Source organism: Dendrobates tinctorius, unplaced genomic scaffold, assembly GCF_039654945.1.
Source record: "Dendrobates tinctorius isolate UK_male_01 unplaced genomic scaffold, ASM3965494v1 ptg000155l, whole genome shotgun sequence".
Lineage (NCBI taxonomy): Eukaryota > Metazoa > Chordata > Amphibia > Anura > Dendrobatidae > Dendrobates > Dendrobates tinctorius.
This window is the reverse complement of record NW_027361822.1, coordinates 17508647-17617336: the sequence shown is the minus strand read 5'-3', so window position 1 is coordinate 17617336 and position 108690 is coordinate 17508647. Positions and strand designations below refer to the sequence as shown.

At 45.4% G+C, this 108690-nt stretch overlaps 1 protein-coding gene across 1 annotated transcript; it reads left to right on the top strand.

Annotated features, from left to right (window-relative positions):
• The first annotated feature begins 6334 nt into the window (after window positions 1-6334).
• LOC141051031 (uncharacterized) lies at window positions 6335-63681 on the top strand. The gene is made up of 11 exons (XM_073547829.1): window positions 6335-6395; window positions 33580-33723; window positions 33853-34032; window positions 34116-34239; window positions 35489-35586; window positions 35691-35840; window positions 35970-36149; window positions 36238-36361; window positions 36441-36538; window positions 36737-36827; window positions 61885-63681. Exons 1-11 carry the CDS (start codon window positions 6369-6371, stop codon window positions 63168-63170), a joined length of 2502 nt encoding a protein of 833 aa, XP_073403930.1. The 5' UTR covers window positions 6335-6368; the 3' UTR covers window positions 63171-63681.
• Window positions 63682-108690: the final 45009 nt, after the last annotated feature.

The following is a 108690-nucleotide window of genomic DNA, read 5'->3' as shown; positions in this document are numbered from 1 at the left end:
TACTATAAAAGACGGAAGCCTAACTGATAAGCCAGAGGCGTCTTGAGAGGCATCCCGAGTGGTATTATACAGCCGTGTCTGTGTTATCCTTCTCGACGGAGCAATTGATTAGAGACATATGGTGCTTCACACCTAAGAACATCGGTCCTTCAGATGAAAGAGTAATCTGAGGGATCCCGACAGTTTCCTGGCACCCGAAACAGGGACCTGATATAGGCACCTCTCCAAGACTACCCGATCTACAGACCACTCCAGTTACTGATGAAATTGTGAACAGCAGACCTAAACACCTGGCCAGGTAAGAGATCAATTTTTCTCTTCTCTGCTCTTCATAATCTATCATTATAACTAAGGTCCGTATAAAGGGGAATCTAGTAGAGGAGGGGGCCGTAAAATCAGGTCCATATAAGAACTCTGAGGAAATCGGGTGTGACACGCATATGTAATTTCTGCTCGAATGAGAGGTTACTGTAGGTTCTGTCTGTGCACAGCTATTTTTAGAAAAAGAGCTGATGCAAATCAAAATGGGAGAGGTCTGACATTACGGAATATAAGGCTGGGTGAACAGTTCATACTGCGCAGCCCGGACGGACAAGTTTTTCACAATAGACGATTCCGCACTAGAAATAGAGGAGGTTGTTGAATGGCTACTTTGATTTGAAAGGTTGTGGAAAGTAGACAAATAAGCTGCACAGTAGGTATTCGTTCAAAGAGTGGTGATATTGCCTAACTGGGTCATGTGACAGCGTCCTTTCGGGGAGGTCACCGCCTAAGCTTAAATCAACACCCTTTACGAATAAACCTTGTGACAGATAAGAGTGTGACCGAATGAGCACAGGACCGTGAAATGAGCCTGTGACAGGATATGACTGAAGAACCCCAGTAGATGGACACTTTATTTACAATCCTGTGTGTTGTGGGAGTATTTCTGTTCGGATGCTACATAGCATATAAGTACACGAAACATGTAGTACACCGAGGAACAGACACTCCATTTAGCCTGTTAGCACCTTAGGAAGAAGGTAACGAGGTATAGTAGAGCCTAGTCTTGAGCTTACCCAATACACCACCTAAGGCAGGGGACTAACAGGAAGACAACAAGAGAGACAGGATAAGAATAAAAGATAAGATGGGGAACAGTCAGGGAAAGACACCTGAAGAAGGAAATCGGTTATGTGATATAATTGAGGATAGATATGGAAGTAGTGCAGCAAAGAACCTGGAAAAAGTATTAATCAAATCCAAAGTGCAAGATAGGCAGGCTGTGTGAATCCTTGTATATATGTCTATGAGAACCTCTGAATAAGATGAGAGATGAGTAATTGAGTATAAAAAAAAAAAAAATCAGTGAATGAGCACGTATGAATGAATCATCACACATCATTTTTGTGTCAAGAGATTTGTGACCTTTCTAGTTGTGGTGGAATCCCGGACAGATGCGTTATAGATATTTCAAATCTACATCTGAGACTGAATGAATTGAGTAATGATATAGTTCGTGTTATATGTGGCATTACATTGTAAAGTTTCCTGAATGCATTTGGCCAGAAAAAGGGCAAGGCATGGTTAATCTCATTATACAGTTATCTGCCCTTACAGTGAAATCCCGTGATTTTGAGTTTCTTTGTAGAAATTGATTTTGATAAGTCTAAAGAACTACAGAATTCTGTGAAGGACGACGCTGCATTCTGATGGGAGGGGGGAATGATACCGCTGCGCAGTTTCTTCTCCCTTCGCTCTTATCTCTGCTGAGTGTGAGCTGTGCTCAAAATTCTCTGTAATTCTATCCGTAAGGTACACGCTGAAAGATTTGTGCATTTTAAAGCAACAGTACTTAATTGAAGATTGGAAGTTAAAAGTAAGATATGGTGCCTAATTTAGAAGGGAATTGTAAGTGATTGCTTGGTCATTAATGTGTTTGAACCTGCTTCTAGTTGTGTGATTGAACAAGTGGGACAAACATTGAAAAAGGCAAAAATACCAGAGTGTGAATGTTTGGATGTACAAAAAGGCACAGACAAGGGAAGAAAATAGCAAGTGAATAAATGATGCTTGAGAATGTGCAGCAGTATGGAAGGTGTATTATGAATGTTTGATTGACAAAGTGTAACCAGAGACCCAGACAAAACAGATGGACTTGTAAACACTGTGGTCAGACTCAGACAAACCCAGACTGAATAGCTACTTGTGTGACCTGTGCTACTGACCTAAGAGAATTGCACTAAATCCTATCCAGACAAGATCATAAGAAGCTGACATAATAGTGTGGATAGTGGGTAGTGGGGACATTGGCCCTTGAGGAGTAAGCTGACAGTAGACATCAGACGACCAACCCCATCAGGACCTAGAAGTGTGACTAGAATAAGAAAGATACAGGTGTATTATCCCTGGAGCCCCTCTGACCAGCTAGCTTTGCTGAAGCAGCTGCCTGCCCCTGAAGACCAACCATTCCCGTTTTACAGACACATAAAGGAAGTACAGCAAACATATAAGTGTACCTGGGCAGACCTAGAGAGGTTGGTGAGTTTAAAGGCAGGTGACGCACTAGATCATATAATTAAGACACACAGATGTGGCAAAGAATCAGGCTTGGGGCATGGATGATAAATCTGCACGATCTGGGGAGACGTACTGTGAGTCACTAAGACAATGGGCTGCAGTGGAACAATCAGAGCAGTCTGTACTTCTGACTAATGTGACACAGCAAAGAGGAGAGAGAGTAGAGATATACCTTGGACGGTTACAGCTGAAATGGGCATACATGGGGTACATTTGCATAAACCCACTTGATGTTAGAATACTGGTGAATGCATTCATTGACGGTATGAACAAAGACTTACGAGACGCAGTACAGACAGCCAGACCTGAATGGAGACATGTAGATCCAAAAGACCTCCTTAAGGTAGCTAAAGAAATTGAGCAAACAAGGATAATAAAACGACCTGTCATGTATGCTGGAGCACAAGGAAAAAAGTGGAGACGTAATAGGAAAGGCATGTGAGATGACACTGACGTTTCTTTTGACAATCTATTCCCCACATGACATCCATGCCATACTCCTACAAGTTCAACCAAAACATCTGTCTATGGCCAGACAGCTCCGACTTGAGTGTGCTCTACTAATTCCTGAGTATGTCACTCCTCAAAAGATGTAACGTTCTGAATCCAGCCACCCTCCTGCCTGTGGATTCAGAAAAGGGGGAATTGGTGACCGTATTGGCAAGTGAGGAAGGATACTTTGACATGACGCATGAACATGTCTGCATAGAACTGATGAGTCAGGAGACAGTTGGGTTTGCACACATTCATGAAAAACCTGTTCCTAATGCAGACTTTGAGTTTCTTTTTTGTAGATGGCCCCAGATACCACCAGGATGGACGATTCTACACTGGATATGCAGTAGTATCCTCACATGAGGTAATCCGAGCGGAACCACTCTCTCCTCACATGTCGGCGCAGGAGGCAGAGTTGAAGGCACTCACTGAGGCGTGTAGAGCCGCTGCAGGTAAAGTCGCTAATATTTTCACAGATTCGAAGCCCATTAAAAATGCAGAGCTGGTGAAACAATTGATGGAGGCATTGATGTTACCAGTCCAGGTTGGCATTGTCAAGGTAAAAGCACACACAAAGGTGACTCCGTGGAGGTAGAGGGCAATAGAAGGGCGAACGAGGCTGCTAAAATAGCACAAGGCGGCCTAGAGAGAGCAGTGGACGGTGGCGGGGAGTCAGCGTATTCCAGCCACATTGGGTCTAGATGTCCTGAAATCCCTCCAGCAAAAGGCTGCCCAAACAGAGAAGGTACACCGGGGGAGACTGGGAGCTGAGCTGAACTCAAATGGAGTATGGGAGAATAAGGATAAAATGTGCCCACCAAAGTCCCTGTTCCCAATCATGGCGCAAGCAGCACATGGCCCCAATCACACCTCAAAAAGTCACATGTGTGCCATGGTAGATGCCTTCTGGATCGCTCCTGGCTTCAGTTGCGCAGCCGCGAAACTTGTACAATCATGCCTCATCTGTGCACAGCACAACCCAGGTAAAACAGTAAAAGTCCCTAAGAAAGCGACACCTAGGCCTCTCTACCCGTTTCAGAGACGGCAGATTGACGACATACAGCTACCAAGGTAGGAGTGTATGCAAATATCCTAGTATGTGTAGATCTCTTCTCTGGATGGCCAGAGGCCTACCCGGTGAAAACGGCTACAGCTCGAGCCACTGCAAAGAAACTGGTGATGGAACTAGTACCACGATTCGGTGTCCCTGAAACAATTGAATCAGACAGAGATCCAGATAGTGTGGAAGGAACTCACTGTCTACAACCTGGTGATTACGTATATGTCAAGAAACACTCCAGAAAGACCCTTGAACCCCGATATCAGGGACCTTACCAAGTACTCCTAACAATGCCTACTTCTGTTAAGTTGGAAGGACGACCAACCTGGATCCATGCATCGCATTGCAAACTAGCCACAGGAATTCTACTGATGCCTTCAAACCAATACTGCTAGAAAGAAGGTTGCATAATACGTCCTGGGAGTATTCCAATTTATTTCCCCAGGGCAATAATGAAACTTGTTTTAATATTTCAGGTAATATACCTTGCAACGAGTCATCTGGATATGAGAAAGGAACTCCCACCTGTGGAAATCCCGATGTAGGGTAGTGTAGCCCTTTAGGACAACTTCCAAATTGGTGTATGCTTCAGAATGTATCTGCGTTCATAGATTTAGTTCATAGACTGGTATTACAACATTCAGCCCTATGGGACCTACCTAGTGACATGTACTGGGTATGTGGAGACAATGCATATAAATGGTTGCCAGTAGGGGTAAAAGGTGCTTGTACTCTGGGTCGTTTGACTCCAGCTACCTTTGTTATTCCGAATGACCAGTTGAATACTCAGAGCATACCTAAACACACGTTGTACAAAAGAGCTGCTGACAATACACCTCGCCTCTCTGGGAGACCACATATAGTGCAGATGAGTGTGGCCAATAAAATTGTCAGTTCTATTTTTATTTATCCTATGATTACTCAAATGTGGGATAAATTAGTCAGGGCTACAGATTACTTAGATGACCAAATATGGGATATATTGGATATATTGAACACCACCGTTGCTGTCCAAAATCATTGTTGTTTGTATCTTCGTAATATATGTGCTATTGAAACTTGTTTTTTGGTGTATCTCTGTATGCAAGAAAATATGTAGAAATAGATAAGGAAGTTTGACTGTAAACAACGAGAATTTAACTATTATTCCCTTGAGTCCTAGATTGACATCTCATTTCTGGCATGAAGGAGCGTACTCTTGCAATGATGGACGTGGCTTCAGTATCTGGGGGATGGAGAAGGTAGAAGACCTGTCTCCCTTGGGCAACCCGTCGGCCTGGGAGAGTACCTGGTGAACGAGCCACTATCCGCTGTTGTTGCAGGATCCAGTGTTCCAGATTGTGGAAAATGAAGATGTCAAAGGGGGGAATGATAGGAACTGAAGGAGTTAAATTGAGTTCTGTCTATGTTGCATTCTCTTGTTTAAAACCTTATCTGTTCTTCGAGGAGATGTCTCAGACATCTCCCTTGTGAACCAAGGTCAAATACCTCTGCTTTTTCGCCTAAGTGACTTTCTTTGTAGAAAACAAGTTGTAAAATCATTTGTACTGCGCATGTCTGTAAATGTCTAAATTCTTTACTATAAAAGACGGAAGCCTAACTGATAAGCCAGAGGCGTCTTGAGAGGCATCCTGAGTGGTATTATACAGCCGTGTCTGTGTTATCCTTCTCGACGGAGCAATTGATTAGAGACATATGGTGCTTCACACCTAAGAACATCGGTCCTTCAGATGAAAGAGTAATCTGAGGGATCCCGACAATGGTATTCAATGGAGTATATAAAAGAAGAGGTTGGACAAAGAAATGACATCACAATTTTTTTGTTAAATAGCAGATCTTTATTTAGCTTACAAAAACGCATACAAATCCACATGAAAATCAGCATCAAACACAAGTAAAAAAACATGCAGATTTCCAACGGCGTTTTCTGCCAAGAGAGGAAGAATCCGCACAGAAAATTTCACAGTCAAATCCACGCACGTCTGATTGCTGAGCACCTTGTTATACTTTCTCATATTATACTGGTTTTCTGTTTTATGGAGCTGGTACATCTCTCAATAAATGCTCTAAAGTCTCCTGAGCAAGTGGTCGCTCTACGGGAACGTGCCCCCTGTGTGCGCTGCCTGGACTCCGCTCCTCCAGCACCAGGACAGCCAGCACAGTCCTGTATATACTGAGGCCCCTGATCATGTGACCCTGACTCCTCCCCTCCTGTGACCTCATCCCAGGTCCTGTGCGCACAGAGCAGCCATATATGTGGTGTGCGGCTCTGCAGGTGGAGGTAGGTGCTGGAGATTCCCCATTACTGGGCTGCACAGGGGGCAGTAACCCCTCCATTCCCGGAGATAGCGCCCCCTGCAGGTGGAGGTAGGTGCTGGACATTCCCCATTACTGGGCTGCACAGGGGGCAGTAACCCCTCCATTCCCGGAGATAGCGCCCCCTGCAGGTGGAGGTAGGTGCTGGAGATTCCCCATTACTGGGCGCAGGCGCTAGGACATTTGCATTCGTCATTCTGGGCTTCATATAAGGGAACCTGTCACGATGAGGGTAGAAAATGTTAGCGATTCTCTCGTCTTCCTGCATTGTCACCAGTTAGAGCCGCGCTCGTTTCTCCTCCAATGAATAGAGAGAAGCGCACATGTCTCCCCGGGACCCTCCCAGTGTCATTGCACTTGGTATTTCCAGAGTCCCTGTGACCAGAACATCTGTATTAATAATCTGCACCATTATCCGTGTAGAGTAGGGGTCTCAAACATGCGGCCTCTGAGGCAAGCATCTGCGGCCCACTGTGCACCACATGTCTCACTCCCTGAGGCGGGGGAAGGCGGGGCGCGCATTCCGGAGCGGCGATGGCATTGGCTGTTCTGTGTGCACACACTGCACAGGGCCTGTGATGAGGTCACAGGAGGGGGAGGAGTCAGTGGGGTCACATGATCAGGGGCCTCAGTATGTGCAGGACTGATGCTGCTGTGTGCTGGTTGTCATGGTACTGAATGAAGGTAAGTTTATGCGTGGGGTCAGGAGGGGTTTACAGGGTGGATGGAGCAGAGCCCTGTGTGTACGAGGTGTACGGAGCAGAGCCCTGTGTGTACGAGGTGTACGGAGCAGAGCCGTGTGTGTACGAGGTGTAGAGAGCAGAGCCGTGTGTGTACGAGGTGTACGGAGCGGAGCCGTGTGTGTGCGAGGTGTACGGAGCGGAGCCGTGTGTGTACGAGGTGTACGGAGCGGAGCCGTGTGTGTACGAGGTGTACGGAGCGGAGCCGTGTGTGTACGGAGCGGAGCCGTGTGTGTAGGGAGCGGAGCCGTGTGTGTACGAGGTGTAGGGAGCGGAGCCGTGTGTGTACGAGGTGTAGAGATCGAAGCCGTGTGTGTACGAGGTGGACGGAGCAGAGCCGTGTGTGTACGAGGTGGACGGAGCGGAATTGTGTGTGTACGAGGTGGACGGAGCGGAATTGTGTGTGTACGAGGTGGACGGAGCGGAGCCGCGTGTGTACGAGGTGGACGGAGCGGAGCCGCGTGTGTACGAGGTGTACGGAGCGGAGCCGCGTGTGTACGAGGTGTACGGAGCGGAGCCGCGTGTGTACGAGGTGTACGGAGCGGAGCCGCGTGTGTGTACGAGGTGTACGGAGCGGAGCCGCGTGTGTGTACGAGGTGTACGGAGCGGAGCCGCGTGTGTGTACGAGGTGTACGGAGCGGAGCCGCGTGTGTGTACGAGGTGTGCGGAGCCGTGTGTGTACGGAGTGGAGCCATGTGTGTGTACGAGGTGTACGGAGCTCTGTGTGTATGAGATGTACGGATCGGAACAGCGTGTGTACGAGGTGTGCGGAGCCGCGCGTGTACGGGGTGTATTAAGTTTGAAAGGAATGCTGCCCCCCAGCTCAAATTTTTTTATGTGTAGCCCATTTACTCTGCCGAGTTTGAGACCCCTGGTGTAGATGGCAGATTCTGGGGAAAGGACACAAAACACATTGAGTTCTGGCTGCATTCCATCTTTATGACATATTTCCACTCCATCACTCAGGCGTCCATTGTTTCCTTCAGTCTGTTTACATCGCTGCAATGATGACACTGGATGCCGGTATGTCTGAGATGTAACTGTTCTGTTTAGAGTTGAGCGAAACGGGTCGGTCAAATTCATAAGTTGCCGACTTTCGCTGAAGTCGGGTTTGATGAAACGAAACCCGACCATAGCGTGAGGTCGGCCACGAGGTCGGCGACCAGAGCGCCAAAGTCGCGTTTCAAATGATGCTTCCAGCGCCCTTTTTCAGCCAATGATGGAGGACGCACACTGTGGGCAACGCGATGACATGGGCATCGGTGACCACCATCTGAGAAGGGCATGCAAGTGATTGGCTGGCTTTGTGTGGTGTCACAGGGGCTATAAAAGGGCGTGCATGCCGACCGCCATGTTACTTCTGCCGATATTAGCATTAGGGAGAGGTTGCAGCTGCTGATTCTGAATAAGGGAGAGCGTTAGGCAGGGAAGAAGAACAAAAAAACTGCTTCTGCTGTTAGCGATTTCCACTGTACAACACAACAGTTTGTGTGCAGTGACAGGGGAGGCTATATTTTTTGTTCATCAGCTCTGTTGGTTATTAGGCTGCCTTATAAGGCTCCCTGGTAGCTGCATTGCTGTTTGCACACTGCTGTGCAAACTGCTTTTTTAAAAGCAAAAATACTTTTCTTCCTCTTTTCTGCACAGTTACCAAACGTTCATTTTTCCACACTTTTGTGTGCAGCAGTCCGGTTTATTAGGCTGCCTGCTGCCATACTTAGACTGAGAGCATCATTGTCAGCCTCCTAAAATCTCTAGGGAGCTTCCAATTCTCCCCAATACTATATACACCTTGTACTTTGTCATACACCAGCCAAGTTCAGCCTGTTAAATTGAGGTGTAATCTATAGTGGGCCTGAGATAATAGTTCAGCCTCCTAAAATCTCTAGGGAGATTCAAATTCTCCCCAATACTATATACACCTTGTACCTTGTTTTACAGTACCATATAGCTGGTGCTATTTTGGGTACATTTTTCCAAATATGAGGAAGTATGGTGGAAGAGACCGTGGAAGTGGGCGGGGGTTGCCAGCTGGTACTGATGGGGGTGGTGGTGCATCTGCTGGTAGGTGCTATTGTGGTTTTGCCACTAAGGCAGGAGGTGTTGAGCCTGCGTCATCATCTGGCTCCACAAGGCCTCGAAGGCTCCCTTTTCTGGGAGTAGGTAAACCGCTTTTAAAGCCGGAGCTTCAGGAACAAGTTTTGGCTTACATAGCTGACACAGCCTCCAGCTCTATCGCCTCCTTTTCTGAAGTTTCAAAAAATAAAAGCACAGAGTCGTCAGTGGAGGCTCCTGGTCAGGAACAACACCTTTCCTTGTGTCCTTCACCCCTATCAAAAGTGAAGGATGCAGCAGGCCACACTACAGATTACTCCATGGAGCTCTTTTCACATACCATGCCTGGGTTATCAAGTCAAATCATGAATTCCCCAGTCCAAGATGAATCGGACATGGAGTGCACTGATGCACAGCCACTGCTAGATTTTTCTGCTGGTACATTCACTCAGAGCACTACATTGTCCTCGCAGTGTACTGAGCCAGAATCTGACCCTGATGAAACTCAGGTGCCCCTTCCCGCATACTATACCACCTTACACGGTGACAGAGGAAGGTGCACATGAAATTGAAGAGGAGGTGATGGATGACCCAGTTGTTGACCCAGATTGGCATCCATTGGGGGAAGAGGGTTCCGCTGCCAATAGCTCAGAAGAGGAGGAGGATCCGCAGCAGGCATCGACATTGCAACAGCTGTTATCTGGCAGGCCCGTAGCAATCCAGAAATGGTTTACAAAAACCCAAAGGGTTGCAGGACAGCTTGGCCAGACGGTCAAATTAGCACAGCATGCAAGGCCTCAAAATGTCTTCCATAGTAGGAAGAGTGCAGTGTGGCACTTCTTTGAACAAAATCCTAATGATCAGGCAAAGGTTATCTGTAAGAAGTGCGCAAAGACCTTTAAGGGGGTTTTACACTAAGCGATATCGCTAGCAATATCGCTAAAACGTCACTGGTTTTGTGACGTTATAGCGATATTGCTAGCGATATCGCTATGTGTGATACTTACCTCCGACCGGCTCCCCCGCTGTCCATCGCTGATCGCGCGAGAATGTCCGGCTCCATTTCTCGTCGGGCGCTTCCTGCTGGGCTTCCTGCTGTGACGACGAGCGACGCTGGACGCGGGCGGGAGGACGTCAGGATCGCTGTGTGTGAATGGTAAGTATCGTGCGCTGCGTCGCTGCTGCATCGCTGTGAGATCTTTCTGTATGAAAGCTCACTAGCGATCATTTAGCGATGCACCAGCGATCCTGACCGGGTGGGATCGCTGGTCGGATCGCTGGTGCATCGCTAAATGTAAAAGGGCCTTTAGGGGCGTGGCCTGGACCTCATGTAGGGAGGACGTGGAGTGAGAGAGCTCCTGCCCGGATCCGACAATAAATCCTGATTACCGGCACTGCTGACGAGTCCCACTGACCTGGAGGGCTGCAATATCTCCCTGGGCGTTTAGACAGCGGAGGATCCTTGGGCCATGTCGAACCGCAGCAGTAAAAAAGATAAGGAGACGCCGGGGCGCGCCTCTGCTACATCCCGGATGGCACCAGCAAACAACAAGTCGGCTGGTAGTGGAGCGATGGGAGCTGCTGGCAGGCTGGAACGATATGCAAGGGTGCCTCCTGCTGCTGCTCGATCGCCCAGTGCACAGACTGAGGCAGACGCTGGATGCAGCGTGGAGCTGGAGGATCATCTCTCCAGGGAGGGAACAGTGAGTAAACTGGGCCCCCCTTCAGCCCAACACGTGCAGACACAGGGGCCTGTGCTGGAGGAGGAAGGAGTGGGGGATGGGGAGCAGCCGGAGTCTGTGACTGCTGAGCCCACACTGGGAGAAATCCTCGCAGCAATTAACTCCTGCAATACCACACTGGCCACTCTAAGTAATCAAATGGAGATTGTCACCAAGGACATGGCCTGTATTAAACAAGAGCTGCGAGGGGTGACTGCCAGGGTGGGGGAACTGGAGGAGCGTGTTGGTGCGACGGAGGATAAATTGCCACCAATAACACGGGAGCTGGGAAAAGCCACGCAAAATATTACAATACTGCTGAACAAGGTGGATGATTTAGAGAACCGCTCCCGTAGAAGTAATCTGCGACTGGTGGGGGTTCCGGAGAGGACGGAGGGGACTGACTCACTTGGCTTTTTTGAAAAATGGCTAATGGACACCTTTGGTAAAGATGTTTTGTCCCCATTCTTTACTATTGAGAGAGCACACAGGGTCCCTACGTGTGCCCCCCCGCCGGGAGCACCCCCGCGTCCCATCTTGCTTAAGCTCCTACACTTTAAAGATAGAGATGCTATCCTGCGCAGATCCAGAGACATTAAGGAACTTGCTATTAATGGGAGGAAAGTCTCCATTTTCCCTGATTTTTCCCTGGAGGTGCAGCGTAAAAGGGCGCAATTTATTGAGATTAAAAAACGCCTACGTGACTTACAGGTGACATATTCCATGATGTACCCTGCTAGACTGCGGATTGATGTGAATGGAGAAACGCACTTTTTTGATACGGCGGGAATGGCGCTGTCCTGGCTGGATATTAATGAGAGGTCCATGAGGAGGAAGAATACTTGAAGTTCTCCCTTTTTTCGCCACCAGGTGTTGTTACTCCTTTTTGTCTAGGACGCTATGCTGGTATAATTACTACTGTTCATTCCATTTCGGATTCAGGGCGGGAGCTGACCGGATTGCTGTGGACACTCGTTACAGTGACAAGCTGTGGACCCTTCTCCCTGCATGGACTCTGGGCGAGTTTTCTAGCCCTGATTCTCTCTATTTGAGAGAAATGTGCAAGTTACACTTGTGTTTGGGGGTAGGGGTGCTGTGCACTGGTGTGCAGTGCTCCCTCTCCCTCCTTTGTTTTTTTCGTTTGTTGTTGTATTCCCTAATTGTTCTGTGGGATGTGATGTGCGTCAGCCGTGTCGCCCAATTCATTGTACTGAGGGATGGTGGAGATTGCCTCTCTCCCTCGGGAGTGGAGTATGTTCCGATTTCTAATTTTTTAGTCTGCTCTTATGGCGATATCACTTAATATTGTAGCGTGGAATGTTAGGGGGCTCGGGGATGCAAATAAGAGATGTGCTATATTTACTAATATGCAGAAATTTCTCCCGGCTATCCTGTGTATGTCTGAGACCCACATGGTGAAAGATAATATTCATTGGCTAAGAAAGGGATGGGTTTCACATGAATATCATTCCACGTACTCGACCCATGCGCGGGGTGTCAGTGTGCTGGTGCACAGGTCCATCCCCTTCTCATGTACTAAATCAGTGGTTGACCCTGGGGGCAGATTTGTATGTTTGCTTTGCACGTTATACGGTATACAATTTATTTTGGTTGCCATATACATCCCCCCGCCCTATTCAGTCGAACCAGTAAAAAGAATCTTGTCTATTTTGGGTTCCTTTCCCCCTGCGCCGACTCTTCTAATAGGAGATTTTAATACATATTTGCATCCCTATTTGGATAAGTTGCATTCGGGAAACATATCAGAGGATGCAGCCTCAACCTCATTTGCTAGAACGTTAGTGGAGCTGGGTATGGTAGATCTTTGGCGTGTCCGAAACCCCACAGCCAGACAGTTTTCCTGCTACTCTAGCTCCCACCACGCTATGTCACGGATAGACCTGGCCATTGGGAATACACTCATGACCCCATATGTACGAGGGGTGGCCTACCTGCCTAGAAGTGTATCTGATCACTCGCCGCTACATGTCACACTTTCATGGGGACACCCCCTCACCCTATCTAGACCTATCTGGAAGCTTAATCCCTTCTGGATCCAGCTTATAGGGGGATCTTTGCATGATGCCATTCTAGAATATTTTCAACTTAATGAGTACTCTGCATCATCACACATAGTCTGGGATTCCATGAAAGCCTATGTCAGGGGCTTATATATTAGAGAAATATGCACACGGAAAAGCCAAAATAGACGCTACACCCATAGTCTGATCCAGGAGGTGTCTGTTGCGGAGGCTGCGGTGATACTCAACCCGACAGAGGAAACTAAAAAAGCTTTGGAGAAGGCACAGGGGTCGCTCAGGGAAAACCTCATGTCGGCGGCAGCAAATAAACGTTATTTCCTCAAACAAAAATATTTTATAGAGGGGGAGGGAGTAGGACATTTATTGGCCACGGTCATTAGAGCACAGGACGGATCTTCATATATCAATAGGCTAAAAACGGACTCGGGTGGTCCTGTGACAGACAGTGCGGACATAGTGAGTGAGATAAGGAGGTATTATATGCGACTATACACATCAGATTGCAGTCTCACGGAGACTGAGATTGAGCAGTACCTGGATGCGCTCTCTCTCCCTGCATTGGCTGATAGCGATAGGGATTCATTGGATCGGGACATCCTGTTGGAGGAGTTGGAGGAGGCGCTTGGTCAGATGCAAAATGAAAAGGCTCCAGGAATGGATGGCCTGCCTGGCGAGTTTTACAAAACCTATGCACCCTTACTGCTACCTAAGCTACTTAAGGTATTTGAAGAGGCTGAAAGGCAGAGGGTCCTCCCGCCATCTATGAGGGAAGCTTTGATAGTTTTAATATTAAAGCCCGGAAAGGATCCAGAGGTTCCGGATTCATATCGCCCGATTTCCCTATTATCAACAGATGTTAAATTATTGGCCAAGGTACTCGCCAATAGGATGTCCCGAGTTATCTCATCTGTTATACAGAAGGATCAGACGGGATTTATCCCAGGCAGAGCCACATCTATGAACCTTAGGAAACTATACTTGGGGATTCAACATAGTTCTGGGGAGTTGGGGGGAAGAGCAATTTTGTCCTTAGACGCCGCTAAGGCGTTCGATAGTTTGGAGTGGGGTTTTTTGTGGGCGGTACTTCGGAAAATGGGCTTTGGACACAGATTTATAAATTGGGTGAGGCTGTTGTATGGCTCGCCGGTGGCGAAGGTTGGGGCTAATGGCAGGGTCTCTGAGTATTTTCCTCTTGGGAGAGGTACTAGACAGGGGTGCCCGCTCTCGCCCTTGCTATTTGCTACTGCGGTGGAGCCATTGGCAGTTGCAATTCGGAAGTCCAGAGAAATAATGGGATTCAGATGTGGAACTGTGGAGTTGAGGATATCATTGTACGCGGATGATTTACTTCTATATTTAGATAAGGTACATTCCTCGATTTTGCCGGCAATGGAGGTCATTCGAGAATTTGGGCTGAGGTCTGGTCTTCGGATTAATTGGTCCAAATCAGCTTTAATGCCGATAGACCCTCTCCCGGCGGATTTCTCAGATTTGCAGATACCGGTCCCTGTAGTTCGGAGGTTTAGGTATCTGGGTATAATTGTTAGTCCTGCCCCGAAGGATTTTCGGGCTCTGAATCTGGAGCCCCTGTTGCAGCGATTTAGAGCAAAAGTACATACTTGGTGTCGCCTGCCGTTGTCGAATATTGGTAGATCTAACTTAATCAAAATGGTAATGATGCCACAATTATTATATTTGATACATAATTCTCCGGTGTGGATCTGTAGGGACTTTTTTGCAAAAATAAATACATTATTCCGGGAATTAATTTGGAAGAAAAAACAGGCTAGGATTCGCTTGGAGATACTGCAGCGAGGGAAGGAGGAGGGAGGATTGGCGGTGCCAAACCCATTCATTTACTTTATAGCCTCCCAGATGCAACATCTTAGGGGTTGGGGTAGAGACGGGGCGTGTGACAATGGTGGTGATATTGTGAGGGAAGGATCGGTATGGAAATATCCAGGGTGCCGGTTGGAGGTGGGAAGACGGCAGATAAATGGGGCACGATACCCCACGTTGGCTATGATTTTCAAGGTGTGGGATAGGGGTAAGTCTCTTTTGAAGATAAATGGGCCTACGGAATTGTGGCCATTGTGGCGAAATCCGGATTTGCAAGAGATCAAAAAGCTGGTGGGGTTCGGAAGATGGGAAGATAAAGGGATTTATCTGGTGTCACAAATTTTGCAAAATAATACTCTTAAGAGTTTTGAACAATTGAGAACAGAATTTCACCTCCCGCACGTCTTCTTTTATCAGTACTTACAGCTAAGACATGCATTGGAAAAACAGAGAAGGACAAATCCGGTGATAGTGACACATAATCAAACACTACATATGCTACTTACATCTGAGTCTTCTAGGGGACTTATCTCTGAATTATATAAAAGATTATTACCTGCCCATCTGGAGACATATCCACTGACTGCTGCTAAGAATAAGTGGGAACGGGACGTTGGCCCCCTGACGGAGGACCAGTGGTCCGATATTCTAGAACAGGTCCCTAAAATGGCGGTTTCTGAGTGCCAGCGGCTTTCGCAAATATATCTCATTCACAGGGTATATAAAACACCCAGCTTATTATTTAAAATGGGACTTAGGCCCAATACACAATGTGTTAGGTGTGGGCAGGATGATGCCCACTTGATGCATGTTATGTGGGAGTGCGGGCACATTGGGGATTTCTGGAGGCAGACCCTGGGACTCATAGCCCAAGTATACCATATCACAATACGACCGTCACCTCGTCTATGTTTGTTGAATTTGTGGGAGGAGGGGGTTGACCCGGACTCTGCAGTGGCCCTGGGAATAGCACGCATCCTGTATCAGGCAAGAAAGATACTTGCATATCATTGGTTGGATCCTATGCCACCAACATTGTCAGAGCTTAAAAATAAACTAAATAATGTCATCAGATTGGAAAGGGGGGCTTATTTAAAAAGAAATGCATTAAGAAAGTTTTACAAAATTTGGCAGCCATGGATGGAGTCACCGGGTCTCCCCTCGGGCGCACTGGTACGGGATGCGATGTTGGACCAGTTGCTGTTGTGCTTGCGATGAGGGGATGCTTGGGGGGTGAAAATAAAGTCTAGTGCCCTTTGTGGCGAAGTAGATTTTGAGTGGCGCGGTGGGAGGGAGCTGGGGTGGATTGGACCTGATATCCGTGGGGGGCGGGGGGGGGCGAAATATGATGCGGAGTGGCGCGGCTGGCGGGGATGGTTTTCCCGCTGAAATGAGGCACTGATGTATAATTTTGATTTTTGTTTATTTGTGGAGCCATGTTGTTTATAGGCTCAATTTTATGCAAATATCTGTGTTTTGAGATTTCTTCTTTTTATTTATTCTTACACAGGAAGAGTTTTACCCTTTAAATAATATTTGCTCTCAATGTAAATTTTACTAGCTATATAAGATGTCATATTCTTTCTGTATTGATTCCTGAATGTTTAATAAAAAAGATCTGATTCAAAAAAAAAAAGGGCCTTTAGCCGAGGGAAAAATCTGAGAAATTTGAATACCAGTTGCATGCTTAGACATTTAACCACCATGCACTTGCAAGCGTGGAAGGACTACCAAATCTCACGTACCGCATGTGCACCTGCTCGAATGAAGGTAGTCAGCAACGCTACATCACTTCCCCCACTGTAAGCCCACCGGTTAGCACACCACCAGCAGCAAATGTTGAGGTGTCGTTGCAAGGCCAAAGCAGTCAGGGAATCACAATGTTATTGCTACGAAAGACTGAATCTAGGCCAACTGCAAGACCACCATCACCATCACCAACCCTCTCTCAGTCCGCCATGTCCACTGCTAGTTCCACCATATGCAGCTCTCAAGTCCAGCTCACCCTACCAGAGACTCTCAGTAGGACAAGAAAATACTCATCCTCTCATCCGCGTACACAGTGTTTGAACGTCCACATTGCCAGACTAATCTCATTAGAGATGATGCCCTACCGGTTGGTTGAAAGTGAAGCTTTCCGCGAGCTCATGGCCTACGCAGTACCACGCTATGACCTACCCAGTTGGCACTTTTCTCGAAAAGCCATCCCAGCCCTCCACCTGCACGTGAAAGACCGCATTGTCCATGCACTCAAGCAGTGAGTGGAAAGGTGCACCTCACAACAGATGCATGGTCCAGTAGCCATGGCCAGGGCCGTTACGTGTCCATCACTGCGCACTGAGTTAATGTGGTGGATGCAGGGTCCACAGGGGACAGCGGCGGTGGGACAGTGCTGCCTAGCCCACGGTATAGGAAACAGTTGGCTGTAGGCATTTGACCCTCCTCCTCCAGAAGCGAAAGCTCGTCCACAGTGCGCAGTCGCACGAGCACTCCATCCGCAGCTGCCAGTGTTGCACACGAGGTGTCCCACTATCGAACAGCTAGTGGTAAGCGTCAGCAGGCTGTGTTGAAGATGATGTGTTTGGGCGACAACAGACACACTGCGGAGGTACTGGCCGACTACTTGCAGCGACAAACTGAGTCATGGCTGGGCAGTCTACATCTTGAGGCAGGCAAGGTAGTTAGTGATAACGACCGGAATTTTGTGGCAGCCATAGCCCATACCTTGCCTGGCTCACACCTTGAACCTGGTGGTGCAGTGCTTCCTCAATAATTTTCCAGAGTTAACAGCCCTGCTCCATAAGGTGCGAAGACTGCGCTCGCACATCCGCCGGTCGCCCGTACACTCCAGTCGTATGCAGAAGCTGCAGCGATTTCTCCACCTTCCCAAACACTGCGTAATTATCGACGTTGCAACAAGGTGGAACTCCACCCTGCACATGGTTGAGCGGCTGTGCGAGCAGAGGCAGGCCATAATGCATTTGTGGGAGGATACACGGCCAGGCACTTTGAGAGCAGACATGGAGTTGACAGGTGTGCAGTGGTCGAAGCTGAAAGACCTCTGTAAAGTCCTTCAGTGTTTTGAGGAATGCACACGGCTGGTAAGCGCAGACGATGCCATCATAAGCATGAGCATCCCATTTATGCGTCTGCTCATTCCAACTTTGACACACATTAAGGAGCAGGTATCTGCAGCCGAGGAGGAAGAGGACGAGGGAAGCCTTGATGACAGTCAGCCATTGTCTGCTCAGGGAACTCTCCTGGACGAGGTGGAGGAAGAAGAGGAGGAGGATGCTTCTCAGGGGGCAAGAGAAAATGTTGGCGTGGCCAGGTCAGGTACAGGGTTTGTGCGTGACTGGAGGGATGTTGATTTGCCAGAAAGTGCTACTCCACCCAGCACTAGCAGTGCATCATTGACACCTGGAACATTGGCTCACATGTGTGATTATGCCTTGCAGATCCTAAAAAGGGACCACCGCATTGCCAAAATGATGAACGATGTCGACTACAGGTTGGCTAGCATCCTGGATCCACGCTATAAAGGCAAATTCCAAAACATCATGCCACAGGAGAACCTAGAGCTAATATTGGCTAACAAACAAGCAACTCTGGTAAAACATTTGTTTGAGGCATTCCCAGCACACAGCGGCGGTGATGGTTCTCCCACGAGCCGTAGGGGGCAACATGGAAGAGGTGTTTGTGGTGCACACAGCCAAAGTGGCGTTGGACACGGGTTTCATGACCATGTTGTGGACTGATTTTTCAAGTACCGCTCACACGACTGGTAATATTGCATCGATTGAAAGTGACAGGAGACAGCAGTTGTCAACTATAGTTACAAACTACTTCTCCTCCCATATCGATGTTCTCCCTTAGAGGTAATTCCCCTTTGACTAATGGGCCTATAAACTGGACACCTGGCCTGAATTGGCACAATATGCCTTACAGGAGCTTGCTTGTCGTGCTGCTAGTGTGCTATCCGAAACAGGTCTTCAGTGCTGCTGGATCAATCCTGACAGAAAAAAGGACCCGTCTGTCGACCCAAAATGTTGATGATCTAACCTTCATTAAAATGAACCATGCATGGGTTTCAAAGGATTTTGTCCCACCTTCCCCTTCCCCTGCTGACATGTAGGTTGCCAGAAAAATGGCTTGCTTTTGTCCTCCTCTTCCTCGGACTTCCAATTCCTCCATTTTCAGCTGCTGAATGTCCAACATCAACATATGCCATTTTTTCAACCTCCCTAACTGGGCTGCCTCCCCCCCCAGGGCCGGGGTCACCACCTGGCGCACGCAACCGTGCGAGTGCCGTTGCCCTGGACAGGTGGGTGGGCCCACTCTTGGGTGACGGCACTGGCACTGGGTCCCTCATAGTACAATACAGTGTCTCTGACGGTGGGGGTGCACAGAGCCCCAGCACTTGCAATACTTACCTCTCCCTGCTCCACCGCTGTGTAGTCTGGGCTGTTAAATCCTTCATTGGGACTGCCAATACAAATTTGGTGAACTGATAGATGATGGTTAAGACGTAGCTATGCCCTGTCATGCTGGGCTCTATCTTCAGATGATCAATGGCTTCCATTTGTTATGGACGTCGACTCACAATGAGATGCAGTGGTGGTTTATCATCAGCTTTCACGGTTTTCCTACTCACAGACGTGTGACATTCCTGCCCACATTTTTAAATGTGTCCTCTCATGCCAATCCAATAAAATTGCCTACGGCCTGAGACTTCTGTCTTTTGCACTCCAAAGTTACCGGACAGATCATGATAGGCAGTGAGGACAATGTCTACATCTCTCCCTGTGATCACAATTTGATGGAGATGAGTAACGGTGATGGGATCCACGGTACTGCGATACAGCAAACCTTTCTTCACAAGAACTGTTTTCGATGTCTCCACAAAGTAATTGAGGGTCAGCGTCGCCTCAGAGAATTCTCCCGGGAGTTTTTCCCGTGATTAGTAATTCCAAAATTTCTGCAATCACTCGACTTTCCGTCTGTACTTGTATCCATCTCGTTTCCTCTTGTGGAGAGTCTGGACTGTCTTACTGAGACTGAAATATATATGAAGATTGAAAAATACCCCAACAGTGCATACTGGTGTACGCTTCGAATACATTACCCTTTTTCTACTTTTTAGATTCTTGTCTAATCCATACTGAGGCTGTGAGTGTCTTTGTCGGACTACGGAAATATACACGGAGATTTTTAATGTTTAAACTATGCTATATATACCTGGTATCCAGTGATACTGTACCCTTTCTCAACTTTCTACAATCTTGTCGAATCCATACTGGGCCTGAGGCCGTCTGAGTCTGCCTCCTGAAATATAGACATAGATTTTTAATGTTTAAACTATGCTACATATATACCTGTTATCCGGTGAAACTGTACCCTTTCTCAACTTTCTACAATCTTGTCGAATCCATTCTGGGCCTGAGACCCTCTGAGTCTGCCTCCTGATTAGAGATGAGCGGTGTTCGAGTCGACCTGTTCGCCAAGATCAAATTCGAGTTGTTTTGGGCGGTGTTCGAGCCATTTGTCGAACTCGAACACTTTGCTTAAAATTCGACTGTTCGAGGTTCCGTTCGAGAACGGTTCGTTCACCAAAAGCGTATCTTTATTTTCACATTAATAATCGTTTTAAATGTTAATAGACAGTTTCATGGCATAGTAGCGGTGTCTGGTAGCCAGCGGTGTAGTGCACCTGTCAAGGAGCTACACCGTGTGTGTTTCTAATAATTTTTTGCCACATCTTGTCCAGAAAATCCTTTTGGGCCTTGTAGCACTGTTTGCTACTCAGCAGAGGAGCCCACCCGTGAACCAAGCTGTGCCGCCTGTTTATGTAAGAACCATTTTTTAACTCCATTTAGCCCAGTCAATACTTTAGGCCTAGTACCTGTGTCTGCTGCTCAGCAGAGGAGCCCACCCGTGAACCTAGCTATGCCGCCTGTTTATGTAAGCACTGTCTGCTACTCAGCAGAGTTGCCCACCCGTGAACCAAGCAATGCCGCCTGTTTATGTAAGAACTGCGTGCTACTCAGCAGAGGAGCCCAGCTGTTAAGCAAGCTACAGCACCTGTGTTTTGGACAATTAATTTTTTCACATTCTTTCTGGAATGCCGGTTAGGCCTAATTACGAAATTCCGGTTGACCTGCACTTACTGGGAAAGAATTGAAATCCCAGATCCCCATCACTAACTGGGTTCAGCGGGTTATCCGCACCTGTAAGTGACACACGCTGGTCCTTTCAGTGTAGCGCGCATGCAGCCCCGGACATGTAAGGGCATGACAGACCTGTTATTGCTCGATATCGCGTGCCAGAGCCTCGCGTGTCCTTCTAGTAAGCTGGACGCGGACCGCGGGGTCATGCCGGAGTCTCGTTCGTTAACGGAATTAAGCTGACAAATCGCTAGCACAACTAAAAACGGCCATGCACCGCCACCCACAGAATCGACAAAGCTTGCAATCTAGTATACAGATTTACACCGGCGCTACCAATAGAAAAGGAGGGCTGCTGGTGCCTAGACAGAAGCTGTGCTTGTTCTGCCAAAAAAGGGTTAAATAAGTAAATAGAGAAAGGCACCGCGCTCACAGGACGATTCACAGATGATAACGTAAAAGTGAAAGTGAAAGTCCTGCCTTTCACGCATAAGCCCGATACTCAAAGCGTGCAGGAAATACAGATCTACCACAGCAAGATACACTGATGAACGGTAAAGGACTTATACAAACTTACCCTAGCTCTGCTGAATGAAGGTGCTGTGCTGATCACAGTGAATGATCCACAGAAATGCTGGATAACCAGGTGAGAAGCTGGGAGGATGAAGTGAATGAGCTGGCTGACTGGGGTGCAAGTAAAGAAAAGATCTGGGCAGAGCCAGGATAGCTCCGGCCGGTAGCGTCCTGGATGCACAGCTGAGGGGGGCCGACACTGTCCTGCACTGACAGCGTGTGACGTCACAGGCTAAGGCTACGGAGTCTAGCTGGGGCCAAAAACCTACGCGTTTCAAAGCAAAACGTGCTTCTTCATCAGGGTTACTGCCCACCCAGTATAGCTGTCATATATAGTGTGTATATGTTCAAACACCTGTTTAACTCTTGGATTGAACACTCACCCCCACCCTCCCAGTAGAAGGCTAATTAATGATTAAAATAATATCATACACTTAAAAAGAAAGAGAAAAGAATAGCCATAGCGTAAACCTCACAAAATGGGTTGTAATATTGAGAATAATAAGGAATGTTAAAAACTGTAACTTTATTATGCTGATAAATTTTTTAACATTTTAATATGAATAAAATCGAATACAAATATAAATATAAAGAAAAACTATGCGCGTAAAAATAAAATATGTTCCACCTACTGCGAATACTCATGCAAAAAGCAGATATCGAAAATATGAATATAGAGAATATGGTAGGGGAAGGCAAATGCATCTATCTTAAAAAAAAAAAAAATATTTATAAAACCACATAATGTATATATGGCTAATAAAAATAGTAATAAACAGCCTCTATGTATGCATTTCACAATACTAATATTGGTTATAAACGTTGTTCTATTGCATACCAAATATTAGTATAACTAGTGAGGATAATGATTAAAATTACTTATATATAAATACCCCTTATAGATAAAGTAAAAATCCAGTTTGAATATTAATAATATTAATAAAAATAGAATAAATGTGAAAGAACTGGTTAAAAATAGTTAATAGGTACATGAAACCTCTAATGCAAGCATCCATATGTATTCATTTGTCTACAATCATATTAGAAGGCATATAATTCCAGTTCATGATTCAGGCCTTTTGGGGCCAAACTGCCCAAGGAGAATATCCAATAGGACTCTGCTCTAGACATTGCCTTGAGGAAATCACCCCCCTCTCTGGTTATGATGAACCACCTGAATGCCGCAAAAGTGAACACGTTTCAAAGATTGGCTATGTTTGTCTTTAAAATGGCGTGAGAGTGGGTGTCCTATAAAGCCTTTACGAATTTTAGAAAAGTGCTCTTTGATGCGATCCATCAAACGACGTTTGGTGCGGCCCACATACAATTTGTTACATGGGCACCTAATGCAATATATAACCCCCCTGGAAAAACAGGATATGTTCTCTGTGATATTAAACTCCATCGTACCACTGGAATTAGAAAAGGTCAATTGGCGTATCTTTTTTTAAAAGGTGTTCATACACCCAAAACACCCTCTGCATGTCAAAAAGCCTGTATTGCCTTGATTGAGGGCCTTCCAGGGACCTAAAGGGCCCCTGAAAGCCATCTTTGTAGTTGGGGCCACAAGGTTCCCTAACGTTTGTGACTTCCAATATACAAATCTAGGGTTGCTAGGGAGGAATTCCCAAATCACTTTATCCTTCTGAAGGATTGGCCAATGTTTGTGTATAATGTTGGCAAACTTATTGTAACCCATGTTAAACTGAGTAATGATTGGGAGTTTTGAAATCTGTTCCTGTATACTAGAGCCTGGAAGGTCATTTAATTGTGTGTTGCTGATCAAGTTTTCTCTAGAAATAGAGGCAATGTCTTGCCGAGCCTGTTCAAGTAGGGCACTAGGGTACCCCTTATCCAAAAATTGTTGAGTTAAATGATCAGCTTCACTATTAAAATCATCCATTTTAGAACAGTTACACCTAATCCTCATGTATTGCCCTTTTGGTATATTTGTGAGCCAGACCGGAAGGTGGCAACTGGTGATACGGATAAAACTATTTGAGTCAACCTCCTTCCGGTGGCATCTGGTATTCAGTCGGTTGTTTTCCACATAAATATTCAAATCTAAGAAAGTCACACTACTTGTACTAATATTTGGGGTAAACTTAAGGCCATAAGAGTTGTCATTAAGGCTAACAATAAAAGTGTTTAACTCAATTTCAGAGCTTTCCCATATAAACAAAATGTCGTCAATAAAGCGACGCCACATAATTAAGCCTGGACGTAATTGTCCAAAAGGCTGAATATGCGACTCCTCCCACTTGACAACATATAAATTGGCATAGCTTGGGGCAAATCGCGTCCCCATAGCTGTACCCCAAGTCTGAAGATAAAAATTACCCTCATAAACAAAATAATTGTGCTGCAGAATTAATTTAATGCACTCCACAATGAACTGAATTTGTGGTTCATCATGTATGCCCAATGATTGGAGAAAATGCTTGGCACCCTTTCTCATGGTTGATAACAGTATATAATGACTTAATGTCTAGAGTGCCAAGTATATAATTTTTATCCCATTTAATTGATTCGAGGACTTGTATAGTATGACCCGTATCTTTAAGATATGCTGGTACTAGGGACATGCACTTATGCAAATGCACATCCACATAATGTGACAAATTAGCTGTTAAGCTATTAATCCCTGAGATGATGGGTCTCCCTGGCGGACATGTTACACTTTTGTGAATTTTAGGGATATGGTACAACACCGCCAGGTTGGGGTTTTTGTTCATAATGTATTGAAACTCTTTTTTATTTAGAATACCAGAAGACTTGCCTTTAGAAGCCAGGCAGTTTAATTTCCTAATATATTGTTCCGTGGGATTACTATCTAGTTTTTTATAAGTGATACTGTCCCCAAGAAGTCGGTGGGATTCCTCCTGGTACATATTCTGACTAAGGATAACTATACCCCCACCCTTATCGGCAGGGCGGACCACGATATCATGATTATTTTGCAAGTCTTTAATAGCTTTAATTTCTTGAGGATTTAAATTATGTGGTGCATACCTAGAATTCCTCTCGGTAAGGTGTCTGATATCCCCTGTTACCAACATATCAAACGTGTGAAATGCACTTGAATATTCCTGGATAGGATTAAAGGTGGAAGGATTGGCTAAGTTGGTATGTATAAAGCCTGATGTAATCTGCTGTGTGTGCGTAGTAGTAGTAGTAGTACGTTCTTTTTTAAGAAAGTACTTTTTTAATGCTAAATTCCGAAGATATTTTTTCATACCAATATACAAATGAAATGGTTTGGCCCCATTGGTTGGTGCAAACTTTAAGCCTTTTTGTAAGAGAGAAATCTCATTCTCAGACAATTGGTGAGAACGGAGATTATATATTTTTTGTGGAACCTTTTGTGTTTCTCTTACTACCTTTTTGGTAAGTCCCCACCCCCCGTTTACCTCTTTTTGTTTTTGTGTTCTGACCCGAAAAAAATCCCTATTAATTAATGAACGGTTTCCTGTTCCTCTACTAGACTTAGATAGCGTATTAGAATTTTTTTGATTGGTATTCTTGTTAATAGAAACTGGAATAGTACTAGGTGCCCTACTGGAGAGGGACTGAGAAGGTTTAGAATATGGTTTTGAAGATGCCTTTTGGTTAACAATAGGGATTTGGTTTCTGACCAATTCGTGATTGTGGGCAGAGACCTGTGGTTCACTCTGATTGGGTGTTAGCCCTGAACTAGTGATAATGGATTCCTCAGCGAGGGATAACAGAGGCGAATATCTATTGCTGGAATAAATTGGGGTAACCGGTGAAGCATCAACCTGATTATGGGAGTTACCAACCTGATTGATGTGTGGATGAGTGGATGTTTCTCCATCATCAATAGATGTTTGGATTATGGGGTCCATTAGGGTGGTATTATCCCTCGTGCGGATGGTAACCGGTGTTGAGGAGTGGAGTTAGAAGTTGCATATATGGAAAATGCCGAATCAGCAATCGAGAAATAACAAATAATAGATCACAGACTGAATATGAGTCAACAGTGTGATGCAGCAGCAAAAAAGGCAAATGCAATTCTAGGATGTATTAACAGAAGCATACAGTCTAGATCACGTGAAGTCATTATTTCCCTCTACTCCTCTTTGGTCAGACCTCATCTGGAATATTGTGTCCAGTTTTGGGCACCACATTTTAAAAAAGACATCAACAAACTGGAGCAAGTTCAGAAAAGAGCGACCAGAATGGTGACCGGTCTGCAAACCCTGTCTTATGAGGAAAGGTTGCAGGATTTGGGAATGTTTAGTTTGCAAAAGAGAAGACTGAGAGGAGACTTAATAGCTGTCTACAAATATCTAAAGGGCTGTCACATTGTAGAAGGATCAACTTTATTCTCATTTGCACAAGGAAAGACTAGAAGCAATGGGATGAAACTGAATGGGAGGAGACACAGATTAGATATTAGAAAAAACTTTTTGACAGTTAGAGTGATCAATGAGTGGAACAGGCTGCCACGAGAAGTGGTGAGTTCTCCTTCAATGGAAGTCTTCAAACAGAGGCTGGACAGACATCTGACTGGGATGATTTAGCGAATCCTGCTTTGAGCAGGGGGTTGGACCAGATGGCCCAGGAGGTCCCTTCCAACTCTACGATTCTATGATTCTATGATTCTATAAAACATAACTTTTAATAATAAATGTAAAAGCTACCAAAGATAGTAGTGCAAGTAAATCACTAAATCAAAAACCACAAAAAATAAAGGAGGTAACTGTATAAGTCTTTATGACAGATTACTACCAATATATACATATGGCTATTCCAAGTCCAAAATTTTTGAGAGATTGGACCAGAAAAATACTTGGACTAAACCAGTGCAAAAAAGGCCAAGTAAAAAATGAACAGTTTCCTTATCAGAGGAACTAAAGAGGCCTCTACCCTGTAAAGGTTATCAAGGAATATGCCTATTCATGTATATAATAAGGACATCCATTTTCATCTTAGGAGGCAGCCTGTATACTCTGTCATGATGCCCAGTTTGTGCTAATATGTCCCCTGAAGAGTCATTTAGTGACGAAACGCGTCGGGATGCACAGGGATTTTGTAGGGCTATGGTTTATAGGGATTAGATGTGGACTGCCCTTGTTAGGGCGGGAGTCATGGGTGTCAGTTTTAGTTCAAACAGGGCTTGTATAGGGTGAACCCCCCTTTTTTCCTGACCTGATATGACTCTGATGGGACATCTGATCCTGGACATCCTCCATCTTCATGTGGTGAGATTTTTCCTTTTCACATTTCTTTGTTGATGGGTTTATTATTATGTCCTTATTATATACATGAATAGGCATATTCCTTGATAACCTTTACAGGGTAGAGGCCTCTTTAGTTCCTCTGATAAGGAAACTGTTCATTTTTTACTTGGCCTTTTTTGCACTGGTTTAGTCCAAGTATTTTTCTGGTCCAATCTCTCAAAAATTTTGGACTTGGAATAGCCACATGTATATATTGGTAGTAATCTGTCATAGAGACTTATACAGTTACCTCCTTTATTTTTTGTGGTTTTTGATTTAGTGATTTACTTGCACTACTATCTTTGGTAGCTTTTACATTTATTATTAAAAGTTATGTTTTATGTTATTTCTCGATTGCTGATTCGGTACTTTGTATCGTGAGAATTTGTGGGTATTTAACCCACTTTTTTGCTGTTTATCTTAAAATATATGGAAAATGCCATCGAATGATCCTGGTTAGTATCTTTAGGCGTTAAATTGTATTCATCCAAGGTGATAAAATCCTTAATAGGGGAATGCACACCAGTACTTAGTGTATCCAGTGTACATTTAGGACTAGGAGGGCCTGTATATAATTCACGAGGTATATTATCCCTCTGAAATTTTTTAATCTTTCTATCAATAATGTCCTTTTCCTTCTCCCTTAGTCTTAATAAAATGCTATCCACTAGGTCCAAATCGTCGCTTGTAAGATGACATGAGTTGAGTTGGTGAAAAATATGCCTGATTTGACGTCCAATATTGTCCAAATTAAGGATCCGTTTATCAATAATAAATTGTAAAGCTTTAGGCTGTGTGCACACGCTGCGGATTATGTGCGGATTCATCCGCGTGGATTTTCTAAAATCCGCAGGTGAAACCGCAGGTCAAAAGACCTGCGGTTTTACCTGCGGATTGCTCTGCGGTTTTGCCCTGCGGTTTTTCATCTCTTCAATAGAGGAGATGGCAAACCGCAGGAGAATCCGCAGAAAGAATTGACATGTCAATTCTTCAGCGCATTGAAAACCGCAGATAATCCGCGCGGAAAATTCCGCACCGTCTGCACTGCGGTTTTTGATTCCCATAGGGAATCATGGTACTGTACACCGCAGCAGAAACCCGCAGCGGCCAAAACCGCTGCGGAACCGCAGCAAAATCCACAGCGTGTGCACACAGCCTTAGAAGAGAAATTCTTAAACATACTATCCCATTCAGCTTGGATAATTGGATCGCCAAAATCACCTGCTAAATTTTTGTATATTTGTAAACCCTTGGGAACTAAGTGAGCCTGTACGTATTTTTCTAATGAGGCTACTTCCCACATGTCTCTCATTTCAATGAATAATAATTTTTCCAGGGTTTTTAATAAATATCTTGCTTTATTGAGATTAATAGAATTAGAGTAATTAAAAGTGAATCGTTCTTTAATAAAAGCAAAACGGTGATCCCTATCATGTTGTAATGCATCTAGGGCCATGCTGGAGCTGCCTAAGTGTATGAGCACACTTTTTTTTTTTTTTTTTAAGATAGATGCATTTGCCTTCCCCTACCATATTCTCTATATTCATATTTTCGATATCTGCTTTTTTTATGAGTATTCGCAGTAGGTGGAACATATTTTATTTTTACGTGCATAGTTTTTTTATATTTATATTTGTATTCGATTTTATTCATATTAAAATGTTAAAAAATTTATCAGCATAATAAAGTTATAGTTTTTAACATTCTTTATTATTCTCAATATTACAACCCATTTTTGTGAGGTATACGCTATGGCTATTCTTTTCTCTTTCTTTTTAAATTTATGATATTATTTTAATCATTAATTAGCCTTCTACTGGGAGGGTGGGGGTGAGTGTTCAATCCAAGAGTTAAACAGGTGTTTGAACATATGCACACTATATATGACAGCTATACTGGGTGGGCAGTAACCCTGATGAAGAAGCACATTTTGCTTTGAAATGCGTAGGTTTTTGGCCCCAGTTAGACTCCGTAGCCTTAGCCTGTGACGTCACACGCTGTCAGTGCAGGACAGTGTCGGCCCCCCTCAGCTGTGCATCCAGGATGCTACCGGCCGGAGCTATCCTGGCTCTGCCCAGCTCTTTTCTTTACTTGCACCCCAGTCAGCTAGTTCATTCACTTCATCCTCCCAGCTTCTCACCTGCTTATCCAGCATTTCTGTGGATCATTCACTGTGATCAGCACAGCACCTTCATTCAGCAGAGCTAGGGTAAGTTTGTATAAGTCCTTTACCGTTCATCAGTGTATCTTGCTGTGGTAGATCTGTATTTCCTGCATGCTTTGAGTATCCGGCTTATGTGTGAAAGGCAGGACTTTCACTTTCACTTTTACGTTATTATCTTTGAATCGTCCTGTGAGCGCAGTGCCTTTCTCTATTTACTTATTTAAAGCTTGCAATCTGTTCATCCTTTCCGAGGCTGGCATGGTTGAGGTTGCCCGTGTGGAGTCCAATTAAGCCGCAGGCTCCACTCCTGGTGGTGCCCTTCTGGACATTCCTTTAAGGTTCAGCTTTGCAACCATACTGCCCCCGGAAACCAAACACTTTGCCTTCATGCACACTGTTCGGAGGGTCGTGGGACTAATGCCGCCCGATCGGCAGTTGGCATATTTTATGGTGGGAAGTCAAAAGTATATGATCGTATTCGATTTTAGAATTTTATATTTTTTTTATTTTAGATTTTTAGTCCAGCCTTTCTTGAATTTATAAGGGTATGATATGCCTATATCTGTGTCTCCTCCTCCTCCTCCTTTTACTCCTCCACCTCTTTTCTATATGTAGTTACCCTTTTCCATATGTTATTTTTGTCTTCTGAGCATTTTGTCTGCCTTGGGACACCTTTTTTAAGGTGTTTTGTAATTGTTTTCTATGTGTGTGTGTGTTTGTGTTTGCCTGCCATTGTTTTCAATGGGGCTCGACGGTGTTCGTCGATCGTTCGACGAACATTCGATGAACTTGCCTCCTGTTCGACGAACCGAACTCGAACACTAGCGGGGTGGCTCAACACTACTCCTGATATATAGACGTACATTTTTAATGTTTAAACTATGCTATATATACCTGGTATCTGGTGATACTGTACCCTTTCTGCCAGGAAGTCTTCCTCCACCCACCACTCTAAGTGTGTCATTGACACCTGGAACATTGGCCCACATGTGTGATTATATCTTGGGGATCTTCTTTTTATATTGTGGTGTGATCCATCCTGAGTGTGTGAGAGTTTGTGGGTTACTCCTGCAATTTATATGTAGATTTAAAAATTACCCCAACACTCTATACAGCTCTACGCCTGTGATACATTACCCATTTACTGCTTTTTATATTCTGGTCTAATCCAAACTGACCAAGTGAGAGTCTGCTTCTGACTGTGGAAATAAATACTGAGATTGACAATGACCCCTACACTGTGTACAGCTGTATGCTTCAGATCCATTTCCGTTTTATGGCTTTTTATATTGTGTTGTAATCCATACTGAGCCTGAGAGCGTCTGTGTCTGCCTCCTGAAATATATACGGGGATTTAGAATGTTTAAACTATACTATATATACCTGGTATCTGATGATACTGTACCCTTTTTCTACTTTTTATATTCTTGTCTAATCCATACTGAGCCTCTGAGCGTCTCTGTGTGACTCATGAAATATATAGGGAGATTGACAATTATCCTTTGACTGTATAGAGCTGTACGCTTCTGATACAGTACCATATCTCTGATGTTATTTTGGGTACATTTTCTCCAAAATTTGGAAGTATGGTGGAAGAGGCCGCGGACGTGGGTGTGGGGGGGGCAGCTGGTACTGATGGTGGTGGTGCATCTGCTGGTAGTGGCAAAAGCACAATAGCAGCTAAGGCAGTAGGTGTTGAGCCTGCGTCATGGTCTGGCTCCGGAACGCCTGGAAGGCTACCTTTTCTGGGAGTAGGTTGACCGCTTTTAAAGCCGGAGCAGCAGGAACTGGTTTTGGCTTACATTGCTGAAGCAGACTCCAGCAAATATGCCCTCCTCTTCTGAAGTTTCAAAAAATGCAAGCACTGAGTCGTCAAGTGCTGGCTCCTGGTCAGGAAGAACCCCTTTCTTTGTGTCCTTCACCCCCACCAAAAGTGAATGATGCAGCAGGCCACACTTCACATTGGTCCATGTAGCTCTTTCCCACATACCGTGCCTGGGTTATCAAGTCAAATCGTGAATTCCCCAGTCCAAGATGAATCTGACATGGAGTGTGGGTGGCCAGCCAGGGCAGTGGGGTTAATCGGTACCGGGCCGGTGTCTCAGAGGGATGTGTCACGGTGGTGGTGACCTGGTCCGTGGGCCTGGGCGTCCATGCAAAGGTGTGAATAACGTTTATAGGTGAATGATACGTGACGCCACCTGTGGTTTCTGATCAGATTGACCAGCGCTGCAGTGTTGCTTCTCTGGGTCAGATGTTGTGGTGCAGCTAAGATGCAGAAGCCCTGCACAGGTAGGGCCGTAGTCGCAGGGCAGATGAAAGAGTTGGTAGATGGTGTGCAGTGCAGGATGTAGCAGAGCCGTGTGCCAGGCGCAGGAGAAAGATGACAGACACAGTCGTGCAGTTCCTTTACCTGTACTTGGTAAGTGCCGTCCAGGACCCAGAGTACAGATGGAGAAGGAGTTGGTCAGCCTGGAAGCAAATTTGGAATTCTCTCTCTGCAGATAGGTAGTGTGGCCTCCGTTCTAGCGCTTATCTGAGGTACTCGCAGTACTGAGTTCACTGAAGTTCCCCTGTTGACTCTCTTTTGAAACTTTCTCGTATGGCAGGCAGCCGTAGCCTTTTCCTTCTGGCTCACACACGTTGCTGCTGGGGCCTCCGAGCCTTAGTTGGGAACAGAGCATTTACAGCTGCTACTTCCTCCGGTTTCTGCTGCAGGACCGTCAGTGTCCCTACAAACTCAGAGACCGGAATCCGGACCATGCGTTCCAGCTAGGAGTGAGCCTTAACTCTGCTCACCCTCCAGCTCCCCTTCTCACATGCACACACTTCCCCTTCCCTTCACAGACTGCCCTAACTTCCCTCCTCCCGACCACAGAGAGCAGCTCCTCAGCAATCAGGTTCAGAGCTCTCCCTGTTGGCCTGGAGTGGGAACTGTGTTGTGTGTTGGTTTAACTGCTAGAGAGATCCTTCGTTGCTCCCAAGCATGACATCACACTCCCTAGGAGGAAGGTAATGCCACTGTGGCGACCGTACTCCTGGGGGCACCACAAGAGCACTGATGCCCAGCCACTGCTAGATGATTCTGCTGGTACATTGACCCAGACCACTACATTCCCCTCGCACTCTACACAGCCAGTATCTGACCCTGATTAAACTCAGGTTCCCCTTCCCGTATACTATACCACCTTACACGGTGACAAAGAGGAAGATGCAGATGAAAGTGCAGGTTCCTTGAGCAGGTGGGGGGGCATACTCATGGGCGACGGCACTGGCACAGGGCCCCTCATAGTATGCAAAAGTGTCTCTGCCAGTAGGAGGGCCCACCCGCCGTCAGACACACCGCCGTACTATGAGGGGCCCTGTGCCATCGCCAACGAGTGGGCCCCCCTGCTTGCTCAGGATCAGAGCACTTGCAAAGTTGAAATACTACCTCTCCCTGCTCCACCGCCGTGACGTCTTCCGCGTTTCCGGACAGTGACATTCTGGTCAGAGAGCGCGAATCACGTCTGTACACCCTCTGCCTAAACAGTCCAAGTGCAGAGAGATGGAAGATGGGGACGACGAGGAGTCCAGACTAGTACAGGGATTCCCTAGTGAGGAGACTTATTTAAATGTTTTAAAGGTTGGGAGCAATTTTTGGGGAGCACTATACTCTGGAGAATGATATATGGGGCCCACCATACACTGGAGCATTCCAAAGGTGGACATCAGACACTGGAGCAGCATTTACAGGGCCCATTATACACTAGAGCATTAGAAATGGGGCCCATTATGTTTGGAGCATTATTTGGGCCCATAAGACAGTGGAGCTTCATCCATGGGGACCAACATATACTGTAGCATTATGTGGAGCTCATCATATACTGTATGGAACATTATATGGGACCAATGATTCTGTACGGAGAAATATATGGGCCTCATTACTCTGTATAGCGCACTATGCGGTGGCCATAATACGGTATGGAGTAATATACTGTCCGTTTTTGGAGCTATTGGAGAATTTAAAATGGATATCAGTCATGTGATGTAAGAAGTGAAGTATTTTTCATTGTACTATACCGCTATTTCTCTGCCGTATTAGAGGATCATGAATTGTGGCATGTGTTAAAGGAGCCCATTGACACTCTTTGGCCCTGGGCCCACGAAAATCTGGAGCCAGCCCCACCCCCCACCCGCAACTTTCGCCAAATATCCCCCAGCTTTCAATGCCTAACTATTATTATAAAGTAAATTAAGGTTGACAAGCTTAAGAATTGATGTTTTTGGCATTAAAATGGGCACTGTAGGTGTGTTTCCTGTCCTCCACTCACTGCCGACTTTTCTTCCCCATTGACTTACATTGGGTTTCGTGTTTCAGTCGGCCTTCGACTTTTCACGATAATCGGCCGATTTCGTTCGACCCTACTTTTGCTAAAGTCGGGTTTCATGAAACCCGACTCGACCCGAAAAAAGGCAAAGTCGCTCATCTCTAGTTCTGTTACATGATGGTTTATTGAGATCATCTGCCCGACATGCTGCCACCATGAAGATATGACGTGGAGATTTCTTCATAACATATGTATTAGATTCTTTGTGATGTTACATCGTCATCTTCTTCCCATTCAGGTCCCTCCAATATTTGATCCTCTCAGTGAAGATCTTCTATATAAGAGAAACTTCCTGATTGACCCATCAAGGATGGACAGAGACAAGATGGCGGAGAGGATATTACACCTCACCCTAGAGATCCTCTTCCGGCTTACTGGAGAGGTGAGAGATTCTGATGACGTCACATTACATCATTCTTATCTATGGGAATAACAGATGGACAGAACTGGAGAGGTGAGGACTCTGGAAATGTCTGTAGTGAGATTTATTAATGTGTCTCTCCATAACCAGGATTACACAGTAGTGAAGAAGACCTCTAATGCGCGCTGTCAGGACCCTGTGTCTGAGGGACGGGAAAGACCCCTGAGCCCAATCACAGGGCCTCCACCTCACCCCCTGATACATGAGGACATCAATGACCAGAAGATCCTAGAACTCACCTACAAGATGATTGAACTGCGGACTGGAGAGGTGACACTGCTGGGAATGCTGGGGCATTATACAGTAACGCTATGAAGGGATCAGGGTGATGACGGTATTATTGTATGTGTCAGGTTCCTATAAGGTGTCAGGATGTCACCGTCTATTTCTCCATGGAGGAGTGGGAGTATTTAGAAGGACACAAAGATCGGTACAAGGACGTCATGAAGGAGATTCCCCAGCCCCTCACATCACCAGGTAATGGACTAAATACACAAGGCCTATAATTATCTGTTGTAGTGCTGCGGTAGCACCAAACACAGTGAAGAGGCAGGGACCCACAAAGTTCAAACACAAAAGTCTCTTTAATGTGTCACAGCATTAAAGTTCCCACTTCACACAAGTGCATATAACTTCAGTGCATATAACTTCAGTGCATATAATTGGTATCAATTTCACCACTTGCAGAATATATATTATATGGCATCCTTCATTTTACAGACACTAAACACACCAGTCTTCCTCTGACTAGTTCCCGTGGGTGTCTGTGCGCCGTATCCAAGACTCTATTCACACAGCATTACATGTTGCAGATACTACACACCCCAGTCTTTCTCTGACTAGTTCCTGTGGGTGTCCTGCATCGCTGCATTACTGTCTCTTTACTCACACAGCCATACACAGTCCAGGATATCCTCTGGATCGCAGCTGGGCACCATATCGACCTGTTTTGCAATCGTTACACACGCCAGTCCTCTTTCGGGCACAGGACATTCACCTCCGGTTCACCTCCAGGCACAGGACTGTCCACATCCGAGATCAGTTACCGTGGACGACTTGCATCGCTGCGGGTGCCAGGCTATTCAGCTGCCCTGGCTGCTGGCTCCACTGGCCTGCGCTGCTTAATACACACAGCCAGCGCACTGCATGCCTCTGCTCTGCACATCAGCATACACCAGACTGACACTGATTCTGCACCTGACACACCCATACCCCTTACGGCAGGGATTTTAACCCAAAATCTGTGGCCTTCAGCCACATGAAAACCCGGACCGGAAATGAAATGGACTGCACCACTGTATACTGCAGTTAGTTTCAAAACACACATTCCAGAGTAGGTTTTCCCTACATCTGCCTTGGACTATAGCATGTCCAAGACTACATTTGTTTTTTTATTATTAAACTGCACACTTATGAACTTCATATGTCTCCATGCACAACCTGGGGAGAACACACAGTGACCCCTACCTGTGACATCGGTCACTGCTTCACCAATGCAATCCCAGCTACGACAGTGACCACAATGCATTCACATAGACTCAATACGCCCCCATGCATATCTTGGGAAGAACATACAAGTGCGCCTGTGACCACAATGCATTCCCACAGGCTCAATACGCCTCCTTGTGGAACCTGCGGAGAACATACAGTGCCCCTAGCTGTAACGGGTCACTACCTCACACTGTGTATGAAAAATTAATTCAGTCCCTGTATGTGTTTCCTTCAGTTGTATCCAGTAAGAGGACAACACCAGAGAGATGTCCCCGTCCTCTTCTTCAGCGGGACTGTAAAAATGAATATACCAATATTCCTCAGGATCATCAGGTAGATGATGCCACCATGAAGATGTGATGTGGAGAAGATTTCTTCTTGACATTTTGAATATTTCGTATATATTCTCTATGATGTTTAACCTTCCTCCCATTCAGGTCCCTGCATTATCGGATCCTCTCAGTGGAGATCTTCTATGTAAGAGAATTTTCCTGACTGACCCGTCAAGAATGAAAAGGTGCAGTGACAATATGGCGGAGAGGGTATTACACCTCACCCTAGAGATCCTCTTCCGACTTACAGGAGAGGTGAGAGATTCTGATGACGTCACATTACATCATTCTTAGCTGCAGGAATAACAGATGGACAGAACTGGAGAAGTGAGGACTCGGGAAATGTCTGTAGTGAGATTAGTAAATGTGTCTCTCCATTATCAGGATTACACTGTAGTGAAGAAAGCTATTAGTGAGCATTGTCAGGCCACTGTGTCTGATGAGTGGAGAAGAACCCTGAGCCCAATCACAGGACATCTACCTCATCCCCTGATACATGAGGACATCAATGGCCAGAAGATCCTAGAACTCACCTACAAGATGATTGAGCTGCTGACTGGAGAGGTGAAACTGCTGGGAATGCTGGGACATACTGTAATACAGTAATGCTATGAAGGGATCAGGGGGATGACGGTATCACTGTATGTGTCAGGTTCCTATAAGATGTCAGGATGTCGCCGTCTATGTCTCCATGGAGGAGTTTGAGTATCTAGAAGGACACAAAGATCTGTACAAGGATATCATGATGGAGGTTCCCCAGCCCCTCACATCACCAGGTAATAGACAGGACTAAGTACACATGGTCTATATCTGTATGTAAAGAATGAATTAAGTCCCTGTATGTGTTTCCTGCAGTACTATCCAGTAAGAGGACAACGCCAGAGAGATGTCCCCATCCTCTCCTTCCACAGGACTGTAAACAAGAAGATCCCAATGTTCCTCAGGATCATCAGGTAGATGCAAAGAAGGTGTCATGAGATCTCCCCTATGATATGTAGATGGCTGTGAAGGTCTTGTGCTCAGTCGTGTTTTATCCACCAGTATTATATGTTTTATACTTGTGTAATGAGAACGGTGGAGATGTCTGGATTAGAGCTGATCATAGATGTGACTTCTCCATCTGTCTGTGACTTTTACATTATTTGTTTCAGGGTGAAGATCTGACCCATATTAATACTACAAAAACATATGTGAGAGGTGATGAGCGGTGCAAAGAGGTGATTCCTGCAGGCAACAGCACAGGTGAGTAGTAATCACTAAATGCAGATTATTGACAGATTATCTTTCCTGTAGAATTATATGTTTAATTTTTTAGGGTTTGTTCTTTCAATACTTTTTGATGTGCATTTTTACTGAACAAAGGATTTTGTGCTTTTTTTATTACACCATTTTAGCTACTACATTTCACAGGCCAAAACTAAAGTAATACAGTTTTCTCACTAAGAAAATTATAGTGCCAATGTCTGTACAATCTGCTCTGACCTTTTGGCCATGTGATTGCTCCAGCCTAACTCCAACCACAAAAAAACCCCACAAAAATTGAGCTTGGTTTGAGTTGGTACACATGCAGCATATAAATGCATGTTCACATGGCCAAAAAGCATACAAAACCTACAAAAGACAAAATGAAAAAAACCCTGCTATAATTAAATAAGTAAAAAGCAAAAGTGCATTTAAATCATACAGAGTTTTTAGTAATTCTGTATTTGATCAAACATAGCATAAAAGCCGTCCCACCATCGATAAGGTGACTCTGTGGTCGGGGCGGTCCTACACTGTCTAGTATTAGTAACCTTATCATGTGTCAAAGTTGACGTCTGTGTGAATAGGGGCAGACAAGGACCGGGTCCCAACCACAGGACACAAGTCAGGGGAAGCCTTTACATACAATTTCCAGCTCAGGAGAGGGGTTCCCACACCCCAGCTTGCACAGAATGCAAAAATACAAAGAAAAAACACAAAAATTGAGCTTGGTTTGAGTTGGTACACATGCAGCATATAAATGTATGTTCACATGGCCAAAAAGCATACAAAACCTACAAAAGACAAAATAAAAAAAACCCTGCTATAATTAAATAAGTAAAAAGCAAAAGTGCATTTAAATCATACAGAGTTCTTAGTAATACTGTATTTGATCAAACATAGCAGCCGTCCCACCATCGACAAGGTGACTCTGTGGTCGGGGCGGTCCTACACTGTCTAGTATTAGTATTAGACAGTGTAGGACCGCCCCGACCACAGAGTCACCTTGTCGATGGTGGGACGGCTTTTATGCTATGTTTGATCAAATACAGTATTACTAAGAACTCTGTATGATTTAAATGCACTTTTGCTTTTTACTTATTTAATTATAGCAGGGTTTTCTTTAACTCCAACCACAGCAGTAAAGGATTAATCTCAGCTGCTGATAGTGATTAGCTAAATCGATCAGGAGTTCAACCAAAAAAGGAAGCACGGAGACTGGCGGGGCACCTGGCCATCAGTGGAAGAGGATTATTAATAATTATTATTTCTCATGAGATGTAAATAGTGATGAGCGAGCATGCTCGGTAATGCTCATTACTCGCCCAAGCATCGTTGTACTCGTGGTACTCGGCGAGCGCCGATCTTTTCCGGATTTGCTCGGCGGGAATTCGGGTCCCCACTCTGCATGTTTGGCTCTCTTTAAATCACCAATCAACATGCAGGGATTGTCTGCCATGCACTGTAATAGCGCAACCATCTTAGTTGTGGTATTACAGTAATTGACTGGCCGCACAGTGTCCTCAGTTCTATAAGAGACCTGCCGCCGCCCTGGTCGTTGCATTCAGACATTGTAGGGAGAGTTGCTGCCGAGATAGGGGCAGGTTTGTGGGTTTATAAGTTAGTGTGGGTATACCATCATAGAACACAAATCCAGCTAATCCAACAGTCCTTCTAAGGACTTGTTATGGGGTATATACATTGCAGTGCTAGGTAGGCAGGGGAGTATATGTGGCTATATACATATCAGTGCAAGGCAGTGGGTATATAGATATCATTGCATACATCAAGAGGTTCCATTCCTTTACTGTCTGCTGCTGCCTATTACATACCGTATTTTTTGCTTTATAAGACGCTCTGGATTATAAGACGCATGACAAATTTTGAGGAGAAAAATAGGAAAAAATGTTTTTTTAATAAAATGGTGGTGCCTCTTATAATCCAGGTGTCTTATTGCTTACCGGGGTGGTGGCTGCGGTGAAGCGGGGTCTCAGGGTCGCTGCTGGAGGAGGCAGGAGTGGGGTGATTCTGCAGGCCGCAGGAAGGGATGAGAGGGTGCTCCGATGTGCAGCGCGCTGCCAGGGGGGCTCTTGCTGCTATCAGGGGTCTGTGCTGCTACCAGGGGGGCTCGTGCTGCTGCCAGGGGGGCTGTACTGCTGCCAGGGGGGTCTGTGCTGCTGCCAGGGGGGCTCGTGCTGCTGCCAGGGGGCCTCATGCTGCTACCAGGGGGGCTCGTGCTGCTGCCAGGGGGCTCATGCTGCTGCCAGGGGGGCTCATGCTGCTTCCAGGGGGGCTCATGCTGCTTCCAGGGGGGCTCATGCTGCTTCCAGGGGGGCTCGTGCTGCTTCCAGGGGGGCTCGTGCTGCTTCCAGGGGGGCTCGTGCTGCTACCAGGGGGGCTTGTGCTGCTACCAGGGGGGCTCGTGCTGCTACCAGGGGGGCTCGCGCTGCTACCAGGGGGGTCTGTGCTGCTACCAGGGGGGCTCATGCTTCTAACAGGGGGGCTCGTGCTGCTGCTTCCAGGGGGGCTCATGCTGCTTCCAGGGGGGCTCGTGCTGCTACCAGGGGTCTGTGCTGCTACCAGGGGGGCTGTACTGCTGCCAGGGGGGTCTGTGCAGCAGCCCGGGGCTCTGCCCACATTTACCAGGTGTCTGTCGGCGCTGTGGGTGTCTCCGGGTGCCCAGCAGTGTCTCCACGTGCCCAGCGGTGTCTCTGGTTCCAATCCCGGGGCTCTGCCGACATTTTGCGACAGGCCAGAGCCCCGGGGCTCCCTCTCGGTTCCCTCTGTTTTGGCTCCTCCAATATGGCGGCCGCCGCCGGGAGCGGCACATGCGCTGATGGTAATCTCGGGACAGATCTCGAGAGATGAGATCTCAGCGCTGAAATCTCATCTCTTGAGATCTCAGTCCCGAGATCACCATCAGCGCATATGCCGCCCCCTGCGGTGGCCGCAATATTGCTGGAGCCAAAACAGAGGGAACCGAGAGGGAGCCCCGGGGCTCTGGCCTGTTGCAAAATGTCGGCAGAGCCCCGGGATTGGAACCGGAGACACCGCTGGGCACCCAGAGACACCCACAGCGCCGACGGACAGACGAACACCCCTGCGGCTTACACCCGGTAATGTATATCCTCTTTGTAAGATGCACCCCCATTTTCCCCCCAAGTTTGTGGGAAAAAAAGTGCGTCTTACAAAGCCGAAAATATGAAAATATGGTATATTGACTGTATATACCTAGCCACAGGTATCAGTGGCCAGGAATAATTTTTTTTGCATCTTAATCCTGATTATTTTATGTGAAAGGAATCCAGAGCCCCCTTTTTTTCTCTATTTGCTTGTTGACACTTCATAATACAGCCAGATCCTTTTCAAAGTACAGCGTGAAAATCCAGCTATTTTAAACGGGTTTGCCCGTTCCAGCCATCACATCTGAGTGCGCAGAAAATTCTGCCATTTTTTGTGGTACTGTAAATTTTTTTTGGAGCATCTTGTACAATTTCTTGACAACATTTAGCTTCTCAAAAAATATTTAGCTACAGGCAGATATTTTATACTGGGTTTTGTCTGCCACACGGATCACATATCATTGCACTCAAAATTGTGCCATTTCAGGCCTCCATAGAATTTTTTTTGTTGTATCTTAGCCTACTTATTGACACAGTTTAGCTGGACCAAAAAATGAAAAAATACAGGCCAGATATTTGAAAGTGGGCTATCTCTGTCATATGCCTCATCTATCTGTGGGCTAAAAATTGTGGCATTTTAGGCCTCCATTCAACTGTTTTTGCTGTGTCTTACCCTAGTGCTATACATTATTTTGCTGTAAAAAAACAAAAAATACAGGCCACATATTGAACAGTGTGGTATCTCATTAAAAAACCTTGAAAATACTTCTGTTTCAAATTCTTATGGCTGCTTCATGACGTGGTCTCAAATGCACCAACTACTACCACCATCATCATCTTCTGCCTAGAGGCAGTTACTGTGCAGATAGAAAGTCTGAGGCGCAGCGGGTGAACGCTTGGGCGGTGTTGTACTCTGTCAGCGGATTCCAAAGGCGAAAGCTTCTAGATTAAATCATGACTGGAAGAGCAAGAGCACGGGGCCAGGACTCACAACTACCAAGAATGGTGTTCCTGGGCCAAATTCTGACAATATCACAGAACTTGTTGGACGAGGATGTCAAAAAGGAGCCCCTGCAGTTTCTAGAACAGAAGCTAGAGATTTTGGCTGGATTTCAAGATGTATCAATAGGAGAGCGTGGTGGTCGTAGATGTGACTTCCATGATATGAGTGTTTCCACTAGACAATCCATCCAATATGTCATTGAATCAAAATCTGTTTTTTCTCACAACTCTATTCAGCTGTGCACAAACTATGTCAAATTGATCATGGTAGAAACAACAAGGCACTCAAATATATAGTCTCTTGTAGGTGCACAAGTAGGGTATCCAGCCCGTTCCAAAAGCGATAATGAACTTGGCACTCAATATTTGTTGAAAATAAATTTCATTTTTTTTTGCATCCACGTGAAGTTTAAATTCTAAATGTTTTCGGTCCAGCATAGGACCTTCATCAGAGAATCTCTTAAAGATTACTGTTGTGAACTCATTTTCTGTTCTGCCTCTGGTTTCTGGTGAGGGAGCTGGTTGTGCTGACAGAGGAGTTGTGAGTTCTCTTTCCGGGCTCCCTCTGGTGGTGGCAGGAGGTAGTGAAGCTGATCTAATTAACAGAGACCTGCCACCTGATAATGAGGAAGAGGAGTGGACATCTGGAGTCTCAGACTGGATTTAAGACAGCCGACTCTCTATTCCCATGCTGGTGATTTTTTTCCTGCCTCCTGAGGTCTTAGTTTCCAGCTCAGTTCCTGCCATCTCAAGCTAAGTTGTCTTTGCTAATGTTCACATTTGTTTTGGTTTGGTCTATTCAGTTTTTGGTGTGGTCAGCCAGCCCCGGCTGGGGCTGTGCTGAATTTCCACTCTTATGTCACTGTATGTGCCAGTTTGCTTTTTGTCCCTTATTAGATTTGCCTCTTTTTGCTCTGTTCTCAGAATATGCCAGAGTGCTGATATAGTGGGAGAAGTCTAGTGACTTCAGGGTATTTTTTGCTATCAGAAGTGTTGGACATTTTTGCAGGGTTTTTTGGCATGATTGCAGACAGTATCTTTCCTGTCCTTTCTAGCTAGTGTGGCCCCCATCGTTTGCTCAGCCTATTTTCCTACCTGTGTTCATGTTTTCATCTTGTCTCACCGTCAATACATGTGTGGGGGCTGTCTATTCCTTTGGGGTCTGCTCTGGGGCAGTTTTAGATTTCCCCTTTTCTTGCTTTAGGCTTATTTAGTCCTCCGGCTGTGACGAGGCGTCTAGAATCATCATAGGTACGCTCCACGGCTGCTGTTAGTTGTGTGGTTAGGATTAGGGGTCTGCAATCCGCGTTTTTACCAACCTCTCTGGTTTTCTGTGACTTGGCTTGGTCTTGTTTTCCTCCTCGGTGACCCATTCATAACGGATTACTGTATGGAATACACATAAACAAAATCACAATTAGAAATATTGTAAACAGACTAGTGAACAAAACAATAATAATTATTCTTCACTGATGCCCAAGGATCAAGGAAAGGTGAGGGATAAGACAAAAATCAATCGGTTTTATGTCAAATTGATAGCTAGACCCCAGTAGGTCTTGTCACAGTCCCCTGTTGACTACAGTCCACAGATGTTATCTAGATCCCTAAGGTCACCTCTACTATTCCATCATGATGAATTAATAGGAAAAGCACGTGATTTTAATGGAGCTGTTCTTTTCTTGCCAAAGAAACTAAATAAGATCATTTAGGTGGTTAGCCGCACACGCAATGGAGAAATAAGAAAAATTACAATTACTTTCACAAATAAAGTACCACCAACTTCACCAACTTGCTTTCACTTTTACAACATTATATTCCGAAGGTTGAAGAAGATGATGAATATGACGCAAATAAGTATAAATTATCACCCAAATGGTACTACAGAAGTCAGAACACACAACCTATCTGTGTGGCAATGGTTCGCCACCAACATTTTGAAGTATGAATCCAAGCAAAGAGAAATATGGATGGCACTCACTGTTCATAAAATCCACCTTTATTGTATATATAAAATCTTCGGCAGGGGAGCAATGTGCATGGTAAGAGGACGACGACCGTTTTGTGCGGCTGCACTTCCACTGGTCCTGCACATTGCTCCCCTGCCGAAGATTTTATATATGCAAAAAAGGTGGATTTTATGAATGGTGAGTGCCATCCTTATTTTTCTTTGCTTGGATTCTGAAATTGACTGTTTCAGGGATAGAGCACCCGTTCTCAGAGCACAAAAGCGTTTAGTGTGTTTTATTGCGAGGAATTAATTAGCGATATAACAGTGCCGGTGCTTTGCTTCTTTCTTTGGATTCATTTTGAAGTATGAGGCTAGTATCATTTTGTGCATTGATGTGAGCTACAAAGTCCTTCAAAGTGAAACTGTTCTGGATTTAATGTACAATTTGCAATTGAAAATTGGATCACATGCCTTCTATGATGCTTGCATGAAAGAACTGGTTAGACAGATACTGTATGTAAGGAGGAAGACAGGGCTGCGGTTTCCTGTTCTGTGCTGGGTCCGGAACTCTCTAGGTTGGGTTCCCTGTTTCGTGGGGGAAGGAATAGGGGACCGGACAGGCCCCATGACCCAGGAAGAGGTGGCGTGTTTAGACAGGGAACCCAGCTGGAAGCTGAGGGAAAAATCGCGCAAAGCAAGAGTGAGTCCCCCGCTGTCAGCGTGTGATCAGCAAGGAAGGGTAGCACACTACGCACCCAAAGAGGCAGCGCTTTGATGGACTGCAGCAGACAGACCCGGTGACCTAGAGGCAGGGGGCGAGGTTAAGAGCAAGCATGCACGACAGCAGAAAGATTTTGCAGGGACAAGCAGTGCGTAGGAGACTGAGCAGCAGGCTCCGTCCTTAGAGCACTGGTGCCACGAAGAACTGTTCCTGTCGGCTCCTGCCGCTAACAGCGGTACTGCCAGAGAGTGAGGAGCCGTGTGGCCAGTGACTGCCAGAGAACGAGGCGCCGTGCACTCCGTGACTGTGAGTACAGCAGTAGAGAGAGCCAGTTTGTGCCACGTGTCCAGCTTGGATAACCAATAATTATAAGGCCCAGAGGAATCACTGAGGATGTTGGTACGGTCAGCAAGGTAATCCCTCAGCATCTTCCAAAACTTTGCACTCCTTGTGAGAGTGCCCCGCGCCTCAGGGCCAGGGCGAATGGAGGGCCTGAGAAAACTCCCAGAACTTTGCTAGTGTTCCACTGCCTCTGCTGGATTGGAGTTGTTTCTCTCTCACATGTACTCTTTGGTTGTCCAACAAACTGTGACCTCTTCCCCCAGCGTTTTCAGATGGGAATTTTTTAATAATTCCGCAGAAGGGCCCTCTGGCACTGCAACATTTTAGTACACCTGTCTGCCTCTGGAATAAGATATATAAAGTTCTCCTTGTAGCGTGGGTCTAGAAGTGTCACTAATTAGTATTGCCTGTCACCCAAAATTTTGAGAACCCAAGGGTCACGGGTAAGGCAGCGTAACATAAACTCAGCCATGTGTGCCAGACTGCTAACTGGCTAGACTTCTGTGTCCTCACAAAGAGGATGACTGATTATGCCCTCCTCCTCCTTCTCCTCCTTCTCCTCCTCCTCCCTCTCCTCAGGCCATCCACACTGAACAGATGGTATGACAGTTGTGCTTGTAGTACTGTCTATGGTGCATGAAAGTAGCTCTTGTTCTTCATCCTCCTCTTCTTCCTCATTGTCACCCAATCATGTTGGGATGAGATGAGGCTGAGCTGTATGGTTCCTTGCTCCGTCTCATCCATGCTCTGCTAGCAATGCATCCTCTTTGATTGTGAGCAGAGAGCGTTTAACGCTCTATTAGTTGGCCTACCCCTCCCTTGACTTTCCCCTCTCCAGTCCATCCTTAATGCAGCAGCCATGGTTGTCCATCTGGCTAATCGGTATTCGGACTTGTCCGCTCTTCGCCAGTAGTTACACTGGCTGCCAATTCATTATAGGATCCAATTCAAAGTACTTGTTCGCACTCACAAAGCTCTCTACAGTGCAGAACCCCCTTAGATCTCCCCCCTCATTTCTGTCTATCGGCCTAGCCGATCGCTACACTCTGCTAACGCGTTTCGACTAACCTCTGCACTAATCCGTACCTCACGCTCACGACTCAAAGACTTCTCCTGCATTGCGACAATCCTCTGGATTACTCTACCATAACAAATTAGGACCAGCCACAACTTGCACAGTTTTAGGCGCTTCCTCAAAACACATTTGTTCAGAGCAGCCTATCACGTTCCCTTATCAGTCATTTTATGTGTGTGTGTGTATCCCATTCACTATATCTAGCCTCCACTCCCAAAAGGTGGCTGGACCATCATTGTAAATACATCATTGTAAATACACACCTGTACTTTGTATATCCCCCACATCATTGTAGATTATAAGCTCTCACGAGCAGGGTCGTTTTATTTTGCTTTTCCTATTGTATTATTGTTAACGTTGTTACTTATGACTGTTGTGTTTTAAACTGTTAAACTGTAAAGCTCTGCGGAATATGTTGGTGCTATATAAATAACGATTATTATTACAACACAGAGAAGCGGGATGGTGACAATCTTGATGGAGACCCCAAAGTTTTGGAGGATGGTACATATGTCTGACATCCATGTCCACCCCTGAGGTATTATGTGTGGAGTCTGAACTGAATTCCGGCTTTGTTGATGCTGGTAGTCAACAACTGCCATCTTCTGCTCAAAAATCCTTTTGAACATCTGCAGTGTAGAGTTCCAATGCGTGCGACATCACACACCAGTCAGTCAGCCGGAAACTGCAAACGCTGCTGAAGCATGGCAAGGGTGGCTTAAGCTGTAGCTGACTTTCTAAAATGGGCACACCCGCAGCATACTTTCACAAGCAGATCCGGGTAGCTTTTGAGAAACCGTTGAACAACAAGGTTAAGCACATGGGCCAGGCATGGTACGTGTGTGAACTTGTCTCGCCTCAGAGCCACTACCAGGTTCCGGCCATTGTCACACACGACCATGCCTGGCTGTAGGTTCAGCGGTGTTAGCCACAAATCTGCCTGCTCTTTCAGAGCTGTCCAGAACTCTTCAAAATTCTGCGGTTTGTCACCTAAGCATATTAGCTTCAGCACAGCCTGTTGCCGCTTGGCTGAGGCAGTGCTGCAGTGCTTCCAGCTTGAACTGATGTGGTCATTTCAGAGATGGAGGCTGAAGAAGAGGAGGAGATGCAGGAGCTGTAGACTGTGGGGACAACCCAGATTGACATAGGGGCCGCAATCATCGGCATTGTGAGGACATGTTCCATCCAAAGTACCATTATTCCACAGCCTCTTAACTCTGCCAGGCCCTTCACTGGCTTCCTATTGCCCAGAGGCTACAGTTCAAAATCCTAACTATGACATACAAAGCTATCCACAACCTGTCTCCTCCATACATCTGTGACATGGTTTCACAAGGTCCGACTGTGTCCCGGCTTCCACTATGTTAACCCAGTGTGCCGTCAGCGAGATGTACCGTCCCTGCCCACAACCACTTGTCCACGTGTCCGTGGTTAGGTGGACTTTCCCAGTAACAGCATTGTTCAGGGCACAGGTAATGTTGTGGGACTCAAGCTAGGGTAATGCTGAGAAGGCACAATGGGAGAAATAGTGGCGGCTGTTACTTTGGGACAGTCTCCGCAAACATGTTGCGGAAAACTTCCGTATCCACGAGCCTAAAAGGAAAAATTTAGAGCACAAGCAGTCAAGAAATGTGGGAATTTAGTAGTGTGGTTTGTGGGACGCTGGTTGAGTTTTTTTCCTTTGCGTTCCATGGACTGGAGTAGGGACAACTGAATGCTGCGCTGGGACAAGTACGTGGATATGCTTGATGATGGTGCTAGTTGAGTGTGTCATGATCCAGGTTGGATATGACAGGTTTTGAATAAGTAACCTTTTTTTTCCTTTGAGCTGGTTGCTTAGAGTTGGTTTTGCCCCCGGTGGCCATTAGGGTTATTACACAGTGGTGTCTTTTGTTCTAGTTTGCCCCAGGTGGTGGTGAGCGTTATTACACGGGAATCTCTAACAGGTGTGAAACTCTGGCTCCTAACTATAAAGGTGTGTCAGGTGTTCTCACTCACTGTTGGTGATATTGGTGTTTTTCAACCATCCTTGGTGAAGGAAAGAACTTGAGAAGAGTCCCTGGCAGCCCAGTCAGAATCCTGGAGTGGCAGCTATGGTGTCAGCGAGGAGTTCTTGCAAAGCTTGGAGGAGTGGCAGCTATTGTGTCAGGGTGGAGTTCTTGCAAAGCTTGGTGGAGTGGCAGCTATGGTGTCAGCGAGGAGTTCTTGTAAAGCATGGTGGAGTGTCAGCTATGGTGTCAGCGAGGAGTTCTTGCAAAGCTTGGTGGAGTGGCAGCTATGGTGAAAGCTGCACTCAGATGCTGGACTCTTGCTGTAAAGCTGCACTCAGATGCTGGACTCTGTTGCTGTAAAGCTGCACTCAGATGCGGGACTCTGTTGCTGGAAAGCTGTACTCAGGTGTTGGATCCAGTTGGAGGAAAAGATGCACTAAAGTGTCGGACTCTGTTGCTTGGAGCATTAGCAACAGAGCAAAGCTAAGTGGTGTTTCCCTGTTTGTCACTTTCCTCAATGTGTGTTTTAGAGCAGTGCTGGGATTAGTTTCTGCACCGTCCACTTCACTAGTAAGGGATTGGTTCAGGGCGAGCTAGGGATTTCAGGTATCCTGATCGGCACCCAGTGCGGAACCGGCCTAGGGATCGTTAGGAGTGTAGAGACACTGACTCAAGGGAGTGCAGGAGGTTTCCACGTCCCCGTTCTCTATCGCAGGGCCACCATTGTAATTGTTTTCCTTGTGTTCCCCTTTTTTCTGAAATTCGCCCTGCTGGAGGCGGTGTATCCAGACATGCGTGTACTACTGAAATTCGCCTGCTGGAGGCGGTGTATCCGGCTGCACGTTCTATTATTTAAATTCGCCCTGCTGGAGGCGGTGTATCCAGGGTCACGCGTGTCATATAAATTCGCCCTTCTGGAGGCGGTGTGTCCAGTCTCACGTGACCATGACATTATCACCAACCCTACATTTTTTTTTTTCTGGTAGGCCTTTGGCCAAGTTCAGGCCGGTGAGTAATTGCTGCTGGGCCTCACTGAGGTGAGTGAGGAGCTGCATGGTGTGTTGAATCAGTTCCAGCAGCAGTTATCAGGGTCTGGGGCCTTCCCTCTGGCTCAACCAGAAAATCAAATTGCGGCTCTGGCAAAGAAGCCCCAGAGTCCCTGCTGGTGAGCGGGTCTTGCTCATGCACGTGGACACATCCAGGCAGGTGGGAGTGGGTGTCCCCATAGTGCTGCCTGGTACTCCCCGAGGTGAAGGGGTACGTCCCTGTGGTGGGCAGATTTGTGTTATAGTCCGCGGGGCTCACGCCAAACCTTCCATACCACCGAAGAAGCCGCCCCCTCCTGGTCGTGTGGAGGAAGGTGACCAGGGAGTGTATATATTTCCTCCATATCCCCGTCCCCTTCTCCTTCAGTTGTGGCTGCAGGGGTGCTGCCAGGGAGTAGGGGCAAGTCTCAACCCTCGCCATTAGCCAACCCAGAGAGGCGCAGGCCTCATAGTAGGAGGGGTTGGAGGGTGGTGTTTCCCTTGGTGAATAGCAGGGGGACGCCTCTGTTGTCAGTTCCAGTAAAAGTTCACAGTATTTGACAAAGTAATGAGTGGCAATAAACGTGCTGGTCCGGACCAGTGTGTGAAGGAGCGTGTATGGGTCCACTTCACTAGTAAGGGATTGGTTCAGGGCGAGCTAGGGATTTCAGGTATCCTGATTGGCGCCCGGTGCGGAACTGGCCTAGGGATCGTTAGGAGTGTAGAGACACTGACTCAGGGGAGTGCAGGAGGTCTCCATGTCCCCGTTCCCTATCGCAGGGCCACCATTGTAATTGTTTTCCTGGTTTTCCCCTTTATTCTGAAATTCGCCCTGCTGGAGGCGGTGTATCCGGCTGCACGTTCTATTATTTAAATTCGCCCTGCTGGAGGCGGTGTATCCAGGGTCACGCTTGTCATATAAATTTGCCCTGCTGGAGGCGGTGTATCCAGGGTCACGCTTGTCATATAAATTTGCCCTGCTGGAGGCGGTGTGTCCAGTCTCACGTGACCATGACAGAGTGTGTGCAATGACAGATGCAGGGCAGGAGGCTTCTTCGCATTCAAGGATATTGGCTTGCACGGACAACAGACGAAAAAGCAGTGGTATCACCCGCAGAAACTGTTCCTGGACCCTGGGGTTCAGCCTAAAAAGTCAGGTGCTTTGCTGCCATGTGCCTGATCATGCTGGTAGAGGTCTGGCTGGTATTTTTGCTAGCCCTGCTGATGCGGGCATGGCAGGTGGTGCAAATGAACTGTTTGGGGTTATCGACAGAGTCTTTAAAAAACAACCAGACTCGTGAACACAGTTGTACTGCCAGCTTTCATTGTGTTGGTGTTACAGGAACATTGTGTCTCCCTCTCCCAGATCACCTCCTCACCTAGTCCCCTGTCTGTCAACGTTCCCCAAGGCTCAGTTCTAGGACCCTCCTCTTCTCCATCTACACCTTCGGCCTGGGACAGCTCATACAATCCTACGGTTTGCAATATCATCTCTACGTCGATGACACGCTGTAAAATAATGCTTATCCTGTAAAATACTCAGGACTAGTTACCAGATAAAAATGTAGTGGTTTATTTGGTTTCTTCCATCAAAGAAAAGATTATTACAGAAAAACATAAAAATAGGTGAAAGAGAAATTGTCCGTTATTGCAAAAGCTTGTCATCTTCTTTCTCTGAGATCCCACATGGCAAATGGCCTCTGTCTCTCTTAGGCTTCTTTGTAGTAAAGTAACATACCAGTTGTTCAGTTATGTCATCTTGCGTCTGTGTCTCATGATGGTGAGGGAAGGAACCAGTGACCTCTACAGTTAGCCATGAATTATATACGTCTCTTGAAGCACGTGACCTGGTATATATGGAGTTGTCCTGTACCATGAGCAAAGCTTAAAAATAGCCTATGTCGTGTAAGCTAAAGCAATGTACAGAACTGAGTCTTATAAGAAATTAACGGATTATTAATATTTAACAATTCCCCCTTTTGAGGGAGACAGACATTAATTGGAACCCTCAAAATATAACAAGATCTTCTTTCTTCTTTTCTTCTTCTTTGACAAAATAATTTAATATCAATAATAATATCAGATTACCGTTATAAGTACTCAATGACATAATTGATGTGAATTCATGTTATGGTAAGCCGTGAACAATATTCATATAAAATGTATATAATTATACTTCCCTAAATCTAAATTGAAGTATTTCAGGTCCAGTCATCATCATCTGGTGTCATCTGGTCTTCATTTTGATGTCTTCTGTCTTCTTCTTGGTTCTTTTAAAAACACAGTTTTTCTATAGCATATAGATGTTGTAGAAATCGTGTTGTGTATCAAATCAAAGTCCATAAATTCAAATGTTAATATGAAAACAAAGTCTATGCAGCTTTAATATCTGTGCAGTGTCATCTTTAAAAACCTGGGCTTACATTGGCTCGCCTTGGATATTCTGGAATCCTCCATCGGTACTGGTCTTTGAACAGGTGTGATGTCTTTGGTCAGCAAAGCAAGGGTTAAAATGACTCTTCCTTGCTAAACATATCACCATAACCAGTCCTTGTCCTAATGCACAGGACATATGTCAGGGTTGTAGCTTCCTGACAATTACCTTATTGTTCACCAGCTTTTCAGGTGATAGGAAACCTCTGGAACTTGGTAAGAACGTGATAACACAGTTCACATCAGCATCATAGGATCATCGTCCTCTGGTTGTCAGGTTAGACACTTTAATTGTGACTGTCAGTGGTGGATACTGCACTTGTAATTGACAATGGTGGATACTGCACTTGTAAGTAACACAGTCTTACTGAGAAATCATAGCTTTGTTACCTTCTGGGACTTCTGGATCGCGGCATTCTTCTTCTTGCAACTGATAAGAATCAATTTTAATATGAAAAGTCTTTATTAACGTAATTCCAGTATCTTGCTTGAAGTCTTCATTCTCTATTCTATACCAAATCTGGTAATTTTCCTAACCTATAATATCACAGCGTACCATAGCAATCAGTAATATCCATATAATTATTATCAGTATTTGTACCATATATGGATTTCAATGTTTGAAATAATAAACCAATAATAAGTGATAATACATTATTATCCATATTTTTCATGTGATAGAACATTTTTTATGTCATAGGTGTAATTACCTTCTTCAACCCATAGGTGTCACTGTGTTTTATGTAACCAGTGTTGTCATCTTTATTAATATAGAATATATTTATTATACTAATAATATGTAGGAATGTATAGCCATGAACCAAAATAAGAATATACAGTGGGGCAAAAAAGTATTTAGTCAGTCAGCAATAGTGCAAGTTCTACCACTTAAAAAGATGAGAGGCGTCTGTAATTTACATCATAGGTAGACCTCAACTATGGGAGACAAACTGAGAAAAAAAAATCCAGAAAATCACATTGTCTGTTTTTTTTTCATTTTATTTGCATATTATGGTGGAAAATAAGTATTTGGTCAGAAACAAAATTTCATCTCAATACTTTGTGATATATCCTTTGTTGGCAATGACAGAGGTCAAACGTTTTCTGTAAGTCTTCACAAGGTTGCCACACACTGTTGTTGGTATGTTGGCCCATTCCTCCATGCAGATCTCCTCTAGAGCAGTGATGTTTTTGGCTTTTCGCTTGGCAACAAGGACTTTCAACTCCCTCCAAAGGTTTTCTATAGGGTTGAGATCTGGAGACTGGCTAGGCCACTCCAGGACCTTGAAATGCTTCTTACAAAGCCACTCCTTCGTTGCCCTGGCGGTGTGCTTTGGATCATTGTCATGTTGAAAGACCCAGCCACGTTTCATCTTCAATGCCCTTGCTGATGGAAGGAGGTTTTCACTCAAAATCTCACGATACATGGCCCCATTCATTCTTTCATGTACCCGGATCAGTCGTCCTGGCCCCTTTGCAGAGAAACAGCCCCAAAGCATGATGTTTCCACCACCATGCTTTACAGTAGGTATGGTGTTTGATGGATGCAACTCAGTATTCTTTTTCCTCCAAACACGACAAGTTGTGTTTCTACCAAACAGTTCCAGTTTGGTTTCATCAGACCATAGGACATTCTCCCAAAACTCCTCTGGATCATCCAAATGCTCTCTAGCAAACTTCAGACGGGCCCGGACATGTACAGGCTTAAGCAGTGGGACACGTCTGGCACTGCAGGATCTGAGTCCATGGTGGCGTAGTGTGTTACTTATGGTAGGCCTTGTTACATTGGTCCCAGCTCTCTGCAGTTCATTCACTAGGTCCCCCCGCGTGGTTCTGGGATTTTTGCTCACCGTTCTTGTGATCATTCTGACCCCACGGGGTGGGATTTTGCGTGGAGCACCAGATCGAGGGAGATTATCAGTGGTCTTGTATGTCTTCCATTTTCTAATTATTGCTCCCACAGTTGATTTCTTCACTCCAAGCTGGTTGGCTATTGCAGATTCAGTCTTCCCAGCCTGGTGCAGGGCTACAATTTTGTTTCTGGTGTCCTTTGACAGCTATTTGGTCTTCACCATAGTGGAGTTTGGAGTCAGACTGTTTGAGGGTGTGCACAGGTGTCTTTTTATACTGATAACAAGTTTAAACAGGTGCCATTACTACAGGTAATGAGTGGAGGAAAGAGGAGACTCTTAAAGAAGAAGTTACAGGTCTGTGAGAGCCAGAAATCTTGATTGCTTGTTTCTGACCAAATACTTATTTTCCACCATAATATGCAAATAAAATGAAAAAAAAACAGACAATGTGATTTTCTGGATTTTTTTTTCTCAGTTTGTCTCCCATAGTTGAGGTCTACCTATGATGTAAATTACAGACGCCTCTCATCTTTTTTAAGTGGTGGAACTTGCACTATTGCTGACTGACTAAATACTTTTTTGCCCCACTGTATGAGTGAGCGAATGGATGAATAAAGAATTGTTGCATATAACTCAGAAGTGAAACATTTTCCTTAGTAATAGAACCATATCATTGCTATATTTAATGAAGGAATATTCTCAGTAGATATTACTTTACTAAATATTGATGAAAGAAAAAATAAAAATTTAAGAATTATAATAAAAATACATTAAAAAATTAAAAATAAGAATAAGAATAAAAATAAGAATAAGGCCTTTATGTTGATGCAGAGTATGTCCTCAGTAACATATACCCTTAATATTTCCATGATCTGGATTATTTCATAATTGTCATAAACTTGTGTTACCAAAATATTCAAATTATGCAACTTTGCATATAATATTCCTCTTAGTGTAAAGAAATGACTCTTTATAATACTTGTTATTATACCCAATACTTATACCATTGTACCTTATTAATATTTCTTTTTTATTAAAATGTGTGAAGAAGAGGCATTAATCAAATGTGATGATGTAGTCAGGATCAAAAACACATTTTCCCCCTTAATACCAAAAAATATTGTTTTATGAAATATTTCATTTATCAAAACCAAAATTAAAATAATTTATAAATTATGTGAATTTATACTTGCTTATACCATTATTTGTCTGAAGATGTGTAACCATTAAAATTAATTTGAATATCATAAAATTATCCTTTGGAAAAATTAATTTAAATGTAGATTTTCTTCATAAACCATTTTGATGTGCGATTGCACTTATCCACAATTAACTAAATCAAGAAATAATAATTACTATAGAAATATAGAAATATATGTTGTATAGATAATATTTCATTATATATCCTAATATTCTAATAATTTAACTGATCTGCATATTTCTCCTAAAGATAAGCTTTTGGGGTTTTTTTTGTTTTTTTTTCTCTCTAGCATTCAGAATCCTGAGGCCTCATACAAACGTATCACATTACTCGCTCAGCAGCTGCTCATACACGTAGTCACTGTCACTCAGACTGTGTCACATATTTAAGTTTAAACCAAATACCTCACATACGAAGGTGTGATGAATACACGTATTTTAACCCAAATTATCCTAATTATCAATGCATTGTAAACTATTTAAAATTAGTCTTAATATTTCTTTGAATATTCCCCAAATACACATGACATAAATATATGTTGTATAGCTATACTTGACATTTAGGCCTGGAAAAAAAATTCCATTGGTTTGCAAAAGTTGAGACCCCCTTAAAAATTCTTTTCCCAAAGAAGAATAGTATACTGGTCTTATTATTAGAACAAGGTTCAAATTCCACATGCTGTGGTTGTCATTCAAACCATGCAGTTAGTTATATGCATATTATTTCAGTGTTAAATATATAAATTCATGCAATTATTGCAACTTCCTGTGTAAATAAAGGCATAAATCCTTGGAAGAGAATTTTTCCGGATTAAGTCCTGCTTTGAAATGAAAATTCTAAGGAAACATAAAATCATATTCATAATTCTAAATATTATTACTGATGTAGATTTTAATTTTCATTAAAAAATACAGTTCTACTATTTCTACTTCTACAAACACTCTATATATACTGTATGAATATGTATCTATCCACAAACCATAAAACTACAGGATTATACTCTATATAATAATTACATATAACTCACTAATTGTATAACACTTTTACACAATATATATAATTACTTTTTCTAGCCAATTCCTACACCCATACTTATTTCTCTGCAAAAAATATCCTGAAAAGTTCTTGCCATTTTAAAGCCGATAGATTCTTGGAGCAGAGTATTCAGTTTACAGGCCATGATGTCACTCACCACCTGCTTCTGGCTGTCAAATTCGGCCATCTTTGTTACAGAAAGAAGATCAGAACTTGGAATTTTATAGGGCTTAAACTGTGAAGTTTTTTCGGTGGTCCTTTGCATCATTCCATATGGCTTATAACAAATATGTAATTTTCTTCGTTCTTCATAGATTTGATTTTGAGGAAAACTCATTTTAGAAGGCTTTGCTAATACCGGCTTCTGATAAGATTTTACTCTGCCTGTCTGCACAAAATTAGCACAATTTACTTTCCTTTCACGATTCTCGTGTTTTCTGGCAAAATCAAGAGATTGCGCACATTCAAACAAAGAATCTTTTTGTGACGCAATAACACGAGATGCAGGATTTAAAAACCAAAATTTGCTTACAAAACTCCTTATGAGGGACGGTGTTTTGACATTCTCAATCAGCATTTTGTACAGACGTTCATATATGGACATGAACGTAAAAGTACATTCCTTCCGACCAATCCTTAATTTTTGAAGAATATCAATATCTGGATGATTTTCATTTGATGAACAAAAATGAGAATTTTTAATCTGTCCTTATCAGTTAAATTCTCATGTGTTTCACCAGATAACTTTAAAGACAATCTCCTAGCAAAGGTTACAGGGATCCACATTTTGAACAACTGATTCTTCTCCTCGTTAGATAAATCAAATTTATCAACACAACTTTCAAAAACCTCAGAGTTTCTACAAACATGGATTTTGTTATCATATGCAGGAATGATTTTGCATATTTTAGCAAACTTTTTCTTACTTTACTTCAAAGTTGGGCCTGTGAGTCGTCTATTTTTAGTGGTACGTCTTTCCCTTGTACGTCATCTACGTCAGTTCTGAAATCTCCTCCTACTTCTCCATTTTGTTCCACGTCTGCAAGGTCACCTTCAGTGGCTGCTACAGACACTTGATTACAGTCAATCTCGAGAACATCACAACAATCATTTTTGGATTTCTCTGACACAGATCTATGAAATATATCTACCATCTGTAGAATATTTTTTAATCTCTCTCTTTCTCTGTTGAAGAATTTACAATCTAACTTCTGATTCGCCATTTCGCACTCTGCATATAATCTAAGCCATAATACTTCTGGATTAGACTTGTCTACAGACTTAAATTTCAATTTACTCTGCTTAGCAAGAGAATTAATGACATCCATTTTATTTCTCTTACCTTGAAATGTCTCAGCTTGTTCCTTTGATGGACAACGCTGGGCTCTTGTCTTCACACGTCTGGCTTCAGCACGTCTGGCACTTTGGCACTTGTAGTACTTCTCAATCCATCTGGCAATTCTTAGTCCCCACTTCTAGATTCTGTCTGATTTTTGTGAATAGTGGAATTCCTGATAACTTGCACATATGACTGACGTTAGCAAAGTTCAATCCCCCTTTTGGGCAAGTTGAGGGAAATCCGCAAAAAAAAGTACAAAAATTCAGATCTGGCTGGCTCTCCAATGTAAAATAATGCTTATCCTGTAAAATACTCAGGACTAGTTACCAGATAAAAATGTAGTGGTTTATTTGGTTTTTTCCATCAAAGAAAAGATTATTACAGAAAAACATAAAAATAGGTGAAAGAGAAATTGTCCGTTATTGCAAAAGCTTGTCATCTTCTTTCTCTGAGATCCCACATGGCAAATGGCCTCTGTCTCTCTTAGGCTTCTTTGTAGTAAAGTAACATACCAGTTGTTCAGTTATGTCATCTTGCGTCTGTGTCTCATGATGTTGAGGGAAGGAACCAGCGACCTCTACAGTTAGCCATGAATTATATACGTCTCTTGAAGCACGTGACCTGGTATATATGGAGTTGTCCTGTACCATGAGCCAAGCTTAAAAATAGCCTATGTCGTGTAAGCTAAAGCAATGTACAGAACTGAGTCTTATAAGAAATTAACGGATTATTAATATTTAACACACGCAGATCTACCTATCTCGACCTGACATCACCTCCTTACTGACCAAAATTCCACAATGTCTGTCCACTACGTCATCCTTCTTTTCTGCTCGTTTTCTAAAACTGAACATGGACAAAACAGAAATAATCATCTTTCACCCATCTCACTCTACCCCTTCACCAGACCTATACATTAATGTCAATGGCTGCTCACTTTTCCCAGTCCCACATGCTCAGTGCCTCGGGGTGATCCTTGACTCTTCCCCCTCTTTCGAGCCACGTATCCAAGCCCATGCCTCCTCCTGAGGACTATAACTCAAAAACATTTCAAGCATCCGTACATTCCTTGACCAAGAAACTGCAAAAACCCTTGTCCACGCCCTCATCATCTCCCACCTCGACTATTGAAACTTTCTACCCTCTGGCCTCCCCTCTAGCACTCTTACACCACTCCAATCTATCCTAAACTCTGCTGCCTGACTAATCCACCTTTCTCCCCATTACTCCCCAGCCTCTCCTTTCTAAACCCTAAAACTATGACATACAAAGCCATCCACAACTTGTCTCCTTCATACATCTGTGACACGGTCTCCCGGTACTTACCTACACGCAACCTTCGATCCTCTCAAGATCTCCTCTACTTCCCTCTTATCTCTTCTTCCCACAACCGAATACAAGAATTCTTCTGTGCTTCACCCATACTCTGTAACTCTATACCCCAACACATCAGGCTTTCGCCAACCACGGAAACATTCAAAACAAACCTGAAGAACCACCTCTTCTGACAAGCCTATAACCTGCAGTGAACCTCAGTCTACTGAACTGCCGCATGACCAGCTCTACCCTCCACTTCTCTATCCTCACCCATTCCCTGTAGACTGTGAGCCCTCGTGGGAAGGGTCCTCTCTCCTTCTGTTCTTGCGTGTGCTTTGTATTGCTCATGTTTAGTGTATTTTTCTATGTATGCCCCTTTTTCACATGTAACGCACCATGGAATAAATGGCGCTATAAAATTACTAATAATAATATCAAACACCATCTTGTCTTCCACTTATGCACCCTTGTCCTCCTCCTGACTCTCTGGCAATTGTGTCTCATCATCGTCCACCTCTTGTGACACGTTCCCACTGTCGCCTTAGTGTGAGAGTGGCTGCTCAAATATTTTGGCATCGCTACATGCGATATCACCTTGCCCCGCTTCAAGTGGACCGGGCGAGAGGCCCGAATTTATAAATGCAAAGTGAACAGCTCTTCAGAGTGTCCATGTGTGGGATCAGTTGTGTCTGGGCACTCAGCATGGTGGGAGGAAGGAGGCTCAGGGTGAGGAATATGCGATCCAGACTCACGGCTACTCAGACTTGACAGTGTGGAAGACGGTGTTGGGGGTGGTGGCAAAGTGACTGGAAGTATTATCCGCTATCCAACCAACAAACTTTAGACACTACTCTAGGGTTTAATAGTGGTGGGCTGCTGTGGTCCCCTAGTAATTGGGACAGGAAGGTCGAGCCAGAAGATGTGGGTGTTTGTTGTGGCCCAATCTCAGTTTGGCCTCGGCCTCTACATGCACCATCACTTCCATGTCCCTTGCCACGAGCCTTGGCCATTTTAAATGGACTGCAATATTTTCCAAATTCATTACAAATGGCTAAATTTGGAGTGAACTGATATGTGATCTATGTGTGTGTAAACCACAGTTTAAAATATCTGCCCTGTCGGTAAAAAAGTTTTCTCAGCAAACTGGGTCAATAACTAGGGTAAGACACAGGAAAAACAGTTCAATGGAGGACTCAAATGCCACAATTTGTAGCCCTCAGATAGATGAGGCATCTGACGGAGATAGCCCAATTTCAAATATCTTGCTGGTATTCTTTTATTTTGGGGCCCGAAAAATTGTGTGAATAAATTGGCTAAGACACAACCAAAACAATTCTATGGAAGCCTTCTGCATATTAAAACAGAGCTGGGTCACCTGATCAAGCCTGGGAGAAGATTAACCCTTTTTGTGCTGCCTGTCAGCAGGTCTCACAAAATATTTAAAAGGCCAAGTCCACAAAAAGTGCACAGCATTTATATGAAAACACAGAATATATCCGCTATCCCATTTAAATGGACAGTTTATGGGATACCACACATCCTCCACGTCTCTTCAGACACCACCACTAAAACACCAGGGTGAATGTGTTCCGTGATGCAACAGCCACATTATTGTTTGCAAAGGGGTGTTTGTGGTCTCATCAGAGTTCAGAACCTTTTGTTTCTTGTATCTCCCCCTCCCAATGAGGAGTCCAAATAAATATCAGTTTAAAAAGAATTATAGGGTTGTACAGGAAGAGCAAATAGATAGTCGTGGTATTGCAAGGCACCCTGCCAACACTAGAGTAACTTATTTTTAATTACCAGCATTACATAAAAAATTTTAAATGCAGATGAAGTTGATAGAAAACCACAATATGTATCCTCCCAACATTCCTCTGCACACATCTCAGTATTTAGATCACTATTACCGTGATCTATTTCCCTTAAGCATTTATCTGTCTTCAGATCACAGATATCACAAAATGCTTCAGCCGCAGGGTAATAAGTATTGCCTACAATTGAACAGTTCTGGATTACATTTGTACAGTGTGAAGCATTAATTAGGAATGAAAAATGTATTTGTCTAAAACACGATTGGTGGACACTTAGTAATTCCCCTCCCCATTTAAAGGAATATGAAGGTCTTTAGATGCATTTGTAGGAATTCTGATATTAAAACTACAAAACAACAAACTTTATCTTTTAAGTAGAAACAGATTATTGAAGAAATTTAGACAAGTTATTCAACATTTATTTAGCCTCTCTTGACAGAACAGTAGAACCTTAATCGTGCTGTATCACAATACTAGAGCAAGGGGAAACCGCAAATTGATGATGCAATAACGCAACTGCCCCACAACGAAGGTGAATTGTGCTACAATGCTGGAAACAGGATAAATTGTCCAATGTCTGATGCCAGACTCCTTCAAACATCAACTACCTGCTGTAAAGGACTTTATCCTAGATGTCTGTGTTTTCTTAAAATGAGACTATGGGGTTAGTAATAGGGGCGTCTTATTGACGCCTCTCCATTACTAACCTAGGGGCTTGATGTCACCTGACGGTGATATCAACCCCCTCAACTATTACCCCACTTACCACTACAGGGCAAGTGGGAAGAGCGAGGCTAAGTGCCAGAATTGGCACATCTTAGAGATGCGCCTTTTCTGGGGTGGCTGAGAGCTGATGTTTTAGCCAGGGGTGCGAATATCCATGGCCCCTTCCTAGGCAATTAATATCAGCCCGCAGCTGTCTGCATAACCTTGGCTGGTTATTAATTATAAGGTGACCCCCATGGCATTTTTTTTTTGGTTCCAAGCCTCCCTGAACACTCGCATGGCGCACGCGCCCGAACCCCAGTCACATTGGCATTTCTGTGTGTGCGCCGCTACCTCAGCATTTCAAACCTCATTTTGGCTGCTTTACTACATGCGATCGCTCTCCCTTCCCCCTCATATCCAGCGCATAGCTTCATATGGTATTTAAAGCACACTGCCACCAATGATTAGACATGGCACCACAGAAGGCATAGAGCACGCATCCGCACTACTGCTTTTCGGCTTTGCCCACTGTTGGGCAAAGCATACTGCGCACGCGCTGAGATACCATTTCAATGCGCACGTGCAAAATCTGTACGCGATCTCTGATATTCAAGGCAAAGACTGCCTACAGCAAGCCGAGGAGGGGTGGAGTGAGGGAACGCCCATCAGTTCGGACCAAACAGATTACCATACAGTGCGGGAGCAATAAAAAAGGTTTTTATGGGGACATACATGGGGAGTCGGGGTTTCAGAAGTAGTTGTGGAATGCATAGCTGACACCGAATTAACTGATGTTTTTAGCTGGTAGGCAAAAAAGTGGTGACAAGTTCCCTTGAAACATAATAAGCGATAATAACATTTTCCTCCACCTCACCCTGTTCCTAAATCCATTATAATTCCTCCCTTCCGAATCCCCCACACACCTCATTGTTCTCCTCCCCTCGCATCCCATTATTGTCTTCTCCCTCACCCCCATTATTGCCTTCTCACCCAGCACCCCATCATTGCTGTTTACACCACATCTATCATTGCTTTCTCCCCCACCACCCCATCATTTCCCATTCCCCCACCTCCATCATTTCCTGCTCCACTATCACCCCCATCATTCCCCCTTTCCACCATCATTGTCCTTTCCACTACACCATCATTGCCTTTTCCCCCACCACCCCATCATTGCCCATTCCACAACCTCCATCATTTCCTCCTCCCCCACCACCCCATTATTGCCCTTTCCACCACCACAATAATTGCCTTTTCCGCACCACCCCATCATTGCCCATTCCACCACCTCCATCATTGCTTTCTCCCCACCACCCCCATGAATGTCCATTCCACCACCTCCATCATTTCCTCTTTCCCACCACCCCATTATTGCCTTCTCCGCAATCACCCCCATCATTCCCCTCTCCTACACACACACAAACACTCACTTCACTGCACGCTCTCCCACAGCATCACCTTTGCCTTCCTTGCAGCTTCCTCTCTCTGGCACATCCATCAGCCGCGGTGCTGGATGACGTCATCCAGCCACGCGCCTGATTGCTGTAACAGACAGGAAGCGCGGGCAGGGAGCAGGACGGATCACTGCAGCTCCACTGCCACTTTCTCTTGTAGGCAGCGGAGCTGCAGGGATCTTTCCCTGCTCACTGCACATGAGGGCAATCTGGCCAGGGGCCCCCTGGAGCCTCGGGCCGGATAAACAGGCCAGATTGCCCTCATTATTAGCCCCCCTGCAGGGCCCCCTGGAGCCTTTGGGTCCCTGTGCAGCTGCACCGACTGCACATGCAGTGTGTTTGCCCATGCTTCAGTGGTATTGGTCAGGTCATGCTCATGCTTACCAGCAAGGTTGTGCAAACTGTGGAAAGCCATTGATAGCCGAAACAGACAGTGGATCCAAGGAAAGCCTGGTAGGTAGGCATGCAGGGTCTCCCTAGGAAACAGGAATTAGTCTCTCTTTGGCATTTTACAGTTTGGAAGTTAAAAAAAATCTAGGTTATGCAGAGAAGTGAGGCAGCTGGATGTCTAAGGATTGGATGAGGCAGGAAGCAGTTCAGGAGCAACCCAAGATCAATTTTTAGCAATGATTCAATGTCTATTGAAAAATAAATATACACTTATCTTTTTTTGGCAGATAACTGGACCGTGATCTCAGAGAAATACCTGATATTTTCAGATTTTAATGAAAACGATCCTAGTATAACACCTGATTCTTTTGAAGAGCATCCCATTACACCATACCTACCTCTATTCCGTCTTAAGAAAAATAAATATAACAAAAGGGATGGTGAACATTCAAGAGCACATAAAAGAAAGAAGCCATTTTCATGTTCTGAATGTGGGAAATGTTGCATATCGAAATCTGATCTTACTAAACATCAGAGAATTCACACAGGGGAGAAGCCATTTTCATGCTCAGAATGTGGGAAATGTTTTATATCAAAATCTGATCTTACTAAACATCAGAGAATTCACACAGGGGAGAAGCCATTTTCATGCTCGGAATGTGGTAAATGTTTTATATTGAAACCTGTTCTTACTAAACATCAGAGAATTCACACAGGGGAGAAGCCATTTTCATGTTCAGAATGTGGGAAATGTTTTAGGTCGAAATCTGATCTTACTAAACATCAGAGAATTCACACAGGGGAGAAACCATTTTCATGTTCAGAATGTGGGAAGTGTTTTAGGTCGAAATTTAATCTTACTAAACATCAGAGAATTCACACAGGGGAGAAGCCGTTTTCATGCTCGGAATGTGAAAAAAGTTTTTCTGACAAATCTGATCTTGCTAAACATCAGAGAATTCATATAGGGGAGAAACCATTTTCATGTTCAGAATGTGGTAAGTGTTTTAATCGGAAGAAAAGTCTTGCTACACATCTGGATATTCACACAGCGGAGAAGCCATTTTCATGCTCAGAATGTGAAAAAAGTTTTTCAAACAAATTATCTCTTGCTCAGCATCAGAAAATTCACACAGGGAAAAATTTATTTTTATGTTCAGAATGTGGGAAATGTTGTTTATCGAAATTTGATCTTACTAAGCATCAAAGAATTCACACAGGAGAGAAGCCATTTTCATGTTCAGAATGTGGGAAATGTTTTACAGAGAAATCAGTTCTTGTTAGACATCAGAAAATTCACACAGGGGAGAAGCCATTTTCATGTGCAGAATGTGGGAAATGTTTTACAGGGAAATCAGATCTTGATAATCATCAGAGAATTCACACAGGGGAGAAGCCATTTTCATGTACAGAGTGTGGTAAATGTTTTGCACAAAAATCACACTTTTTTCGACACCAGAGAATTCACGCAGGGGAGAAACCATTTTTATGTTCAGAATGTGGAAAACGTTTTAATCGGAAAACAAATCTTGCTAGACATCTGAAAATTCACAAAGGGGAGAAGCCATTTTAATGTTTAGAATGTGGAAAATGCTGGTCTTTAAAATATGATTTTGCTAAACATAAGACAACTCACACAGAGGAGCAACCATTTTCATGTTCAGTCTGTGGAAAATATTTTCAACAGAGAAAAAACTCCTACTAGACATCTGAGAAATCACACAGAGGAGTAGCCATTTTTCTGATCAGAATGTGGGAAATGTTTTACAAACACATGAAATTTAGTTACACATTGGAGAAATCACACACGGGAGAAGTAATTTTCATTTTCAGAATGTGGGGAAAATTTTCTTACATGTTTATTTTTTTACTCCGAAAAATCACACGGGCAGGTAGACATTTTCTTTTAAATAATTTGCTAGGCAAATTGTATGAGTGACAGTCAATGTAAATTCACATGTCGTCATACAGGAAAAATGAGAAACAATTTAAAGCACTAAATGATGACTAATAAATGTAATCAATTACCAATAAACATCTGTTATCAAAAAGCAAACAATGGAAATAAAGCATCTATAAACTGATTGGACACTTTATTAGAGACACCCATCTATTAGTACATTGGACATCCTCTGGCCTTTCTAAGTGCAGAAATTTCTTGTCTCAAAAATTAAAATGCAGGAATATTGGCCCATGCAGCCTGGATAACTTCTCACAAATATTGGCAAAAAATTAAATCTCTTTTTATCGTCTGAATTAGAATTGAAAGAAGTAGTGATCTTCTTGTATGCAAAAAAACTGGGTAAATTTTGGGGGGAAGGGGTTTCCACTCTTGGCACATCAGGGACTTTCCAGGCTTCTCTGGTGTATAAAGTGATGTGGCACATGGGGAGTTTTATGTAGAACCCTGTCAGATGTGGGTGTGGTTACAATCTCAAAAACTTGTATTTCCTGTATTGTTAAAAACAGAATATGGAGATAGAGAGCAATATATTTAAATTGTAGCACTCTAAGAAAATTGTCAAATTGATTTCTGTTCAAATATACACATTCAGCCTACTAGACAAAGAGAGAAGACCTCCCCAAACAGGTCTTCTTCCTCTCTGTGCACACTTCAAATAAATCCCAAACTGTCTCTTCTGTCTTTATGTTATTTTAGCTTTCTTGTTTCTATATATAAAAAATACCAGTATGAATGTTTTGTTTTATAACCCTTCATCAATTTGCCCCTTGTATGTTCTCAAGTTGCTTGTTTCATTTTTTATCAAATAGGGTAATTCTAAAAAAAAAAAAACGCATCACCATTGTCATTTTAAAGAGTTTCCTGCTCTTAGGTAGCGCTCTCTTGTTTTCTTGAACACGATCGCAGCATTCAGGGATCAGGCTGACAGCCCCTCTGACTTTGGATCAGAGACCTCGCGGCGTGACGTGGGGTCCCGATGGTTGCCATGTTGACTGGATGTCGTCATGATGACATTCAGCTTACTAGACCTAGCAAACTTGCTGATCATGCCAGTGCATGATGACCAAGTTTGTCTGTCAGTGCAGAGCTGACAGTTTCTGCAGCATGGGGAAGCTGCTGTATCTCTATGCTGTAGAAGCAATCAGCATGCAAAAAATGATAGTCAGTGGGACAAAGTAAAAAAGTTAGGAAAAAGTAAAAAAAAAAAAAATTTAAACAATTGTAAAAAATTTTTTTAACAAAATCAAAAATAAGAAAAAATCAAAAGATTGACACCGTCGGTAAGCCAAATCTCCAACTCCTACTTCGACTCCTCAATTTCCATGACACCAACTCCCGACTCCACGAGTCTGTCTCCCTCATACATGGCTCATGTTTAAGTTTAAGTGATAAATTTACTGTAGTAAAATGGTAACATCAGGCTTTTAATCATTATTAAGATATAATAATCAAACCATTTAGATAGAAAATAAAATATATTTATTGGAATACAACTTTACAACAAAAAAAATACATATTTACAATTTATTATACACTATGCAGTAAGTGGAAAAAAAACAGTTTTCAACAAAAATTTACTGAATAACATTTGTGCAGTCTATGAATTTGTTCTTAGAAATAGTATCACCTCCATCAGATCCTCCTTCATAGATTTCCTCAAATCTGACCTAATAATTTTAAGGCTAGAGAACAACCTCTCTACACTAACTTAGGTTGGTGGCAAAGCAGTATCCACATGGGCAACATCTCTAACAATTTCAGGGTGGAAAGGAATTGCCTCATGCACAGTCAGTTTTGATGAGTGATTGAACTCTTCTACTTTGAGAGCAAGTGAAAAATGTTGCTGATATATGGTCAATCTGATTTCTATGGGAGTGGAATCTTTTTCCCTATGGCAACGCTTTGCCTGCTCCATGTCCTCCAAATACTTTTTCAAAATCAAACTCCTCATCTGATGAGGATGAAGAAACGGCAGCAGCAGCACTGGCAGGACCCGAGTCCTCTTGCTCTTGGCCGTCCTGTAGCCCACTCATCCTAACGGCTACCTCAGTCAGAGCTTCTTTTCCATTAGTAAGCTGTTGATCATCCTGCAATATACGATGACATAGGTCCACATAAACAGCTGCCAGAAGAATTTTATTTTCCAATAGCTGTGTCTCTCCATTTCATTGAAGCAGCAATGCCATCTGCAATTAAACCTCCTCTTTGGGACAGGCAAAATAGCAAGTTCTTCAACTCCTTTATAAAAATGCCAGGAGTTAAATCCTCAGCTTGTAACTTTTTAGTCATTGTAAATGGGTGATGAAGAAATTCCTTCAATTCCGCCACCTGTGTCCATTGACCTTCATGTAGTGTTACCTGAGGGTTGGCCATATCTAAAAGCAAGGGTTTCAGCTCAAGCAATCGCTTAATCATTAAATAGGTGCTGCTCCACCGAGTGGCTTGAACCATAATTGCCCCTTTTCCAGCACGTCTCATGAAGATGGAATCAATTTTAGGGGTTGTGGCAGCAATAACTAATTTCCTCACTTTGCTAATCAGAGTTCCAGCATGTCCCTCTTGCAGACTCTCTCTTATTGCCAGATGCAGCGTGTGCACAACACAGCGCATGTGATGAATAGGAAAGAGGTGTGAAGCAGCTTCAACAAGATCATCTAATTGTAAAGATTCATTTTGCTGTTCTTCTGTAGTAATATCTTTGTTCCTCTATTATGGGAACAGGACTGTGGCCTTCAATCTCCAACATACTGAATGTGAAATGTTCTAGCTGCTCTTCACCTTCATTATTCTCATTCATCAGTTTAATTGTACTTATGTTTGAAGCATTATCAGTTACAATAGCAAGAACCTGTTCTTTTTTTGAGTTCATAATCTTGCAGAACTTTTTCCACTAAGGTCTGGAGAAACTGGCTGTTGTGATGAGCTTTAGTATCTTTTACCGCCAGCGTCTTAGTAACAATTTTTTTTGTTGTCACAAGCATATCGAATGTTGATAGCAATATAGTTCAGTCTGTGACATGTGCAGGCATCTATTTTAAGAAACAAAGCATCAATTGAGAGTCTTTTTAAGATCTACCTTTTGGTTACGGGCTTCTTCAAATCACTAATTTTCTAATACTTTTTCTTTCCGGAGAAACACCAAGTTTGCGGCCATTTCTCCATTAAGAGCTGTAAAAGCCGGTTGTGCAAATAATAATGGTACACTGTCCTTCACAACAAGCTGTATGAGCTGTCTTTTAAACATATCTGCAGTCATTGTGACAGTAACTTTGTCACTTACAAAATATCTTGTAACTGATCTTTGAGATGCTCTTTCCTCCTTCTTTGCCTGGCGGGAAGTGCTGGGCTCTGGTTTCTTGGTGCTGCTGTGATCTTTTTCAATCACAGCTTTGTAAATTCTGGGTGCAGCATTGTAAATGTCTTATTAGATTGGAAGCTCTTGAAGGAGCATTTTATCACTGCCTGAGTATGCACTGATTTGGCATCACAGCATTTGTTTTCATCTGAGTCACTTATAACTGACACACAAAATGTTTTTTATCTTGAGTCACTGCAAAATGCTAAAGTACAGCTGACTTCATAAGATGCTTCTTAGACATTTTGGACATTTTCTAATTATGTAAATTCCCTGTAAAAATAATTTTGTCCTGTAAAAAATAGGGTATATTGAAATTCTTGCAAGAATAGGGAATCATGCACTGTATAATTTAGGATAAAAATAAAACAATCTTTGCATAAATCAATAGGACAGATAATAAGTATAAAGTTTGTAAAATATGTTGTTAGATTTAGCTTTACTCTGAACTTTCAATGTCAGTCTTGTGTCAGGGTACAACAAACTAAATGCATCACATCATATTTCCTCACAGTCTATGAAGAGGGGAGGAGGGAGGGAGTATGTTTATGCTGAATCATATTCCAGAACACACACAAATATGTCATCATCGATCCTGTTACTGTAATTCTGAACTTGAGATGTTAGAAAACAGATTTTCCCCTCCTATTCTATGTATGGTGTATATAAGTCATCAGAGCAGCTAATTTCTCCAAACAGGAGCAAAGAGGAAAAACAAACTAAAACATCAAGCATACAGAGACAACATATACTGGACTATTGATTTCTGCACAGTTTATTGAAAGTTTAGATATGCTTTAAAGGGAAGGTGCCATCAAAAAATTTTTTTTTCAGCAATTGAAAAAATGTAAAGAATTAATGTTTACATTTTCTTAACCCCTTTACCCCAAGGGTGGTTTGCATGTTAATGATCAGACCAATTTTTACAATTCTGACCACTGTCCCTTTACGAGGTAATAACTCTGGAACGCTTCCATGGATTCCGGTGATTCTGACGTTGTTTTCTTGTGGCATATTGTACTTCATGATAATAGTAAAATGTCTTTGTTATGACTTGCGTTTATTTGTGAAAAAAAATGGAAATTTGGTGTAAATTTTGAAAATTTCACAATTTTCCAACTTTGAATTTTCATGCTCTTAAATCACAGAGATATGTCACATAAAATACTTAATAAGTAACATTTCCCACATGTCTACTTTACATCAGCACAATTTTGGTAAAAAATTTACAAAACCATTATCTTAGGGACCGCATCACATTTGTAGTCACTTTGAGGGGTCTATATGATACAAAATATCCAAAAGTGACACCATTCTAAAAACTGCACCCCTCAAGGTGCTCAAAACCACATTCAAGAAGTTTTTTCAACCCTTCAGGTGCTTCACAGGAATTTTTGGATGTTTAAAAAAAAATAACATTTAACTTTTTTTCACAAAAAAATTTATTTCAGATCCAATTTGTTTTATTTTACAAAGGGTAACACGAGAAATTAGACCCCAAAAGTTATTGCGTAACTTATCCTGAATACGCTGATACCCCAAATATGCAGGTAAACCACTGTTTGGGCACATGGCAGAGCTCGGAAGGGAAGGAGCGCTGTTTGACTTTTCAATGCAAAATAGGCTGGAATTGAGATCGGACGCCATGTTGCTTTTGGAGAGCTCCTGATTTGCCTAAAGAGTGGAAACCCCGCACAAGTGACACCATTTTGGAAATATATTCCCTAAGGAACTTATCTAGATGTGTGGTGAGCACTTTGAACCCCCAAGTGCGTCACAGAAGTTTATAATGTAGAGACGTAAAAATAAAAAATCATTTTATTTCACAAAAATTATCTTTTTGCCCGTATTTTTTTATTTTCCCAAGAGTAACAGGAGAAATTGGACCCCAAAAGTTGTGCAATTTGTCCTGAGTATGCTGATACCCTATATGTAGGGGTAAACAACTGTTTGGGCGCATGGCAGAGCTCAGAAGGGAAGGAGCGCCGTTTGACTTTTCAGTGCAAAGTTGGCTGGAATTATGATCAGACGCCATGACGTGTTTGGAGAGCTCCTGATGTGCCTAAACAGTGGAAACCCCCCAATTCTAACTCCAACCCTAACCCCAACACATCCCTAATCTCAACCCTAACCACAAACCTAACCCTAAAACACCTCTAACCCTAATCTGAACCTTAACCCTAATTCTAACTTTAACCCTAACTCTAACTTTGACCCCAATCCTAACCCTAACTTTAGCACCAACCCTAATGAGAAAATAGAAATACATACATTATTTTTATTTTATTATTTTTCCCTAACTAAGGGGGTGATAACGGGGGGTTTGATTCACTATTTTTAGCTGGTTTTTATGTTTGGCAGCTGTCACACGCTAAAAGACGCTTTTTATTGTAAAAATAGTTATTGCATCACCACATATTGAGAGCTGTAATTTTTCCATATTTTGGCCCACCAAGTCATGTGAGGTCTTGTTTTTTGCGGGACGAGTTGATGTTTTTATTTGTACCATTTTCGGGCAGATGACTTTTTTCATAACTTTTTATTCCAATTTTTGAGAGGCAGAATGAACAAAAACCATTATTTCATGAATTTCTTTTGGGGGGGTGCGTTTACACCGTTCCGTGTGTGGTAAAATTGATAAAGCGATTTTATTCTTCGGGTCAGTACGATTACAGCGATACCTCATTTATGTCATTTTTTATACAATGAAAACTTTGATATAAAAAATTATTTTTGCATCGCTTTATTCTGAGAGCTATAACTTTTATTTTTCTGGTGATGACGGCCGCTAACTTTTTGCGGGATAAGATGTCATTTTAAGCGGTACCATGTTTATATCCGTCTTTTTGATTGCGTGTTATTCCACTTTTTGCTCGGCGGTATGATGATAAAGCATTGCTTTTTTGCTTGGGTTTTTAATTTTTTTTACTGTGTTTTGTAGGTCGGGTCGTTACGGACACGGCGATAATAAATGTGTACTTTTGTGTTTTTTATTTACATAAAGAAATATAATTATTGGAACAATATTTGTGTTTTTTTCTTAATTTAGGAATATAAAAAAATATATTTTTACACAGTATAATTATTTTTTGTTACTTTTTTACATTGTCCAAGGGTGGGACATCAATGTATAAAGTCAGATCACTGATCTTACACTTTGCACAGCACTGTGTCAGATCAGTGATCTAACAGGCAGTGAAGGAGGCTTCTCTGGTCCTGCTCTCAGCAGGCACTGAGAAGCCACTTCCCTGCAGGATCCAGAAGGATCCAACGGTCATCTTGGATCCGGGGGTCTGCGGGCAGGGAGAACTTCAGAACAATGCGATCACATCCCTTCACGATGCTTCTCTATGCCACCGGAACACTATGATCATGTTTGATCGCAGTGTTCCAGGGGTTAAAGTCCTGTCACTTAGTGTCAGCTGTCAGCTCATCATGGGGGAGCGCGGCTGATCGCTTATGACGTACTACTCCGTCCATGGAAATTAAGTCCCAGGTCATATGGATGAAATAGTATGTCCAATGGCAGAGAGGGGTTAAAAATATCATTTGCTTATAATTTAATAAAATATGAATTTTGGTATTTCCACTTTTAAACACTAGGGGGAGCAGCTACTGAAAATTGACAAAAACCTAGTGTACAACTAGCTTAAATTATTGCACTACAGTAATTAGGGGCTGAATCTGCTGACGTGTGTGATGTCACTCCTCCCCTTCTGGGTGTTTGCTAAGGGATAAGAGAGGATGACAATTAGGAACACAGTGTGGAGAAATTTTGTTGGTGACAAAAGTTATACTGACAAGTGGACAGTCACAGAGGATGGTATGCAGCAATGATTCTGTTAGTTGCTGCTGCACCACGCAGACATGCAGGGGGAGAAAGGAGTGCATAGGAGGTAGGGGGACCATGGGGAGAGAGCAGTGCATAGGAGGGAGTGCGACCCATGGGGAGAGAGACGTAGTGGGGAGAGGAGTGACTCATGGGGAGAGAGACTTGCTGGGGGAGTGGAGTGCATAGGAGGGAGAGAGAAGAGCATAGGAGTGAGAGTGACCCATGGGGAGAAAGACCAGGCACATGGGGGATAGAGAGCACTGTGCTGGTCTATGGAAGATCACAGAGGGAGATATATGGTGTAGGGAGCAGGATGACAGCAGCACAGAGTATTTCAGGAGAGCAGTGTGCTGGTCTATAGGTCACTGTACACACTAGAATATGGGCTCTATATGTCACTGTACACACTAGAATATGGGCTCTATATGTCACTGTACTAGAATATGGGCTCTATATATCACTGTACATGGGCTCTATATGTCACTGTACACACTAGAATATTGTCTCTGTCACTGTACACACTAGAATATGGGTTCTGTATATCACTGTACACAGAATATGGGCTCTATATGTCACTGTACACACTAGAATATGGGCTCTATATGTCACTGTACTAGAATATGGGCTCTATATATCACTGTACATGGGCTCGATATGTCACTGTACACACTAGAATATGGGTTCTGTATATCACTGTACACAGTAGAATATGGGCTGTATGTCACTGTACACACTAGAATATGGGCTCTATATGTCACGCGTCAAGTTCTTCCCACTGCACAGGGGGAGTCTCGAGCCATGTCCTCTGCGGTCTCCCATTCTTATGCAGCCGCAGAGGTTCCTGCTCAGCAGAGACGTCGGTCCCAGCATCTTGCCCAGGATAATGCTAGGCGTCTGCTTGCTCCTGCAGGCTCAGCTATTCTACCATGCATGAGTCAGCGAAAAGCAGACGCTCATGGGACTAAGTCCTGCTTTTCTCCTACTGAGCATACCCATGGGACGACCTCTCATTGGAGGTCGGAGGTCACATGCTCAGGTCCTGTTGCTGCTCCGAATGGACCACCAGGAAGGTCCCGGAAGCCTGCAACTATAAAAGCTTAGCATGGCCACCTGACCATGCGCTAATCTAGAAAAAGATTAGACCATGTGGAGTGAGTGTTGTATGCAAGTATGAATGTCTCTGGTGAATGACTCATTAAGAAACCCCTACCCTTGGTACGCGTGTGTTGTGCAGCCTAGCCTGTTAAGCGCCAAGGCTTAGGTGTAGGTAGAATCAGAGTCAGAGACTGGCATCAGTGTCCACAGGTGGCTCTGCACGCCACAGTGCACGTGCTCGACACTCCACCATAGTCAGCAACTATAGTGGTGTCCGCAGGTGCGACGCCATGCGCTCAGAAGGTCTAGAGGGACTCTGACCCCGTGTCCTTGCGGCAGGGTTCTGTGATCGCATTCTGTGTGCTCCCTTGCCGAGCTCTGTGAGTTCTAACAGACTCCAGCATTTATGTTCTGCGGTAGTGTGGCTCTGTGACGTAACAGAGTTTGCTCTTGTACACATCGGGTGACTATTAACCTGCGTGTGGTCTTGTATACCGCCATATTGCATCCACCATTACTAGGCAGCAGTTTACCACCTCTGCAAGGTGGACCTTGGGCTGTGAATGCAACTTACTATCATATTATTTGGTGCTTTCTGCCAGCTCTAACACTGTGCACTAGAATATGGGCTCTATATGTCACTGTACACTAGAATATGGGATCTATATGTCACTGTACACTAGAATATGGGATCTATATGTCACTGTACACTAGAATATGGGCTCTATATGTCACTGTACATTAGAATATGGGCTCTATATGTCACTGTACACACTAGAATATGGCCTCTGTATGTTACTGTCCTCAGACAGCCATAAAAGCTGAGGGAAGGCGCCAACGCACTGGGATTGTGCGTGAGCAGGGAGGCGGAGACAGAGCAGAAGGACACAGTAGAGCAGGGCAGTGTATGAGGAGCATAGGATGTCTGCTCAGGATGCACAGTGCAGTACTTGGAGTAGCAGGACAGAGGAGCACAGAGGTAAATCACCGACACTCACTACTCTCCATCCTCCGGCTCCAGTGAGCGCTTCTCTCTGTATGTTCCACAGCCTGGCCTCACAACACAGGACCTGTTATGCTAGAAGTGAACAATACAGCTGCTGGCATAACAGGTCCTGTGATAGAGGGTAAGTGGAGCTCAGCAGATAGCACTGGGCTACAGTAAAATGGCACCCAGCCACACCTATAGCAGTGAATTTTGCAGCCCACAGGGGCATGCCCAGTTCACTGCTAATGCGGCTGCAATGTTGGAGATAGGGTCAGCATCCGACCCCTGTCTCCTATGCCCAGGGCAGCCATATTTGCAGACTGTAAGTGTCATGCAGCAACCATTACAGACCTGCAAAGTAAAATGGCAGCCCCCAGTGGCTACACTAAAACATTAAAAAAATATGAATCCTAGTTAGTACAGCATTTGCTAAAACAACATGTTTTGTTACTTACTTTTTTTGCACCTTCTCTTTAAGAAGTACTTACCTTAATCCTGTTTCCTGTTCACTGCAGAAGTTCTGAGATTAATGCATTCATTCCATCTCTGTGTTTATTTTTTCCCCTTATCTCTAGAGGAGGAGCATCACTACTTATCATGAATAGTGATGAGTGAACGTGCTCGCCACTACTGGGTAGTCACTCAAGTATCACTGTGCTCGGTGTACTCGGCGCGCACCGAGTATTTCCAGGATTACTCGGCGGGAACTCGGGTCTTCACCCAGCAATTTTGCCAGACTTTAGAAACCCAGTCATGGTGCAGGGATTAAAGGAAAAACACCGTATGCACAACTTCAGAAGGTGCTCTAGTAGGGCCCCACACCATACATGAATAATAAAGAAAACTTGGCACTCAACTTCTAGAATATTTTTTGGATTTTTGATGAAGGCCAGTGAGGCCAAAATATCTATTATTTTCTGACTGCATTAAAAAATCCAAAAAATATTCTAGAAGTTGAGTGCCAAGTTTTCTTTATTATTCATATACGGTGCAGAGATTGTCTGCCAGGCCATGAAATGCCGCAGCCATCTTTTTTGTGGTTGTGCAGTGATTGGCTGGCTGCACAGCAGGGGGTATAAGGGACCAGACGCCACCCTGCTCGGCGCATTCAACTCCGGATTGAGAAAGTGTAGGGAGAGTGGCTGCCTTGATAGGGTCAGAATTGGGCATTTCTCTGTTAGTGTGGGGTCTGCCATCCTAAATACTCATATCCAGCTAAACCAATAGTCCTTGTAAGGACTAATTCCGAAGTATATAGGTTCCAGTGTTAGGCAGGCAGGGAAGTGTACATCACTGTATACACATCAGTACAAGGCCTGCAGGCACTGTATGTGTGTATATAGAGCATTGCATATATCATATCTGTGCATGGTGAAAGTTTTGCCCGTTTACGGCTTTTTTCTCTTTTTTTCCTGGCTATTAGTTTTGATTAATTAAACCAGTATTTAGGCAAAAAAAAAACATATAGTCCACCCATTTTTTGGTGTGGTATCTTCGTGCCAGCTCTTATTTGTGCGTGGTGAAAGTATGGACAGCTTACGGCTTTTTTCTCTTTTTTGCCTGGCTGTTAGTTTTGCTTAAATAAAGCAGTATGTAGGCCCTAAAAAAATATACAGGCCACCCATTTTTTTGGTGCGGTATCTTCGTGCCAGTTCTTATCTGTGCGTGGTGAAAGTTTGGCCAGTTTACGGCTTTTTTCTCTTTTTTGCCTGGCTGTTTTGCTTAAATATAGCAGTATTTAGGCCAAAAAAAACATATAGACCACCCATTTTTTGGTGCGGTATCTTCATGTCAGCTCTTATCTGTGCGTGGTGAAAGTTTGGCCAGTTTACGGCTTTTTTCTCTTTTTTGCCTGGCTGTTAGTTTTGCTTAAATAAAGCAGTATGTAGGCCCTAAAAAAATATACAGGCCACCCATTTTTTTGGTGCGGTATCTTCGTGCCAGTTCTTATCTGTGCGTGGTGAAAGTTTGGCCAGTTTACGGCTTTTTTCTCTTTTTTGCCTGGCTGTTTTGCTTAAATATAGCAGTATTTAGGCCAAAAAAAACATATAGACCACCCATTTTTTGGTGCGGTATCTTCATGTCAGCTCTTATCTGTGCGTGGTGAAAGTTTGGCCAGTTTACGGCTTTTTTCTCTTTTTTGCCTGGCTGTTAGTTTTACTTAAATAAAGCAGTATTTAGGCCAAAAAAAACCCACATACAGGCCACACATTTTTTGGTGCGGTATCTTCCTGCCAGCTCATTTCTGTGTGTGTTGAAAGTTTGACCAGTTTATGTTGGTTTCCATTTTTGGGCCTGGCTGCCACAGTCGTTATATCCATCAGTCTTTTGTATCCAAAAAATAAAAAATTAATACAGTCTGTTATCTCAGGCTGAGGCCTGGTGGAAAATTGTTTGCTTTGCAGGCATACTTATCACATCAAATTTTTCTCCCAAGAAATCCATTTGTATTGAGGTTTTCAAATATTTCAGTAGTCCATTTAAAATGGGCAAGGCAAGGGATGGGGAAGTGGACGTGATGCTGATGGTGCATGCAGAGGATGAGGCCGTGGTCAAGCAGAAAGTGGGTTTTCATGTGGCCTTCCAGTCTCTGGGTTCAAAGGCTTATTGGGGTGCATATGACTTGGCAGCAGGGCAGGCCTTGCTGTCAATGCATAAGAAAAGAGTATGGGAGCAAAAATGAATAATGTGAAGTGGATTTTCCTGGGCCCATCCAGTATGTGGGTTCAAAGACATATTGGGGTGCATATGACTAGGTAGCAGGGCAGGTCTTGCTGTCAATGCATAAGAAAAGAGTATGGGAGTACAAAATGAATAATGTGAAGTGGATTTTCCTGGACTTATCCAGTACGTGGGTTCAAAGGCTTATTGGGGTGCATATGACTTGGCATTTTTTATGGAGGCCCTCCTGGACATCTCGTGAAAGGGGTATTGGGGTGCATCATAATTCTTGGCAGCCCATCCACTCACTGCATAGGCTTCAACAGTTTAGGAGACCCACTGTTTAATAATGGCCCTTTAAGCAGATTAATGCTGCCTGATACCCCTGTAAAAATAGGTTCTGTGACTTTAAGAGTCCCTCCTTTATAAATGAAACAAGATGTGTCTGCTTATGTGTCACAAAGGATGTACCTTAACATATTTCCCAGCAAAATCCATTTTGGTTTCGTTTTGATATGTTTTTTGGTGCACAGGTAAAAATGGCATGAAACTCTGACAACATTTTTTAAAGCTGTGAACTAGGAGTCAGGAATGCTTCCAGGGGAGATCCCCATGATGTTCCTGTATCATTTGAGCAGTGTTTCCATCATTTTCAGACGTTTTTAGAACCTAAAAGGGAGTCGTGGTAAAAATCCCATAGACTTACATTGGGCTCATTGTTCTCTCCGAGTACCCGAGTATTCCAATTTGCTCGACCTGATAACGAGCACCCGAGCATTTTAGTGCTCGCCAATCACTAGTAATGACATTATATAATATATAAGTTTCACTTTTTGTATTGAAGAACTGAAATAAATTAACTTTTTGATGATATTCTAATTTTGTGAGAAGCACCCATACTTACTAAAAAAATAGGTAAATTATAGGGAAATTATGTCAGATGGAGGAAAAGTGTGTGGGCAGAGAATATGTGTGTGACTCTGTGTGTGGGTGGAAAATATGTGCATGTGTCTGTGTTGTCTGTCTGTGTGTGTCTGTGTGTGTGTTTGTACCCATGCGACATGTGTACCCAGACTTCATCTGATCGGTCTACTACTCCCATCCAGCTACGTCTTTAGTCACATATAACAGAGATGACATGAGCCGATGTTGGGAGAATAATCTCATCATCTGGCACCTGTGTTCAATAAAAACATTACCTATTCACATACAATATACATACTCATTGAACGCCTAGTCCCCAATGCCCGCATCTCCTGCAAACAATCAAATATAATAAAGCAAAATAAACTCACCTTTCCGCCGTAGTCCATTTAATATTGAGTGTCCCACGTCGATCTCACTCAGCCGCCGGTGATACACTGACAGGAGGTAATAGCTCCCTCAATGTATCACTGAGCCGCCACGAGAGTTCACCGGAGTTCATCAGCTGATCAGCTCCGGTACTCTCACGGCACCGCTGCGAGGGAAAGTTCTCACACAGCGGTAGTGCCATAAGTGAGAGCACCAGAGCTGATGAACTCTGGTGAACTATCACGGCAGCTTGGTGATACACTGCAGGAGCGATAACCTCCTTCAGTGTATTGCCGGCAGCCGGGAAGAGCTGTCACATCTCCCGATGTGACTGTTCCACATGTGAGATCGCCGTGAGACACTCGGTATTAAATGGACTACATCGGACAGGATAGTATTATATGTTGGTTTTTTTTTATTGTTTGCAGGAGACAAGGGCGTCGGGGATTAGGCCTTCAGTAAATATGGTAAATTTAGATTCAATAAAGGAGTCTGTGTGATTTTTTCAAATAAAAGACTTTATTCTTGGTGTCTCTGTTTATACAATATCACTTTGGTATTAGTAATAGAGAAGTATAATAATATTGTACTATAATAATAGATAAGGCCTTACAGATGCCTCTCCATTACTAACCTGTGGGCTTGATGTCACCTGACAATACAAAGGTTACATCAACCCCACAAATATGAACCCCACTTGCCACCACTATAGGGCAAGTGGGAAGAGCAAGGCTAAGTGCCAGAATTGGTGCATCTATAAGATGCACCATTTCTGGGGCAGCTGAGAGCTGATGTTTTTAGCCTGGGGGATGCCAATATCCATGGCCACTTCCCAGGCTATTAATATCAGCCCACAGCTGTTTGCCTAGCCTTTGCTGGTTTGATTTTATAGGTGGACCCTATGTCAATTTTTTTCTTGGGTTTCCTTGTAAACTAGCCAGTAAAGGCTAAGCAAACAGCTGTGAGCTGATATTGGCTCCTTCCCAGAATATTAACATCACCCCTCAGCCATCGGCTTTCCCTCTGCTGGTTATGAAAATTATGCGGGAGACCACACAATTTTTTTTAATTTTTTGAAAAATAAACATGTAACGGTGTCTTCTGTGCTGTAATACCTCTTACATTACCATCCCATTTCTCAGGAGGCTCACTTTGCTTTTCCTCACTTCTGAATGAAGGACGCTGGCTCGAAAGGCTTTGTAACATGGGAACATGTAAAAGATCACTGCTACTCCATGTATTTTCCAGTGTGTCAACATTTTACTCGTCAGTCTCAGAATTTATATACATATAGAGGGCAAGACAACCAATGTGTGTCGGGCCAGTAGATAACAGGCTCCAATTAAGATGCCAGACGTACATTACAATAGCCGTGGGATTTACAAAGCTGGGTGGAGGTCAGAAGTGGGATATCTCGTTTACCTCTGCCCAGGGGGGCAGCCGGTCCGTTGCTGCATTAAGGGCATACATCTCACATTACAACTATCATACATGCATCTCCTATTCGGGGTGCTGGGGGGTTCTGTAACACGGCTCCCCCTTTTCAGCGACACGATCGGCATACACAGTCTGATCCTTAACGGATCGGCTTGGGGATGACTGAAGTCTATGGGGTTGGTACAAGTTCCGTTTGTCGACTTAGTCCATCGGCGTTACCATTTTGTTTGCCGGGTCTGTAGTGGATGGTGAAGTCTAGAGGTTGTAGAGCTAAACTCCACCGCAGTAATCTGGCGTTGTCTCCAAAGATCCGATTAAGCCACACTAGGGGATTATGGTCCGTTAGGAGGGAAAACTGTCGTCCATACAAATATGGTTGTAACTTCTTGAGTGCCCATACTACTGCCAGGCACTCCTTTCCGACTCAGGTAAGCTACCGGGTGGTCTTGACCGTCCGGCCCGACTTGGCTCAGCACTGCCCCCAATCCAAACATAGAAGCGTCTGTGTGAACCAGGAAACGTTTAGTTGGATCGGGTGTGGCCAATACCGGGGTATTTGTGAGGGTGTCCTTTAGCTGGCGGAAGGCTTCCTCACACTCGGGGGTCCAGGTTACCTGGCGGGGGGAGGTTCTTACGGGTCAGATCAGTGAGGGGCTTGGCTATACTGCTGTAATTGGGGACAAATTTCCTATAATACCCTGCTGCACCTAGAAACGTCATGACCTGGGTTTTAGTGTGTGGGGTGGGCCATTTGGCTATGGCCTCAATCTTGGCTGGTTCTGGTCGCTGTTTCCCACTTCCCACCCAATGTCCTAAATACTGAACCTCTGCTTTGCCCACGTGTCACTTGTTGGGGTTCAAGGTGATTCCGGCCTTGTGGATCCTGTCCAATACTGTCTCTAGGTGATTTAGATGCTCATCTCATGTCGCGCTGTAGATGGCGATGTCATCCAGATAGGCACAAGCATAGTCCTGGAGACCAGCCAGAAGCCAGTCAGACATCCTCTGGAAGGTCGCAGGGGCATTCTTCATCCCGAATGGCATAACTCGAAACTGGAATAAGCCGAACGGGGTGACAAATGCAGACTTGGAAATAGCATCAGGACTTAGGGGGATCTGCCAATAGCCTTTGCATAGATCGAGGGTGGACAAATACTTTGCCCCTGCCAGCCGGTCTAACAACTCATCCACACGCGGCATGGGATACGCATCCGTCACCATTTTCTCATTTAGCTTGCGATAGTCTAACACTACAGGGGATGCCCAGGGACTATATGACTCTTCAATGACCCCTAAACGCAACATCTCTTGTATCTCTTGTCGCATCCCTTCTCGTACAGACTCAGGGATGCGGAAGGGGGGTTATCTCAGGGGGGTCTGATCCTGGGTCACAACCTTGTGTTGTGCCAGGCGGGTGTACCCCGGTCTCTCTGAAAACATCCTCTGTCGCTGCCTCAACAACACCTCCACCTGCTGTCTCCCCCGGGGCCCTAGGTTTTCTCCCAAGTGAACCTGGTCCCATGTTTTAGACTGAGTCCTCTCCCCTAAGACATCAGGCAAGGGGAGTCCAGCTAAATCCTCTGCTTCGGGTGCACAGATGGTCACTACCTCTTCTGGGCGCTCCCGGAAGGGCTTTAGCATATTCAGGTGGAACATGCGGATAACCCTGGGGTCGTCACAATCGGCGACATTGTAGGTGGTGTCGGCTATTTTCCCCACTACCTGGTAGAGCCCCTGCCATGCAGCTTTGAACTTGTTCTGCCTAGTTGGTTCTAACACCAGGACCTTCTGTCCTATCTCAAAGGTGCGTTCTCTGGCCCTCCGATTGTACCATACGCACTGGCGCCGTTGGGCCGCCTGCATGTTCCCACGTACAGCCTGAGTCAGCTCCTGTAGGTGGTCCTGGAATTCCAGCACATAGGGCACAAGGTATCCCTTCTATGGTTCCCTCCCCTTCACAGTGTTCTCGCACTAAGTCTAGGGGTCCCCTTACCCGCCTCTCGTATAACAGTTTGAACGGGGCGAACCCCGTGGATTCTTGGGGCACCTCGCGATAGGCAAACAGAAGGTGTGGCAAGAATTTTTCCCAGTCCCTGTAGGTCCTGGTAAAAGTCCCAATGAGTTGTTTTAATGTTCTGTTAAAACGTTCACATAACCCATTGGTTTGCGGGTGCTACGGGGCGCTTCTAATGGACTTTACGCCGCACAGCTTCCACAGTTGGTTGGTCACCTCTGCTGTAAGCTGGGTACCCTGGTCCGAGATAACCTCCCGGGAAAATCCAACCCGTGAGAAAACCTGGAGCAGGGCAGCCGCCACTGTCTCTGCCAGTATGTTAGGTAATGCAACCGCCTCTGGATACCGTGTGGCATAATCTACCACTGTCAATATATACTTTTTCCTGACAGACTGGGTTTGGCTAACGGACCTATCTGATCGACCGCTACTCGGCTAAATGCCTCCTCCACAATGGGGAGGGGGTATAGTTTGGCCTTGCAGTGATCTCCCCTCTTGCCAATGCGCTGGCAACTGTCACAGGTCTGGCAGTACTGACGAACATCATAGGTTACCCCCGGCCAAAAGAAGTTTTGTGTCAGACGATGCCTGGTGCGACTGACGCCAAGGTGCCCGGCTAAGAGTATGTGTTAGGGACTGCGGAACGCACCAAATAATATGAAAGGAGATATGAGGTGCGTTCGCAGCCCGGGGTCCACCGTGCAGAGATGGAACCTGCTGCTGAGTAATGGCGGGACAAGATGGTGGCTAAACGCTTACTTACACGTGGGTTGACTTCACCCAATGTGAATAGAGGCGAACTCTGTTGCTCCACAGAGCGGCTACAGCAAAACGCTGGAGCCTGTTGAACTCACAGAGCTCGGCTGAGTGAGCGCTAATTAGAGTCAGAGCCCTGTTTTAGAGACACCGGACTAGAGCTCCTCTAGACCATCAGCGCTCGGCGCCGCGGCTGCGGTGCCAGCAAGAGTTAATAATATATTTAATTGCACCAAGTGCACACAGTGCCGCTTCGGCGGACGCCACTAACCACCCAGGACAGGGAGGAAAGCGCTAGAGGTGTGCACGGCATCGCACGGTGGTCACAGCTACCTGGTGTGGTATGACAGTGCCCGTAGCAGGAAGGCACAGTCGGATGCTAGCATGTGTAGACTACTGGGAGCACAGTGGCTTGAGCATAGCCACCCATTGGTGCTGACTCTCACTCTGAATCCCTAACCAACAAGCGTATCAAAGGGAGGGGAGTCTTAATGAGTCAGTCACCAGATACATGCATCCATTCTCATACACACAAATAAGCATAAGAGACTATACTAGCGCATGGCCATGCGGCCATGCGGCTCTTTTATAGCCGCGTCCTTCCGGGACCTTCCTGACCTTTCAGATGGTCCAATCCGAGCTGGAGAAGGACCTGAGCATGTGACCTCCGATCTCCAATGAGAGATCGTCCCACGGGCATGCTCAGTGGACCGAAAGGAGGACTTAGTCCCTGGAGTGGCTCGCTGCTGGCCAGCATGTGTTGCTATAGGTGGACCAGAGGTGGCAGCAGCAACCAAGCCCACAGAGCTGGTCTGAGCAGAGCGCCGGGATCGACGAGTCTGCTGAGCAGGCTCCTCTGCGGCTGGAGAGGAATGGAAGACTGCCGGAAGCAAGGCTCGGGATTACCGCTGTGCAGCGACAGGAACCCGACACCTAACATTACCCCCCCTCTTAGGGCCCCCTCCTCTCTGAGCCTCACTACGCTCGAATGCCGCAATGAGAATCAGAGCGAGGATGTTCTCCACTGTCTCCCAGGTCTGAGCCTCTAGACCATGACCCTTCCAGTCCACCAAATAAAACTTTTTACCATGCACCACCTTGCATCCCACGATGGCAACGATGGCATTGACCTCACACTCGTCCGTAGAGAGGTCTGATGTCCCGGCAGAGGACTCGGAGAACCGGGACATGTGAACAGGCTTAAGAAGAGACGTGGAAGGTGTCAGTGATAGCCAAGTGTGGTGGAAGGGCCAGACGGCAGACCACAGGATTGACCTGCTGAAGAACCTTGAATGGGCCAATGTAGCGAGGAGCGAACTTAGTGGACTCAACCAGCAGCCTAATATTACGGGTGGAGAGCCACACTAAGTCGCCAGGAGCAAAGGTCGGAGCAGGGAGCCAATGCGTGTCAGCTAGAGTTGAGCGAAACGGGCCGGTCAAATTCATAAGTCGCCGATGTTCGCTGAAGTCGGGTTTCATGAAACGAAACCCGACCATAGTGTGAGGTCGGCCACGAGGTCGGCTACCAGAGCGCCAAAGTCGCATTTCAAATGATGCTTCCAGCGCCCTTTTTCAGCCAATGTTGCAGTACGCACACTGGGCAACGCGATGACATGGGCATCGGTCACCACCATCTTTGAGAAGGGCATGCAAGTGATTGGCTTGCTTTGTCTGGCGTCACAGGGGCTATAAAAGGGCGTGCACGCCGACCGCCATCTTACTTCTGCCAATATTAGCATTAGGGAGAGGTTGCAGCTACTGATTCTGAATAAGGGAGAGCGTTAGGCAGGGAAGAAGAACAAAACTGCTTCTACTGTTAGCGATTTCCCCTGTACAACACAACAGTTTGTGTGCAGTGACAGGGGAGGCTATATTTTTTGTGCATCAGCTCTGTTGGTTATTAGGCTGCCTTATAAGGCTCCCTGATAGCTGCATTGCTGTTTGCACACTGCTGTGGAAACTGCTTTTTTAAAAGCAAAAATACTTTTTCTCCTCTTTTCTGCACAGTTACCAAACGTTCATTTTTCCACACTTTTGTGTGCAGCAGACCTGCTTATTAGGCTGCCTGCTGCCATACTTGGACTGAGAGCATCATTGTCAGCCTCCTAAAATTTCTAGGGAGCTTCCAATTCTCCCCAATACTATATACACCTTGTACTTTGTCATACACCAGCCAATTTCAGCCTGTTAAATTGAGGTTTAATCTATAGTGGGCCTGAGATAATAGTTCAGCCTCCTAAAATCTCTTGGGAGATTCAAATTCTCCACAATACTATATACACCTTGTACCTTGTTTTACAGTACCATATAGCTGGTGGTATTTTGGGTACATTTTTCCAAAAATGAGGAAGTATGGTGGAAGAGGCCGTGGAAGTGGGCGGGGGTTGCCAGCTGGTACTGATGGTGGTGGGGGTGGTGGTGCATCTGCTGGTAGTGGCAAAAGCACAATAGCACCTAAGGCAGGAGGTGTTGAGCCTGCATCATGGTCTGGCTCCATAAGGCCTTTTCTGGGAGTAGGTAAACTGCTTTTAAAGCCGGAGCTTCAGGAACAAGTTTTGGCTTACATTGCTGACACAGCCTCCAGCTCTATCGCCTCCTCATATGAAGTTTCAAAAAATAAAAGCACTGAGTCGTCAGTGGAGGCTCCTGGTCAGGAACAACACCTTTCCTTGTGTCCTTCACCCCTACCAAAAATGAAGGATGCGGCAGGCCACACTACAGATTACTCCATGGAGCTCTTTTCACATATCATGCCTGGGTTATCAAGTCAAATCGTGAATTCCCCAGTCCAAGATGAATTGGACATGGAGTGCACTGATGCACAGCCACTGCTAGATTTTTCTGCTGGTACATTCACTCAGAGCACTACATTGTCCTCGCAGTGTACTGAGCCAAAATCTGACCCTGGTGAAACTCAGGTGCCCCTTCCCGCATACTATACCACCTTACACGGTGACACAGAGGAAGGTGCACATGAAATTGAAGAGGAGGTGATGGATGACCCAGTTGTTGACCCAGATTGTCATCCATTGGGGGAAGAGGGTGCCGCTGCCAATAGCTCAGAGGAGGAGGAGGATCCGCAGCAGGCATCGACCGCGCAACAGCTGTTATCTGGCAGTCCAAAAACGGTTTACAAAAACCCAAAGAGTTGCAGGACAGCTTTGCCAGATGGTCAAATTAGCACAGCGTGCAAGGCCTCAAAATGTCTTCCATAGTAGGAAGACTGCAGTGTGGCACTTTTTTGAGCAAAATCCTAATGATCAGGCAAAAGTTATCTGTAAGAAGTGTGCAAAGACCTTTAGCCGAGGGAAAAATCTGAGAAATTTGAATACCAGTTGCATGCTTAGACATTTAACCACCATGCACTTGCAAGCGTGGATGGACTACCAAATCTCACGTAACGCATGTGCACCTGCTCCGAAAGAAGGTAGTCAGCAATGCTACATAGCTTCCCCCACTGTAAGCCCACCGGTTAGCACACCACCAGCAGCAAATGTTGCGGTGTCGTCGCAAGGCCAAAGCAGTCAGGGAATCACAATGTTATTGCTACGAAAGACTGAATCTAGGACATCAGCAAGACCACCAACACCCTCACCATCACCAACCCTCTCTCAGTCCGCCATGTCCACCGTTAGTTCCACCATATGCAGCTCTCAAGTCCGGCTCACCCTACCAGAGACTCTCAGTAGGACAAGAAAGTACTCATCCTCTCATCCACGTACACAGTGTTTGAACGCCCACATTGTCAAACTAATCTCGTTAGAGATGATGCCCTACCGGTTGGTTGAAAGCGAAGCTTTCCGCGAGCTCAAGGCCTACACAGTACCACGCTATGACCCAGTCGGCACTTCTTTTCTCGAAAAGCCATCCCAGCTCTCCACCTGCATGTGAAAGACCGCATTATCCATGCACTCAAGCAATCAGTGAGTGGAAAGGTGCACCTCACAACAGATGCATGATCCAGTAGGCATGGCCAGGGCTGTTACGTGTCCATCACTGCGCACTGGGTTAATGTGGTGGATGCAGGGTCCACAGGGGACAGCGGCGGTGGGACAGTGCTGCCTAGCCCACAGTATAGGAAACAGTTGGCTGTAGGCGTTCGACCCTCCTCCTGCTCCTCCTCCAGAAGCGAAAGATCGTCCACAGAGCGCAGTCACACGAGCACTCCATTTGCAGCTGCCAGTGTTGCATACGAGGTGTCCCAGTATCGAACAGCTATTGGTAAGCGTCAGCAGGCTGTGTTGAAGATGATGTGTTTGGGAGACAACAGACACACCGCGGAGGTACTGGCCGACTACTTGCAGCGACAAACTGAGTCATGGCTGGGCAATCTACATCTGAGGCAGGCAAGGTAGTTAGTGATAACGGCCGGAATTTTGTGGCAGCCAAAGCCCTTTCAAAACTCAGACCCATACCTTGCCTGGCTCACACCTTGAACCTGGTGGTGCAGTGCTTCCTCAATAATTATCCGGAGTTAACAGCCCTGCTCCATAAGGTGCGAAGACTGTGCTCACACATCCGCCGGTCGCCTGTACACTCCAGTCGTATGCAGAAGCTGCAGCGATTGCTCCACCTTCCCAAGCACCACTTAATTATCGACATTGCAACAAGGTGGAACTCCACCCTGCACATGGTTTAGAGGCTGTGCGAACAGAGGCAGGCTGTAATGCATTTGTGGGAGGATACATGGGCTGGCAGTTTGAGGGCAGACATGGAGTTGTCAGATGTGCAGTGGTCGAAGCTGAAAGACCTCTGTAAAGTCCTTCAGTATTTTGAGGAATGCACACGGCTGATAAGCGCAGATGACGCCATCATAAGCATGAGCATCCCACTTATGCGTCTGCTCATGCAAACTTTGATGCACATTAAGGAGCAGGCATCTGCAGCCGAGGAGGAGGGAAGCCTTGATGACAGTCAGCCATTGTCTGCTCAGGGAACTCTCCTGGACAAGCTGGAGGAAGAATAGGACAAGGAGTAGGAGGAGGATGATGGGGATGATTATTTAGGGGAGGAGGATGCTTCTCAGGGGGCAAGAGAAAATGTTGGCATGGCAAGGTCAGGTACAGGGTTTGTGCATGACTGGAGTGATGTTGATTTGCCAGAAAGTGCTCCTCCACCCAGCACTCGCAGTGCATCATTGACACCTGGAACATTGGCCCACATGTGTGATTATGCCTTGCAGATCCTAAAAAGGGACCCCCGCATTGCCAAAATGATGAACAATGACGACTACTGGTTGGCCAGCATCCTGGATCCACGCTATAAAAGAAAATTCCAAAACATCATGCCACAGGAGAACCTAAAGCTAATATTGGCTAACAAGCAAGCAACTCTGGTAAACCGTTTGTTTGAGGCATTCCCAGCACACAGCGGTGGTGATGGTTCTCCCATGAGCCGTAGGGGGCAACATGGAAGAGGTGTTTGTGGTGCACACAGCTGAAGTGGCATTGGACACAGGGGTTTCATGACCATGTTGTGGACTGATTTTTCAAGTACCGCTCACACGACTGGTAATACTGCATCGATTGAAAGTGACAGCAGTTGTCAACTATGGTTACAAACTACTTCTCCCATATCAATGTTCTCTCTCACAGGTCATTCCCCTTTGACTATTGGGCCTGTAAACTGGACACCTGGCCTGAATTGGCACAATATGCCTTACAGGAGCTCGCTTGCCCTGCTGCTAGTGTGCTATCCGAAAGAGTCTTCAGTGCTGCTGGATCAATCCTGACAGAAAAAAAGACCCGTCTGTCGACCCAAAATGTTGATGATCTAAACTTCATTAAAATGAACCATGCATGGGTTTCAAAGGATTTTGTCACACCTTCCCCTGCTGACACGTAGGTTGCCAGAAAAATGGCTCGCTTTTGTCCTCCTCTTCCTCGGACTTTTCCTATTCCTCCATTTTCAGCTGGTGAATGTCCAACATCAACATATGCCATTTTTTCAACCTCCCTAACTGGGCTGCCTCCCCCCCCAGGGCCGGGGCCACCACCTGGCGCACGCACCCGTGCGAGTGCCGTTGCCCTGGACAGGTGGGTGGGCCTACTCTTGGGCGACGGCACTGACATAGGGTCCCTCATAGTACAATCAAGTGTCTCTGACGGTGGGGGTGCACACCTGCCGTCAGACACACCGGCGTACTATGAGGGGCCCTGTGCCAGTACCGCCGCCCACGAGTGGGCCCCCTGCTTGTTCACGGCCCCAGCACTTGCAATACTTACCTCTCCCTACTCCACCGCTGTGTAGTCTGGACTGTTAAATCCTTTACTGGGATTGCCAATACAAATTTGGTGAACTGATAGATGATGGTTAAGACGTAGCTATGCCCTGTCCTGCTGGGCTCTATCTTCAGATGATCAATGGCTTCCATTTGTTATGGACGCCGACTCACAATAAGATGCAGTGGTGGTTTATCATCAGCTTTCACAGTTTTCCTACTCACAGACGTGTGACATTCCTGCCCACATTTTTAAATGTGTCCTCTCATGCTAATCCAATAGAATCGCCTACGGCCTGTGGCTTCTGTCTTTTGCACTCCAAAGTTACCTGACAGATCATGATAGGCAGTGAGGACAATGTCTACATCTCTCCCTGTGATCACAATTTGAAGGAGATGAGTAACGGTGATGGGATCCATGGTACTGCAATACAGCAAACCTTTCTTCACAAGAACTGTTTTCGCTGTCTCCACAGACAAAGTAATTGAGGGTCAGCATCGCCTCAGAGAATTCTCCCGGGAGTTTTTCCCATGATTAGTAATTCCAAAATTTCTGCAATCACTCGACTTTCCGTCTGTACTTGTATCCATCTCGTTTCCTCTTGCGGAGAGTCTGGACTGTCTTACTGAGACTGAAATATATATGAAGATTGAAAAATACCCCAACAGTGTATACTGGTGTACGCTTCGAATACATTACCCTTTTTCTACTTTTTAGATTCTTGTCTAATCCATACTGAGGCTGTGAGTGTCTTTGTCGGACTACGGAAATATACACGGAGATTTTTAATGTTTAAACTATGCTATATATACCTGGTATCCAGTGATACTGTACCCTTTCTAAACTTTCTACAATCTTGTCGAATCCATACTGGGCCTGAGACCGCCTGAGTCTGCCTCCTGATTAGAGATGAGCGGTGTTCAAGTCGACCTGTTCACCAAGTTCAAATTCGAGCTGTTTTGGGTGGTGTTCGAGCCGTTCGTCGAACTCGAACACTTTGCTTAAAATTCGGCTGTTCCAGGTTCCGTTCGAGAACGGTTCGTTCACCAAAAGCGTAACTTTATTTTCACATTAGTAATGGTTTTACTGTAAATGTTAATAGACAGTTTCATGGCATAATAGCGGTGTCTGGTAGCCAGCGGTGTAGTGCACCTGTCAAGGAGATACACCGTGTGTGTTTCTAATAATCTTTTACCTTATCTTGTCCAGAAAATCCTTTTGGGCCTTGTAGCACTGTCTGCTACTCAGCAGAGGAGCCCACCCGTGAACCTAGCTATGCCGCCTGTTATGAAAGAACCAGTTTTTGACTGCATTTAGCCCAGTTAATACTTTGGGCCTAGTAACTGTGTCTGCTACTCAGCAGAGGAGCCCACCCATGAACCAAGCTGTGCCGCCTGTTTATGTAAGAACCATTTTTTAACTCCATTTAGCCCAGTCAATACTTTGGGCCTAGACCTGTGTCTACTGCTCAGCAGAGGAGCCCACCCGTGAACCTAGCTATGCCGCCTGTTTATGTAAGCACTGTCTGCTACTCAGCAGAGTTGCCCACCCATGAACCAAGCTATGCCGCCTGTTTATGTAAGAACGGCGTGCTACTCAGCAGAGGAGCCCAGCTGTTAAGCAAGCTACAGCACCTGTGGTTTGGACAATTAATTTTTTCACATTCTTTCTGGAATGCCAGTTAGACCTAATTCCGGAATTCCGGTTGACCTGCACTTACTGGGAAATCCTCATTCGCGGGAAGAATTGGAATCCCAGATCCCCATCACTAACGGGGTTCAGCGGGTTATCCGCACCTGTAAGCGACACACGCTGGTCCTTTCAGTGTAGCGCGCATGCAGCCCCAGACATTTAAGGGCACGACAGACCTGTTATTGCTCGATCTCACGTGCCAGAGCCTCGCGTGTCCCTCTAGCAAGCTGGACACGGACCGCGGGGTCATGCCGGAGTCTCGTTTGTTAACGGAATTAAGCGGACAAATCGCTAGCACAACTAAAAACGGCCATGCACCACCACCCACATAATCGACAAAGCTTGCAATCTGTCCATCTTTTTCGTGGCTGTCATAGTGGAGGTTGCCCGTGTGGAGTCCAATTAAGCCGCAGGCTCCACTCCTCGTGGTGCCCTTCTGGACATTCCTTTAAGGTTCAGCTTTGCAACCATACTGCCCCCGGAAACCAAACACTTTGCCTTCATGGACGCTGTTCGGAGGGTCGTGGGAATAACGCCGCCCGATCGGCAGTTGGCATAATTTATGGTGGGAAGTCCAACGGTATATGATCGTCTTCAATTTTAGAATTTTAGATTTTTTTTATTTTAGATTTTTAGTCCAGCCTTTCTTGACTTTATAAGGGCATGACATGCCTACAGTTGTGGCCAAAAGTATTGACACCCCTGCTATTTTGTCAGATAATACTCAGTTTCTTCCTGAAAATGATTGCAAATTCTTTGGTATTATTATCTTCATTTAATGTGTCTTAAATGAAAAAACACAAAAAGAATTGTCCTAAAGCCAAATTGGATATAATTCCACACCAAACATAAAAAAGAGGGTGGACAAAAGTATTGGCACTGTTCGAAAAATCATGTGATGCTTCTCTAATTTGTGTAATTAACAACTGTAACTTACCTGTGGCACCTAACAGGTGTTGGCAATAACTAAATCACACTTGCAGCCAGTTGACAAGTTGACTCAACCTCTGTCCTGTGTCCTTGTGTGTACCACATTGAGCATGGAGAAAAGAAAGAAGACCAAAGAACTGTCTGAGGACTTGAGAAACCAAATTGAGAGGAAGCATGAGCAATCTCAAGGCTACAAGTCCATCTCCAAAGACCTGAATGTTCCTGTGTCTACCGTGCGCAGTGTCATCAAGAAGTTTAAAGCCCATGGCACTGTCGCTAACCTCCCTAGATGTGGACGGAAAAGAAAAATTGACAAGAGATTTCAACGCAAGATTGGGCGGATGTTGGATAAAGAACCTCGACTAACATCCAAACAAGTTCAAGCTGCCCTACAGTCTGAGGGTACAACAGTGTCAATTCATACAATCCGTCAGCGTCTGAATGAAAAGGGACTGTATGGTAGGAGACCCAGGAAGACCCCACTTCTTACCCCGAGACATAAAAAAGCCAGGCTGGAGTTTGCCAAAACTTACCTGAAAAAGCCTAAAACGTTTTGGATGAATGTTCTCTGGTCAGATGAGACAAAAGTAGAGCTTTTTAGGCAAAGGCATCAACATAGAGTTTACAGGAGAAAAAAAGAGACATTCAAAGAAAAAAACATGATCCCTACAGTCAAACATGGCGGAGGTTCCCTCATGTTTTGGGGTTGTTTTGCTGCCTCTGGCACTAGACTGCTTGACCATGTGCATGGCATTATGAAGTCTGAAGACTACCAACAAATTTTGCAGCAAAATGTAGGGCCCAGTGTGAGAAAGCTGGGTCTCCCTCAGAGGTCATGAGTCTTCCAGCAGGACAATGACCCAAAACACACTTCAAAACGCATTAGAAAATGGTTTGAGAGAAAGCACTGGAGACTTCTAAGGTGGCCAGCAATGAGTCCAGACCTGAATCCCATAGAACACCTGTGGAGAGATCTAAAAATGGCAGTTTGGAGAAGGCACCCTTCTAATATCAGGGACCTGGAGCAGTTTGCCAAAGAAGAATGGTCTAAAATTCCAGCAGAGCATTGTAAGAAACTCATCGATGGTTACCGGAAGCGGTTGGTCGCAGTTATTTTGGCTAAAGGTTGTGCAACCAAGTATTAGGCTGAGGGTGCCAATACTTTTGTCTGGCCCATTTTTGGAGTTGTGTGTGAAATGATCAATGTTTTGCTTTTTGCTTCATTCTCTTTTGTGTTTTTTCATTTACGACAAATTAAATGAAGATAATAATACCAAAGAATTTGTGTTTGCAATCATTTTCAGGAAAAAGCTGAGTATTATCTGACAAAATTGCAGGGGTGTCAATACTTTTGGCCACAACTGTATATCTGTGTCTCCTCCTCCTTTTACTCCTCCACCTCTTTTCTATATGTAGTTGCCCTTTTCCATATGTTATTTTTGTCTTCTGAGCATTTTGTCTGCTTTGGGACACCTTTTAAGGTGTTTTGTAATTGTTTTCTATGTGTTTGTATGTGTTGTCTGCCATTATTTTCAATGGGGCTCGACGGTGTTCGTCGAACGTTCGACGAGCATTCTACGAACTTGCCTCCTGTTCGACGAACCGAACTCGAACACTAGCGGGTTGGCACAACACTACTCCTGATATATAGACATACATTTTTAATGTTTAAACTATGCTATATATACCTGGTATCTGGTGATACTGTACCCTTTCTGCCAGGAAGTCCTCCTCCATCCATCACTCTAAGTGTATCATTGACACCTGGAACATTGGCCCACAAGTGTGATTATTTCTTGTGGATCTTCTTTTTATATTGTGGTGTGATCCATCCTGAGCGTGAGAGTCTGGGTTACTCCTGCAATTTATACGTAGATTTAAAAATTACCCCAACACTGTATATATCTCTACGCTTGTGATACATTACCCATTTACTGGTTTTTATATTCTGGTCTAATCCAAACTGCGCACATAAGGAAAAAATTCCAAAAATCCCCCCCAAAAAAAACATAATTTGAAAGGTAACTCACCAAACCCTGACTCTAATCCAAACTGACCAAGTGAGAGTCTGTTTCTGACTGTGGAAATAAATACTGAGATTGACAATGACCCCTACACTGTGTATAGCTTGTTCGCTTCAGATCCATTACCGTTTTACGGCTTTTTATATTGTGTTGTAATCCATACTGAGCCTGAGAGCGTCTGTGTCTGCTGTTACGGATGAGTCACCGAAGGAGGAAAAAACAAAAATAATAGCTAAGTCCAGAAAGCCAGAGAAGTTGGAAGCTATCAGATTGCAGACCCCTGAACCTATCCACAACAACTAGCAGTAGCCGTGGGGGGTTCCTACGGAGCCCTAGACCCCTCGATCACAGCCGGAGAACTAAATTAGCCTAAAGACAGAAAGGGGAAATCTAAACTGCCCCAGAGCAGACCCCAAAGCAATAGGCAGCCCCCAACATATAATGACTGTGAAGCAAGATGAAAAACACTAACACAGATAGAAAGATAGGTTGCGCAAATGATGGGGCCCAAGCTAACTAAATAGGACAGGATAGAAAAGCTGCTGTCTGCAATCCGCAAAAACCCTATCCAAAAACGAACCAACAGACTGATAGGGAAAACAGACCCTGAAGTCGCTAGGCTTCAAAAAGACTATATCAGCACTCAGGTATATTCTGAAGACAGAGCCAGAGATCAACAGATCAGAGACAAAAATGGAATTCAGCTCACCCCCGACCGGGGATGGCTGAACTCCAAAAAACAAGGCAAACAAAACCAGAACTAAAGTGTACAAAAGGCAGAGCAAAACTTAGCTTTGAGAAGCAGAAATCAGACTGGTCTTCAAGAATCCAGCAGGAAATCACCAGCAAGGTAGCAGGGCGTCGGCTGCCTTATATCCAGTCATCAGTTCCTGTGACCCAGTCATCATCTACCTGCTCAGCTGTTTGGTAATCAGCCTCACTACCTTCCTTCGCCAGAAGAGGGAGTTCATCAGACCTCACTGGTGAAGGGAAAAATGATCTCACAACAGTACCTCCCCCTTGAGGAGGGGTCACCGAACCCTCATCCATGCCACCAGGGCGATCAGGGTGAGCCCGATGAAAGGCACACACCAATCTTTCGGCATGAATATCAGAGGCAGAGACCCAGGAATTATCCTCCTGACCATAACCCTTCCACTAAACCAAATACTGGAGTCTCCGTCTAACCAGACGGGAATCTAGTATCTTCTCTACCTCATACTCCATGTTACCTTCAACCAATACAGGGTCAGGAGGTGCCACCCCAGGAACTACTGGTTCAACAAACCTCTTCAACAAGGACTTATGGAACACATTATGAATCTTAAACTTGACAGGAAGAGCCAACCGAAAAGAGACCGGATTAATAATCTCCAAAATCTTGTAAGGTCCAATAAATCTAGGCTTAAAACTTAGGAGAAGCCGCCTTCATAGCGATATTTTTTGATGACAACCAAACCATATCACCCACCTTAAACTGGGGACCAATGGTCCTATGCCGGTTGGAAAACCACTGGGCCTTTTCCTGGGAGAGAGACAACTTATCCACCACTTGGTCCCAGATCTGGTGCATTCTCTCCACCACAGTGTCAACACCTGGGCAGGCAGAAGGCTCCACCTGCCCTGAAGAAAATCGAGGATGAAACCCAAAGTTACCAAAAAAAAGGTGACATCAAAGTGGCAGAACTAGCTCTATTATTTAAAGCAAATTCGGCCAAGGGCAAAAATGAAACCCAATCATCCTGATCAGCCGAAATAAAACATCTCAAATATGACTCCAAAGTCTGGTTTGTTCTCTCCGTCTGCCCGTTGGTGTGAGGGTAAAACGCAGAGGAGAAGGACAACTGAATTCCCAGCTGGGAACAGAAAGTCCTCCAAAATCTAGACACAAACTGAACTCCTCTGTCAGACACAATGTTCTCAGGAATCCCGTGCAAGCGAACTACCTGTTGCAAAAACAAGGGCACCAACTCAGAGGAAGATGGCAACTTAGGGAGTGGTACAAGATGGACCATCTTAGAGAATCTATCACAAATCACCCAAATAATGGTCATTCTCTGAGAGACAGGCATATCAGAGATAAAATCCATTGAAATATGGGTCCATGGCCTCTTGGGCACCGGCAAAGGCATCAACAACCCACTAGAGCGAGAACAAGGTTTAGACCGGGAGCAAGTCCCACAGGACTGCACAAAATTCCTGACATCACGAGACAAGGCGGGCCACCAAAAAGACCGACTCACCAGATCTCTAGTACCAAAAATACCTGGATGACCAGCCAATGCAGAGCAATGAACTTCAGACATCACTCTCTTCCTCCACTGGTCAGGAACATACAACTTTCCACTGGGACAATGCTCAGATTTGTCCTCCTGAAACTTTTCCAGAGCACGTCTCAAATCGGGCGAGATGGCAGAAAGAACTACCCCCTCACCTAAGATAGTAGCAGGCTTGGTCACAACAGGAGAATCAGCAAAGAAACTCCTAGAGAGGGCATCTGCCTTGACATTCTTAGTGCCAGGAAGAAAAGAGACCACAAAATCAAAACGTGTGAAAAACAAGGCTCACCTAGCCTGTCTAGGATTCAAGCGCTTGGCCGACTCCAGGTAAATCAAATTCTTGTGGTCAGTAAGGACCACGACTTGGTGTTTGGCTCCCTCCAACCAATGTCTTCACTCCTCAAAAGCCCATTTCATGGCCAACAGTTCCCGATTCCCCACATCATAGTTACGTTCGGATGGGGAGAACTTTCGGGAAAAGAAAGCACAGGGATTCATTTTAGATGTCACAGGATCTTTTTGGGATAAAACGGCTCCTGCACCAATCTCAGAGGCGTCCACCTCTATGTGAAACGGAAGTGAGACATCAGGTTGCCGCAGAACCGGCGCAGAAGTGAATCTTCGCTTCAGCTCCTGAAAGGAAGAAACAGCCTCCGGAGACCAATTCAGCACGTCAGCACCCTTCTTAGTCAAATCAGTCAATGGCTTGGCAATACTAGAAAAATTAGCTATAAATTTCCGATAAAAATTAGCAAAACCCAAAAACTTCTGGAGGGCCTTCAAGGAAGTGGGCTGAACCCAATCATAAATGGCCTGTTCCTTGGCCGGGTCCATTTCAATAGTTGATGGAGACAAAATGAATCCCAAAAATGAAATCCTCTGTACCCCAAAAAGGTATTTCGATCCCTTGACATACAGGGAATTCTCCCTCAAAATCCAGAACACAGTCCGAACATGTTCCACATGAGAGTCCCAATCCTTGGAAAAGATCAAAATATTATCCAGATAGATAATCAAAAATTTATCCACAAAGTCTCGGAAAATATCATTCATGAAGGATTGGAAGACAGAAGGGGCATTAGTGAGCCCAAAAGGCATCACCAGGTACTCAAAATGTCCCTCCGGAGTATTAAACGCCGTCTTCCATTCATCCCCAAGCTTAATGCGAATAAGATTATACCCCCCCTGAGGTCAAGCTTGGTAAACCAGCAAGCACCTTTAACTCTGGAGAATAGATCAGAAATCAGGGGTAACGGATACTGATATTTAACAGTAATTTTGTTGAGGGCACGATAGTCAATACAAGGCCTTAATGAACCATCTTTTTTAGCCACGAAAAAAAAACCAGCACCTAAGGGTGAAGAGGATGGTCTAATATGACCCTTCTCCAATGACTCCTTAATATAGGATCGCATAGCCTCGTGCTCGGGTACAGATAAATTGAAAAGCCGACCCTTGGGAAATTTACACCCCGGGCTTAGCTCAATTGCACAGTCATAACTCCTATGAGGAGGCAAAGACGCAGACTCATTCCCGCTAAATACATCATAAAAGTCAGCCAAATAGTCAGGAACATCATGCGACTGGGGAGAGGTGGAGAAAACAGGAGCATCACTAAGGGCACACCGACAACCCCAACTCACCACAGACACAGATTTCCAATCCAAAACTGGATTATGGATTTGCAACCAGGGAAACCCCAGAACAATGGTATCATGCAAATTATGCAACACCAAAAATCTGCAATTTTCTTGATGGTCTGGGGCGACCCGCATTACCACCTGGGTTCAAAACTGAGGTTTATTTTTCGCCAAAGGAGTCGCATCAATACCCCTCAAAGGGATAGGCGTCCGCAAAGGCGTCATAGGAAATCCACAACATTTAGCAAAATCCAAGTCCATCAGGTTCAGAGCTGCTCCCGAATCCAAAAAAGCATTGGTGGAAAATGTGGACAGGGAGCAGATCGGAGAAATTGACAGAAGAAACTTAGGTTGAACACCACCCACAGAAAACGTGTGAGCACAACGTTTCTCTCGTTTAGGGCAGACAGAAATAATATGCGAGGCATCTCCACAAAAAAAAACACAGCTTATTATGCCTTCTGAACTCCTGACGTTGCACCCTGGACAAAACTCTATCACATTGCATAGGTTCAGACATTTGTTCAACAGGTGGCAACACCTCTCGTGCGGTCTTGCGTTCACGCAAACGCCGATCAACCTGAATGGCTAATGACATAGAATCTTCAAGACCAGAGGGAACAGGAAATCCCACCATAGTATCTTTTACGGTTTCTGACAAACCTTTCCGAAAGAGAGCTGCCAAGGCATCATCATTCCAGGTAGATAGACCGCCCACTTTCGGAATTTTTGACAGTACAACTCTGCAGAATCCCGACCCTGGCTCAATGCCAACAGGGCCTTTTCAGCCTGATCAATAGCATTAGGTTCATCATACAATAACCCCAAGGCTTGAAAAAATGCATCCACATTACTTAGAATAGGATCATCAGGATTCAAAGAAAACGCCCAATCCTGGGGATCGCCGCGCAGCAAAGAGATGACAATTTTAACCCGCTGCGCGGAGCTTCCCGACGAGTTAGGCTTCAAGGCAAAAAATAATTTACAATTATTCTTGAAATTAAAAAATTTAGACCGATCCCAAAAAACACATCAGGAGTGGGGATCTTTGGTTCAGCAGCATTAGAATGAGTAAGATAGGCGGAAATTCCCCGCACTTCCGCAGCGAGCTGCTCCACACGATCAGACAATTGCTTTATCTCCATTGAGAGAAAAAAAATTCCCCCTACGGCCTCAGAGATATAGAGGAAGAAATATACACAAAGAAATTCTGACACCATTTTTTTTTTACAATACTTTCCTGCTATTGAGTACCCTAGGATCTGCGGTGTGGCTGGTGATTCTGTTATGGATGAGTCACCGAAGGAGGAAAAAACAAAAATAATAGCTAAGTCCAGAAAACCAGAGAAGTTGGAAGCTATCGGATTGCAGACCCCTGAACCTATCCACAACAACTAGCAGTAGCTGTGGGGGGTTCCTACGGTGCCCTAGACCCCTCGATCACAGCCGGAGAACTAAATTAGCCTAAAGACAGAAAGGGGAAATCTAAACTGCCCCAGAGCAGACCCCAAAGCAATAGGCAGCCCCCAACATATAATGACTGTGAAGCAAGATGAAAAACACTAACACAGATAGAAAGATAGGTTGAGCAAATGATGGGGCCCAAGCTAACTAAATAGGACAGGATAGAAAAGCTGCTGTCTGCAATCCGCAAAAATCCTATCCAAAAACGAACCAACAGACTGATAGGGAAAACAGACCCTGAGGTCGCTAGGCTTCAAAAAGACTATATCAGCACTCAGGTATATTCTGAAGACAGAACCAGAGATCAACAGATCAGAGACAAAAATGGAATTCAGCTCACCCCCGGCCGGGGATGGCTGAACTCCAAAAAACAAGGCAAACAAAACCAGAACTAAAGTGTACAAAAGGCAGAGCAAAACTTAGCTTTGAGAAGCAGAAATCAGACTGGTCTCCAAGAATCCAGCAGGAAATCACCAGCAAGGCAGCAGGGCGTCGGCTGCCTTATATCCAGTCATCAGTTCCTGTGACCCAGTCATCATCTACCTGCTCAGCTGTTTGGTAATCAGCCTCACTACCTTCCTTCGCCAGAAGAGGGAGTTCATCAGACCTCACTGGTGAAGGGAAAAATGAACTCACAACAGTCTGCCTCCTGAAATATATACGGAGATTTAGAATGTTTAAACTATACTATATATACCTGCTATCTGATGATACTGTACCCTTTTTCTACTTTTTATATTCTTGTCTCATCCATACTGAGCCTGTGAGCATCTCTGTGTGACTCATGAAATATATAGGGAGATTTACAATTATCCTTGAACTGTATAGAGCTGTACGCTTCTGATACAGTACCATATATCTGATGTTATTTTGGGTATATTTTCTCCAAAATTTGGAAGTATGGTGGAAGTGGACGTGGGTGTGGGGGGGCCAGCTGGTACTGATGGTGGTGGTGCATCTGCTGGTAGTGGCAAAAGCACAATAGCAGCTAAGGCAGGAGGTGTTGAGCCTGCGTCATGGTCTGGCTCCGGAACGCCTGGAAGGCTACCTTTTCTGGGAGTAGGTTAACCGCTTTTAAAGCCGGAGCATCAGGAACTGGTTTTGGCTTACATTGCCGAAACAGACTCCAGCAAATATGCCCTCCTCTTCTGAAGTTTCAAAAAATGCAAGCACTGAGTCGTCAAGTGCTGGCTCCTTGTCAGGAAGAACCCCTTTCCTTGTGTCCTTCACCCCCACCAAAAGTGAATGATGCAGTAGGCCACACTTCACATTAGTCTATGTAGCTCTTTCCCACATACCATGCCTGGGTTATCAAGTCAAATCGTGAATTCCCCAGTGGATTGTGGGTGGCCAGCCAGGGCAGTGGGGTTAATCGGTATCGGGCCGGTGTCTCAGAGGGATGTGTCACGGTGGTGGTGACCCGGTCCGTGGGCCTGGGCGTCCATGTAAAGGGGTGAATAACATTTATAAGTGAATGATACGTGACGCCACCTGTGGTTTCTGATCAGATTGACCAGCGCTGCAGTGTCGCTTCTCTGGGACAGATATTGTGGTGCATCTAAGATGTAGAAGCCCTGTACAGGTAGGGCTGTAGTCGCAGGGCAGATGAAAGAGTTGGTAGATGGTTTGCAGTGCAGGATGTAGCAGAGCCATGCGCCAGGCGCAGGAGAAAGATGACAGACACAGTCGTGCAGTTCCTTTACCTGTACTTGGTAAGTGCCATACAGGACCCAGAGTACAGATGGAGAAGGAGTTGGTCAGCCTGGAAGCAAATTAGGAATTCTCTCTCTGCAGATAGGTAGTGTGGCCTCCGTTCTAGTGCTTATCTGAGGTACTCGCAGTACTGAGTTCACTGAAGTTCCCCCTGTTGACTCTCTTTTGAAACTTTCTCGCATGGCAGGCAGCCATAGCCTTTTCCTTCTGGCTCGCACAAGTCGCTGCTTGGGCCTCTGAGCCTTAGTTTGGAACAGAGCATTTACAGCTGCTACTTCCTCCGGTTTCTGCTGCAGGACCGTCAGTGTCCCTACAAACTCGGAGACCGGAATCCAGACCATGCGCTCCAGCTAGGAGTGAGCCTTAACTCTGCTCATCCTCCAGCTCCCCTTCTCACATCCACACACTTCCCCTTCCCTTCACAGACTGCCCTAACTTCCCTCCTTCCGACCACAGAGAGTAGCTCCTCAGCAGTCAGGTTCAGAGCTCTCCCTGCTGGCCTGGAGTGGGAACTGTGTTGTGTGTTGGTTTAACTGCTAGAGAGATCCTTCGTTGCTCCCAAACATGACATCACACTCCCTAGGAGTAAGGTAATGCCACTGTGGCGACCGTACTCCTGGGGGCGCCACAAGTGCACTGATGCCCAGCCACTGCTAGATGATTCTGCTGGCACATTGACCCAGACCACTACATTCCCTTCACACTCTACACAGTCAGAATCTGACCCTGATGACCCTCAGGTTCCCCTTCCCGCATACTATACCACCTTACACGGTGACAAAGAGGAAGATGCAGATGAAAGTGCAGGTTCCTTGAGCAGGTGGGGGGGCATACTCATGGGTGACGGCACTGGCACAGGGCCCCTCAAAGTACGCAAAAGTGTCTCTGCCGGTGGGAGGCCACCCGCTGTCAGACACACCGTCGTACTATGAGGGGCCCTGTGCCAGTGCCGTCGCCAACAAGTGGGCCCCCCTGCTTGCTCAGGATCACAGCACTTGCAAAGTTGAAATACTTAACTCTCCCTGCTCCACCGCCGTGACGTCTTCCGCATTTCCTGACAGTGTCATTCTGGTCAGAGAGCGCGATGACATCACGTCTGTATGCCCTCTGCCTAAACAGTCCAAGTGCAGAGAGATGGAAGATGGGGACGACGAGGGGTTCAGACTAGTACAGGGATTCCCTAGCGAGGAGACTTATTTAGTTGTTTTAAAGGTTGGGAGCAATTTTTGGGGAGCACTATACTCTGGAGAATGATATATGGGGCCCACCATACACTGGAGCATTCCACACGTGGACATCAGACACTGGAGCAGCATTTACAGGGCCCATTATAGACTGGAGCATTAGAAATGGGACCCATTATATATGGAGCATTATTTGGGCCCATAAGACAGTGGAGCTTCATCCATGGGGACCAACATATACTGTAGCATTATGTGGAGCTCATCATATACTGTATGGAACATTATATAGGACCAATGATTCTGTATGGAGAAATATATGGGCCTCATTACTCTGCATAGCGCACTATGTGGTGGCCATAATACTGTATGGAGTAATTTACTGTCCGTTTTTGGAGCTATTGGAGAATTTAAAATGGATATCAGTCATGTGATGTAAGGAGTGAAGTATTTTTCATTGTACTATACCGCTATTTCTCTGCCGTATCAGAGGATCATGAATTGTGGCAGGTGTTAAAGGAGCCCATTGACACTCTTTGGCCCTAGGCCCACGAAAATCTGGAGCCAGCCCTACCCCCCCCACAACTTTAGCCAAATAGCCCCCAGTTTTCAATGCCTAACTATTATTATAAAGTAAATTAAGGTTGACAAGCTTAAGTAATAAGAATTGATGTTTTTGGCATTAAAATGGGCACTGTAGGTGTGTTTCCTGTCCTCCACTCACTGCTGACTTTTCTTCCCCATTGACTTGCATTGGATTTCGTGTTTCAGTTGGCCTTCGACTTTTCACGATAATCGGACGATTTCGTTCGACCCAACTTTTGCGAAAGTCGGGTTTCATGATACCCGACTCGACCCGAAAAAAGGCAAATTCGCTCATCCCTAGTGTCAGCGAAAGCCCTCATTCTTTCCTTAGAGGCCCGGATGGCATCCTGTGTGCGGTCCCAAATGTCACGAGCCTCCACCGCCCAGTCTGCCACCCTGGAATCGGTGGTCGACACGGGCACAGGGACAGGGATGCGCGGGTGCTGGCCGTAGTTAAGGAGGAATGGCGTCTGACCAGTGGAGTCGGCCACAGCATTGTTCAATGCAAACTCCACCCATGGTAGCAAGGATGCCCAGTCATCCTGTCTGGCCAAGACAAAATGTCGTAGGTATGTGACCAGGGTCTGATTGTCTCTCTCAACCATCCCATTCGTCTCGGGGTGATAGGCCGAAGAGAGATTTAGCTCAATACTGAGCAGACTACAGAGCTCTCTGCAGAACCAAGATGCAAACTGAGGACCCCGGTCACTGACTATCTTGTCTGGCATACCATGCAGGCGAAAGACGTGTTTTATGAACAAGGCTGCCAGGCCTCGTGCAGAAGGTAGCCGCGAGAGTGGTACCAGGTGCACCATTTTGGAAGAATGATCGGTGACAACCCAGATGACCGTGCTGCCACTGGACTTGGGCAGGCCGACCACAAAGTCCATGTCGACCATCTCTTAAGGTCTGTCCACCACTGGCAGGGGGTAAAGTAGCCCGGCAGACCTCTGACGAGAAGACCTGTTCTGGGCGCAGGAAACACATGCCCGAATATAATCTCCCATGTCTCGTGCCATGTGCGGCCACCAATATGTCCTCGCCAAGAGTTCGGTGGTCCGCTTCGTCCCAAAGTGACCTCCCACCCTGGATGCGTGGGCCCAAGAGAGAACCTCTGGCTGGACAAAGGTCTTGCCCAGGGGCACCGATTCAAGAGCGACCGGGGCCACAGTCCTCAAGCTATCGGATGGGACGATTAGCCGAGGCTCAGTCTCCTCCTCCTCCAGTGACACCACGGAGCGAGAGAGAGCATCGGCCTGGACATTTCTCTCACCGGACAGATAGTGAAGAGTGAAACGGATTAGGGAAAAAAACAGCGACCATCTGGCCTGGCGGGAATTCAGCCGCTGGGCCGTTTGTAGATATACAAGATTTTTATTGTCGGTGTACACCTGGAAGGGGAACCGCACACCCTCCAGGTGTCTCCACTCAGAAAAGGCCAACTTCATGGCCAACAACTCCCTGTCCCCGATGGAATAGCTCCTCTCCGCCAGTGAAAAGGTCTTAGAGAAAAAGAAGCAGGGATGCTTCCGACCTTGATCATCCTTCTGATAAAGGACCGCTCCGGCACCGACAGACGAGGCATCCACCTCCAGGATAAACGGTTTATCCACATCGGGATGGTGGAGGATGGGAGCGCCAGCGAAATGTGTCTTGATGGCGGAAAAGGCCTTGGAGACCTGATCAGACCATACTTTAGGATTGGCTCCCTTTTTGGTAAGGGCGACCAAAGGAGCCACCAAGGTGAAGAAATGGGGGATGAACTGGTGATAACAGTTAACGAACCCCAAAAAGCGCTGCACCGCCTGCAATTTGGCCGTATCCATAGCCAAACCCTGGGCCGAGATGATATAGCCCAGGAAAGGCAAGGACTCCTGCTTAAACTGGCACTTCTCCAACTTGGCGTAGAGGGAGTCCGCTCGCAGGCGGTCGAAGACCTTGCAGACGTCTCTCCTGTGGGAAGCCAAATCTGGAGAGAAGATAAGAATGTCGTCCAGATAGACCACCACCGAGGTGGAGAGCATATCCCGGAAGACGTCATTTACAAAGTCTTGGAAGACGGCTGGGGCATTACAGAGGCCGAAGGGCATGACCAGATACTCATAGTGGCCATTCCTGGTGTTAAAGGCCATCTTCCATTCGTCCCCCGCACGAATACGTATCAGATTATAGGCTTTCCACGAAGATCAAGCTTAGTAAACACTCTCGTAGCCTATCATACAGTTCCAATATCAGGGGCAGAGGATACTTGTTCTTAATGGTTATGGCGTTAAGCCCCCTGTAATCGATGCAAGGGCGTAATTCTCCATTCTTCTTTTGGACAAAGAAGAATCCCGCTCCCGCCGGTGACACCGACTTCCTAATGAATCCTCTTGCCAGATTCTCCCTGATATACTGAGACATGGTCTCTGTCTCTGGGAATGATAGCGGGTAGACTCGATCTCGAGGAGGCTCAGCACCGGGCAAGAGGTCAATAGGACAGTCGTAAGGGTGGTGCGGCGGAAGGGTCTCCGCCGCCTTCTTGGAGAAAACGTCTGCATACTGCTGATAGGACTTGGGAAGCGAGGAGAGATCTGCGGGAACCTCAGAGGTAGCGACCTGTACGCAGTCCCTCAGACACCTACCCTAGCAGGACTTGCTCCAACTGAGAATTTTCCCCGAGGACCAGTCAATATGAGGAGAGTGAAATCGTAGCCAGGGAACCCCTAAGAGGACCTGGTCAATACCTGCAGGCATAACAAGGAGAGATAACATCTCCTGGTGAGGAGACAGTGAGAGCCTCAGTGGAGCCGTCTGGTGGGTGATCTGGGATGGGAGTGTCGCACCATTCACCACTCTGCTAGTGACTGGTTGAGGTAGCAAGACCAGGGGGATTGCGTGTTTTTGGGCGAAGGCAGATGACATGAAATTGCCCTCCGCCCCAGAGTCCACGTAAACCTCCACAATCAGAGTGGGAGAATTGAACTCCAGCGCCCCTTTAAACAAGAGCTTGGAGGAGAAAGTCGCTGTGTCTAGTAGGCCCCCTCTGAAACCACTAGACGCGAGTGTTTCCTGACCGCTGTGGGCACTGGTTAGCAAGGTGTCCAGTCTGCCGACAATGGAAACAGACCGGGGGTACTCTCCATGGCCTCTGGAGGCTCGGGCGCCTGACCGGGAGGTTCCAGCGGTCTAGCAAAACTTGGGGCCAACCTATACCGCTGACTGGACTTGGAGCGCTCCGGCCATCGCTCCGTGAAGCGAAAGATAATTCGGTTGGAGACCGTAATGAGCTCCTCCAGAGTGGTGGGCACCTCCCTGGTGGCCAGGGCGTCTTTGACATAATCAGCCAGACCTCTCTAGAATATAGGTATGAGAACCTTATCTGGCCACTCCAGCTCTGAGGCCAGAGTCCTGAAGAGGATGGCATTCTGGCTGACCAGAGACCAACCCTGAGTTAGGGCCTGCAACTGAAGTGCGGTGTCGTGCGTGACCCGAGTCCCCAGGAACACCTGCTTCAGAGTGACCAGAAAATGGGTGGCACTCTGTATCAGGGGATCCCCACGCTCCCACTCCAAGGCCCTGCGCGACAGGAGGGAGATGATGAATCCCACCTTAGCTCGCTCAGAGGGAAATCGTGTGGACAGCAACTCTAGGTGAATGGAGCACTGACTCACGAAACCCCTGCATGATGCACTATCACCCGAGAACTTCTCGGGCAGCGGGAGGCGGGACAAAGTCGGAGCAGGGATGGCCATGGAGGTCGGAGCAGGGATGGCCATGGAGACACGGGAGATAGCCTCTGTGGCTGCTTGAACAGCGACCGAGGTAACATCCGCAGTTGAGGTGGAATGCTCTAGCGCTTCCAACCTGCCCTCCAGCTGCTGGATGTACAGTACCTATGCAGTCGCTGCTCCTCCGCCATTACTAGCCAGACCCTGGCGCTAGTATACACTGTGTTCCAAATTATTATGCAAATTGGATTTAAGTGTCATAAAGATGTAATTTTTCGTTTTTCAAATAAACTCATAGATGCTATTGTGTATCAGGGCTCTTTGGATCACTGAAATCAATCTCAAACGCTTGTGATAATTAGTTTACCAGGTGAGCCCAATTAACGGAAAACTACTTAAGAATGATGTTCCACATTATTAAGCAGGGCACAGGTTTCAAGGAATTTAGGAAAGAAAAATGATCTCTCTGCTGCTGAAAAGCATCAAATAGTGCAATGCCTTGGTCAAGAGATGAAAACATTAGATATTTCCCAAAAACTTAAACGTGATCATCGTACTGTTAAGAGATTTGTGGTTGATTCTGAGCACAGACATGTTTGTGCTGATAAAGGCAGAATGAGGAAGGTTTCTGCCAGGCAAGTTCATCGGATTAAGAGAGCAGCTGCTAAAAAGCCATTACAAACCAGCAAACAGATATTTAAAGCTGCTGGTGCCTCTGGAGTCCCTCGAACCTCAAGGTGTAGGATCCTTCAAAGGCATGCTGTGGTGCATAAGACTATTATTTGGCCACTCCTAAACAGTGTTCACAAGCAGAAATGGTTGCAGTGGGCCCAGACATACATGAAGACTAATTTTCAAACAGTCTTGTTTACTGATAAGTGTCGAGCAACCCTGGATGGTCCAGATGGATGGAGTAGTGGATGGTTGGTGGATAGTCACTATGTCCCAACAAGGCTGCGACATCAGCAAGGAGGTGGAGGAGTCATGTTTTGGGCTGGAATCATGGGGAAACAGCTGGTAGGGCTCTTTAAGGTTCCTGAAGGTGTGAAAATGACCTCTGCAAAGTATATAGAGTTTCTGACTGACAGCTGTCTTCCATGGTATAAAAAGCAGAAATGTGCCTTCAGGAGCAAAATCCTCTTCATGCATGACACTGCACCATCTCATGCTGCAAAGAATACCTCTGAGTCATTGACTGTTATGGGCATAAAAGGAGATAAACTCATGGTTTGGCCACCATCTTTCCCTGAACTCAACCCTATAGAGAACCTTTGGAGTATCATCAAACAAAAGATCTATGATGGTGGAAGGCAGTTCACATCAAAACAGCAGCTCTGGGAGGCTATTCTGACTTCATGCAAAGAAATACAAGCAGAAACTCTCCAAAAAACTCACAAGTTCAATGGATGCAAGAATTGTGAAGGTGATATCAAAGAAGGGTTCCTTCCTATGTTAACATGTAACTGGGCCTGTTAGGATGTTTTGGAGTTAAATAGCTTTTTTGTTCGGTGAATGTGACCTCCTAATGCTGCAAATTCCACAAATGAGCATTTTCAGTTCTTTAAAACGTATCAAATGTTTAGAAATTCTACTGTGCATAATAATTTGGAACAGTGCAATTTGAGTTTTTAGTCATTTTGGAGATTATACTGTTATCATTGGGAGGTTTCTTCAATAAAATTTGATGTATACTCTAACGGGTGATGACTTTTATTAGACTGACTGTCATTTGTACCGACTATTTAGGAAAATCAGAGAAAAATATAATTTGCATAATAATTTGGAACACAGTGTAATGTTAGGGACTGCGGAACGCACCAAATAATATGAAAGGAGATATGAGGTGCGTTCGCAGCCCGGGGTCCACCGTGCAGAGATGGAACCTGCTGCTGAGTAATGGCGGAACAAGATGGTGGCTAAACGCTTACTTACATGTGGGTTGACTTCACCCAGTGTGAATAGAGGCGAACTCTGTTGCTCCACAGAGCCGCTACAACAAAACGCCGAATCCTGTTGAACTCACAGAGCTCGGCTGAGTGAGCGCTAATTAGGGTCACAGAGCCCTTTCCTAGAGACACCAGACTAGAGCTCCTCTAGACCATCAGCGCTCGGCGCCTCGGCTGCGGTGCCAGCAAGAGTTAATAATATATTTAATTGCACCAAGTGCACACAGTGCCGCTTTGGCAGATGCCACTAACCACCCAGGATGGGGAGGAAAGCGCTAGAGGTGCGCACGGCGTCACACAGCGGTCACAGCTACCTGGTGTGGTACGACAGTGCCCGTAGCAGGAAGGCACAGTCGGACTCTAGCGTGTGTAGACTACTGGGAGCACAGTGGCTTGAGCATAGCCACCCATTTGCGCTGACTCTCACTCTGAATCCCTAACCAACAAGCGCATCAAAGGGAGGGGAGTCTTAATGAGTCAGTCACCAGATACATGCATCCATCCTCATACACACAAATAAGCATAAGAGACTATACTAGCACATGGCCGTGCGACCATGCCGCTCTTTTATAGCCGCGTCCTTCCGGGACCTTCCTGACCTTTCAGATGGTCCAATCCGAGCTGGAGAAGGACCTGAGCATGTGACCTCCGATCTCCAATGAGAGATCGTCCCACAGGCATGCTCAGTGGACCAAAAGGAGGACTTAGTCCCTGGAGTGGCTCACTGCTGGCCAGCATGTGTTGCTATAGGTGGACCAGAGGTGGCAGCAGCAACCAATCCCACAGAGCTGGTCTGAGCAGAGCGCCGGGATCGATGAGTCTGCTGAGCAGGCTCCTCTGTGGCTGGAGAGGAATGGGAGACCGCCGGAAGCAAGGCTTGGGATTCCCACTGTGCAGTGACAGGAACCCGACGACTAACAGTATGTCATGAGAGATTCGCAGTAGCTCCTGCCTATACTTCTTGGGAACTACCAGCTGTCGTTTTATAGTGGAGCTCGTCCCTGTGTGGCGCTGCTCTGTAACCCGGTAGAGGAGTCCCTGATGCCATACAAATTGTTCCCCTTCCAGTACTCCTCTTCCCTCTTGTGCCTTCCCACGATACCCCTGTAATGAGGGATCCTCAAGTACCTCCCTTTTAAACTCAGCTGGGGTGGCCCAAGAAATGTGTCTGGCTTAGGGAATACGTGTAGGGCTGGGGTGTCTTACGTGGGCTTCCTGAGTGTGATTCCGCCTCCGCAGCTCGAGCTCGTCTCCGGGTGGTCACAGGATAGGTCTCAGCCAGAGGGGCGACAGAGAATGCAGACAACATGGGCCCCAAGTCATTTCCCAGCAAGACGTCTGCAGGCAAATCCTCCATCAGGCCGACCTCAACAAGGCCATCCCCGACTCCCCAGTTCAAGTGAATCCTGGCAGTGGGCAGTCGATGTATGGCTCCCCCTGCTACACGGACGGCCACTGTCTGGTCCGTCTTCTCTTGGTCCCGGACGAGATGAGGCTTCACAAGGGTCAAAGTTGCTCCAGAATCTCTTAGTCGCTGCATACATTTCCCATTAACCCACACTGCCTGTCGATGCTGTTGTCGATTATCAGCCTGGGCTGCCTGCACGGGGTCTACTTCATGCAGCACTTCCTCCATCTCTTTCATCCCCGGATTAGTCATAGCCCCCAATGCCGGGTCAGCTTCGCCCTGGTAGTAGTGTACAGCGGCCCGGTTGACGGTAGCCGTTCCGGCCTTTGGCCACTGGGTACGCTGAGTCCGGTTGGGACATTGTCTTTGCAGGTGGCCCAGCTGATGGCAGGTGTGGCATCGCACCCCAGGGGGACTCTGGCAAGCCGGGGTTTTAGCTGGTCCCCCGACAATCTTCTGTGGTTTAGGGGCCTCCAGACCCATGGGAGAGCTCCTAGTGACAGTCTTTGATCCTGACAACTGAGACCTCCTGGCATCATGATGTTCATCGGCCAGACGAGTGGCCTCCTCAAGAGTTATTGGGCGTCTGTCCCGAAGCCATTCTTGTGTCTCGGGGTTTAGTCCAGTAAAGAATCGCTCTAACAAGAAGAGCTGGAGGACGTCCTCCTTAGTGGCTGCTTGGCTCCCTTGTACCCACTGTAGCAGTGACCGCCGTAGTTTACAGGCCCATTCAGTGTGGGTATCTGCTACCTGTTTTATAAGTCCGCGGAACTTTTGGCAGCATGTCTCTGGCGTCAGCGCATACCGGGCCAAGATCACTTCTTTGACCCGCTCATAGTCCATACAGTTCTCATCAGGTACCGTGCGATAGGCATCCACTGCCCGGCCTGTCAGCTTGCTGGCCAG

What these genes read in the sequence shown, in the direction of transcription:
- LOC141051031 (XM_073547829.1), top strand. Translation starts at nt 6,369, where the DNA reads ATGTGGTGTGCGGCTCTGCAGGTGGAG. An exon ending in TCTTCCGGCTTACTGGAGAG is followed by an intron (nt 33,724 to 33,852) that starts GTGAGAGATTCT and finishes CTCCATAACCAG; the next exon opens with GATTACACAGTAGTGAAGAA. An exon ending in ATATTCCTCAGGATCATCAG is followed by an intron (nt 35,587 to 35,690) that starts GTAGATGATGCC and finishes CCTCCCATTCAG; the next exon opens with GTCCCTGCATTATCGGATCC.